Source organism: Bacidia gigantensis, assembly GCF_019456465.1.
Source record: "Bacidia gigantensis strain McMullin 20006 chromosome Unknown contig_134, whole genome shotgun sequence".
NCBI lineage: Eukaryota > Fungi > Ascomycota > Lecanoromycetes > Lecanorales > Ramalinaceae > Bacidia > Bacidia gigantensis.
Window position 1 is genome coordinate 2,540 of NW_025408593.1, and position 122,806 is coordinate 125,345.

Genomic DNA, 122,806 nt, shown 5'->3' on the forward strand with positions numbered 1-122,806 from the left:
ATATAAGTATAGATATTAAAACTATTATTAGAAATTCTATAACTTAGCTATAAGTATTTATATTTATAAATAAAAACCCTTTTAAATATAACTTTCTAGTTTTATTAAATTTATTAAAGGAAAAGGGGGAATATATAAGTATAAAGCTATTATAATATATAGCTAATATTATAATATAAGTAATTATATTATTAATATTCTAGACGCATTTTATTTATAGCTTTTTATATTTAATTAAGTTTTAAAAATAGTTTTAAAATTTAGAGAAATTAAGCTATAATAGTTAAGCTTTATTTATAAATAAAGGTTACTACTAAGAACTATAGTAATTTAGCTAATTTAAATTATATTATAGTATCTTTAAATAATATAAAGGAATAGGTAAATAAACCTATAATATTAAAATAGTAATTAATAGAAAAAGTTTATAGTTCTAGACATTTAATATCTTAGTAAGGGAATTTAAACCTTAGAGCATATTCTATATATAACTTAATTAAAGGTTAATAAAATAGGGGAAATATAATATAATTAAAGGGACTTATAGTAAGTATAAAAGAATTAATAGCTTTAGTTAAATTAAATCTTAGCTTCTTACTTTTTAATAGGTTTAAATAAAAGTTTATTTTAGCTTCAGCTTAAAAATAATAAGTAAGCTATTATATAAAAGGTAGAAGCTTCCTTAAAAAGATATATAGAAAGTAAATATATATTATTTTTATAAGCAATAGGTATAAATATTAATATTACCTAGCTTTTTTCTAAGTTATTAAACGAGTTATTAGGTAAAGCTTACTCTTTATCTAATTACTCTTTATCTAATTACTCTTTATTTAATTACTCTTTATCTAATTATTCTTTATTTAATTACTTTTTATTTAATTATTCTTTATTTAAGTTAGCTATAGCTAACATTTCTACTATTTCTATATTTAGGCTAATTATAATAAATAATATTTACTAAGTTTTATAGGTTTTATAAATACTATATATACTATATCTCTCTATTGAAATACCCTTTATAATAGTTAGAAAGCTTGTATTTTAAAGCTTTAAATTAAACTATTTATATCTATTAATTAAAAAATAAATAATATTATTTAAAAGAGCATTATTACTTATTAAATATATATTAATAAATATTAGGTTTACTTACTATATTTTTGCTTTTAAAGTCTATATATAATCTATATTAATAGTTTTCTTTTTATTTACTATTTATAGTCTTTTTCTATTATAAAGATAAAGTATTTTAATATTAATTTAAAACTATAAAAATTATTTTAAAAGTAATAAAGTATATAAAAAAGATAAGAGTTAATAATAAAAAGAAAGAAAAATATTAATTATATTTTTAAAAAAAGGGAAGTTAGCTAATTAAGTTATATTTTATTATTTTCTTTTATTAATTATAAATAATATATTTATTACTAATAGAATTATAGTAACTAGGATCTATAAACTATTATTATTTTAAAGAAGCTATAATTTCTAAAAAGTATTAAAAATAGCTACTAGCTTCTTAGAATACTAGTATAGTATCTATTATACTATAATAATTATAATAAATATAAATAAATAATATAAAACCTAATAAACTTTTTTACTAAATAAAATATCTTATACTTAAGTTAAATATATTATTATTAGTAAATATTATAATTACTAGTTTTCTATTTAAATCTAGAATAATTATACTTATTTAGATATTTTAAAAGTATTTACTAAATATATTTATTTAGCTACTTATATTAGCTATAATAATATTATATTATATAGTTTAGTATTTATAATTATTTAAATATATATATAATATATATATAAAGCTATAGTTAGTATTTAGCCTACTTAAGGATATAAAATATAAAATAAGAGTAGTATTGCCTAGCTTATTATATACGCGATATTCGCGCTAGTAGTAAATATAATTAACCCTTAAGGTTTCTATTAAAATTAATAGATAACCTATTCTTAAGAATATTATAAGAATAGTAAATATATAAGTAAGGAGGCTAAAAGTTAAAATATATATTCTAATTATAAGTTTTAGTAAGAAAACTCTATATAAGCTATTTTATAGTACTTATTATATCTAAGCTAGCTAGTAGCCTAAACTAGTTACTTTACTAGTATTATAAGCTAAATATAAATTAAAAAACTAAAGATAAAAACTAATTTCTAAAACTTTTTATTATAAATAATAATATAGCTAATTTATTTAATTATAAAAGTAAACTTTAAATATATAATATACTTTCTAATAAACCTTTAATAGCTTTTTTATCTTATAGAAAGGGTCTCTTCTTTATAATTATTAAGTATTATTTTTATATTTATAGTAAAGATATTAGCCTAAGCTAATCTACTTATAACTTTTAATCTTTATTTTATATAATCTTATTATCTCTATATAGTTGCTATAAAAGTCTTATATAATTTATATTATAAGTACTACTAAACTATCCTTTATTTATATAATATTTCTTTAATTACTTTTAGTTTTTTTTTAAAATCTTTTATCTTTAGATTACTTTTATAATAAGTTTATATATACTTAGATAATTAGGTATATAAGTTAAAAAATAATATAAAAGTAAAAAATATAAGGGTTAAAAAAGAATAGATATTACCTATATATTTAAAGGAAAAGTAAATTTTATAAAAGTTTAAAAATATATTTAATATAATTTAAAAAAAGCTTAGGGATAAGAATAATAATATTATAAAAATATAGAATAAAAATAAATCCTTTATACTACTAAAAAAAAGATTAAATAAAATAAATATAAAATATAAAATTAAAATAAATAAATAAAAAAGTAAAAAAAAGGTATTATTAGCTATAGTAAGTAATAATAGAAAATTAACTAAATAGGTTTCCTACTATAATAATATTTTTTTTAGCTATAAATTACTATTACTTTTTTAAATTAATTATTAATATTACTAACCTAAGTAAAGCTAAGTTTAGTTAATATTATAGTAAGTACTTAAATACTTGCCTATCTAGCTACGTTAAAACTTTTAAAATCTTTAAAAATTAAAATAACTTTAAAGTTCTTATATTTATATATTAACTACACTTAATATATATACTAAACTAGTACAAAAAAGGAAAAAGAATATTAAATTAATTAAAGTCTTACTTATTTCTACTTATTAAAGGCTTAGAAATAAGCATTTATTTTTATTTAAAATATAGTTAATAAAATTTAAAAAAATATTTTTATAGGTAGCTAATTAATAGATAGTTAATATTATTTATACTAAGCCGCAGAGATTATATAGAGTCTTTACTATATAACAAATTAGTATATCGGTTTATAAACTTAATAATAGTTTAATTTATATAATTAAAAACTTATTAGAATATATTTAATTAGGGCTTTAAAAAAAAATTTTAATTATATTAATTGGAGCTTTAGTTATTGAGATATAATCTAGTTTACAACCTTCTTATAGTAGCTAATTAGCAAGCAGTTAATAATATATAAGCTAAATTTTCGCTACGTAGAGGCCCTGCTATACAATAAATTAGCATATTAGTTTATAAGCTTAATAGTAGTCTAATTTATATAGTTAAAGGCTCGTTAGAATACGCTTGATTAGGGCTTTAAAACGCATATTTAATTGTATTAATTAGAGCCTTAGTAGTTGGGATACAGTGTAATTCGCACTCCCCCGCCGGCAGCTAATCAGCCGCCAGTTAATATTGCACGCGCTAAGCCTGCCTGTTTTGCCCGCGAAACCACTACCTAATCCTAACCCTGAGCCGCGTACAATTTTCCTCCGTCAAAAGCATATCATACGACAAACTCGTGAGTTTGCGCACGGCTAACGGCGTTCCATGATTAACCTGCAACATCTGGCGGATGGTTACCTTAGAGACTATGCATCTACATTAAATTTTTCAATGTCTAAAGTTCCATCCTCCAGAGTCGCTGCCTTCCACTGACTCTCTGTAATTACCTTGTATATTTTTTGGGTATCATTCCTGCTGAGCCCCAATCTTTAGCTCCTCTCATCACGCAGAATTGAAAGACACAATCTGCCTAAACTCCTCATCTTCTTTCAAACTTGCCATACACTCTGTTCTCAAGCCCAAGGTGACTTCATAGGCCGCATCACGAGATCTCTTCGGGAGAACAATGCATATCCCATCGAATAGCGGGGTCGGCACCCTTGTGAACTCAACCTTCCCACCACCAATGCCCATGCCCCAGTCCAGGTCGCAGATACCCATGTCCCTCCATGTGGTGATTGCGAAGTTCATTCCAGAGACCTTAAAGCAAGGTGCAATGAAAGTAAGATCAGGGATACCATCGACCACGTGAATGAGATGCCGAATGAACTCGTCGTTAACGCTAGTCACGGATTGACGGATAGCGAGGGCAATTTGGACGAGCGACTCGATGGAAGTGGATGTGAGAGAACTAAGCTCGGCTGTTGCGGCCGCACAGATGTTGATGTTGCCTAGATATGGCTCCGTCACTGCAGGATTCAATTTCGAGCGGCCATCGACGGCCATGCCCAGGCGGGAGAGGTTTGCCATGTCAGATTCTGGTGAGCAGGAAAGTCGAGCGTTGGTTACAGCGCGCCAGAGGATGGCACACAGAACATCATTCGAGGATACCCATTGACCTGGATCGCTCTGTTGTGACAGGAAGGTGTTGACTTCCGCCTTCAATTTCTGCAGGGTCTCTATCTCAATCTTGAAGATTGCCGATATCATCTCCGGGAACTCAGATTTCCCAATGGGCAAAGGTGGTGTAGTAGTAACGACATCATAGCCATTCAAGCTCTTCAACGTCATACTTTGCCTTCCTCCTTGAGCGATGACCGCAGTACCAGTATTGCGTTCAGGTAGAAGTTCGAAACATGACCCTGGTTCCTGGACTGCATGACAGTTCTCACTCCACCGCCTCAAGATGATGTCTATGCCTGGGCCATCTAAGACCGAGTGATGGAAACATACACACAACAAAAGCCCACCTTGGATCAAGTTTGCCTGTGCGGCAAAAACTGGTGCAGGCGGGTCTCGAAATGGGCCCAATGGGGCTAGAGAATCTCCATCAAGTTCAGATGTCGGCATGCCGAGGGAACGCAAGTCATCATAAGATTTCATGGTCTTTGTGCCTGTAGTCAGGAAAGACTTGATGTGCAGCAAAGGTGTACCTGGAGAGCCGTCCTGCTGCTTTATAGCGACTTCGCCATTGCGTGTACCTGCAACGACCGTGGCTTTCAGGTTAGGTACTTCCAAGACAGTAAGGGCTAGGCCTCGCTGGAGGAATGTTATAGCCTGGGACGCTTCTGTGTCGGAATCAAGTGGAAAGCAAAGTATTAATCGAGTATATATATGCGGCATGACCTGGTCAAGAGCGGTGAGTTTCGTGACCGCCATAACAAAAAGGATGGTCTAGACACTTGACCCGCTTTGCGTCTACGACCAAGGACGCTTGGTAGTGAATGAAAAATACTTCACATTTCTTATGTGAGAAGAATGTTTCACAAACAGCGTTTGAACAAAACTTTGCCGTCGAATACTAGCAGGTGGTCCCTTATGGGGCTCGGAGTCCGGCCGCTCCACTCTGGTCCTCACGTGGACACACATCTTTTATACTGTGAAACTGACGCGCAATAGATATCATGCACGATGAAAAAACGTTCATCCCCAAGCTGAGGGTGATTGCAATTGTTTCGAACTACTGGGCCACAATAACAAGATAGCAGTTTTCTCATCTCATGAGAAGATTACGATTCAGCATTACGCTTCCGCAACAGGCTATGACCAGGATGTGACAGATTGGTCCTCGATTACTCAGCAAGCCGATTTATGAAGAGACACATGCTGTGTTACCAAATGCCTTGTAAAGATCCCAAAATCTCATCTCATTGATTGCGCTTTCAGACAGTGAGATATCCCGTCTGCCATCTATCCCGGAACCTTCGTCGAATTCCTCTCTTTCACATCACTCGGCGAGTACACATCCAACGTAGCATTCAACCCCAGAGGATTAAGATTGAGCTCAGCGGGCGTAGGCTCCCCTGGCTGTGGAAAGAAAGAATGTGATGCATATTCTGCCTGTGTGAATGCCACGTCTGTAGACACGACGGTGATTTTGACTTTATTCCGATATTCCTTCGGAAATAAGTATCCTCCTTCGAGACCTGTTTCTCTCGTGCAATTGGCTACGACAGTTGTCATTGCGTCTCCGAGGACCTTTCGAGATACTTTCTGCTCGGAGCTGTCAGGGACTTCGAGAATCAGGACGCAGGTTCCAGTGCCACCACTCCAGAATCCGGAAGGTACGAACCAAGTCCCTGGTCGAGCATCCGTGCCATTTTTCTTGATTAGAGTGAAGTCGTCGGGTAGGAGTTCAAGGAAAATGTTCGTAGCGTCAATGCAGTCTTTTTCTATGATTGACTGGTCTGCCGTCGTAGGATTTGGGCATGTGGCTTGACTCTGCAGGTTGTTTTGTGATTGCGGCAATGCTGTGAGGGCAACGAGTAGCCTGGAGACAATTGCAATGTAAGGGAGTAGCATTCTGAAAGACAATTGAAAGACCAATCAATGGGTCCAGCGTCGTTACTTTGCTCAGAGCGATGGACGATGAATCTTCTAAATCACAAATGGGAACCAGACAATCTTGCAGCATATCAATGAGGGATGCATGTTGTGTTCTCGGCGAAAAACTGTCTTGGATCCTTCGAGTACACTGTTGAGTTCACTTTTGCGCGGCTCTGGGGTGCTGCGCCTTTCTCGCGTATGAATGTTAACACCATGCTTTACTTTGACTGTTGCTAGGCGTGTGAGCTTCTCTAGATGTTTTCTCGAGTCTAACAAATTTCACGTAAGTGCATCGCCGGAATAGGCTCCATGGCCATGGGAAGCAAAATTTGCAATGGTGACGGACCGTCTTTGTACTTCTTAGTTTCATGAAGGGAAGCATTTCTGCTGATTTTCAAAGGTATCCCGTTTACCATGCTCCGCGGTGTCTCGGGCGCTTATGTTGGCATTCTTGGTTCGTCGACTGCGCCCCATCAAGTTTGATTGGCGCTCGCCATATGTTTCGGTCATTTAACTCGATTCAAGACATATAGCCGCATACACTCGAGGGGGCCAAATTCGGGAAAACCAGTCCATCACTAGCCAAAGCTAAGGGTGGAGACAAGAGCCGCGTATGTCAAAGCGGACTATGTGGAAAGTCAAAGGTTTTTTGAAGAATAGATTGCATGACCTTGAAAATAATGTCTGTGAAATCATAAAGCACGTTATTTCAGCTGATCTGTAGGCATCATAGCTTGCGCTTTCATCGCACAAGTGCTATCTCTTCCATTGTCGCCGCTCAAAATTGTTTACCCTCTACCTTGAAATGCCCCCTTTGCCCGAGACACCCAAGCCTGCAAACCCCAGGGCGAGCCCGCAACAGCCCCATCATCTAGTGCAACGACCTCGTCATTTGGTCCTGGCTGTGCTCGTCGAGCTTGTTGAGATTTTGCCGAGGCTAATAAAGCCTTGTACTCGTCGTCACGATTGCACTCAGTGACTACGTTGGCTTGAGCATGTTGTTGCTTTCCCTTCATAGGTTAGCAAAAAAGTGTTATCAAAAAAACTGTCACTTGCTCACTTGCTGTCTCCTCAGAAGCTCACGCATTTCTGTCTTAGTCAGAGTCTCGATATCGCGTTCCTCTAAAGGGATTTCACGAGGAATGATGTGAAGGTGTTGAAGAGCTTCTATTTTGGCCTGTCAGTAGACTCTCGAGAGCGATCGAAGGCTTGAATTACCATTGGAGCGATATTTGAAGGTGAACGTAGCCAGCGGCTTCTTATCGACACGCCGGGTGGGCCAGGTATTCTGCGGGCTTGCTTTGATCTCTTCGCCGGTCCTATTTGCACACGTAAGCTTGTTCGCAGCGCAGAATACACCTTTCTTACAGAATACTGTGAGTAAGGCCTTGTCCCTTCAATACTTTCTCTTTGATCATCAACGCTTCAGTTGGCGGAACACTATCTTTGACAATCTCGGCCCCTCCGCCGATAGTACAGCTACCAATGATCTCCTTCCGATATACCTTGCAGACTATAGTGCTAAGACTGCGTACTTCTGAAGGAGATAGTTCGTCATAAAGGTTGAGTTCTGTGTCCTCCCCTGAGTCTTGGTGAGCTTGTGAGCGCGAAGCCTGAGCACAGGTGAGGACATACCAAAGTTAATTTTGGCAAACATGAATTCCTGCAGCCGAAATCCTTTCTTGTCATAGACAGGATACCCTTTGACAGTTTTGCTTAATTTGCCTTTGCTACTGTTGAATTTCTCTTTTCGCCAAAGGAAGTCGTCCTTAAGGTTTCCATCGAAGGTATACTCAAAACTGAGACAGTCCGCGTCTAGAGGAAAGTCATTTGGCACTTTGAAGCTCAGAGTAAAAGGTGTCTCGGAGCTAGCTTGAATATATCGCGTGATCTCGCCATCGTTTTCTGTATCCGCATCGGGGTCCTCGTATTCCCGGAGATCTCGACCGTCGACCTGGACAGTCATCTCGATTCGCTTGATTATTGCCATGACTTGTGAACGACGGAATGTATGCTGGCAGTGGCAATACTGACTGTCTGTGAGACCAGGCGAAAGAGATGTAAGAGCGAAAGGTATCTGGAGTCCGGGTGGCATTTTATAGGTCGTGCTAGTACAGTGTCACAGTCTGTTGTGTTATTCGCGGCCCGCAGCACCGGCGGTAACACTCTAGATTTGTTTATCTCTTTTACCACATGTCAAATGACACGTAATATTGCGGAAAGGTACATAAAACAAACCCACAAAATGTGACACTCAACGTGTTCTATCTCTTCTTTGTACCACAAGGGTATCATCCCGGCCGTGCATGCAAAATGGCCAGCGTTCAACCTTTAGACTACACGTATCAGCTTCTCTTTCATGCCATTGGGCTTGTCGTTACGTCTGATTCAGCTGACTCATACAACTTTGCATGAAAGGAGTTTCAGCTGCATACTTTTCATTGGCGGAAAGCAAACATCTAGTACATGCATTTTGCCACATAAAGTGAAGTGTTCATGAGGACTTTCAGGAGTTGAGGGCAGGAATGTCTGATACAGCTGTACCTTCGTACAGGTCAAGCCTTTACTTATCGGGGATGACCACAGCATTTTGGCGCTGTCGACGTCCACCAATCACAGCGATCACTAAGAATTAGTAAGCACGTCGCCAAGAAGTTTGATTTTTGCATGAATTTCAAGCAAACATTTCCTTTATCTCATGTTCACCCACATCAATACTCGACACATTCTCAGCGATTGTGACAGCCGTATAAGTGGTCTTCTTTTTCTACATTCAGCCAGTTACTTTACCACGTCTTCCCATTAAAAGCGTGGCATCGTCTATCTTCCCGAGCTTCGACGCGTCGTAACAATGTAGCAAACCGCGAAAAAGACAGCAAGTCTCTATGTAGAGCTTTGAATGCTTGTTCAGCAAGATCAAAAGCCTTTCAACTGCGTACGTTGTTTGGCCGATACGCTAGTCCAAACCAATGCTGAGCCCAAATTCCCCAACCGCGGGATATTCTGTGAGCAGCAACCTCCACTTTCGTCCACAAGTCCCTCCGACATGACATACAAAACCTGATAATCTCTATCAGTTCGGCGCAATTATTTTCAGTTCACTTGGGCCAAAATCGGAGCGTACACCATACGCCGAAGCCATCTTCAATACAGTCGACGACATCGAGCGCAGCCTCCACTACAACGATTTCCAGATCTGGGAATTCATGATCTATGGTGGCACCTACTCCGATGACACTTAAATGCTCGCCGATTTGTGACCATTGACTCACATTCTCGATGCCGAATAACATCATCAGGGGCAGGGTTTGTGGGTATCAGAAGCATAAGCAGAAAATTCTTGGGGCCGAAAGCAGAGAGAGATTCAATGAGACAGTCCAGAATGTCCGGAGATGAATGAATGCCTGTCTACAGATCATAACAGATTCATGAGGAGATAAAACGCTCAGTCTATGCAAGGTCGCTAAATGTCACAAGCGTAGTAGCAGCAATTTTCCTCTACTCTCTCTAAGACCACATATCCCCACCAACTCCCCCAATCGTCATTATCAAGCATCAGATGCTCTCATCCTGCCTTCTCCTCCGTGATTATATTCAACCAGCAAATGCGCGAGCGCGCTTGTACCCATTTCCGGTCGATGGCTGACTCCACTTATATTCGCCCGTTGGGCACACTGGGCAAACCGGGCATCCAGCAGGTACTGTGCTAGCTGAAGGAGGAGGTGCAGTAGCGGTGGATGGGGGTGCAGTGCCTGAAGAGGAAGCCTTGGGGTTGGGTTGAAAGACACCGCCGCCGATTGCGGGTGGGACCTCGCTGATGCCCGAGAGCTTTGCGTTTTCTTTATATTGAGCGAGGGTGTTTGGTGCGGCGCTGTTCAAGTTAGCAGGATGTCCAGGGAATGAGAAAAGCGTTCATGACTTACGGCTCATTTACTACCATGGCCATGCCGGCCTGGCAGTGATTGCCGGTGGTCTGCGCACAGTAGAGCCAGAGTGGTTTCTCATCTTTGACTGTGATGACGAAGTTTTGAGGGCCTTGTGTGGTGTTGACGGGTACGAAGCCTGAGAAGATACCACCGTGGCCATTAAGCGGCTTGCACGGGTGGGCGAAATCTGATTGGACGACGCTGTGGTTCTTCGGGAAGAAGGAGAATGTAAGTGTGTCGCCGACTTTCGCTTTTACATTGTCTGGACAGAATTTGAGCTGCTTGTCGGCGCCCACCGTGACATCAAAGTTCTGGGGGAGGGCTGGTAGTGTGCGGTAGAGACGGCGAGGAGAGCGAGAAAAGCTGCTGCGAATGCGGAATACATCTTGCTGACTTGCTTGAAAGGACCGTTGAAGATTGAAATGAACCTGACTTTGGACCAATGAGATAAGGAAATTGACAAAAGAAAATACAAAGGAAATTGCTTGATTTGAGGGTTGTGGGCTTGTTGTTGATGGAGAGTTTCAAGAACATGATGGAGAACATCATATATACACAATGCTGCCTGGCGTGTAGCAGGTAAGTGTGTCTGCACTGACGTGCTGAATCTCATCATAGGTTGCGGGCAGCTCCCTGCGCAATGCTAATCAAAGACAGATACGACCCATAAGATTACGTTCAAGAATAGGAAGTCCTATCAAAGGCAGGTGTTCTAAAATGGATTATCATCAATTGCAGATCAAATTCTTGGCCTGCAGCTCGCTAAAGGTGCCGTAAGCATAAGCGAGTGCGCAGTGACAAGTTTTCCAATTATGGATTGGCTGAAAGGGCTTACCCGTGCATACGCCTGTCAGCATTGGCATCCTATCGGCCACTCACTCGCAAGTAGCCACCGTCTAGCCCGGCCGATAGCTTGATCTCGAACCTCAGCCCTGTGGCCAAGGCCATGCAGCTGATTTATTCATAAATCTCGGTTGCTACTGGGTGCGCTGTCTATCAGCCACGCAGTAGGTAAAACGATCTCGGGTCTGCCGGTCCAGGCGATCACGCTGGTAGAGCGTTTCCCATTGCATCAATCCTTTCAGTTCACATTTGTCATATTCCATTGACACAGTGATAATTGAAAGTTGGGCTTATCTTTGGTGTGGGCCGGACCTCAGGACCACTTGTTGGCATCTTGGGCTACAATGACCATCAAAAGATCCCCATATAGAATTGATGACACCTAGAGACTAGGCACAATTGCGACACCAGGCTAGCGTAAGGCAATAAATACCACTATCGATGCTCGCAGGGTAATAGACTTGGAAATGCCTGGCGTGTCAGCCATTAAGCGGACGTTTTTCTGTCCAAGAACCCTACATCCACAACATGGGAGGGTGAGGCGGTCATATCGCCCGCAGAATATATAAAATGAAATCTGTGAATAGGCCTAACCAGATCATGGGGGTCAAAGCCTGATGAAAATGAAACATATGCCCATTTTGAAGACATTGAAGGCTGCTTTGAGATTGCTGGCATGTCCAAGATGGGTCGTCGCTTCTGTTAGCGAGGCTGACACATAACACTTAAGAACACGTCAAGTCGCCCAGCTGAAGCCTAAGGAGGGCTGATTCCTGTCCGGAACGCCGGGAGGAACAGCCCCAATTGCTGCCGCGGGAGTCAGCTGATCAGTTCCGTAGGACGGCCGGCTGACTCTCCCGCTGGAGTCAGGCTTGTCATCAATTCTAGTTCGCTTACCATATGAACAAAGGAGCTGCCAGCGCCCATACACTCGTGAACCTTTCCTACGAGGATGACCTGGTCGGCAGCTTTGCTAGGCTGCTAATCGTGTATCAGGGTCATCGAAAATGGTCGTTCTCAATTAAGTTGGCGAAAATTCACAGCCGAAGCAGGGATCTGAATGTTTATCGACTCTGACGATCTCTAACGTTGCGGGAGATCTTCCATCTTTCAGCACGTTGGCTTCGTGGATCTCTCGATTGATGCTGAATTGCGAATAATGTCCGGAATGCAACAGCCATGGGTCGTCCGCTCGCGTTGTTGAGTCGGCAATGGCACCAACACAAGCCACGCCTGGCATTTGAACGTACCGTCCGCACATTGGGAGATTTATACAGTCATTTCAGCTGAAGCACCTGTAGTTGTACAGTCACTGGTATTTGATCAGCTAGTACTAAGCGTGAAGGATGCGAATCTTTGTAATCTTCTCGTATTCTCATCAGCGGTAATACTTACTCTATGGTCAACACCTCGCACATGCATTACTAAACAACACTATGTATAGATCTTGGATGGATATCTTCATCGTCGTCTTCACCATCAATAGGCTATGGCTCACTGCCTCGGGACTTTCCCTCAAAATGACCAACCCCTGATCTTGAAATGTATTGAGAGGGTACGTATAAAGCCGTACAAAACAATGAATTGCATGCTTATGGATTAACGGTGTCTGGCTGATTAATCAAATAGAGATATCGTCAGCGAGGTATGAAGAACTGGTCAATCTTAGCCATTGGCGAAAGAGAAATTGCAGTGCTAATGAAACCTGCTGATGAACGACTAGCAGAGCCCCGAATCTCTAACATATTGTACGTGAAATGTTTGAAACTAGCCACAGGAACACAATGTAAGATAGCTAGGAAGGCTGAAGGGAGAAAATACTCTGGAAATCCTAAATTGTACGTCATGCGTCAACCTACTCCTGCTCTTCTAGCCTCACATGTGCGCAATTAACGATACATTACGTAGCTTAGCACAAAGCTGCAAATCCTTCCATATGCGCAGCAAGAACCTGTTGATCTTTCACCTCAGGGATCAGATGCAGAGATCGTCAAGCTAAGCGTGCGTCTCCAGCTGATCGCAACAAATGATGTTGCGCATATATTCGGGTGGATTTGGCGATATGTACGACATGCATAAGCGTAGACCATTGGCACAGCAGATCTGTCGATCGATGCTCGTCCGATGTTTTCCACCTATCACAAACTAGCTAACAAGATGACTGGCAAGTGGCCGAAGGAACTTTGTCTATGTTTCCTCGTTTTCATGACTGCGGCCTCAAATTGGATAAAGCTGGCCTGGAAGTGATGCAACAAAAATGCTCTGATACTACATCGCTTGTAAGGCGCATCCTTCTCACATTATCAGTCTTTCACGTCTGCAATGTCTGATCGCACGGTCCAACTGTTATTCATGTAAGCTCCATTCGACAAGGCTGGGCAAGCGCGAAATTTACCAATTGGCAGTGCTCTTCGGTGCTTACGACTAGCGAGAGCGTGCTTTGAGTATTATGGTTTCTATCGGCACAAGTCAAGAACATATCGTGGCGACCGACGCTACACATCGGCAGATGTCACGGTGGTTGTGCCGACAATTGAAAGCGACGAAAACTTTGTGAATGCGGTAAGATCGTGGATAGCTTGCAATCCATGCCGGATCATTGTCGTCACGACAGATGCTATGATGGAGCCGATGAGGAATACCTTGGCACGATTGGATGACTCTAACATATCTTTACGGTCGGCCCCGAAACAAGGCAAAAGACTGCAGATGGTCGTTGGTCTCAAGGAAGTGGCGACGGAAATTGTGGTCTTCGTAGACGATGACGTTGAGTGGAAGCCTGCGACTTTGGAAGGTTTACTTGCCGGCTTGGATGATCCACAGACAGGTGGAGTTCAGACATGCCAAAGAGTCCGCCCAAATCACGAGACCTTCACTTTGTGGGAGATGTTTGGCGCGGCAAGACTATCCCAGCGCAATGTGTACTGTGCGTCGTCGGCCTTCTGGAACGATGGGGATGTACTCAACCTTTCTGGTCGCACAACGGCTTATAAGACGCGATGCTTGCAGACGCCGGAGTTCTACGAAGCTTTCACTCAAGATTATTGGCGTGGGAAGTACCATCTCAAATCTGGCGACGACTGTTTCATTACCAGCTGGATTCGGCATCGGGGATGGAAGACCTGGTACCAAGGTGATAAGGAAGTTGAGGTGGTGACCACTATGAAAGCTGACCGTCTTTATCTCAATCAACTTGTACGTTGGTCTCGGAACAATGCAAGATACTGGTGGAGAGACTTCCGATTTGTTCTTCGTCAAGGCGGCACGCGGAACTATCGACGCGTGCTTCTCAATTGGACGACTGCCTATCACACATGGTTTTTCAGTCTCGTGGACTTTCTCTATTTTTGCTATCTAATCTTGACATTCGTATCGTCCTCTGATTCCATCAAAGACGATAAAGCGTAAGGGATTGCATGATCTTTCTGAATGCACAAGCTGAAAACAGTTCTGTTCAGACTTTCCTTTCGATGGACGAGAGTTTACAGTGCTATTCTATCGCATCTGGCATTGACAGCAATTGAGAATTGCTCTCATCTGATGACGAACCCTGAGCCTTGGAAGGTTCTCCTAGTATTAGCAGTCTACAGCTATATACGGGCAGGAGTCGAAAGTTATGCGCTTCTGACACTTCACAAGGTACTTCTCAATTCACAATCGGAATCTCGTGGGACTGACTCTTGTCTCGAATCTCAAGACCGCTTGGGGGACTCGAAAAGGAGCTGATGGTGATGATAAGGCCTCTAAGATTTCATGATAGCTTATCGAAGCTAGAAAGTAATAATAGTAATCTTTGGGACAATGTTAGTGCTATTCGGGCTGTAAATGAGAGGTTAATAAACAAGATTATCGCTAAAGCTCACACGCAGTGGTAACCTCAATTCCCCCTTCATCTCACATGCCGTAACGAAGGGACGTTTCAAAGCAAGTGCAGGAAAAACATTCTAGACGCACAAGTCTATGAAATCCGCTTTTGGAGATATTCCCAACACCTCTTGGCGTCAGTCTCTCCAATTTCAGCATACTTGAGAGACATGGCAGGTCTATGATACCTCTCGAAGTCTCTTGTACTCTAAGTTTCATGGCCATCATCCGTGGACTGCGCCAAAAGAAAGACAGCATGTCAAAGAGCCTCCCATGACTATCACGCAAATTCAAATTGACAGTTAAACCCAGCTTTCAACAATTACCAAAGCCCACACGACGATGCAAGCATTTCAAACCTTGTACTCAACCAGATTCAAACTGAAGGAAATTATGACAAGGCGCTTTCATCGCTACTCAGCATTAGCCCCTGCGCCCGGACAACAACAATTCACCCATATCTCCAACAACAGAGGGGAAAGACTCACCACAAGCAAACATCGCAAAATTCTGCGCATTAGCAACCTGCTTCTCAGCCGGCAAATCCACACACTCCTGAATCTTATAAAACTCCGGACTCTCGCTCGCCTGCTGTCTGGACTCCATAAAATGCAAATACTTATCCGCAAGCTCATGTACAACAACGCCATACAGGGCATCGACCAATCTGCCATCATTCGGCGTCGCCTTCCCTCCGCTCAATTTCGGACACCTGCTCGGATTTCTCTCCAATTCCCAAAACAGCGGAAAGAGGAAAATGTCGTTCGTGCTACTGTCGCCAGCGGCGGGGACGTCCGGGTGCGCTTGCCAATACTTCAGCTTATTAATCGTGTATTCGTCGTTCAGGTTGACGCAGACGAAGGTGATGGGGTAAGTGATGACGCCGACGCTGAGGGTGTTGCTGTTGGCGATGCGCTGGAAGAGGGTTTGCACGGCGGGACTGTTGTCGTTGGTTTTGAAGAGCGGGGAGAAGCCGTATTCGGATGTGGTGCCTTTGCTTGCTTCGGCGATGACGGAGGGCATGTCGTGCTCGATTTCTTGGAGCACGCTGGTGAGGCGCGCGTGCTGGTCGTCCGTGCAGTGGTAGGTGGTGAAGCCGTAGGCACTTTTTGCGGCCGGGTCGGAGAGGGAGGCGGTGTTGGAGGGGATTTGGGGCCTGGCGTGGCTGGAGAGGGAGAGTATGGAGAGGAGGAAGTAGCGTGAGTGCAGCATTCTTTCGAGTTGGACGCTGATGTGGGATGTGTACTGTAACGATTGAGTGGAATTGTAGTCATAGACAATCAGCGAGCATGGAGCATTTCTGCAGGACAAGGGGAGTAGAAGGACTAATTTGTCGAACATGCGCCGAAGGCGGTTGTCAAAGCCACGGTAGTGACTCAATTGACCCGCACAGAATCAGTTATTCTTGTCATTATACCGTGTCTGCGCTTATCCGCACAAACCTATAGGGCACCTTTTGGCGACTTCTGCTCATCGCTTTGGAATCGACCCACTTCCTGTGGACACGGAGTCTCATTTACAAGCAACGCTTCAGGGGCTGTGTCAAGAAGAGTTGAGTATGAGAGCTGTTGTCCATTAATCGAAATCTTCAGGTAGAGGCGAAGGAGAAGTGATACTGAAATGAGTCATTGATTTCTGTCGATGGAAGGACCCAATATGCGAGAGAATGCTGCAATAATGTAAGAGAGCGATATGACTGGCATGTATCATGTTAATTCACGCATAAATACTCATGCACGATGTTTTCCATCGATGAAATATAACAGGGCAGCCGTTATCTCGGCCGTAATGATTATGTTTGCCCGCCTTTCAATCTTTTGCGCGTCTTCCAGCCCAATGCCTCAATCACCTGTCGCAGCCCTCATCTACCACCACCTTCCAATCTTCACTACTTCTGCAACAGCTGGTAAACTGGATTCTGCGGGTCAAACCCAACCAATCTATCGCCTTCCTGAGGCTGGAGTTTTTTCTCCTTATACGCCAATTCCGCGCCTTTTGCCCCCTCAATTACATCTTTCCACTCAAGACCCTTCTTCGTCTTATCAGGCAGCCCGTCAAAGACGCCCTTGGCCCAACCTTCTCCAATTTTGTACGCTTGGCTCAAGAACTTCTGCACGATGATCGGATGTCGCACGTTCTTCAGGCAGAGGACAGTATTGGTGATAGTGTCCTTACGGTTTTTGTCGTCCATGACGCGCGACCAGAGCTCTCTCGCTTGGTCATAGTCGCTGTCCTTTCCTTCGTGGGCAAAGTGGCTTTTTCTGCTGACAACGTTGTCGCTCAGTGTATAAGGCGTTTCGGCGACGTCTGGGCGGAATTTGTGGGCGAAGCTGTTGGGCACGTACTGTGCATTACCCGAATGGTTTCCGTCACTCCGAAGCTGCCCGTCAAAACTCAGCGATGCCATAGATTGAGACATGAAAGGGCAATTGACGGGGATCTGGTGCAGGTTGGTGCCAATACGGTGGTATTGGGCATCGCGATAGAAGAACATGCGGAATTGGAGCAAAGGGTCCGGAGAGTCTTCGATGCCCGGGACCATGGAGCCAGGCGAGAAGGCGGCTTGTTCGACGTCGCGGTGGTAATTCTCAGGGTTTTTATTGAGCGTGAGTTTACCGAATGTATGCATCTGCATGGCACGTCAATGGTCTGGATGGGCACAAGACTGGGAATCTTACAGGGAATTTATCGCGTGGCCAAACCTTGGTAATATCGAAGGGGTCGAACCCAAGTTTGTCGAAATCGGCCTCGTTGGGTTCCATGATTTGCACTTTGGCAGTCCAGGTAGGGTATTCTTCGTTTTCGATCGCTTCAAAGAGATCTTGCTTTGCGTAGTCGGGATTTTCGCCGCACATCTGGGTGGCTTCGGCCACAGTGAATTGTCTTTGTCCGTGATCGGCAACGAAGTGATATTTGATGTAGACCTGCCATACTTTAGCGATACCTACTGGGGCTAAAGCAGCTTAGTCCTACAAATTTGCCATCCTTGTTCACCCATTTGAAGGTATGGCATCCGTAGCCATGCTCATACCGCCATCCTACCGGCGTGCCATGATTGCTGAAGAACATCAGTCCCGCATGATTGGCCTCTGGAGTGCAACCCAAAAGATCGAACAAGGAGTCATTGTCGATCAAGAAGTTTTGGGGGTTGCGATGCTGAGAGCGGATGACATCTGGCCCTTGAATAGGATCACGGCAGAAAAAGATGGGCCAATTCAGCCCGACGATGTCATAATTGCCTTCTCCGGTATAAAGCTTGATAGCAAATCCCCGGGGGTTGCGCGCTGAGTCAGGAAATTCACGACCGAGAGTGACAGTACTGAATCGCAAGAAAAGGGGGTATTCTTGCCCACGGAGCTGAGAAAATCGGCCTAGAAGCTTTCAGCCTAGTTGCAGATGTCTGGAAATCATGACACATACCTTAGTAAATTTTGAGACATCTTCGGTGACCTCAAAGTGACCAAAGGCTCCACTGCCACAGGGATGTACCATGCCTTCAGCGCATGAGTTTAACGGTTCTAATAAGTCATGGGCCTACCTACGCTCAAGATTTTTGGACCGATTGAAGGTCTGCTGCTTTTGCAGGAGGAAAGGGTCGCTGATCAGTGGTATGCCACCAACATTCTTGCTGTGGGATCTATGTGAAGTTGAAGAAGGATCTTTTTATTTGCAGCCTGCTCTTTACTTACGGATCAGGCCACGGGATTCCCTCGTTGTTTGTGAAGTAAGGCGCATCCTGCGATAGTATCAGCATTTGCGCTCGAACTTGCGAATCAATGGAGAAGCTCACGTCCTGTCGCTTTCCGCCAGAAACAAGGCCCGAGATTTTGGCAGCATGCTCGCCGGGACCTTCATTCAAACCCTGGAAGAAGGTTGATTTTTGAGCCGCTCTTGGATCATCGCTGCCATTGACAAGGGTCGAAGCCGCTGATTTCACGGGGTGCTGTGCAATACTTGATGCCATGATGGGAAGATTGGTCTAGGAATGAAGTGAACGAACAATGTCCGGGCTCCCTACCAAGCACTTCATGAAGGGTATCTTTCCGTGCTGACTTCATCATGGTGATCAAGCTACGATCATGAGGTGTATCATTGGCCAATAAGGTCAGCCCACGAGATTTCGCTTGTATTATCCTGTCAGCGATTGGCCACTGGCTGCAAGTGGGCAAGGTCGTGCAGCCAGGACCTTGCCTCATTGAGCTTCAAGGGTCCAGTATACATGACGAACTGTCAAGTTTAGGCCTTTGCTGGTGGGCCAGACCGCCAAAGACCAACAAGGTCTCCAAGGATGTAGGTCGGCAAAGCACTTCGTCATCATGAATGACATCAGGATTGGGTGCCCGTGCAAGAATCACATCGCCCACATCTTGACATGCAAAGCAAATTGGCATTCGAAATGATTGCGACCAATTATATTCTTCAGGTCTTGAGCATGATACTCAATTCAGTAATGGGATCAGCAACGAAATGATACGAGTAAACAATTATGGCAACCATAGGTTCGTGAGAATATTTCAGTACGACGCGAACCTGGGATCACGGTTTAGCGCCCCGTCTGCCCTGTGCTAGCCTTCTCTGGTCTAGCGCATCATCGCTAGCTTGTCTTTCGGGCTCGGCTAATGGGTTACCTAAAGGCCACCATTAGGGCGCTCTCCAGGCAGCCCTTCCCTAGAAATAGCCTTAAAACTCCGGCGCCGAAGTTATGTTGAGAAGATATATGGTCGGTCTCACACAATTATGAGACCAGGTAAGAAATTTCGGACGGCTCGACTGTGTAAAATCAGTTATACTTAATTCAGTTCTGGAACTCAAATACAGCGGAAAGGATTCAACAAGTGCAGCTCAACGACCTCATGGATCCAGTCCTCAAGATGGAGCTTCGCAGCAACCCCTCGAAGGCTACATACATACCGTATCAGAGCTTGGCAAACTAAACACATAGCATCAAGTTGCAAGAGACTAGGAGCACTCTTGCCAACAAAGCTGAGACATTTGGCCTGGGAATTACGAACCCCTTATGAGATGGTTCAACAGATTAAGATTTCAGGTGATCTGTGAAAGATCAGCAATGCCTTCAGACCCAAGGGCCTTAATTAGTACGATTCATGTCTTTAGCGCATGCCGACCAGGAGATTGCCGTGAACAGCCTTAAAGTCCGCAGATCACGCCTCGTTTTTTGAAGCAGGGTGAATAATGCCCCCTAGTGCCCCTCCTATCTGTGAGCCAGAACATCCCTGGGGATGACTTCGACTTTATGTATCAACTACTGGCGACGCCTAGATCCTCTTACTTCCGGACACATGCAAGGCCTAACCTCTTGGTATCATGTTCACAAGACTCTGAAAGGAGCACGAGAGATGAGCTACTCTTATGTCGTGGTCACCAGTGAAGATTGACAACGCTGCTGTTTGTGTTTTTAGCTACCCATGCTCTGACATTCTAATGACACAAATCTGTCAGTAACGACAGGACCAACGATCTTGTCGATCACCGGAGGCATCAATATTATGAACCGGGATGCACCTTTTCAACCGCTATCAAAGACTTCTAAGGAATCCGGGCAACAACAGCCTCTCGTCAACGACTGACGTGCGAGACATCACTATATTTTCAGGCATAGAATAATCGCCACCAAAATCGCAATAACAACCACTCCTCTGAAAACCGATTTAGCACAACTCTGGACCGAGACCAGCTCTTGTCACACAACCCCCCTCCCCCTTTCCCCCCTTTATCTTAACACCAATCCCTCACGCCCCTCAAATTCCGATCACACAAATCCACAGTCCCCCACCACTCCCACCACTCCCGCCCCCGCCCCCGCCCCCGCCCTTCCACCACCCTCCTTCAATAAGTCTGACCTGTCGTCTCATCCAACCGCCTGCCCGCCGGTACTGCGAGCGCGATACTTCCATCGGGGTTGGTTACTTGGCGGGTTGGAAACCATTCAGGATCTTTCTAGTGAGTCAGTCACTTGGAAAATTTCGTGGTGAAAAATGGATGGATAGGGATGGAAGGGGGGAGAGGGGTCGTTGAAAGGGACAGATGAGAAGGGGGGAGGGAGGAGGGGGGGGGGGGAAGGAAGGGCTACACATACGGTTATTCTGGATCTCCGCCCACTCCCAGTCGCTGAGGCCGCCGGAGCCTGGAGCCTGAGAAACGGGAACGGGGGCGGGGAGTGCGAGGAGGGAAGGGATGAGGAGGGCGAGGAGGGGGATGGAGTTGAAGACCGTTGCTGAGGGGACATGGGGTTAGAACTTTGTTTGGTGGTGGATGATGTGCGGGTTACGTACTAAATAGCATGGCTTTGAGTGTAGTGTGTAGTGTGATCGTGCGTATTCGATCGTGTTGATGTCAGGGTTGTATAAGAGGGAGGTCCATTAGACGTCCACACATCTCTTATACATGTATTCTGGAAGGTCAATACCAAGCTTATTGAAAGGGTCTTTCTCCGTCATTGAAGTGGAGTCTTCCGATAGTGCGGCTGCAATCTTGATGGTCGGCCGTGCCGTCTCGGTTGCGCGAGGCTTTCTGCTAACTATGAGCCCCTTCCAGCGTAGGCAACGGTTTGAACGGTCCAGCCTGAAGCCCAAAATAGACCCTTACTTTGGCATTGACAGTCTAATAATCTTCCCTCAGCTCATGTTAGACTTCTAGCAGTCTGAATGTCTCAACTAAAAATTCATCCAGTTTTTCAAGTCTACTGATTCTCTTGACAAATGCCAATGTATTAAAGGAAACAGGATGAGATTGAAGTTGTCCACCTTTGATCTTGGTAAACATTTGTCTCCAAACTAATTTGATCTCAATACCTCAAACCAGCAAATCTGTTCCTTACGCTGGCCACGCCGCCTGAAGACCGGGAAAGGCATTTTCATAGGGCACTTCTGTGAGCAGGAACGGTGTTTCAGACTGAGATACTACCAACTCTGACGTAGAAAGGCGAAATTGCAGTCTCCTGGGTCCTCGTTCTGCAGCAAATAGGGTTCAAGCAATGATCAACATCGATTAAAGTCCTCGGAAGTGAAAAGAAAACTAGGCCAATTCCTCTTGCTGGTCGCAACGAAAGGAATGTGTTCGGAAATTCACCTTTTCGTATATGGACAGGACTCGCAGATTACAATCGTTTCCCCCAGATCACCTTGGGACACGAGTTGAAACCAAACTTCCTGGGGTCTAAAATCCAGACTCAAAGCCTTTCGTTGTAGTACGTAACAGATCCCAGGCGTCGTGCGACAATCGAGTTACAGCGTTGGCAATAACTCGTGAAACGCGGGGTAGTAAAGCAGACAGTATCAGTCTGTCGACCTAATTGAATGATCTATTTTTAGATAGACCCAGTTCCAGTTTCAAGTTTGACGTTTCAACCAAGAGCCTCGTGGTGAGTATGAAACATACTCTCTGTTTTAGGAGACTAGCTCGTTCAGCCGCGGGATATGGGGCACATCTCAGCAGTCCTTCAGATTTGTATTTCTTGCCGGCACGACTCCCCTACGATATACCGCACTTTCTACGATGAAATCAGCCGGAGATCTGAACGGCACGCTGGCAAGGCAGATTCTCCTTGCTAGTGCTAGCCAGTATTAAATTAATAATTACACAATGTATTCCACGAGCTGTAGTCGATATTCTGTCGCCAGATTTGGGGTACGGCCAGCCGAACACCCGATCGCTTTTAGCTTATCAAGACCTTGAATATGTCGAGACAACAAAGGGCGACTGGTTGAGTTTCTCAAAAGCGACCATTTCCTCTCAAAAGAAAGGATTACCGAAGCTGTAGTCAAAGACCAGCTCTTATCCCACAATTCCATCCTCGAGCTCGCCGCTTCCCTCTCCCCACCCCCCCACAGATGCCTCCTCAACTCCAATTTCAACGACTACGGACCTCCCTGCTCGGCAGCAATCTCCTCAGCCGTGCCATTAATCGACGAACCCTCGTCCATCTTCCTGCCTATCGGCCTTCCAAGACCTATCGATCCGTCGGGATGGTCTACTTGGACTGCAGGGAATTCACCGGGGACTGGATATCGATGTAAGTTAGCTTGTATCCCTGCAATACTGGGGAAGCTGGTGATGTAAAATGCTACGTGGAGCGCAGATGGAGCGGAGACGGAGTGGACAGTAGAAAGGGCGCTAGACGTGGCTTATGCAATGGATTGGTGAGGAAAAGAGTGAGGGGGTAGGAGAGGGGCCGGGGGAAGGGTGAGGGGGCAAGGGGAGGGAAAGAGGACGTACATCTATCGATGATGCCCAACCAGTCGGCGTCGCTGAGACCGGCCGTACCTGGCACCTGAGGAACGGGGACCGTGAGAAGAGGAGAGGTGAAAAGGGCGAGGATGGGAATGAGGTAGGATACTGAGTCTACGTTAGAAGGCATGATGGTGACCAATGAGTGTATCAGCTTACTAAATAGCATGTTGACGATGATGGTCTCCCCTGAACAAGAGTAAAATTGAGGTGGTTTGTGTTGAGGTTTAAGTATATGAGTGCTCCTGGAGTAGACTGGACTGAACCTCTTTAAGTGTCCGTCGAGCTTTCTTATATTCTGGTGGCTCAAGATTGGTCATAATGGATCCGTCATCATTACGATGGATTTACCTGACCGTGCGTCGAATACTAGGTTTCACATGGACCGTCGGCCGTTCCGTTCGTTGACAGCGGCGAACCTCGTGCAGTGGATTCCCTTTGCATCATGAGCCAGCAAGTCGGCGATCGCAAGACGCTCATTCGTGAGCAGATCCATGTGGCTGTTTGAGACTTTGCTATTCGTGAACAAGTTGTGCCGCGTTTCGAGAAACTCACATGTTCGAGAAAAACGGGTCTTTTGTCCGCTTGCCATGCAGCGATGAGGCTCGAGCGCTAGCATTGAGCATCAGGTTCTCCAACCACGATGCAATTTACGACTTCCAAATGATTGACACGACAGCAATTTTTTAGAAATCTTGAACAAGACCTCTCCGCTTCTCAATGCAACTCATTCAGTCATCCGATTTTACGAGCTTCCATGGGTGCATTCAGGAGCGAAACAATCGTGATACCAAATCCTTGTACTGCACAATCGGCCCAACGTCATTATGTCGTGTGAGAGTGAATGTTCTCTGGCCGAGTGAATTTATGACATCACAGCTATTCTCCAAGGGCTCAAATATGGAGCTAAATGCCTCTTTTATCACTCTGTTGAGGAATCTGAGCTATCGCGCGACAGCGACTTGCACGTGTATAAGCGACCCGTCTAGAGAGCCATGCGGCGACGCATTGGCCGTCTTGGGCGTTTCGGATCATTAGCTCGTTGTTTCGCAATGTGCTGACCTTACCAAAAGTAACAATTCCGAATTGATAGATGATTATTGAGACGTTGACGGGAGGGAAATGGCGGGGCATTCAAAAACTATAGGAATGAAGGGGAGGACCCCTTGTGAGGATTGAAGAACATCTCTTCAAGGGTGATTTCGAACCTTTCAGAGGCGACCATCTTAGTGATAAAAACGCCTGCGTCAATCCCATCTGCATTAATGAACTCGGCCATGTGATGCTCCCGTGGCGATTGCGTTTTGTGGGGAATGAAAGCCAAGACAAGGTATGGATGGCATGTAGATAACCATACAGTCGACGCGTATTGCTATGTATTTAGTAATAAGGAACGATGAAGAACAATAGCACGAATTGGTGGGGCGGAAGGAATCTGAAAGGAAATAAGAAATATGTAATATCATAATCTTTTGTCGCCCCAGGGGTTGTTCGAAGATCTTCAGCCTAGTCAGATCCTGCACTTAACCTTGATTCATCCTAGATGGGCTATCACCGGCCACCCCGGGTGTGATACGTCACAGTATGCGCTAGCTGGCTGACTACATCGAGCGGTAAAGGTGAGTCTCTTACCTATCCAGCTTTGTGGTATACAAGGGTCTCACCAATCATTGGATCACCATCCTTGCTCCTGTAGCCTGTCAAAGTCAGAGTTTCGGTGAGAATAGTCCAAGCCACAGGTGCCACAGCTCATCAAATAGACTTTACCAAGAAAGGATAGTAACTCACTGTTAAGCCACGAGATGAACTGCAGTGGACCGGCACATTCCTTATCATGCGTCATAACGACTTAAGAGCTGAGAATGGAGCATTTTTCCAACGCAGGGGAGAAATAGACTGGATGGACGGACGGACAAGCCCAGCGTGAGATTTACACAGCATTTCAATCTTGAACCGCTCGGTCATCAAAAGAAACAATCATTAATCCATCAGTGCAGGTCGAGTCTTTCCGCTAAGGGCAAGAAAAGACCCCGTGAACCAACTCTTTGCTAAGGTAAATGCCAAACCTTGAGGTCTCTCTCTCTATCCAGACGTCGTGGCAAAGTGGAGACTTCAAAGGCAGGTGAAGCTTTTGAAAGCGAGATCAAACGTGTGCGGAACAGCTGTTTACATTAGCACGACCTTATGGCTATAATAATATCCTCAATTCGCGACCGGAGCCTGACTTCAAGACTTTTTATCTCCTCAGGCCACAAGTAATTCTTATCATTGAGCTCTGAAGTTCTTTCCCTCGATTTCAGACACCATTGAGGCTGTCATGATATGCGGCTGTCTTTCCCACCATTCCAGAACCATGTCGAGGATCTCAGAGCAGACGGAGTAGACAGTGCTTCTTTTACTACTGAATATGAGCTCTAAAGCATCGGGACCCGCATATCTATTTACTATTAAAGAGATGCGGGCTGACATGAAGCAGCCACTAGAAGAATCACGGCTTCCTCCACTTGATGCTTCATGTGTCACGATTCAGTGCTCTAGTCCTTCGTAAGTCTCCTCAGGATCCATATCGAGATTACACATATTAGAGCTTATTATTGCAGCTGAATAAACCCCATTGAGTGCGTTTACCTCATGGGGATCCACCGAATGGAAGAAGTAATCATAGCATCTTTTGAAACGACTCGGTATTTCAAGCCAGTATACATCTCGTACAAGCCCTTAACGAAAAAGGTCGATTCTTTTTCGAACGGCCATGCAAGGTCTGGTTGTATTTGACAATGGTGTTCAACGACTACCTTCGGTCGGTTCGCAAAGCAGGATTCCCTCTGCCCATACTTCCAGACCACTTCAGAATTCTCTGCAAATAGCGTTGAGCTTATCAGGGTTTTCGTCTCTCGGCAACGATGCAGATTACATATCCAAACTGTTCCACTCACAATGGAAGCTTCCCGGCTCAAGTGACACACTTCCAATCAGCCTCGCGACGTATGCCTTGTCTTTGCCTCAACATACAGATTTGAAACAAAGACCAACACTGTCAGCCTCGACACGTTGTGCGCAACTTTTTGGCAGCTGTCTCCACTGCTTTGTCTAGCACTCATGCTCGTCCACTGTTGTGGTGAGTGAGGCTGTTTGTATACAAAGTTCCTATTTTTAGCCTCCGGAAGGGTTTGTTGGAGCCGCATCATCTTTCGAACTGAGACATGCGCATTACGATACCAACATCTCCACATGGCTCAAAACGAGACACTGCCGAGGCTTCTTTCGCAGTGTTTCTGAGAAACTGATAACTCCAACAGTGAAATTAAACCACCCCGTCTCTTCCTAGGAGGGATTGAGATCAAGAATATGCCTTGGTGGCATCTGTAAACGGCAGTATATAAACCTTCCAAACAGCCCTTCACCCATTCCCACCCTGTGCTAAAGTCCCACACCTCCATGCTATCTGCAATAATGAAGACGCCCATCTACCTCGCGTTCGCACTCCTATATTCAGTCAACCTCATCAGCTGCCACCCCCAATTCAGCGTCGTCCAGGCATCACCAACAGCAACATCGACGCGCGCACCCCAGTGAGTAAATCTCAACAAACCATTTCCCTCTCTTCCGTTCCTATCCTTGAATCACTCCCCCCCTCCCCTTCCCCTTCAAAAACACCGGCACATTCTCACCCCAACCCCCCGCAGTCTCCCCGGCCGACCCTTCCGCTACATCTTCTCAATCAACCGCAGTGTCTGGCTGCGCTACGACCGCACACTCTCATTCCTCTTGCAAGTCGAAACGTTCGCGCAGGGTTTCCCGCCCACGCAGCCCCTGCCCGACGGCGGTCAGCTCTCCTACGAGGGTGCTAATTTGTTTAAGATTGTGGGAAAGGATTTTCAGTATCAAGATGTTGTAGCGTGCGTGGATGCGATGTATGAGTATTATGATAAATCGCGTTCGGGGTATGGCGTCGATGTGGAGATTATAGATGGCTTTTATTTGGAGGGGACGGCTTTTGTGGGGGGCCGCAGGGGGATGGTGGGGGAGGGGGAGGGATTGTGGGAGTGGGCGGTGGAGGGGGAGGGGGTGCGTTGAATGGCACTGTGGGAACATCGGAGTGATTTTCGGGGGGCAGAACAGGGGCTGGAGGGGAGATCTCCTTTAGATGATCCGGCTTTAGAATGTCTTATATGCTGTCGGAGAAGTTGAGAGGTGTTTACGTCTTGAGATCCCTGTGCTGATTAAATATGGATATTTTTGTAGGTCAAATGCTGACCAGCCTTCGACCATGAGAGATCAGATTATATGTTGCAGAATCAAGGGCCTTCGAAGAGCTTCTTTTCGATTGTTAGTGTAACGGCGGTATGCAACAACTCTTAAACTTATGAGTGGTCTGAAGGTCTGACTTTCCGTCAAAATGTCTTTGAGTATCGATTCTTCAGCGGGAACGTAGAGCTGTTATCAATATCTTGAGTATTAATCGGCGGCACCAAGCTGGGTACCCCTACTCTCTTGACCATTAAGTATCGCAATGCTCAACCACATACTCATCTAACATGTACAAACGGAGACAGCTAGGGATTTGCTACCAGGAGGTGTTTAGGAGACTGTCCTTGAATTGAAGAAAAGTTTTCTATCGTTAAAACAGATAGTGGGTTGCTCTGGGCATATGTGGTGGCATGCTTGGAGGGGATGATAGATTATTATCGGAGAATGCGGGAGGATTATACGTTGGATGTGGATAGTTTGGATGGGGCGGGAGCGGTACGGATGGGGAGTGCGAGAGGTATTTGATTCTTGCCGTAGGGAAATAGATGGAAATGTGAGGATATTGAAGTGAGATTTGCAGACTTGTTGTACATTGGTGAGATTGAGTGGTTCTGTTTGGAAGAAACAACGTGCTTTGGTCAAAACGTGTTGAAAGACCACGAGGTAGTTCGCCGGCTTCGCGGCGCATATATCGTATACATGCCTCGCTAGAATCTTCGAATATTCTAGAGAAGTAGCTCTTTCCAGATAATGCCTGGCAAGAGATTCTGGTTGGGGCACACGCTACATTCAGACATTTCTTGGGTCCAGCTACGTGTTTTTCGGCGGTACAAAATCGGGCATTGAATAAGTGACTCACTTGACCGGCCACAAAGAGATTCAACAGTATTCAAGGCGATAAATCCTATTTTTTATTCGAGAGAGAGAGAGCGAGCTTCTGCCAAGCACCTACCCGGCGTTCAGAATAGTTCTCCTGATGACGTCATTGACGCTGGTAAATTCTGGCTACTATCTGACCGCAATTCCGCATTTCTCATTGAGGTACATCCGCCATGTACCCTACGTTCAGAGGATCAAGCGGTAAACAAGTCCCGAATCATTAGAGGTGCATCTGGATGCAACCAGCAGCTTCGACCGGGCATCCACTGTCCACGCCTAGCTGAAGAATGATGCACCCTGCTTGCTGACTTTAAGGCAGACAGAATTGTCATGTGAACGCGGAATGTGTTCAGCGAGTCGACTACAGTCCTGCGACCATGCAGACCTTATTCCCGAAGCCAGCATATCTCCAACCCTTCAGGGGTGAGATTTTGGCGCAAGGAATCTCAGTGCCGAGGTGGGTTTAGTAATCTGACCAGATCTGACCTTGAATACTCTCCTTTTGGCAGTGTGACTCCCATCTGCATTATCAATCATGCCGTCCAATTATTCATTGCGTGATTGCGACATGGACGCACTGTATAGATTGTTTGGTTGTGTTTTGGGTATAAAACATCGAGCGCCAAGTCCCTTTTTCCTGTTCAAAGCTTTTGGCAATATACATCAGGACATATATCATCACTTCGCGGAGACGATCCTTAACGCACACATTAAATATGGAGCCCGGTGATCCGCAACAGCGCATCAGTCCACGGCGAATGCTTTCAGAAAAGCCAAGCCAGCAGTCGTCTTCCGAAGACAACGATATAGCAAATGGAGAATTACGGATAGAATCTCAGCAGCATCCGGGCAAAACTGATCAGACAGTCGCGGCTCCTCAAAGTCCTTCCCCTCCACCAGACAGCGGCGTCCAAGCCTGGCTGCAAGTCGTCGGGGTCTTTTTCTGCTGGTTCAATTCATGGTACATCCCTAATCCCCCAATCTCTGCCGTTCCCCCAAACATTCTCATCGCAGCAAGGCTCATCCAAGAAACAGGGGCTTATCCAACGGCTACGGTGTCTTCCAGACATACTACGAGCAGCACCTCCCCCAAAGCTCCTCGTCCATCTCTTGGATCGGCTCCATCCAGGCGCTCTTGCTATTCGCCGTCGGCGTGTTCACAGGCCCGGCGTATGATGCCGGCTATTTGAACGAGCTCATATGGGCTGGCACGTTCTTGGTCCCATTTGGACTGATGATGACGAGTCTGTGCCATACGTACTGGCAGATCATTCTTGCGCAAGGTGAGCCTGAATGAAACTTCATGGAGTTCTGTGCTGACGAAGGTCGTAGGCGTCGTGATGGGCGTTGGATTCGGGTGCCTTTTTGTACCCTCCGTGTCCATCCTGCCGCAGTACTTTGTCAAAAGGCGCGCAATAGCCAATGGGCTTGCGGCTAGTGGTGCGAGTTTTGGTACGTGCCTGGAGAATCCCCTCTTGCCCGTAGCTCTGGCTCCACAATCAATATATGATCAAAACCCACTAATGACACTTAGGTGGCGTTATATATCCCGTACTCCTCTACCGCCTCCTCAGCCATACGAATGTCGGGTTCCCATGGGCAGTCAGAATCATGGGATTTCTCTCGTTCGGCACCTGCGTGGTCTCAGCACTGGTCCTCAAAGTTCGTGTGAAGCCAACAGGACGTCGCATTCTGTTCAACTTCCGCTCATTCCGCGAAGCACCTTTCGCGCTCTTTACGATCTCCTGTTTCTTCGCCCTGGTCGGGATCTACGCTCCCACATTCTACATTCAACTCTATGCTCTCCGATCGCGAAATCCACCCATCACCTCAGAGCTTGTTGCTGCATACATGCTACCTGTACTGAACGCCGCCGCGATCCCTGGCCGTATCGTACCCGGTTTCATAACCAACCATACCGGCGTCCTAAATCTTGTCATCATCCTCACGTCGATTGCTGGTCTGCTGACACTATGCTGGATCGCCGTTCACGATCTGGGTGGCTTGATAGCCTTTGCGATTATCTATGGCTTTGCTTTTGGTGGTATCTTGTCGCTTCCGCCTGCGGCAATTGTGACTCTATCCCCTGATCTCAGCGTCATTGGAACACGGACTGGCACGGCGTTTGTGGTTGCTAGTTTGGGTGTGTTGATCGGTACTCCTATTAGTGGCGCAATCCTTGGGAATTCTGACGACAAAGACCTCGACTTTCGGGGACTGCAAATCTTTGCTGGGGTGATACTGCTCACCAGTAGTGCATTTTGCCTTGCTGCAAGGGTTGCTAAGGTTGGATGGAAGCCGACTAACAAGACGTAACTACATACGAAATATGTGACGATGACATGATGATCGTTGGTCATGATATATATGATTGGGAGAAGCCAATCCGTTCATCGCATCTGACCACGGCATTCTTCTACCATAGCAAGTCAAATGCTCACAACTATAGATGGGGTATTGGGAGCGGTTTTTGCTTGGATGGAGGACTACTTTACCCCCAAACTACAGGTCGTTCTCCCCCACCATGCATCAGCTTGGTTCTGAATCAGCGGAGTACATCAGCCACGCAGAATGACCTTCCTAATGAGAGCAATGTCTCAAGAATCCGCATCTCCAATTTTCTTGATTCTCTCACCTTTTTTGGTTGTTTCTGTTGAACTGTGACTACTACCCCACTTCGCAGCAGATAACGTCACCATTACAGTCATCCATTTCAGCGACAGTCCAGCAATTTCATTACTTATTGCACAACAATCTAACCATGAAGTATCTAACGATTGATCCAACCAAAGCGCAGCATCCCACTAGAGATCATACTGCTCAGCTCCCCACCTCGCTTCCCGCAGAGGCGAAAACACTGCACCATCCCACCAAACCCGGCAGCGAAAATGCATCATTGTACTTCGTGGGCACAGCCACAACCATTTTGTACCTCAAATCCCACCAACATCTCAAGGTCCTGCTAATCGAGCATAGAGAATGGGAGGGCATCCGCATAATGACCGATCCGGTGCGAGCCGGCAGAACCTCCTTGCAATATCCCTTCCACTGACTTCTATCTTTCTCCAAAAAGAACTTCCTCCACGCCGGCGACCACGTGCATCTAGGTCCCGGTGTACTGCCTTCCCCAATCTCAGCCCAACCGCATTCTCTAATAAACACCGACACAGGTAACGGGCACACGCGTCACGAACCCAGCCTTCGACCTGCACGAACTCCCCCGTATCGATCTCGTGCTTCTCTCCCATTATCATGCGTGAGTATCCCCTTCCCCCATCCCCCGTCCCCTATCGCCCATTCTTTTTGTTCTTGAGGATCTGTCTTCAGTGAGCTTACGCGATTATCAGCGACCACTTCGACCAAGAAGTCGAAGCCTCCCTGCGCAGGGACTTACCCATCATCTCAACGCCGCACGCAAAGGCGCATTTGGCGACGAAACCTGATGGCGAGGCGTTCACGGCGGTGTACGATATTGGGTTTTTTGAGGAGATGTTTGTGGATGTCAAGAGTGCTGGTGAAACTGGTGGGAGAAAGCCAGGCATCAAAGTGATAGGCATGCCAGGCAAGCACGTCCCGAGCGGTGGCTTTCTGGGGACGGCGAATGATATTATAAAAGCTGTTCGTATCCTGTCCTTCAAGTGTTGCAGGAAAGGAACTGATGGGATGGCTGTGAGCAAGGTACCGCCGACCAACGGATGGATGGTCGAGCTCGGCTATGGAGACGAGGGCAAAGATTGGACGTGCAGCTACCGGTGATCACCCCCATACCAAACCATTGTATAAAGTTTACTGACATATTGTGACTGCTCAAAGCATCTATATTTCAGGCGACACCCTCCTCTGCCCCGAACTCCAGGAGATCGCAGACCGCTACTCGCACCTCGGCATCGATCTCCTCCTACTCCATCTTGGGGGAACTACGGTGCCGAGTCCGTCACTGCCTCTGCTGATGATTACGATGGACGCGAAACAAGGCGTTGAATTGATTAGGTTGGTTAAGCCGGATGTGGCTATTCCGATTCATTATGAGTGAGTGCTGGCGTTTTTCGTCGAGAGATCCGGGAGGGGAGGGATATGCTGATTTGGTGGTAGTGATTATGATGTGTTCCTATCGCCATTGTCGGATTTTGAGAAAGCCGTGAAAGAGGCGGAATTGGAGAAGAAAGTGGTGATTCTGGATAGGAAGGATAAGTATGCGTTCAAAGTTGGAGAGGGGAAGTAGAGAGATCAATGACCGAGTGCCGATTAATTGCAACGTCGGGATTACTATTCATTTAAGATTCAAGCAAGCACTCATCACAATACTTGAATATTGAAAATCGTCCGCTTTCCTTTTGGGCCCCCTACTTACTCCAAAGAAGCGATTCCAATGACACCAGACTTTGCTAAAGCAGAGGTTGACAATGCACTGCAAGAAACACTACTCATTGAAGAACATGTGAATCTTCACTTGACCTATTGGACGCACATTATTCAATGTCCAAGGCTACTAAATCAATTCAGTCGTAGACAGTTGACGAGCAGTAAGTCTTGTCATCTCAAGACGACAACAAAAGCTTTTCGGAATGATATCGAAGTATGAGGGACTTTGAATTGTGTAAATTGCCATTTCACGGACCATGCACTCGGAGAATTGCTAAGAATAAACGAAGGTTGCGCCAAATATCACCATGCATATGCCTTGCATATCCATCGCATATACATATACAAACGAGGTCATGAACCCTAACCAGAATCAACACTCACCATTTTCATCTCCCAATCTTGTTCTCGCCTTTCAGCAGCCAGATTGGATTTCAACATGCTCTCGATACCAAAAGTCATCGCTCTAGTGCTCCTAGTGATTGACGCGGCAAGCTGCTACCCGACGTCTACACATGCTTGCAGCGACAGAGGTTTCTCTCTTGATACAGCTTCCTCGAATGCAAGAGACCCGTAAGTCTCGCCCCCCCCCCCCCCCCCGGCCCCCTCTCGCTGTCTCCCCAACTAGGTCCAGTAAATGCTAAGAAAGCCTCATAGAACCAACACCACCGCAAGCAACCCAGAAATCCTACCCCTCCCCGACACCAATCCGCCGCTCCTCCTCAGCATCGGCACTCACACGGGTCGCGCAATGCCCAAGCCCATCGCTCTATCCATCATGGACTCGACGATCCAAAAACTCGAAGCCAAGAAGCCATTTGAGATCAACGACCCCGTGCCGGCATGTGGATTCGAAGTCCGTGCCGCGCCTCCGGACCAGCAGAATTTCTTGTTCGTAGACCATTTGAGATACAATCCTAGTTTTACTTTTAGTGTGGCATTGCAGGCGGTAATGGGGTACAGGGATTGGCAGGAGGAGAGACTTTATGCGGTGTTTAGCTATGTGAGGATTTTTTCGCCTGATAGGAGGGTGTCGTATGGGACGCTGCAGCTGGGAAGGGATCATGAGTTGTTTGATGATGTGAATTGAGGAGAGGGGTAAGCAGGACGAAAAATGCTTTGTTAAAAAAGGGTTACGCAATGACCGATCTGTAAGTGGAGCCGGCAATGGCTTTTCTCTCGAATAGATAGTCACTGAGCCGGCAAATTGGCAGCTGAAGACAGAAAGCAACAAGGAGCCTTTTTCAAAATTTCGTGTTATGTCGTTGATGGGACATCTATATCCAATTACGAATGATCTCCGACAAGGAGAAATGAAAACCATCGAGACCGGAAGCGTCACAAAACGCGCCCAGTCTTCCGATCCAACTTATAATCTATCGTCACGAGTCATCGCTAGCTGTTCGCACTCATGAAGGAGACAAACAACAACAACCTCCATGCGTCGCCCAAGGAAAACACACTCTGGCGTTCCTCAACACCCATAACCCCACCATCATCCCCTCACCTCACCTACCCTCCCTTCCCCTCCTCTCCATCCCATCAATCCACCCCCACCCCTCCCCTCCCCACCAGCCCACCCTAACCAACACCCTCCCCCCCACCGGCCCCACGCCCACCAACCCCCCCTCCTCTCCCCACCCCCCCTTCCTTCACACACTCCAAGACCAGCCCGGCAACAGGGGCATCATAGTCCTGCATACGCCACGTAGCGGGCCTCAAGCCCCTGGGCGCCGTAATCTCCAATTTACAATTCCCACTGACCAAGAAGAGGGGAGATGGCCGGGCGAGGCTGGGTCGGGATCGCCCCAGGTTATGAGCTGCGAGCCGGAAGGGGGGGAGGAGGCGTCGAGGTTGATGAATGCGCGCGCGCAGTCGGACCAGGAGGGGATGGTGCGGTAGGTGGGGAGCGTTTCGCAGTGGATGTGCAGGGAGGGGGAGAGGGTGAGGGTGGTGTTGAGGCCGGGGATGGGGAATGAGGGGTGGTGGGTGAGTAGGGCGTGTGAGAGTTGGGGTTCGAGTACTGAGGAGGAGGAGGAGGAGGAGGAGGAGGAGAGTTGTTGAGGTGGTGGCTGCAAAAGGCTGCAGTGGATCGTCGTGGGGATGGTGATGGTGGTGAGGTAGAGGAGGTGAGTAAGGGGGCGTGGGAATCGCATGGTAGTTGGAATTGCTATGTCGGAGTTTGGGAGAATTGGTTTCGCTTTTGCTGCGCGACATCCAGATGCGAGCGTGCGTGCGTGCGTGCGTGCGTTGGCGGTGATGGGGGCAGTGGTAAAAATAAATCATAGCGCTGTGTCTGTCCGAGACATAGAGCTTGGTTTGCGTACTAAGGAAGTCTTGATGCGCAATTGAGAGGCCGGGTGTTTGGATGATGTCTGTGCCTTTTTTGCGGCAGGTGAGGCCGTCGTCAGAAGGCATACTCATTAACTAAATTTATCCAACTGCATAATCCCATAACGCAAACTCCCCTCCCTCCCATCATCCGCTTTAATAGTCACAATCGGCATAGTCACAGCCTGCTGATCACCAATGTAAGCCTTATACCCCTGCACAGCCTGCAGGGCCACAAGCCAGGTAAACTGGGGCGTGAAGGCGCCTGGGATCTGCCCTATATGAAGCGAGTAACGGCCATCCACGGTGTATTTCTCGCCGCATTCGGGTAAGGGGTCGCCACTCTCAAACGGCAGGTGTGATTGTATTTGCGTGATTGCGTTGTCGAGGATGCGGCGGGCTTGGCCGCTTTCTATGAATTTTAAGCTGGCGCGGCCGAATACGAGTTTGATGGGTGGGTTGCTGCCGGGGATGGGGAAGGTTTCGCCGAGGAAGGAGTCGCCGAGGAAGGGGTCGATGGGAGAGCTGTGGATGGATGTTAGTGTTGGGTGAGGGGAAGGGGAGGGGGTCAAGACAAGACGTGTTGTCAAAGATTGGATGGGGGCGAGATACTTACAAGTCTTTTGTGTTGAGGGTTGTGATGTTGACGAGGGAAAGTGTGGTATCACATGTAGAGGGCACGGGGCCACAAATTGCGAGGCTAGTAAGCATTGAGATGCAGAGACTGAGTAGTAGGCTTCGATACATGATTGTCTGACTGAAAGGCTTGAGTGATTTGATGAGATGCTGCTGAGTCTGAATGGTGGCATGATTTGACTGGCTTTTGTATTCGCTTGAATAACAGGATAGCTGAGGCAGACAGAGAATGTCTACGGTATAATAGGCGTGCGCAAGTCAGTCCTAGCGCTTCAAGTCGTGGTTGTTGGGTTTTGTCTCAAGGCTGATGCTGCTGGGGCTTTAAATAGCATAAATCATTTCTGAGTGTTCACATATGCCTTGACGATTCTGAATGAAACAGACATCGAAGAGAATCAACTTCAACCACAGCTTCTGTTTTTTTTTATGCAGAATCAGAGCTCAAGTCATTGAGAAGGTAACAACAACAAGAAATGATCCAGTGTGTTATCTAGCCGGAGCATCTGTCCCATGATTCTTGAAAAATGAAATCATCACGCGTGCGGCTAATTCCCTCGTGGTAGGTTGGTAGTTGAAAACAAAGTTTCCAGAAATATCTGCTCCTCATCACGACTGCGAACTGCTATTGAAGGACCAGAGAACGAAGAAGATAAAACGCAAGGTGTAAGGTATGGCGCCTTTCCAGCAGATAACAACGACCAAGGAGACTATGAAATCGCCATCTGAGCCGCTTTCACACCGTTTGACCCAAACCACCGTCTCGGGCCGGTCCAAACTGCATGTATCCGAGCAAAATTGTAGTCTGCTGGTGCACAATTCTAACATGATCTCTCTTCACAAGTCCACCCGGCTCATTTGCATGAATCCAATCCTTATAGCCTTGAAGAGCCTGCCGAGCGACGTCGTAAGTGAAAGCCGTTTTCCACACGATTTGGTGAATTCCCAGGCTGAAAGCGCCGACCTCATAGTCTAGACCGCAGTCGGGGAGGGGGAGACCTAGGTAGAATGGTGGCATGACATTGATTTTATTGAGAGCTTTGTCAAGAATGTTGTCAGCGGAGATGGCTGGGATGGTTGATGGGGAGCCGGCGGAGATGGCGAGTTGAAGGGGAGGGCTGGAGTTAGGGATCTTGTAGATTTGATCTCCGTCGACGGGAAGGCTGGATTTATCAACAATAGGTTGTTGATCGAAAGGTCATCTCTTCGTAAGATAAGTAAGAGGACTTACAATGCCTTCTCATCGCCCCCTGTGATGTTTGCTTTGGGGGTTGGGGTGCTACATCCAGGTGAAAGCGGTATGCCAAGGGCTAAACTCAAGAGAAATAGCATGGAGAGTTCCACGTTTTTCGATAGCATGCTGACAGTATGCTCAATGGTTTGCTGGGATATTCCGAGATTTTAGCGAGGAATTTGTGCCTAAGTTTCGAGATTTCGAAATTGGGCAGAAAAAACCCCAAAGATAGCAGAACAATTTGTTGACTCACTGATATCACAGTCGATGTAGGCATATACAGCTCTTTTGTACCCATTGTTGATACCACCCTCAGTGTGAAGAGACATGAGTTCCATAATTAGACAGAATTATGAGCCGGCGCGTAAATAGCCTTTAGACAGCGAATCCGCCTTACGATCAAGATGGCTTCTAGAACTCCCGCAATCAAAAATCCCCATGCAATACATTTGTTGGTTTGAAAGACATCAAATGGAAGTACTGACGCTGCGGAAAAGGTAGGCGTATTGGGTGAGGTACAAGGCCGACAGGCAGAAAGTCCAAAATTGAATTGCTATTTGCGCTCGATGCGTGAACGAAGGAACGTAGCAGTAATCTCCAAGTATCCTGCACTACTCTTCCAGCTTTTATCTGAGGTACCAGAATGCGAAATGCTAGGCGTCCTGCTGGTTTACAAAAGACACTGGATATGCTTCAGACTCACAGCATTAGACCTCATAGGTTCTTTCAAGAGTGTGATCAAAAAACATACATAGTTGATATGCGCAACAAGTAGACCAGACTGCAATCAACCTGAGGCTTGTTCTAGCCAGGTGTCAGATGTCAGGCTTTCCACAGTCTGAAGTGGACTCGTCGCATCGCTGAATTAAGGTATCGCTCGTCGCTATCGACAACAGGTACCCAAAGCTCTATGGTAAACTGTAGATGCTTTGTTCGCGACTCCACTGCGCTTGAGTTAATCGGCATCAAAGCTTTCAATCTAGTTTGCAGCCCATCTAGGGGAAGAACGATGGCATTAGGGTGGTTGCAAAGCTTTTCCAACCGTTGCGACTGCGACTCTCTTCGCATTAGAGTGCTCATGAACTTGAGACACGTATCAGCCAGCATGATTTACCGAGCACAAGCACAAGCAGAAGGATATATACATCTAGGGTTCGAATGAAGATGATGTTGAGAGTAGGATGATGAAGGGAGCTCATGAGCACCAAAAGCCCCCGGAGATAGTAAAAAGATCCCCGGACATAGTGCTGGGTCCCTATTCCCAGGACAAAAAGGCGAATTGACCAAAAAACTGAAAATCTCCCCCGGGTGGGCTCGAACCACCAACCTCCTGATTAACAGTCAGACGCGCTGGCCAATTGCGCCACGGAGGATTCGAGATCAAGGCCTCGTATGTTAATATATATCCCATTTGAATTGAGCATCCAAATTTGAAGGATGTTCCTTCCTTCTTCTCGAGAATGGAAACTACAACTGATGATCGTGCGCACTCTTTCCGAGCCATCTCTGTGTGTGAGTACCAATAACTCGCATTGCAACGAGTTCATTTCAACATCGAAAGGGAGACTCGGCCATTCCCATCCTCACAAGATTTCTCTCTCATTCTCTACTTCACTTTTCTGGCACCTTATCGCTACAAATCGAATTCCTCAACAACATAACACAATCTCTTTCCCCCCCGTGTCCCAAAAATTCTATCCCCTCCTCACACCACGTCCACCTCCCCCCTATGCTTAACCCCCCACCTCAAAACCCCCACACAGCTATACTTCTCCGTCCTATAACTCGGGATATACAACCCAACAGGCGCTCTCGTCACCACCTCCCCCTCCCCCTCGCCTCCCCCACCCCCCCCCCCTTTCTGCCGTTCCTTCGCCCACTCCAACAGCCCAAGCACACTCTGCTTGGCCAGATCCCACGTCAAGGTCTCCATTTCGGGCCCGCTCTTCCTCGGCGACACAACAAGGCTATTGCACCCTCTCGTCGCGAGCCCGTACCCGTCTTCTGGGACCAGCGTCGGGAGCACCGCGGGTTCGAACTTGGAGATGTAGTCGTAGGACATCTGGGCGAGGATGATGCATTCGCTCAGCGGGATCGTCGGCCACGAGGGCTCGGATACCCCGAATACGAGGCTTTCGTCTGGGTAGGAGCGGTCGATGTGGTAGGCGGGGTAGTCGGGGACTGGGGCGGGGGCGGGGGTGCTGGTTGAGAGAGGGGAGGGGGTGAGGGGTTGTTGGGGGTGGAGTTTGTGGAGGGGAGAGTCAGGGACGCCGGGAGGGAGTTGGGGAGATCGGTGGAGGATTGGAGGGAAAGGAAGGCTGGAGGTATGGATGGGCATTTGGGGATTGGAGGGGTGATGAGGCCAGGGAAGGTTGATGTGTTGTTGGATGCGGAGAGTGCTGGCGCGGCTGCTGCGAAGTGGAGATGGCAGAGCGCGGCGAGGAGGGTAAGTGAGGCTCGAAGGAACATTGTGCACCGCTAAAGTTGTTCAGCTTTGCTGAAAGCCAAAATACCGTGGTAGGTGTAATGTTGCTATGATGGTGCGCTTTGATGCCGCCTGGTCAGGCTTTTATGGACGACGCCTAAGGACGAGCCGTCTTTACGAGCTCTGACTCAAGGAAGCGTTCATTTCGTTCGGAGGTCTTCTTGAAGCCTGGCGAACCATGACTCAGGCTCTGCGTAGGAGCATTTTTTGGTCCCTCATAAGTTGGCCAGTCGTTGAAATACACATGACCAACGACAGCCGTCATTCATGTCTAGGACTTTTCAAACGGCTGGTATGCCATTGAGCAGACGATTTGCGTTTCTGGGCGTGCGCATCGTGCCTGGTACAATATCATTAGCGCCTAAAACATCCAACATCGAAATGGGCGTGCCACGCGAAACCAACAAATACATCGGTTCTAAGAATGTCTGCCATTCAGAGCCTTGGGGTATGTCTCAAATTGCAGATCTTCGGTGGCACCAGGTGGAAGTCAAAGCAGGGTAAAGTTTTAGAAGAGAGGAACTTCTCAAGATCCGTTGATTTCATTCTTAGCCAATGCAATGAATCCTCGAAGTCAGTAAGTTGCAGAAGTATGGATGGAGGTTTCAAAGCTCCCCAACGCGCCCGAAATCAAATTTTGCCGTCAAAGACTATGTAAAGAACTCCCTGCGTCTTTGTATAATGGGTTTGCTTTCGGTGAAATAGAAGGGAACATTGTTCCTTCTTGTGGAACATGGGGCCACAGATGGAGACGAAAGGGGTTTGAGAGTTCTCTGAGGAGAAAACCGAGGCGCATGAAGCTGAGGATGGTGCTGCCACTGGCATCAGTGCTGCGTCAGTCGTGGTCAAAAGTAATCCAGAAACGCATCTCGGTCATAGATATCAGCCGGGCAATGGCTTGAGCAGCCTGAAGAAGCATAGTCTTGTTATGATTGGAGCTCAAGTCTCTTCCTACCGATAAATGCTAGTCCTCATACCGCGACCCTTTATGAACTCCTTCGTTCACCAACCACCTTGTAAGGCCTAATACTTCTTTCCTTCCCTCAACACATCCCCAAACTCTTCCAGCGGGCTTCGGATGAGCTTCGTCTCTTTCCACAAATTAGGCGTCAAGAAGCCATATGAATTCCCAACAGCAGCAAAGGTGGCCTTCAGCGTATTTTCAAGTGTTTTCGTAGAGCCAGAGGAGGAGGTGTACACATCTTGCACGCCAGCAAGTTGGAGCAATCTCTTGACTGCCGGGGAGGCGACGAGGCCGGTACCACGAGGGGCGGGAATCAACTGGACCAACATCAGCATATTCCTCGCTGAATCACGATTCATCCCTATTGAAGGAGATCTACACTTACGCGAACAGTAACGGACCCACACTTCCCACTCTCTTTCGTAGGCAGACTGTGAGGTTCACCAAGATTTGTACCCCAATACCCTCTTCGAATAGGTAGAACACTGAGTTTTGCGATGATGATGGCGGCGCGAATAGCGGTAGCGACTTCCTTCGACGTCTTGATTCCCAGGCCCACATGTCCTTCCGAATCACCGATGACAACAATAGCCTTGAACCTAGTACGCTGTCCAGCACGAGTTTGCTTCTGCACAGGTTTGATCTAGCAACATCTCATTGTCAGCGCAGTCCGGTCACGCCATTGTTGCCGTTTCTCTTTCTTTCTTGCGCAGCGCGATCGAAGATGATCTCTCACCTTCATGACCTCATCCTTCAACTTCGGCAAGAAGAAGTCCACGATCTGGAACTCCTTGATCGGCAACGAGTGTAGGTAAATCTCTTCCATGCTCTTGATCTTCCCCGCCTTTACTAGCCGCCCCAGTTTCGTTACTGGCATCCATTCCTTCTCTTCTGTCTTACCGCCGCCTCGTCGGCCTCCTCGTCCGCGCCCTCCACGTCCGCCACGGCCTCGGTCGCCTCCGCGGTCTCCGCGCGAGCCAAAGCCGCCGCGTGCTCCTCCTGCTGGTGGAGCAGCACCGCCACGTGCATCGGCCATACTGTGTGAACCGAGAGGTGATTCGAGTATTTAAGAGGGGGTGGAGGGATGATTGTTGGGATTGAGGGATATGGAATGCTTCTGGTGCTCGAATGTGTAACGGTGGGCTGCTGGAGCGGTGGGAGAGTATTTGGCGCTAAATAAGCTAGTGGAGATAGCCGAGAGATAAGAAGTCTGGGCATCAATGTCCTCTCCGAAAAATACTTTCTAGGAGGATTATCAAGGTTTTGGATTTCAAGACTTTTCAATCACTCTGAATGCGTGGAAAGCTGTTACTAGTACATTGGCTACCACGTCTCTGTTTTTCTATGAGGAACATCACATAACGCCAGCTCCCACTGATCATCCTGCGGCTCCAGTTGCTTTCTCCGTCGAACCATCGCCGCCTTATTCCAAGTCTTCCTTCCCGGCGCCATGGCCACTGGCTCAAGCGCCAATGACGGTGATGATTGCAAAGCTAATGCCAGAAGCTCCGCCAATCCGTTAGCATAGCTCTCAGATCCTCCAAAGTACAACGACAAGACGATATGTGTCAGTATCATCATAGCGTGAAAGAGAAGAATCGCCGTTGCAACTTTCACCGTTATGGAATCGAACCCCCAACCATAGCCGTATTTGAACACTGGGAAAGATAACTGAGTCCATTGGGCGTTTCGAAAAGCCTCATCTGGCTCTGCAAACGTATGCAGGAGCCGCGATCGGTTGCCCTCGTTAGATCCAGGCATTGGACTGCCCATATCCCCACATGCCAAGTTGTCGTGTTCATTAGTGCTATTCGCAACGACGAACTCCTGTGAACGACTGTAGAAGGGACCCTGTGAACACCAGCCCTTGCGACACATCGTGACATTGTGCTGGTACTCCAAGCCTATCGCCGAGAGGCCATTCGCAACCGCAATCGAAAGCATGAGACTATGACCAAAGGATGGAAAATATTTATCGGTCGGGTCCACGTTGGCCACGTACTGCTTCATCCCTGCGTCGAGAAATTGGGTCATGACAGTTGTATTGGACGTACCATTGGCCTTATTAAGAGCATCAGCCCATGACTTGCGGACCGCCGTCATCCCGTATGGATGAGAAACCGCAAGTAAGATATCGATAGTACTTGAGGAACCTTGTAATAGGAAGAAGTCAGCATTGCAATCTTCGAGGGCAGAGTAAAAGGCATTCCTGCGAGACATTTGGAATACCAGACTCTAAAGCACTCTTGTGGGTGACAACAGGCCATGAGAAGCTGCAAAAATTTACGGCTACTGGCCCCCGAAAACAGTGGGTTCCAATTTAAACGGTGACTTACCACTGTATCCACTCATGGTGTCCGATAATACTTTATTGCTTTGCGAGGCAGTAGTGGGAATGATAGCCAAAGCATCTTGCTCGAATGAGGCGAGAACACTGCACATGGAAACATTTGCGATATCTTGGCCCTTATTCGTAGACAAGATAAAGCCAGCCAAAATCCAGACATTATTGGTGGTCTGGAACTCCCGCCATTCGAACAACGTGTGTGGAGGATCTTTCAGAGTTTCTTCGGCCCAAATATTCCGCACGTCGTACGTTCCGTTCAGATAGCGGTGACCGTCAAGCTCGTTCTCAACATAGGAACCCTCAGAATCCAAGTATTCACGTTGAGTCAAGAGATAACTTGAGTCCACAAGAAATGTAAGGTTCCGGCTGAAGGTTGTAGAAGGCCGCACTTCACACGCCACGTTGGTGTACGGACTCAGCATACCACGTCGTAGGCCATGTCGAGCCTCGATCGTCATCGTCGGTCTACCTTGCTGCCACTCAGCTACGGCGCCTTGAGACAAGAAGTTCGTGATCAGCTGATTTGTTGTCCAGCCATTATTATGCGGAGGCAACAGTGCTGTCCTATTATCGTCGATCAAATCGTTTAAACTGTTAGTGAAGGTTGCAACCGTCCGACCCACTTCAATACCGAGATTATTCTCTGTGGGAACAGTGAAATTATTGATGCCCGTCCAGTTCAGCCCAGCTAGACCATTTGTCAGACAAGGCAACGGACACAATGCGTTGACATCGAGGCTTGCGTTCACACAAAAAGCACCCGGTAAGGTGTTCTGAGACACTTCATCTGGAAACAATTGTTTTGGGATATACAATGAATAGTCCGAATGCAGAGGGTCCGTGCGAAGATTGGGGTTGCAGTCAAAGCCTTTGCCTCCTTGCGCAAAATAGAAAAGATCACCCTTATGCCACCATTGAAGCTGCGGTATCAACACAATAGCCGAAGCCGGACCAGCCGTCAAGCAGACGAGCGTAACGAGTAGAACAAGGCCTGCGAAGGCCAGATGCCTCCATCGAATACGACGCCTCCAAACAACGGAAAAGCAACACCACCAGAAGCCTGGTGAATAAGGAGGCTGTCCCAACGTCGCCGCGAAGCCCGTCGTGAAGAGCCCGAAAGGAAGCCCATTCGTTGAACTCAGCTGTGCGCGGATGTGGTAGATCAGCACCTGCGAGAGCGAATAGATGATCAAGAGCTCATGAGCCTTCGCAGCGACTTGCAGAACGCCGAGAATTTCGGGGATGCCTCCTGCGGATGGGTTTCGCCAGTAGGCTTCTCGCCAGGACAATTGGAGGATGCTGAATGAGACGAGCACTGGTGTGAGGAGCAAAATGTGAGATGCGTGTTGCCATATCTTCACCAATGTATGGGTTGCGTATTCTATCGTCGTGCGAAACGACATCATCGAGACCATGTCGTTGCGCCGTCGGACTGAATGTGACAGGGGGGACTGAAGCCAGCCAGCCAACCAGCCAGCACTAAAGAAGCTTCAAAAATGTTTTCACATCAGGTCGTATGCTTTAGTCACTCGTCGAATTGTTGAGCAGAAATCCTATTCCAGCCAGCCAGATCTACTGCGAAGATTCTTCCCACATTACTTTCCTCCTCTCCAATCCATCATATCGAAGCAAGAACCAATTGAAACCTCAAAAAACAGGCACCACACATATATACAATTTCATCAACTCAACATCCGACTCGATTACACAGACAAAGAATCCCTCCCCCCCCCGGCTTCTAAGTTATTACTTCAAGTCAACAATAATGATTCTAAGACAACAAACGAGGCTGAGCAATAACCCGGCAAGTCTATTCTGCGGGTGAAGTGTCACTACGAGACTCACATGCGACACAACTCCCGCACGGTCGGACGAAGGTTGGAAAAGTCTCACATTAGCGTACCGTCTTTGCATGAGACTTTTGGGGAGAGTATTGCGATATTGCGAAAAAAAAACCAACGTGGGCGATTCGGAAAGACAATAATGAAAAATCAGTAGCACGTTCAGAAGTTATTCCAAACATTATTATTATTGTTCTTGTTTACGAGTATATTAGCATTACCGCATGATGCACACAAGAATACATACCCAAGGGCAGATATCGCAACCCGCCATACCAAAAAAAAAAAAAAACCTCCAATCACCCACTCACTCCCATCTAGCTAACAAACACGTCTATGATCCAAGGTTGAATGTTGTACACTTTGTTGCCATGAGCCGATGGCAGCACTCACATCGACACCCACTCACCCACCGACCCAAGCCAAGCAACTCCACTCGATACAAAGAACGCAAAAATCAATCTAGCAGCTACATCACACAATTCCCCCCTTACCTTCCCCCTTCACCACCACAGCCGAAACATCGTCCTCATTCCCGCTGAGCTCATCCAATCCAGTCATATGCTCCACATGATCCCTCATCAGCATCTTCTTCTTGATCCCAAACGAGAAGACAAGACCCAGCAAGCCGACCACGGCGTAAAAAATCCACATTCTCGCCAGACTATCCGACGTCGCCGCTCTGACAACATCCCTCTGATCAGCGGGAAGCGATCGCACCGAGAAAGCCGTAGAGATCAGATCTCCATTGGCCAGACTCCGCGCCAGATCACCCGAGATGCCCGCCTTCGCAAGATTCTCAAGATGATCCTTCATCTTCGCCTGGAACAAGACCTGCCCCACCACGACACTGATACCACACGCCAGCTGCCTGATCGAACTATACGCCGCGCTACCGGCGGCAATATCGGCAGGTGCGAGATTCGTCTGCAGGGCGATGAGCGGGCTCTGAAACAGCGGGCCAATGCCCAGCGCGACGACGATCTGATACATGACGATCCTTAACCAACTCCTATTTGGTGGAAAATTCGTCAGGAGCGTGAAGCCCAGGGCCATCATCATGGTGCCGAAGTAGACGACTTCGAGATAGCGGCCGGTGCGCTGCATGTACTTCCCGGACACGATGGTCGTGATGGCGAGCGTGGCGGCCGTGACGAGGAACCAGGCCCCAGCGAGCAGCGGACTGGCGCCGAGCACGAGCTGGAAGTAGAGGGGCAGGAAGTACGCGGCGGCGATGTAGCACGTGCCGTGGGTGAAGACGACGCCGAGGATGGCGGCGGGGGACCTGTGTGCGAACACGCGGACGGGCAGGAGCGGGCGGTTCGCAACTTTCACTTCGACGCCGACGAAGGCTGCGAAGCCCAGTGTACCGCCCACGATCAATCCGATCACCACGCCGGACGTCCACGGATACGTGACCCCGCCGAACTCGAGACCTAATAAGAGCATCACCGTCGCGCCCGCCAGCACTGCGGCGCCTAGCCAGTCGATCGCCTTGACGCCTTGCACCCACCGCGTGCTCGGACGATGGACATCCAAATACGCGAGCACGAGCGCGATACTGACGGCTTCAAACGGCAAGTTGACGAAAAAGCACCAGCGCCAGGATACTTTTTCAGCGAAGAAGCCGCCGACGACGGCGCCCAGGGCGGAGGCCACTGCCCAGGTCATACCGATAACGCTGAGATAAAAGCCCCTTTCCCTCTGACTGAACAGATCCGAAATGACCACATTCGGCAACACCAACAAACCGCCCGCGCCGATGCCCTGTATCACTCGTCCGGCCAATAGGGTGCCCAGCCCCTTGGCTGCGCCGCCGATAACGCTGCCGATGAAGAATGTGGTGTTGGCGGCCAGGAGGACGGGTTTGCGGCCGAAGACGTCGGAGAGGCGCGCGAAAAGCGGCATGGAGGCTGAGCAGGCGAGGAGAAAGGAGGAGGGGATCCAGGCGTAGTTGGCGTTGCTGAGGGAGAGGGAGGAGGAGATGCTGGGGAGGGCGGTGGCGAGGATGACGGTGTCGAGGGCGGCGAAGAAGGAGGAGAGGGAGAGGGCAAGGACTATGAGGCGGAGGTGGAGGGGGGTGCGTTGGGTGCTGGTGGTCGGTGGGGGTGGTGGTGGGGTTGGCTTCGGAGGGAGCAGGAATGTGATGCTGGGATTTGGTGGGAGAGGCATAGTGGCCGTAGGGGGAGGGGGAAGGGCGAGGGAGGAGTTGATGGGGTGGAGAGGTGAATGCTGTGGGATTGGTGTGCTTGTTGGGCCCGTTGGTGGAGGGAACCGGTCATTCCCGTCTCTGAGAGGGAGGAAGTGCGCGGGGATTATTGGTACTGGTGGTGGTTCTGCGTGGGCTACTGCACGGAAGGAGAGGGACTCGGTCGAGGAATTGGTGCTAAAGAAGGTGTAGAGACCATCTGGGGCGGTGGGGATGGAGAGGCGGACAGAGCTGCGATTTGAGCGCTGGCCATTGTTCATGGAGGGGAGGTTGAGGTAGTAGCGGGACAGTGGGATGTTGGGCGCCATTGATGTTGGCAATTGTGTGTGGTAGTGGTGATGGTGGTGTGGTGTGGTGAGGTACGTGGTGGAAGGTAGTGAGGTGAAGTGAGGTCGGAGGATTGAAAGAGAGGATCTCACGAGAACACAACAATGACGTGCGTATGCGGAACCGTTTCATCTTCGCGCTCTCGACGATGACTCTGGTCATTCTGTTAAGCGAGAGTTCGCTGCTGTTGCAAGCGGGATAATGCGAGTCGTGGAGACTTGCGAAGGTGCAGACGCAACTCGGAAGCTGCCACATGGTATTTGCGATTACGTCTGAAACCAATCCTCGTGGCCACAGTCTTGATTTGGCAAGTCCATGGAAGTGCACGTGTCGACGATCCTGATTGAGTAGGTCTATGACGGCGTTGTACATTGACTTACCGATCCGGGTTGTAACTTCGAGCGGTTGAGGAAAGCTCGAGTGGAAGCAGCTTAGCCGTTGACTGATAGAAAATGCTCGGAATAGGCAGGATTCTGTGTGAATCGGAAGGCAAAGATGGCAAGCAGATTCGCATTGGACACATAGATATGCTGGTGTATGACAGGCTGGGAATTTTGGCTGGTTATCAGAGAATCAGGCTGCGATTACTATCTGGATGAATGATAGGTCAGCTTGATAATTGTGATTGATGCATGGGTAATGGAGAACAGACGTGTGATCTCTTCCTGCCTGTACCACGTCGTAACTATCTCGCAGTATTGACCATCATCCCATATTCCGTATACTCTACCAAGAGATTTAGCCCAACATGAACAACATTCCCAACAACACGAACGATATTCCCAGAAAGGCGGAGAAGATAGACAAGAGATGGGTTGCGTATATGTGTAAATTTTAGAAGATGCACACAGTCCTATCCTACCATCCCCTTCCAACAAATATCCAGCACCCCGTCCCTTAAACACACAATTCTTACGCCGATATGCAAAGGGGTATTCACAGCACCACGCCTGATCCAATCCCAACTCCCATGATGCCAGATATCGATTGTGCACACTACCATATCCTAAGGCCCCAACTCTTTCAATCTTTCTGCATCTCTCAGATGTCCAGAGTAGATACTGCGTTAAGTGATAAGTTAAATACATTGCTCATTGGCGATCAAATCGTCCGTTGTGAGTTCCCCATCGAGAGGAGATTTTGGCCAATAAATCCAGTTCAAGACATGTTTCCACGTTTGGAAGATTGATGGTAAAGGGGAATTGGGGAGCCTTTGATGAATACCTCGCTGTCCCCATCATTCTTTTCGCTGACAATCGATGGTGTTTGGTATTTCAAAGTATTTTGCACACAGCTTTGCAAGCATGAATGAGCCTCATACACCACGGATCGGATGCAGCATAATGCCCGGCAGGCACAATTTCTCCGTTGGATCTTTGCCCTGTACTATAATCAGAACCCCACCCCTACTTCACACATCATCTATGGGAGAGCACTCACATAGCCCAACCACCGCTTATAAAGCTCATCCGCAAACGCACTCTCCTTATTCTCCACCTCAAAGAAGCTCATCCGGTTTGCAATATCGTCAAAATTCGCCCTCTGTTCAAGTTGTGTCTTCGCTCTCACCACCTCCCCGTCTTTCCGTCCTAGCTTACTATCATCCACTACCTTCCGCACCTCCCGATAATTGTACTCTTTATCCACGTTCTGTGCGACCTTCGCATAATCCAGATACGTGGGCAACGGGAAGGTCACGGCTTTGAGCCCATGATGCAGTGCTGTACTGGCGGGGTAGCGGTCCATAGGCATGGACGTGCCGAGAGTGATTTGCCCGTGGTGCATGGCCCTCAGCAGGCGCTTGGAGTAGCGTGTCATTATCTGGTGTGTGACCATGCGCTGCGGAGTCTTTGTCCCCGTCGAATACCCCATGATCTCTTCTTTAGAGCCCGTGCCCGTGACGTCGATTATGGGTGCTGCGGTAATCAAATCGGCTTCTTCGTCGACGCCCCACTCGTATTTGAGGTCTTCTTCTGGGGTTTCGGAGGGAGGATCGGGGACGACGGGTTCGACGGACTTGACGCGAACGGGACCCCAGACGCCGCCGTCGCCGGTGGCTTTGAGGGTGGAATTAACAACTTTCGAGGTGAATGTTGCCCAGTCTTTGTGTATGGCGGTCATGAAGTAGCGGGCGCTGCGCTCCCAGAGACCTCGACGGGGTTGCGAGCGCGACCAGGTGGACATGGTCTCGAGCAGTTGATAGTGATGACCTGAGTAGCGGGAGTTGTGATTGAGTTGCCAGAAGTGCTCGATGTCTGGGCGGAGGAGGGAGAGGAGCTGGAGGGCTTGTTGGCGTTGCGTTTTGGGAGGGTTGTCACTGTCCGATCTTGTTAGTGGGGGATATTTCATGCCCATTTGTTCGTAGCGGGGGTCAGGTGGATCGTCGTACTTTGGCTTGTTGCTAAGTTTGGCATACCATGCTTTTAGCAGGGCGGGAGTGTAGAGGACGGCGTTCTCCCTGAATTCCTCGGGCACCGTCTTGGTGAGGCTGAATTTGTAGGAGCCAGGATTCTCGAAGATCGAGTGGCGTGTGTCTTCGTCGTAGTCTTCTAGATGTGACCACTTTGCTTCCACCATGACTATGACTTCATACTCAGCGCCGGAATGTAGGGACAGCTCTGTAATAAGAGATCTTATGTATTCTGTTGTGTCGACAGTATATTCGGTTGCAGCGTGCATGTGTAGGACTATTGCGGAGCGCTTCTTGTACGATGCGCCTTTGGAGAGCAAGCTCTTTCTTTGCTCCGAAGGAAAATATAGCACCTCGTCTATCTCGGCAAAGTCTCCTTCAGTAGGCATCCAGAACGAAGTTCCGTTGGGTCTCTGGATAGGTTCAAAACGTTCGGCATTCCTTTCAAGGCAGTCATTCTGAAGAGCACCCCATCTCACTGTCTTCCATTCTACTTCGATGGGTGACTGAGTACCGAGTTCTATCGTGTCGTCTTCGAGCCCATATGGCCCAAAGCGGGAGAAGCGATCGAAGCAGAACTTCGAGTCGACGCCAGTCTCATCGTACGAGCCGAACATTGGCTGAGGAATAGGATCTGCAAATATTTATCAGCGAAGCTCTTTCAGTCCTTGATGTCCCTTACGATCTTCGTCAATCGCGAATGCTGTGAGAGTCCTAGCTTCCATCCCAAGATTCTCGCCTGTGGGACCTTGACATGTAGCAAACGAGCCTCTCCATTTCCTCCTCCATGGCCTGCTGTTGTATCTCGGGTAGGGATCGTATGTCTGGCGTTCGAGCTCATTGGAGGAAGTTCGGAAGGCGGGGAAGAGGGGTGCCTTTGGGTTCCTGTAACTCATCAGCCCCACACATAAAAGATTTTTGGAGTTGCTGGAACGTACTCTGCGATTTTGTATGTCGTATCCTGCTTGGATTGTGCGAGGACTTTCTGTTTCGCACCGGTCAAGTCGTCATCGTAGATTCTGGCGGGGCTTTGAGCTTCCGACAGTGTGGCAAAAGTCTCTTTCGTATCGGGCACGCTGTATGATCCCTTGTATCGGGGCGTTCTCCACGTGTAGATTGCTAGCAGACACAAGAAAATGACGATGGCCCATCTTATTGCGGTGTTACGCTGCGCGCTGTGCATCTTGAGGGGCTTGCTCCATAGGCCGGGCTCTGGAGTGATTTGGTGAAGAAGAGTGTCTGCTGGTAGTATACAATTGAGTAAGATGCACGTTGAAGAAGTTGCACATGATCATGTGGTGAGTGAAGTTCCACGGTGAGCGTTGGCCTGATGAAAGTTCCGGGCGTCATGGCCTAGAACTAGCGGCGTCCTGCGGCTGTATCTCAATTTCAAACGTGCCCAAAACTGCGGAAATTCGCCTAACTCGCCTGATTTTCCGGGGAGTCCCTGGGCCAAAGCCCCTTAGGGCAAGCGAGAATGGTGACGGCCCGTAGACCAATTTTGATACACCGATGAAACATCGCCAGTGACTATTATAGACACTATGCGTATTCCATATACAGACAAAGCTAAGAACATATGTACAATAACGCATTTCAGCCATCGAAGGGTCACCACAGTGACCCTTGCTCTCATCTTCATCATGCATCCGGCCCAAAAACCTCTTTGACAAGGCTCTTCTTGTTGACTGCTCATCGTTAGCAAAACAGAACCACCATGGAAAAGATTCGAATACAGCATACTCTTTCCCATAGCATTCTTCGGCAAGTCATCCACAACTTTGAGCTCCTGCGGAATCTTATACCCAGCAAGCTTGTCCTTCAGCGCCCTCCTCATATCCATTACGCCCCACGGTTTCCCTCCCTTCCCCGTTTGCGCCTGCGCAGGATCGAGCACGAGGACAGCCGATACCTTCTGGCCCCATTGCTCGTTTGCAACGCCGACGACAGCGGCTTCTGATACTTGAGGTCTAAGAACAATCAGACTAATGTGGTGCGAAGGGTGACAGGTTGCAGACTCACAGCGACAACAGCTCCCTCTCAATCTCCAATGCGCTCACCTTCTCTCCTCCCGTCTTGATGATGTCAGTAGTCTTCCTGCCCTTGATGAAGTAGCACGGTCCCTTCGCCCACGCCTGCTCGCTTTGTCCAGCTCCTTCGACCTGTCTCCTGCTCGCCACGTCACCTGTCTTGAACCATTTCCCACCTCCGTCGTCCGCCTTAGCGAACTCTTCTTCTGTGGCCTTCGGGTTCCGCCAATACTCGCGAAAGATGGTTTGTCCTCGTAGCTGGATCTCCCCTTCTCTTTCTTTGCCTGCAGCATCGGACTCCTGACCGGGTTCAATGACCTCTCCATTTTCAGCATCTACCAGGCGCACTTCCACCCCGGGTAATGGCCATCCAACGCTTCCATCCACTCGATCTTCGAAGGCTAGACCGCAGCTGAGCGCCATTCCCACTTCCGTCATGCCGTAACGCTCCAGCAGGATGTTGCCCTTGCTCAAATCTGACCACGCTTGTTTGGTCGGAGTCGGTAGCGCAGCAGAGCCTGATATGTTCAGACGCATGTTGTTGGGAGAGACGGCTTCTCGTGCAGCGTCCTGTACTTCTGGTGCGAGTCTGGGATGGGAAGAGAGGAGGCGGTTGTAGATAGTAGGGACGGCTGTCAGAAATGTAATGGGCTCGTTCTCTGCTTTCTTTTGCGACGACGGTAAGAATGGTGCTGCCAGCCGATCCCATACAGCGTCTGCATTGAATGGAAAGAGAAATTCAATTGACGAGCCGGCGAAGAGGGGCGTGAGGAGGGCGTTGACGGTACCGTGAATATGATGGAGAGGGAGGAGATGAAGTAGGCGATCTTTGGGGGTGTATTTCCATGCTTCGTAGAGGGAAAGCGCTTGTGCAGTCAAAGTGGAGGTGTTCAAGACGACTCCTTTCTGACCTTTTTATCAGCGAGCCCCTACCACATGATGTTTTTTGTGTAACGTACCGGCCTGCTTGTCGTTCCCGATGTGTAGAGCATCAACCCTCCTCTTGTTTCTGGCAGCTGAACCAGTTGGACCTCGTCACGACCACTACCAGACATCAACTTCTCAACGATGTTCAACGTAGGCCTTCGCTCCAAACCCTCCTGCAACACTGTCTCGGCTTGCTTCTTGAATTTATCTGAAGACAACAGTGTGAGCGCTTGGCTGTTGTCGAGAATGTATCGCAATTCGGACGCAGGGAACGAGGATGAGAGAGGTACTGCAATGCCATCGCAGGCGAAAATCGACAGTAATGTCACTGTAGCATATCAGTATTTCGCGCTGTCACTGGGTGTCTTGTAGTCGCACCTACATAGTCATAGCCATTCTCGACAAGGAAAGCGACCCTTTGCCCTCCGATGGATTGGCCGTTTGTCAAAGCATCTTTCAATTGATGATATAATCTGATCTTCGCCTTCTCCACATCTGTCAACAATTCGCCATATGAAAACTTCCGATTGGAAACGGAGTGTATGATCGCTGTGCTCTCAGGGTCGTGCGAGGCAATCGCATGAAAGATTGGGAGATCTGGGAATGTCGAAGCCATTCGGGACTGCAGTGGCTTCAGCTGCCGGGCTGTAAAGACTGACTTGGGCAAAAGGGTACAAGTCGTTGGCAAGCGAAAGAAGCGAGGGAGGAGCATCGCTCATCAAGAGCAGGGTATCATCTGTCAGCATTGAACAGCCAATGGATGATCTCGTTCACAGTTTCGCAGTCCGAAAGAACTCTGCCCCAAAAATGCAACAGTGACGAAATCATGCGTCGGAACTAATTCCGACGGACCTCAAGACTTTGATATTGTTCAATGTGCTGACGTCTATCTTAGTAGAGCAGCCATTGTCATGAGCAAAGGCCTCTAGATGACCTGATCATGCTGCCTGAGTTAAGAGTAGTGAATTCGAAATATCGCAGCCGTGGATGATGTTCCGCCTGCCTCTAACTACTCTCCGTCGCCGAATATCCACGATGTCCACCACACCAGTTGAAGATAGGATTCGGCTCAAAGTATGTGTTCCAAGCACATCAATATCCGCACTGCTAAAACCTACGTAGCTCGACAAAGCATTCAACCCCACGACCCTCAATATCGCCAACGACTCCGCCTCCCACGCCCACCACACCGCAATGGCAGGCAGTGTTTCCAAAGAGACACACTTTCGCGTGTTGATCACATCTGATGATTTTCTGATGAAGACCCAGCCAGCGAGGCATCGTATGGTTTACACAGTGCTGAATGACGAATTGAAGAAAGAGGGGGGCATACATGCGTTGCAGCTGAAGACTCAGACGATAGGTGAAGAGCAGATACTGTGGAGGAAGGCGAGAGCTGAGGGTGCAGTATAAATGGAATCTCTATATGGCATTGATAATCCATGGGATGCAAAATACGGCTATTTCTATCTTAGGTCACTGGTTACAAGCATTTGTTCGATTAGCTGCACGATTAGCGGGCGACAATTCTACGAGTGAAGGCATTCAGCGAGCAAAGTGTTCTTCGTGAGCATCCCAATACCTTGAGATGTCTTCGAGCAGCATAAAAACCTATCTGCGCGCTATCTCTTCCCCTTGCGGCCCACCTATATCGCCCACCCAACCCGAAAAGGAACTAGACAAAGATCACTTGCTGCCAACTATTCTCCAGCGCAATTGGTTCACCACATATAGTACATTATACCGAAGGCAGCGTCGCGGTTGCAGACCCCGTCGCAGTGCCCACATAAACAGCCGCTACACCCTTCATCAGCATCATCCCCACCACCCCCTTCGACAGTACCCACAATAAGAATCCCCACTGTCTGGCCACCCGGTCCCGTATGCGAGCCAAATCAACCATACCGTAACTCCAATCAGGCTGAACCATATTGCCCTCGGGCGACATTCGCCTGTCGCTCGCAACGCCAGAGGAATCATCCCAAAGACCCAATGTGTACCAGACATGAGCATATCAACCGGTATCCCCATAACCTGCAGATACAGAATCCAAAACATCCTCGAGTACGGCAACAAGATGCAGAGAGCCCAGAGAAGGATGACATTTTCGACAGCGGCGCAGGCTATGTCCCACCATAGGTCAAAGCAATTCGAGAAACAGAGGACACATGCTGGCCCCAGTCCGTCTGGCAAAGGTTCTGGTGCTGGTATTTGCATCGTTGCGAATGACGTACTTCCCCCTTCTCTGTCGGCTGCTCGAGGCGTTTCCGCTGTTGGAAGTAGCGGTGTGTTTTCCCCATCTGCATCACTTTCTCCAGCGCGACTCGCTTCCACCGGCTCTGATTCCGGCTCAGGCATTCTAATCAAGCAGTCATGGCATGGCGGCTGATCTTCGCAGTCGGGGGACGAGAATTCGAAAGGCATGGGTGGGATGAAAAGAGCTGGTGGACTGAACTGCGGAGGGTGGGAACAGTGAGTGGACCACCTCAAGAGCTCAGTCAGGGTGGCGTTACGGCTGGCTTGAAGCAAACCAACCGTATCTAGAGACCCAGAGAGTCAGCATAAAAGAGCGAAGTCCTTCAGACCACCGTAGGCCCATTCTCGCTCGTACAAAGATAATGATAATCATCAAGGACGAACACGCGTCGAACATACATCCAACGTATCCCATGTACCTCAGAGCCTCCAACGCTCGTGGAAGCAAAACATCTCGACATATCCATTGCGAATGTTTCAGCCCCTTAATCCCAGAGAGAGATTTCCACTCAGCCATCCTCGTCTTCTCATAAAGTCGAAGCGTATACTTCTCCAGTAGACCCTTGACTCGCCGGATTAAGAACGGGGTACAATTTCGCATCAACGACATGGCATTCCTTTCTGTAAAATCAAATCCCAGAGCCCCACCAGCCCCAAGATTTAAAAAATCCCAAACAAAATTCGTTTGCACAATAGAAAATGCGGTGGGCCAACTTATATCATCGAACGCTCTTTGTACACTCGCCACGTACATACATCGCACACAAATACGGTTCTTTTCAGCTTCACCCAGCGCTGCGCGCGCGAAGTCATGTGCTATCAAGGCCGGGGCCACATGGGTAGACCTCGCGAACATGAACATCTGACGATTTATTGCTATATCTAGCGATCCATGCCGCCCGAAGCGATGAATTACCAGACCATCTTCCCACCATTCCTTTGCGATCCGACGAGTTCAGCAAGTCCAAATTGTATGTACGACTTCATTTCCCGAGTATCTTACAAGACTTCCAGCTGTTATCGGCTCATTGTGCTGTTCAGATCGTGTGCGCGCAAGCGACTTCCAAAAAATTGGCTATCCCACTCCGAAGTCCTGCTCAGACATTCCCCATAATCCCCGGCTGAATCTCCTCCAGCTTCCTCGAGATATCATCCCAGACCCATTTCTGGATTTCTGGTCCCTCTGGGCCTTCGACTAGGGATGCACACCTGTGATTGATGCCGTCAGCAAGACCTCGCTCTCCACCTGTTCGAGGATAGCTGATGTCCTAGCCCCGTTCCCCCCCTCATCAAAAAGAATAAAAAGGAAGAAAGAAAAAACAACTCACTTCACGACCCCACAATCACTCAAATACCCACCATGACTCCCCTCGCTCTGCTCGACCGCATTGACCAAAGTCCTCGATCCATGTTCCGTCGACCTTGCGAGCAAAAACTTCATCACCTCCAGCATGAAGGGCGCCTCTCTTGACAGGGACGAATGGCAGAGCCCCGGGTTGAGGAAATTGATAATCACAGCCCCTTTCTCATTGCGGGCGGGCGATCGTTTCGCGAGTTCGCGCGTGAAGAAGACTTCGAGGAGTTTGCTGACGTTGTAGCTTTGAGGTGGGGTATGGTGTTAGTGATTGGTTGGTCAACTCGAGAACGGTACGCTTGCAAGAGATGATAGAGAAGCGGAAGGGAAGGGGGGAAAGGGGGAACGGGGGAGGAGGGAGGGAAACTTACCGATCACTCATCACAGCCCTCCCCTTATCACTAAGCGCATCCAACATGTTCTCGCCTTCCCCCTATTCACGCCCTTCCGCTCCGGAAACTGCGTAAAGAAATGCACCTCACTACTCACGATGGCCAAGTGTCCCGGCTTCCCCGTCTTAGCCGCCGATTCCCTAAGCTTCGGCAGCACACCCAACGCCAACAAAAAGGTCCCCGTAACATTCGTCGTAAGCGTCTGCTCCAGTCCCTCAGCAACCCTAAAGTTGGGCGTCGCTATCGCAGCATTCTCCACAATCGCATCCAACCTGTCCAGCCCTTGCACGCGTTTCGTAAAGTCCTTGATGGATTGATAGTTTGAGAGGTCGAGTTGCCAGACTTCAGCGACGCCTTTGCGGCCGGTGGAGGCGGCGATGGAGGCGGCGGCTTCTTCGCCTTTGGAGATTGTGCGGACTGCGATGATGACTTTTGCCGCGTTGAGAGATGTGAAGTGGCGGGCTGCTTCGAGGCCGAGGCCGATGTTGGAGCCGGTTACGATGATGGTCTGGATGGTGTTAGAGGGATGAGGGTGGACTGGTTGGTGTTGGGGGGGAGGAAGTGGGGTGGGGTGGGATGGGAGAGGGAAGGAAGACGAGAAGGAGGTGTTGACAGGATGATGGGAATGGGGGTGTGGTGGTAGTGGTTGTAGAGACAGAAGGGACAGTGGAAGAGGAGTGGATGGTGAAGCTCACCTCGCCAGTGTGGTCTTTCTGCGGCTTAGGCATAGTAACGAACCATTGGCTATAAATAAAATTGAAGAGGAATGAAGCCGACATCTTGCCTGATTATCTCGTGCAGTTTTTCAGTTATGGGAAGAATTCAGTCTGTGAGACAAGCAATCAGGTCCACAATCAATCGAATAGGAAAGTTGAACACACGATTGATCAAGCGCGCACAGATTTATATCAAAGAAGGCAGATTCCAATCAGGCAATAGCAAAAGCCCTCCGCATCGACGTCATCATCATCTCCCACAAACAGTGGCTTCGGCTTCTGCGGAGTTTAGCCATCTAGTCCTCCGACCCTGCCCTGCCCTAGGGCTTGATTACCCATATTGCCAAGGGGCGGGAGATGAGTTCCTCCGCTCTGTGGCTTGCGTTAGAAGGTGTCTGGAAAGAAGGCTTCCAGCTGAAATATGCAGCTTAGTAAAAGCATGCAGATATGGCCCTGGTAAGGATGGTAAGGATGGTTCCTGCGGGAGTCTACCGCCGTAAGCACCTTACCTCCGGACGGTGAGAGGCCAAGCCGGACGTTTGGTCCGTAGCTTAGATGGGGTTATGGGCAGCTCGAGGGTATTGCCTATTTGAGGTGGTCGAAGTAATGGTCGGGGACAGAGCATTGCTGGTTCAGTACCGTGGAAATAATATCTGCCTAGCTGTTTTTCTGTGTCTATCATTTCGTGCAGCACACCGGCATCTGAAGAGAATGACCTCGATATCCATGCGCCTAGCTAATGCTCACATCGCTCATTGTAAGCACAATAGGCTCTCTCTCGTTAGATACTGATGTGGTGATAAAACTGCTCAAGGTCAGCACCCGAGAAGCCAGATCGCGCAGCATACATATATACATACCATGTTCACGCCCCTCGCTTCAAGGCCTCTTCGCGCCTTGACCTTCTCTTGCTTCTGTCCCTTCGAATCCTCCCCCTCCCCAACTTAACAGACGAACTTTGCCTTCGCCCTCGTACTCCCCGCATGCGCACTGTCCGTATGTCCAGAGAACTCGACCGTTTCCGCGTCTTTCAAATTCATGACCTCTTTGAATCGTCGTCCAACCCCCATCAGGATATCCTTGCTCTTCTCGGGGCTGCGTCCTTTACCGCCTGCGACGTCGCCGTCTCCACCACTCTGAACCGCCTTGCCCACAGTTTTCGTCCACAGACCGATACGGTAGAAGCCTTTGCGAACATTCACCACCACACCCATTACTTCGCCGTCTGTCTCATCTTTCTCGAGCGTTTCGCCGATTGCAGAGAGCATGACGTGGAGCCAGAGCTCGTCGATCGGGGCGGAGCGCTTGTCTTTGAACTGCGACGGGTGTCAGTAGATGTGGATGTTTGAAAACCCACAAGGTTGGGCGTTGAATATGCGACTGTGTGCGCGTACCTGGTATGCCCACTTCCCTCCGTGTTTGTTCTGTGGATCTTCCCATTCTGGTCTGTGAAGCCTATCAGCAACTGTTGCTTTTGAAGCAAGTCTGAAGAATAGCAATGTATTAAACGTACCGGACACCACGTTTGAAGAGATGGTAGTCACTGGTGTAAAGAGTCAGCTTTGCATACGACTTGGTCCGAGGTAGGCGGACCTCTTCAACGCAAGCTCCGATGTAGGTGTGATGTTGTTCTGCCCTCGTGGGTCAGCGCATCTTTCATGACCTATCATCCCAGTTCAAGTCATACGTAGATTCCCCAGAACTCCTCTACGCTGTCGAATGTCACCACCTCCTTCAACAGATCATTCCAATTATCACCCTGTAAATGCATCAACATGTGCTCAGTCGAACTCTTTTTCTGCGAAGCCTCACCTTTCCACTCGGAGGCTTCGTGAACCATAGTGTCCATTCATTCATCAGAGGGTGCTTGACGTTGAAGTTGTCTTTGTCGTGTAGAACGGTAATCGGCTCTCCTGGGGATTTCGTGACACCATTCGTGCCGTTTGCAGAGTCGCTTGAATGCACACCGGCTGGTGAGATGGGAATCGTGTTGAGAGGGACTTGAGTGTTAGGGTCGAGGTCAGGTGAGGGAGTGTCAAGGTCTGGTTCGTAAGTGGAGACCACTGGTGCAGGTGCCATTGTGAAGGATGGTAGGGGAGACGTGGGATGAGAATAGGGGTTGAGGTGACGATGTTGGGCCGTCTCAAGGTTTCTTATTCTAGTCCTAGTCGGGTAACAGTCCTAGACCTCGATGTGATGCAGCAGTGATACGAGAAACAGGCGAGGTAGAAGTTTTGGGCAATCACGATGAGTGAAGGGTAGAAAAGGAAGGTCAGCCGATAGCTCTAAAGGCTCTGAGCCAATCATCTAATGCTTAGTCATGACAGAGTCTCCGGTCAACTTTCCGGAAGTTCACTTTCGTATCAAAAGCATCATTGGCCAGACCCATGCGGTGTTCTTCAATGAGATATATAGGTCTGCTCTAGATTCTCAAATCTCCGACCTTCAACGACCTGCCAAACGGCGAAGGCAAATGACGGTACTCTGACATCTGGCTAGAGGAAAAGACATCTGGGGCTCTTTCAAATGGAGCAAATGTTCGCCTTCAGCAATTCAATCGTGCTCAGTCTCACTGAGGCCTAGAATAATGAATACTTTGGGCCTGATGAGCATTTAATGTGGCAGTGCAATATATGGTTGCGACCCGCTTCCCAGCATTATCGAGACCATCATTGACCGAGGCAGCAACAGTCAGTGAAGGCTTGTGCTTTTTTCTTGAGGTACAGCCAGCTACTTGTCAATGGAGATTACTACAGAATGTCACTCAGCCTAATATAGAGATGGGGGAGATCTTTGCGTCGTTTGAGTTTACTCCCAACTCATCTCCTTGAAGTACGACTCACCCCTCCCTGGCGGCGGCTTTCTCTTACTATCCTTGTTGCCCTTGCTACTTCCTTGCTCTGGATCAATCGTCCCATAATTGCCTTGACGCTCAAGATCCACATCACCAGAGTCCGTTTGCCTCGTCCCAGGGTCTACTCCACTCTCTTCAGATGATATTTCCTCCTCTTCTACGATCACATCTTCTCCTAGCCTGGTCGAACCCACGCTAGCTTTACCTCCTATTCTCGCAAGAGTTTTCCTCCGATGTTCATCTACAGTGGCTCGTCTTGCAGGATCTCCCAAGGCGTCTGATAACGACGCTCTCCTTTGATATTGTCCTAGTGTGCCGTCACTCATGCCGCGACTGAAAGCAATGCTCCCTCGTCTCAGCACTGGTGTGCGATATTCTTCAGTCTCATCGAGAGCGTCGAAAGGGACCTTCAGGGCTTTGGCGCGCTATGAAGGTGCCTCGTGCGGATGAGCCAGATGGCGTGGGATGTGAAGATGCCCAATTCGAGGACGATGCAAACCAGATATAGAACAGAGCCTAGAGGATCGAATTGACTTTGCGCGAATGATTAAACAGAGTCATGATCAGTATTGAGATCTGTCAAAAAGTCGGAAGTATTGCTAGGGGGTTTTCAGGGATGTGGCAGGTGGGGGACTAATAAGAAGAAAAGCAAGAGTTACCCAGAGCCATCAGTGAGAAGAATGCACCAAGCACGTCGATAGTCAGAAAACCGAAGTCTGATCAATCGATTGTTAGGTCCAGCATACAACCTCTGGGGGCCAAAGCCTTGAAATTCAACAGAACAATTGAACGTACTGATACCAATAACTCTTCCTTTGCGTTGCCAAAGTTCGAAATATGGGGGAGTAGGCCAGCAGCCAACACAATAGCCGCAATAATACCGATAGCCAGCATTGGCCATTTAACTCCCCGCTCATACGGTCTCTTGAAGACTGCAGTCAACATCGAAGATTTAGCTGATAAAGCCGAGAAGGTATACCCTCAACGTCAACACCAACAGCAACTGCACCCCTCCAAAGATCGCACCCATGGCCACAGCCGCCGACGCAGCTTTCCAGATCTTCCATCCGCTTTTCCGAACCCAAACGTCAGCACACGCATATTCTCGGCTCCTGCAAACCTCATGTTCATATCTCACAATCTGCGCCCAGCACACCAGCGCCAACGTTCAAAGGATCTGCGGCTGAATCTGTAAGGGGAGGGCAAACTTCTGTACGAACGCATAAACACCGAATGGGACTGCCGAAAGAGCCCACAAAAGCATCATCAATGCAGGCAAGCCTTCGGTATCTTTCAACTTATAGTTGAAGTAAATTTGGGGCAGCATTTGGATGCTCCAGAACACAGTGCCGATGGTTCCTAGAATGGTCGCGGCAAGGGGGTATCGGCTTGGGGCGCCATTATTGTCGACGAAGAAATGTTTATAGGCTTGGGGCAGAGAACCGGAAAATATCACCGATGAAGTCTGTCGAGGCCATGAAGAAACCCCTTCCTATTTAAACGAATCTACGCCACGGTGGAAGACTCCACGCTGCATTCGACGACCGAACAGAACCTTATCGGCGCTCCAAATCTAATCCTCATCGCTACCAACAACCAGTAAACTCACCACCAGAGGCTCTCATAGCACGCACGCCAGCCAGCAGCAGCTGACAAGAACATGCGCGCGAGCTGTCAGCCACAGTGGACTAAAGTGGACCTCACAGACGGGATAAATCCTCATTGCAGGCTTCACCGATGGCCATTCATAGTCAGTCCTTGCTAGAGGGATCTAGATCCAGCATCACGGACGATCTTGTGAATCTCTCACCCGGCCCAATCAACTCTCAACGGAGGCGAGGCGGGAGGCGCTGACAGGTCTAGATCGCCTTGACAGCTAAGCTTTACCGAAGTCCTCCGGTAGCTTAGCCTGAACGCATACCTTACATTACCTTAACAATGACAGTTGAATGGGAGCTATTGATTTGTCACCCTGACGGCGTTACCTTCAACAACCAAGCCTCAACACCATAATTTTCCGTCAACTCGTCCTTCACAACTCAAATATACCACATCGTGTGCATGGCTGTCGAAAATCCGAAAAAGCGTCTCTCATTCACCCTGAAGCCCCTGACAACCTAGCGCGTCACCTCTTTTGCCCAGGGGGAGGGGGAAAAGAGACCTGGGGGTTGACATCAAATAAAGGTAAAGTGAAAAGGTGGGTGTCTTGACAATGGAGAAGACAATGTCGTCACCCAACGGTCGGGGTGAAAAGAAATTTGGCAAATGAAAGGGAACTTTGCCAGTGACTTGGTACTGAACCCACAAAAGGGAGGCAGCCTAGACGTTCAGGACCAAGGGCGTGGATGGTGGTTACGAGAGCGGCGGGGCGGGGCGGGGCGGGACCGGAACGCGGGCAAGAGATATCTTTGGTGGAGCATAGGAGTGATTCCTTCAATGCCATCGCCGCTTAAACTCCGGTTTTTTCGAGAGAGTTATGCTTTGTTGCATCGACGGCATACTTCGCTTGCAATCTTTCCATCCACTACCTCAGGGACCGCGAAAAGCTTAATATATAGCGAAAGCTTGGACTCTGCGTCTATGACTTCTCTAGTAGTCCAGCCCCACCCCCACCCCCTACAAGTTGCAATCCACAGTAAAAACTCAATCATTATTGACAGCCAGCACGTATCCCACCACGCCTCCCCCTCCTCCACGAAAAACCAGAATACCACAAAAGATCATGCAGGTGATCGTTACCGGCATCTGAAGTCAAGCCTGGCATTTATCAATGGGCGGTGTGCCTAGTCCGGCCCTAGCAATGCAGCCACGAATCCTTCCCAAGCCCCCGCCATGTACACGCACGTCAACATCGCAATATTGGGGCTTCCTCATTGGACGGGTCGGTAGTCGCAGCACTAAGATATCGAATTGGGTTTTGCTGAAGCGTCAGTGATTTCGCAGTGCATGCGCTTCGAAATGTCGGTAGCGGCGAGTGAGGACGGCGCCATGTGTCAACCCAACCCAACCCAAGGAAAAAATATTGAAATAAGAGAGCTGCCTCGCTCTGCCATCGGTTTCCAACTCATACCCCATAGCCCTCCGCGGATTCACCAGAAAATACCTTTGAAACCCCTTCCAACCTATTCAGTAACAACAATGGCATCCCCCGAAAAAGCGCACGCCACTCCAACCCACGAAACCATCCACGGCAACGTCCTCCCCGACGCCCTCATCACGGACGAAAAGCACCTCCCCACCACCACCACCCCCTTATCCACCGAAGTAGAATTCACCTCCCCCTCCGACGCCGACGACCGCGCCCTCGCCCGCCTCGGCAAAAAACCCACTCTAAAGCGTCGTTTCACCTTCCTCTCGATGCTGGGCTTCACGTGCACGATCCTAATAACCTGGGAAGCAGAACTAATCGTGTTTACGTTCGGGCTAACGAACGGAGGCTCCGCCGGGTTGATTTATAGCTACCTCTTCACCTTCGCGGGCAGTGTTGCCGTGTTTACGACGATGGGGGAACTGGCGTCGATGGCGCCGACGAGTGGGGGGCAGTATCATTGGGCGTTCATGCTAGCCCCGCCGGGGGCGAGGAAGTTTGTCAGTTATTGTATGGGATGGTTGGTTATTTGTGGGTGGCAGGCTATTTTGGCGGGGAGTGGGTATTTGGGGGGAATATGGTGTTGGCGTTGGCGAAGCTGAATTATCCGGGCTTTGGGGTGGAGTTGTGGCAGGGGACGCTCGCGTTTTGGGGGGTTATGGCTGTGGCGATACTGGTGAATATGTATGCGGGTAAGGTGTTGCCGAAGTTGGAGAGCTTTGTTCTGGTGGTGCATATTGCGGGGTTCTTTGCTATTCTGATTCCGTTGGTTTCTGTAAGTTTCCTGTGAGGGAGTTCTATGTACCATTTCATGCTGATTGGGGAAGATGTCGGATAAGAAAGTCTCTGCGAAGGATGTCTTTACTGTCTTTGAGAACGGGGGTGGGTGGCCCAGTACGACGATGTCAGTCTTTGTCGGTATGCTCGGCAGTGTCTTCGCTACATACGGTGCGTAAATCTAGAATACCCAGCAGGCCCCCTGTGAAGCTAAGTGAGTGAGTATCCAGGCACCGACTGCGCTGTCCATGTAAGTCTATCCTCTCCCACCACCAATCTATTGGCTCCTAATATTGCCATGCAGATGGCCGAGGAAATCCACTCCGCTACTACCGTAATACCATGGTGTCTCGTCACTACAACCCTTCTGAACGGCATCCTCGGCTTTGGTATTCTGCTTGCTGTCTTGTTCGTTACAATCGACATTGACTCGGTGCTCGAATCCTCCACTGGTGAACTTGGTTTCCCCTTCATGCAGATCTTCTACGACGCTACGGGCTCCCTCGCTGGTGCTACGATCATGGTCTGCATCATCATTATCATGATGATATGCGCTGCCATAGCGTTCTTGGCAACCTCTTCACGGATCGTGTTTGCGTTTGGTAGAGATAGAGGCCTGCCATTCTGGAAGACGATGAGTACGGTTTCCAGTGCAGCAATACCATTGTATGCGATTGGGGTGATGAGCCTCGTGAGTTGCGTCATTGGTCTTATAAACATTGGGAGCGCGACGGCATTCAATGACGTTATTTCCGTGGGGGTCAGCAGCCTCTATGCTTCTTATGTTTTGACAGAGATGTTGTTACTTTGGCATCGCATAAGGGGCACCATAAGACTTCCGGGGCAAATGGCAGGGACGACCTGGAATGCTAATGAGCTTGTGTGGGGACCATTCCGGGTGCCAGGCATTTGGGGGACTTTGCTGAACGGTATGTCCATCCGCTTCCTGCTGTAGAAGTGTCGTTGGGATTGCGAAGCTGCAAAGCTGCCCATGGGAGGTAAAGGCGTCTCTACAGAGCAACTGGCTAATGATATAAAACGACGTATAGCGTTCGCAGTGGGCTATGGAATCATAGTCTTCATTTTCAGTTTGTTCCCACAGGCAGTGCACCCAGACGCGGCGCATATGAATTTTGCATGTCTGATGACGGGAACGATCATGATCTTCGCAGTGGTGTATTATTTCGTGTATGCGAGGAAAGTTTATCGTGGTCCCGTTGTAGAGATTGCACCTTATTAGGCAGTGGTGGCATCTAGATTTGGAAATTCACCATCGGACCAAAAGCCCAATAGCAAACAGACAATGTAGCGTCGAGGAGGGACATGGTTCGGGATGGCCGCGATGCATAGGTGTAAGAAATGTAAGACCTTTTGTACCTTACTCCTGTCTTTGCTCTGATGGCGCTTTGTCTACGCCCCGAGCCTGTCGCCACATCAGATGGTTCGGTACCGGTGTGTCCATATACTTCTCCAGCTCTGACCATCGCGGGCTTGGATCTTTCTTTTCTGTCTTCCAATAGTTCATACGTACGTACTTGAAAGCACACGCCTCGTAGAGGGGCTTGCCCGCATCAGTGGCCTCCATCTATATCTCAGGATTGAGACGACCAGCTTCCCGTACGCCCTGTTCAATGAGCTGTCGAGCCGCTCTACGTCAGCGATAGTCCGGGTGGGTGAAGAGCATTGCTGGTACTACAGCAAGAAAAATATACGTAAGTTACTGAAAAAGTTGTCTGGAAGGGTGAATAAAGGTATGGTACATACATAGATGCGGCCTAGCCATTCTCTCCCACCGTGGACCGGAGTGTGCTCGCAAATTCACCTTCCTCGCCTTCGGGCACACTGCCAGTCTCAACCCAGCTTGCTATGAGGCAACCCATGCGGTCTTGGGGCCGAATTTCAAACTTGCTATGGCACTACTGATGGACTGCAGGCTTGTAATTGTTTGTGCGATCAGTAGCTTCCGACGAGGGATTTGCCTCTACATACTGATGCAGCATGTTGTATTGTAGCTCCATGATTTGAATAGAGGACTGATTGTTGGCTCGATGATTTCTTGGGAATGCGATGCATTAGAAGCATGTAGATTGATGTGGCTCGTCATGTACATTTCAGTACTGCCATTTCTGAGAATGCTCGACCAAGTCGCACGTACGTGGTAAAAGTATCTCGTAGCCTTGTTCGTTCCATTGAATATCCTGCTCTCACCTTACAGTCCATCATCCAGGGCGCCATCTTCCTGGGGGTTGTAGTACCATGAGTCATATCGTTCTTCATGGTTGTATAGGAAGGTGGATCGCTTCCAATCCTCAAGGTTCGAGAAATGATAGGTCGTTGCATCAGTGGCTGTTGGGCTTGTGGCAATTGCACCTGGGAAATTGCCACAGCAGCAAAATGGCCTGATCATACCGTTCTGCAGAAGCGGAATTGTAAGCTTTTGTCCAGTCATAAGATCCAGCTCCACAACGCGCATGTCAAAGTTCGGCGATATCCATGGATCTCCTTCCTTGAGGCGTCTGTACGTCAGCAATTCCGTCTGTATGGCGGCCCAGAGTGATCCCAGAATCTTACTGTCACCAAAAGGTTTGGTATGATCTTGTCCCTGGTAAGGGCAGCGAATAGTACCAGAATCATTTCCAGTGAGGTACATCTCAATGCCTGCGGTACGCTCTCCAGTCCCCCAAAACTCAACATATTCATCAGCGACCTTCTCATTTTTTTCTATATTGGAACGATTGTCATTCGACGTGTCTGCTTTTGCGAGCCTGAGTGTGTTGCAAAGAATTTGCCAGCCCCTGTCAAGTTCTTCAGACCAAGCTGGTTTCAGACTGATTAATAATTCTTCAGCGAGCTGAAGAGGATCCAACGCTCGGTGTGAGCACCCGTTCACATCTTCGTCGCCTATCAAAGCTTTCAGGGATATTTCTGCAGATAAATTAGGATTAGCTCCATATCGCAGAAGACAAACCAAACAAGCAAGTATGCCAAATAGATTCTCGCCCTCGCGACCTGATACAGAGAGGTGAAGTGCAACTAGAATCAATGTATGTAACGGAAGAGGTTGAAGTTTTGCACCGCATTGTGTGCAGCGCCTTCCGAACAACCCACTTGGATGATTGACATCTGGTCCCCATGGCGGGCCAAAAATGGATCCAATACAATCGCAGATCGTCTGACATGAAGTATGACAAAACATGTGCTTCCATTCGAAGGGTATTCCAGCCACTCCATGTGCGAGGAGATTCTTAACACAGTCCGAATCTGCGTCCCAGCGTCCACAGATGCTGACATCCTCTCCCTCGAAGCGCTTATCCCTTTTAAAGATGTCATCTACCACAAATGGCAAGCAAGAAGTGTGTGATTTAAGAATGCAGATCATGAGCTGGTCGAGTACGGTGTGTCCAAGATGGTTTACGAACAGCTTGCGAAGAGATAGTGGTTGTAGTGCTAAGATGGTTTCAATTATGGAACAGCACGTTTGCGAACCATCCAGATAGCTAACGGCAAGGTGAAACGGATAGAGCTCGGTAGCTGCAAGGTCTACCTTGTCTTTCAAAAGTTTCTCTAGAAGTCTCTCATTCCTGCCCATGATACTGAAGCCAATACTTTCTTTCAAAAGCTCTTCTGGCGAGCCCCTGGCGGCACTGGCGACTTGGTCGGTAGTGATCGGTAGGTTGTTGGCTTGAATGCTACTAAAATGATTATTTTCAATGCCGTCAATTAGCTTCTCCGTGAAAACGCCGGCTTCAGGATTATTCGGCCATACCGGCCAACTTTCCTCGTCATTAAAGTCGAGTTCTTGGTTGATTGAAGGCGGAGGACTCGGGATCTTTTGGTAGCTCACAGGAGTGCAATGAATGCTCCATTTGCATAACGATGAGGGCTGCAATCCCAATCGCAATCGTGAATTTGGTGTTGTACCCTCTTGTGGAGTTGGATATGACGCTGGGGTCGAGACGCTACCTTCTGGAGTGCCTGGCAAAGATGTCATTATCGTTCTTTTCTGATGATACTCATTGAAGCCGAGGATGTCTGCAGTCCAGTCCTGAGGTCCTCGGCCCCAATGTTTCGCAGTCTTGAAAGAGAAGAGCCAGAATTGGTACATCCACGTTGACATTGTACTAGGCCTTTGTCAAAAGCGCAGCTTCCTGATATATATTGTACTTACAGCCTCTGAGCTTTCTCCATCGATTGGAGAAGTTCATTATGTCTTCCTTGTACAAAAAGCTGGGCTCGTTCAGTAGCCGTCATCAATTTGATGACTTGTGTCAAAGAAGAAGGCGGTCCTTGGACGGAGGATGGTGTGGCAACTGTTATATCACTAAGTGGTGAGACATGATCTCCTGTCCGAGTCGAAGATGTCCTCAGAATCCCGTACGGCATATTCCAATTCATAAAGCTGATCATTCGTAAGCTGAATCATACTATTGAGATTTGGGAGTCCTCACATCCTGTCACCAAATTGATGATTGAAATGGACCGAAGTCCATTGCAGATCTGCATGCTCTTTGTGTGCAGCTGGTCGTAATCTGAGCTCATTCCGGGTTTGAGATTTGAAATACCGAACAAAGTTTTTCGTATCGATGTTTTCACCTCCACGGGTCAAGACAGAAGACTTCCCTTCTTTTGCCCTTGCCTTAACAACACGAAACATTGCTTCCTTCTTCATTGCTGGTGTATTCTTCTTGAGCTTCCATTTTTTGATCTGGTATTTGTATTGGGATTGACTTTAAAAGTCAGATGGTCTCAGCAGTCGCTGGGTGTAGTAACGAGTATGCTTTGATTAACTCACGCAGCACTGAACCCGTACTGATCTTTAACCCTCGTCAAGATCTCAGGAAGTTTTCTACCTTCTTCGACGTACAATCGTTCGATCACAGGTCTGAGAAGCTCCCACCTCTGGCCAAACGGCACATTGAGTAGCGAAGCAGCTATGTTTCCTTGATCTGCAAGGTCCATGATGGCACTTCTTCAGAGCCCAGGGGGGGGGGGAAGTAGACCACAAAGGCTAGCGATCGCTATAAAATCAGGTCTTCAATGCTCTATTATGTGTGTGTAAATTTTGGGGTTGTGAATAAGGGCAGCACGAAGGTCTAGTTCGTAGAGAGGGTTAGGCACATTTTAGCCACTCATTATGGATGAAGTGATACAGACGTCCGTTTAGAATCACGATGCTGAAAGAAAAGCCTTGATCAGTTCTCGGTGAGCATGCCTGGAGATGACGAGAAGGTCATAAATCTGAAGAGATTTTTCTTAAGTGGGCAAGGTCGCCTAAGTATCAGCGAAGGGGTAGGTCCTCCATTTGCTGCGAAGGGTGGAGAAGGCTCAGGTCCACCGCTGAAACAAGGCCAATGAGAAAGCCAGCTTTCGTATGTAGGCAACCAGGCAAACGGCGGAGATGGACCCCTTGCATGGTAGTACACCTAAGCAGGGCGCACGCTAAGAAGTTCAGGCGACTTCTCCCCCAAATAAGTGACCGTGCACGCTGGCATTGACCTTGGCGTCCACAATGTCGGGGTGTAAGATCCTTTGGGAGGATGGAGATTCGACAGGGATGGGAAGGCCTTGAGATGACGTGTTGTGAGAACTCTCGGTGAGAAAAGAAGCAAGGTACGTGCAGCAATGTGCTGTCAAGATAAGGTAGACAGGCGTGCCAAGCCCGGGGTGTAGATAATCCAGTCCGTCTTCCGGGCAGCGAGTGTGGACTACTCGCCTGCATCCGCAGCACCAATGAGAAGACTTAGAGATCTCCTACCTGCCGACAAAGGAGCAACAGCCAATCTCGAGACTCCAAATAAATACACTAACCCTGAATCGTGAGAGACTTGCATTGCAGCGGGTCGTTAGTCTCCCCGCTGACTCGGCATCCTTTCACATATGCTCACAAAAGTTCACTGACCAATCACAAGGGTCGATGAGGTTCTGTAGGGGTTTCAGGATCGATTTTGAGCCGGTCCACAATGCGAAGGCGACATCCTTATCAATTTTTAGCCACGCCACGTTCAGATGCCCAATGAGACCGGGTTGTGAGGACATGGTGCGTCGTCGTCATCCCTTAGCTTGCCCAATGAAAGGGAATGCGCGTAGCTGTCGAGGTTGACAAAAGACGAACAACCAATTGTACTTGGACCGATGCAATCTTGACGGTTCTAAGAGACACCGTGACAATGCACGCTAGAGCTGCCTCCGTTTTGAATCTGTCATCCCATCTCGGATTTTCTCGATTTTAGGTCGCTTAGGACTTGAGAGGAAGGTTCGACAGGGGATAGGGGGATGGATGCCGTTGGCTTGACAAGTCTGGTTGGTCGCAGCCATTATTGAGCTGGCTATCATGCTTACGGCGGTAGATCATGGTTGCCTCGTCTTGGTGAATGAGGTATTTTCCTTGTGCTCAGACCACTGAGTGCTATAAATGTGTGAGAAGGACCGCAGAAGGGCACACTTCCATACATCCATTGCATGACATCCAAAGTCAGTAGAATCGTTGCCCACATATATTGATAGCTCCCTCTTCTGTTCCAGCTCGAAGTTCGACGCCTATTTGCAATCAACCTTCGCACAAGTGGATCCAATGGCACCTAAGCAGAACCATACAAAGAGCAAGAAGTACGAGCTCCCACCAAGGCACTTGCTCTCAACTCCTTGATTGGCATCCAAAAGAGCAACAGGCTGACACATCATTGTAGAGATCGAACGTGTCACAAGACTTCGTCCGTACCGCCAAACCTCACTCACCCTCGATCTCGCAAGAATCCAGAGGAAAAAGAGCAGGCGAGAGCAGTATACAGGACATCAAACGCCACAGTCTTCACGCAACGTAGCTCCTCCACCTTTTTCAATACTGGACACACGCTGTCAGCAAATGAGAACACTCACCTGCTCTTACGCCAGAGCGGTGACAATTGCCTCCTGGGCATCGGTTCTCAATTTACCGACGAAAGCAACGAACGGCTCGCTCATCATACGGACCCGGTGGGACAAATGAACACTTGTCTTTGCGAACGCTGTGTGATTCAAGGGCGTTCTCGGTATCTCGCTCATGAAGAGAAACTCCAGCAGGTGGATCAGCTGTTCCCGCAAAGCTATGCAGAACAGTCCACTGTCCTCACTGAAATGGACTCCACCGGCGCAGCTGTGCATCAAAATGTCCGATCTGATGGTGCAAGGGATGGTAGGTCCAGCTGAAACTATGTCAGCCAGATACAACTTCACGAGTTGAATTTCGACATGGTGCGATACCTGTTGACGGGAGCGAAGACTAATATGATCAACAACGCCTTGAAATTTTGTAGGCGGTACATCTCACCTTTGGAAGAGTAAGTGAGTATAGTTTATGATAGGAGTCGTGCTATGGAACTTCCTTACCTTGTACCTACACAGCAGCGCTCCATTCGAACTTCATTTTCGCACTTTCAACGAGTCCTGGGTTCATACTCAGATTTCAGTCATGGTTGTTTCGTTTCCACTGAGCCCCTATACATCTGCAAATCTCGCCCTTGACTCAACGTACTTCGGAAAGTATTGGTGTCAGAATCCTGCGTCTATGACCTCGCCCTCTTTTCGTAAAACAGAGTAGTCAGAGCAGCCCTACGAGATCCTCAAGACAGCGTGCGACCTCAACATGAAAGCAATAATTGTGATCATAGTTCTTAGACCGCTTTCACCTCTGCTTTCAGCATTCTCCATATCAAATTGAATCAGAAGAGGACACGCCAAGTCACAGACCTTCATGCGCACCATCAAATACTCCCATGTAGATTGCGCCAAAGTACAAATGACCCGCCGTAGCAGGCCGATTTTGGGTTGCGGTCGGGATCCGATAGCCTTAAAATTCGTTGGCGATCGTATCTACCAAGGTCCATCCATGCATAGGTATGCACGGTCTCGCTATCGCGATTTGGAGGATCTGATCTTCGATCCTCAGCAGCTCACGTTGTTGCCGCCTCTAGAGTCTGATTCTGGCGGCGTGTTAATCGAGATAAGGGGAAGTGAGCAGCGGTTAGCACTGCCTCTCTGTCCTCTTAATCGACCTAGTGAGACCGTCATACTAGCCGATGATAGAGCTTGGCAGCCGCAAACGGATTGGCTGTCCTTAATGTAGACTAGAGGAGCGCCCTGGGGCTGTCTGGACGTCGGAGCTAAGCTCTGGTGGGCTTAGTATGGGCACCAGTGAGTGAAAGATTTTTGGTGCTAGTTGATCGGCAGATGGGCAGCTGTTGCGCCATCTGATTTAAGAGTCTCGCTCGCTCAACAAACGTTTGGTACGAGATGCGATTCATCCAACCAAGTACTGCTGTGCGACATTGGCGATGGAGGAGACTTCTCTTGCCGAGAGTCCGGTGCATCATCGCTGGAGCTCCGTGTTCAGAATTTGGTCCTCTAGTGCGGGGCTGTAAAGGGCTGGGATACAAGTTGCTACAAGTTGCCGCTTTTGGAGGGTCCATCACTTGCCGCTTTTGAAGGGGCTTTGGTCGACATTTGGTGCTTCAGCCTTGCACATTGGATTCGGTATATAGTTCCCTTACCCACCATTTCTTTCCCGAGAACCTTCATTTTGACTCCGTAGGTCCTTGCTCAAATCGTTCTTATTTGATTTGTAGGGGACCTATAGCTTCGATGGCCAAAGCAGCTATTGCTAGTGGCCTTCTCATTTCTATGCTGCTACTGCAGCTCTGCAAGGGTCATCCGGATTTCGATGCGTGCTGGAAGCTTACCCAGGACGAAAGTGTTTGGACATTGCCCGGCAATCGCGGATATTTCTCAAATCAGACTGGCTTTTCAAATTATGAGTCCAGCAGGCATTACATTACGCCCGAAGGATGTGAACATTTCTGCGGTACGGGGTTCCAATTTTGGCCAGCATCCGAGATCGCGTGGCGCTTCGCCCTTTTTATCTTTCCTTTGTTTGTGCTTGGCCTAGCCTTTTCAGGAAAACCAGATCTCACTATAGGGATCATATTTTTCACGTTCCTTCACCTTGTTGGAGACCCAATCGACTCGCTGTGGAGTATTCTAGTGCGGCAAGAAGTCGCCCGTCGAAATTACAACCTTTGCGCCGAGATGGTCCCTTCCGCGTCTCGTGAAGTCGCTTCCATTCTCACTGTGTATGATCAATGGTGGCAAGATGCAAGAAATCACTTCCAAAGGGAGATGAAAGCTAGAGCTACGCGGCCTGCAGATGTCAGACATCGTTCTCTCTTAGATGAATCAAGTGTAGGAGAGAATACTAGTGACGAAGATATAGCAGATAACCAACAGTCACCTCGCTCGGAGCGAAGCACTTACGAACTTAGGAATCCTGGCTCAGGACAAGGCCATCATGAGCAACCTCCCCCGAGGAGCTTAGTCCGGCGTTGTTGGGACTTCATCTGTCTGCCTTGTGGCAAAGTTAGGACGGCGATAAAAGAAAAAAGCCGCCGAATTCAAACAATCCAAAAAACCGATAACTTGACTCTAGAAGAGCTCTGCGTAGTTCGCAGCATCTCTCAAAGACTGGCTGCTCAGCGCAGCCGTAAATTCTTTCAAACGTGGGTATCAATTCTATTGTTCCTTCTATCGGTCGGAGGCGGATACCTTAGAGCAGTGGAGTATTATGAGAGGCGCAAGACTAGTCAGACAGCTCACACGCTTGCGATTGTTATGCTCTTCTCATTCCTCCTTTTCGCCGTCTACGTCAACGGACATGTGGGTAATTTCGATCACACAATTGAGGTCTTCGCGATTATGCGTAGTCTTCGCCAATCGCCTTCCCTTAGGACATTGTTTCCAAAGCCGCGGCTTCGTCGTCAAGGACGGCAGCATTATGAGACCGCCAGGAATCGCTATAGGGAAGAGAGGAGCCTATTCTGGCATCGTCAACTCGTGGCGACCAGACAAGTATTTGAGGGCTCATGACATTGATGATCGCTCAATTTGGATGCTCCTCACAGTGTCAATCTTCGCAGTTATTTGCTCCTGGGTACCAGCTTTTACAATCTCGTATCATACGCCGACGATAGGCTTCGGATGCCGCTCGCTTGCATGGACATTGATCGTGTGTGGTTGGGTAGTGAACGCGGCTTGTGACATATTCGGAGAATGCATCAAGTGGAATAAAAAGAGTCGTCTAGATTTTTCAACTGCGGCTTTGTATTATTTCTCCTATGTCCGAGACGCACTTGTGACTCTTGGGGTCGTTTCCGCAATCGTAACCGCACAACTCGGGATTATGAACAACTGTTGGTGCAGAGCAGGTGTCACATCCAGCTACATAGAGACAGCTGTAGAGATTGGTCCTCCAACCGACGCTATGAGACGTGAAGGAAGTATTCTCTGGTTGGCAGCGGCCCTTGGTGGTCTTGCCGGCATCTTTTTCGTCATATTCTATGCTGGACTAGATGGCGAGAATGGACGCTTGCTCTATGTTCGATCGCAAGCAGAGAGTATGGCAGAGCAGCGAGGCATCGATCTTGAACAACGCTGGCTGTATAGTCAGAATCAACAACCTCATTTTACAGCTCCGGGAGAAATGCATCCTCCGGCGCAACCAGAAGAAGGAACAAGTCTTTTGAATCCAGCTACAGCCAGCGTAGGATACCGAGCCACTTCGAACACTAGCAGTCCCTCACGAGAAGGAAGCATGGAGAGAGAACCCCTCGTCTCGAGGTAAGTCATATGAATGCGTCAAGACAAAGAGGGAGAGGGTGGAGTGATAAATGTCCCATGGTTGGAAGTGTTCATAGGGTTTGATTTTGAGACAAAGCTAGAGAGGGGGTGAGTCAGTAGTATGTGGTAACTACGTTTGTATCGCTGTTCGTCATGGCGCTTCTCAGCCCTAGCTCATCTTATCTAATCTTAGCTTCACATTAGTGTCCGTTCTGCCTTGTCATGCAAGTCACTGTTATTGTGCGAGATCGGAATCTTCATCAGCATCATTCGTCACCATGTTGATTCACGTCTCCTGGAGGAGCAAGATGCGTGTCAGACGGAGTGTTGCCTGCACCAACACGTCACCTTGAATCATCTTGCTCTTCCAGCGCTCGCTATCTCTACCCGTTTCCATTCCCCCTTCGGTCACACAATATGGCATCTCTGGCGGAGCTTGGAGAGCTACCGGAGGGCGTTGTGTCCCTGCTGGATACAGACCTTTATAAGTTGACGATGCAATGTGCCATCTTAATGTACATGCCGGACATCCGTACGTCAGAAGCTCCACCAATGGTTGCATTTTACTCATACTTCGCAGAGGTCACGTATGCCTTCACGAACCGCACTCCAGAGATGCGGCTTAATAGAATCGCTTTCAATTGGCTCAGAGAGCAAGTCAGTAGTACGCTGCGCTTCCAACTCCTTCTTGAGCTTACCTGCTGACCAGAGAGCCAGGGCTTGGCAACCACTTCCTCACACCCGACGAGAAGCAATACCTGCGGGAGACCTGTCCCTACTTCAGTGATACCTACCTTCGCTTCCTGGGTACCTTCAAGCTCAACCCAGCTAGCCAAGTCAAGATGACCTTCAAACCTGTCAAAGATACAAGAAGCCTAGGTGATGTGGGCGATATTTCGATAGAAGTAGGAGGGGCATGGCTTGACACTATACTCTACGAAATTCCTTTACTTGCATTGACAAGCGAAGCCTACTTTCGCTTCTGTGAAAGAGACTGGGATCGTGACGGGCAAGAGGAGAAAGCATACGAAAAGGCGACGACTCTGATAGAACATGGCTGTAATTTCTCAGAGTTTGGGACCAGGAGACGGCGCGACTATCATACTCAGGAATTGGTTATGCAAGGTTTGACAAGAGCAGCGGCTGAGGGGAGAGAGAAAGGGCTATCTGGCAGGCTCAGCGGTACAAGCAATGTTCACTTTGCAATGAAGCACGGTCTACAGCCAATTGGGACGGTAGCGCACGAGTGGTTCATGGGGATTGCGTCAATCACAGACGACTATGAGCATGCAAGTGAGACTGCGTTGAGATACTGGGTCGGATGTTTTGGAGAGGGTGTGCTCGGCATTGCATTGACAGACACCTTTGGAACCCCAATCTTCCTCAAAGCTTTCAAGAAGGCGATGCCCAATATTGCTGAAGCGAAAATGGATTCATCACCGACAACCCTGCGACCCGAAGCACCACGCCCAGCCATTACTGATAGCAGCACTGTCGTCAATGTCAACCCGGCGAACATAGCATCATTGAAGGTCGATGACTCGGACGCTAAGCCGAGGTCTTATGCCGAAACCTTCACTGGTGTACGACAAGATTCTGGTGATCCGCTAGAATTCGTACAGCTCATGCGTGACTTCTATGATAGTCAAGGCATAACTGACAAGAAGACCCTTGTCTTCTCTGATTCTCTAAACATCGATCTCTGTCTGAAATATAAAGAAGCAGCGGAAAAGGCAGGCTTCGCCCCAACTTTCGGGATCGGTACCTATTTGACTAGTAAGAATATCGAAGCCCCCTTCTTGAACGACCTTATTGACTACCTCTAGACGACTTCGTGCATATGTTGACCGGCAAGAAATCAGCGCCGCTCAACATCGTCATCAAGCTCTTCTCTGCTTCGGGGCGGCCAGCGATCAAGATCAGTGACAATGTCGGTAAGAACACCGGGGATTCCGAGACAGTCTCAAAGGTCAAGGAAAGCCTTGGGTATAAAGAAAAGGAATGGGCGCAAGGTGATGAGCGCACACGCTGGGGACAGGGAGATCAAGAAGCGTCGGCTGCAGAGGTCCAGGCATAAGAGCTTTGTAGAAATTGAAGGCGCGTGGTTGGACACGATGGCTTCAGCTTTAAGGTAGACATGCGAGCAGCCGCATGAGCAAACGAGACATCCCAGAAGGGTGCTCATTCCCAAAATGAGCTGTTCTCAAGGGAAGGTGCGACCCCTCCTTTTTGATATATCCACCGCTGCCATTCGGGTTTGCCGTTTCAGTGTCGTTGAGTGTTGATGATGCCACTTCGTCCCTCCCTCCCACCCCCTCATCTTGTTTACATACACTACCTCCATATCATCTCATTTTTGCCACAATTATCCTCTGCATCTGATCATACGCGCACTATCATCTATTGCCCCCACAACAAAAGAACGCCGTGTCTATACTAGATCCCACCCTATTCCTAATCTACCCCAAGGAAATTTTCTCAGATCTCACCTCTACCGACTCCCAGTCTCCCGTCTTCAACGACGCTCATCTCAACAACACCGACCCCACCACCCTCCATCATTCCCAGTCTTCAACAACGCGTACCCTCAACCTCTTCCTTATACCCTACATCTGCATACACTCTCCCGAAGCACCTCTTCAATGACAATTCCTCACCACGCAGCCACATAAAGCCTCTTCAAGAATATATATAAAATGCCTCGCCGCAAATTCTGCGACATCGAGTCCGATCTCGCTGCCGCAAAAGCAAAGGCAGAGACTTTCGAGGATATTGCGCTTGCCGAGCAAGAGCATTGCGAACAATTGGAGAAAGATCTCGCTGAGAAAGAAGAGGAGATCGGTCGTGTACGCAGTTCTTGCGATCAGCAACAGAGTGACCTCATAATAAAGGACGAGGAGATCGGGCGCGTGCGTGCTGAGGCACTGAGAGAGAGGCATGATGCTGTGGAGGGGTTGGGGGAACAGGTGAAGAAGAAAGAGGAAGAGATTGCGAAGATGAAGGGGGAGATGGCGAGGAATAGCAAGCGCTTTTGGGACGAGATTGGCAAGAAGAATGGAGATATTACAAGAGCTAGGGAGACGATGGAGAAAGAAAAGGGGGAGGTGGTTGAAGGCTTGACGAGGAATCTCGCCGCGAAAGAAGAAGAAGTTGCTCGTGTACGTGTCGAAATGGGAGACAAGTACGAACAATTTCAAAATGATATTGCGAAGAAAAGCGCAGCGATCGGGCGAGCAAGGCTCGAAACGCAGAGGAAGAATAAGAGCGTTGAGGCGAAAGAAGTCGAGATCACCCTTTTGCGTATCGAAAGCGGCAGAAAGATAGAGCAGTTTCAGACAGAGCTTGCCAGGAAAGATCAAGAGACTACAACGGTCAGGCTTGAATTACATAGGCAGATGGATGGTGAGGCTGAAAGGGTCCATAACGCTGTTGCTGCGAAAGAAGCAGAAATCGTTCATATCCGTGGCGAGATGCAGAAAAGTCGGCAGGCTCTGCAACAGCAGGTTTCGGAGAGGGAAGAAGAAATTGATCGAATCCGTACTGAGATGCACAAGCAGAACGAGAGTAAAGAAAAGCTTCAGCAAGACCTCGCTGAAGCGAAAGCGGATTTGATCTTTGCGCGTACTGAGATACAGAACGATCGTGAAGCGATGCAAGAATGTCTCACCAAAAGAAAGGAGGAAATCGAAGACCTGCGTGCTAAGTTGATGAAACAAAAGAAGGGTGAGGCAGAGGTCCAGAAGGACCTTGCTGCAACAGAACGCCAACGTCTCAATCTCAAAGAACACCGCGATGAGTTACTAACTGGTACTTTAGCGAAGGAAGCAGAAATAGGACGAATCAGGTTGGAAATGCAAAACTTACGTGAACAGCTTCGGAGAGATCAAGTCGTGAAAGCGGTGGATATCAATAGCGTACGTGCTTCGACGCAGGAATATTGCGAAACACTACGGAAGAACCTGGCTAAGAAGGACGACGAGATAAGTCGACTAGAGGGAGAAATAAATGACAAAAGGGAACGATCAGAGCAGAGTCTCCGTGCGAAAGAAGCTGAGATGACTCGTGCAACGCTTAAAATACAGCAACAAAAGCAGATGGAGATCGACAACGCGAAGCTAGAACTCGAAAAGGAGATGGAGATGAAGATCAAAAAGACGAAAGAGATTTGGGAGAGGGAAAAACAGGCAGAGATCAGTTCCTTACGTGCTGAATTGCAGAAGAACGGCGAGCAATATCAGAAATCCTTGACCAAGAAAAAAACAGAGATCTCCCGTATGCGTGTGGACTTGCAAAAGCAGGAGGATGATAGATCAAATGTCAGAAAAATAGTCGAGGATCTAGGGTGGAATGGAGAACCCGAGACACAGCGCATGAAGGCTCACATACACGGATTACATTCAGAGTACGGACTCCTTCTCGTCAATGGAGATGATTTTCTTTTCACGAAGGAGGCGATCCTCGACTACGGACCTAAGAAGACTGTGAAACTCTTGGAGCAAAGGCTGGACGCATGGGTCCAGACGTGGGCCGATCCATCTAGTCCGCTGGCGCGATCCTCGAATTGGAAGCAATATTGTGTCATGATATACAGCACGACCAAAAAAGCAAAATATCTCGATAGCTTTGATCATCCTGATTGGCAGCAAGCGAAGAGTAGAAATTCAAAAGCTCTCAATGACTTCATTGGCGTACTCAATTCGGTGAGTCCCTGGATCGAATATATTGCTCTCGATTCTACGAAAAAGGCTTTTGATATCACATTCGGATTGCTTTTCATCAAATATCTAAAGGACCCAAAATGTAAGGCCATAATCTATGGTAACGAGGGAGATTTCGATGAGATCCTCGACGTAGCCAAAGAGGAAGGGACAATCCTTCGTCCTCTACTTTGGGATCCTCCCGCTAATTTCAATGCTTCGACAATGACTGATAACTGCCATGGAATCTCTTTCAACGACATATTCGTTCGACATCGATCTCTATCCCTTCAACATGAGCAAGGAGTTGCCGCTCTTTTAGCAGACATAATGGAAAACCCTGACTGGCGCCCACCTGATTCTCCGCCGCATGCACCGACCCCAAGTCGAGCCAGGCTCAGTCCAAAAGAATCTTTTGATTTCCAGGTGTCTGAGATGCGGAAGAACCCTGATCTATTGAGCAAAGAGGTCGATGACCTTGTGTCTCAAGCCGAAGAACCGTCCCCGCCTTCGGAGGTGAATGACGAGCAAAAACTTTTGGTCAAGCTATCCGAATTCCAAAAAGCATATCAAGTGGCGGAACGACGAGTCCAAGATGCAAAATTGGAAAACACTTGGTGCAAAGCGCTTTGTGAGTTCTTGCAGGATGAAATTGAACAAATTCACAGAAGAGACAAGGTACGGGAATACCCCACGTACATGAGACTATGGCGTGGAGGGAAATTGGTAGAGGATTCCTCGCCGATATCTCCAATCCACCACACACCTGTGTCGACACAGATTGCTTCCCCAAGTATATCAGTGCAACCCCACCCAGCGTTAGAATCAACATTCGTAGAATCAACACTCGTCCGACCGCAAACACTTCAAGCTCAACAGCCTGATATGAGTGTTCAAATCGCGGAATTAGAAAAATGTTGTGGCTTGTCCCACCAAGAGCTAAAAGACTTGGAGCAAGAAACCATGGACTATGGATCTCACGAGTATGCTTTATGCCTTGAGCTTGAAAAAGACCTCGGCTACCACGTGAAGATTGACCGTAAAAAACGTGAGATCAAGATCACGAATAGATACTGGCATTCGCCGCTGGAGAAGGTTGATATATCAGCATCATCGGCCGATCGAGCACTTTGTTCGCCAGCCAACTCTCCGGCAGATACTTCTTGCAAATCATCACGGGTTCATCACATGGCTAAATCTACGTCGTCCCCCAGAAGTGAGACTGAACTCCCATCTAAGCGTCCTCACCGTGATTCACTTGCTCGGACGAGTCCTCCAATGAAAGTTACAGAATATCACGACCCCTTTCCACCAAGTTGCAAGCCTACTGAAGCACCAATGAGACGCAAAAAGCCGCCAACACCGTCTCCAAGTAAGCGTGACGATAATCCAATGAAGGACAAACAGGTGCTAGAATCGATTCCAACAATGGCTGCAGAGACACCTGTCACAAGCAGAAAACAGCTGAACACATCTTCAGCTAGTCCTCGCTTTCCTGTTCCACCCACAAAGCCCCGCGTTCAGATCCCGCTGCCTCCCCGTCCGATTCGAGATGGAAATGGATCTCAAAACCCTCCAGGACCATCCTCTGCTAGACTATCTATTCTCCCATCAGGTCCTCCCCCAATGATTTTTGACGCTGACAACAACCGCGTTGACCCTCCGCTCGCTCAATCCCCTGGTATCGCACATTCCACAGTTGCAAGCAAGCATTGCTGCAACAACCACTACCTGCGCGGGAGCTGTGTCTACAGAAATTGTGTACACAGCCACAACTCTCAACTATCAGAAGATGAGATGAACGCGCTCCGTTGGGTTGGCCGCAGTATTCTCTGCCGCAATGGGAGGAAGTGCAGCGATCCAGAATGCTTTGCAGGACATATGTGTCCTCGGAAGCAATGTGATATCAACAGGTGTCATTTCCCGAAGGAGATGCATGAGAGCGAGAGTGAGATGCGGAGTCGACTTAAAAAGGGTGAGAAGATGAAGGAGAAACGGGAATCGTTGGTGGAGAACCAATTGGCGCCCACCCCTGGCACGTCGATGCGCGAGCAAGAAGACACTGCGCATCTGAATCGGAATCGCGAGGAGAATCATGAACAAGGAACGTCATCCGAGAGACGAGGCGACGGACTGGCACCAACCATTTCAAATCGTCGACTCCAAGACTCGCCTCGTGAGCGACGTCCTCCACCCCCATCCGATGATCAGCCGCGCAGTACTGGAGATAGATATATAAACAAACCCTCGGACACGCCTCGTCCAACTCTACCACCACATCCACCCTCACACCCAAAATCATCAAATGATGACCCAAGTCCCACGGGAAATAGATATATAAAGAAACCCCATACCCAAATGGGTGGGGTGGGGGGGCCTATGCGAGCACGAGAGTCCTCTTCATGAGGGAGATGGAGAAACGGAAACGCGAGGGTGAGGGTGAGGAGGGTGAGGAGGGTAGGGAGGATAGGGAGGGTGGTGCTAAGAGGATTAGTTTGTTTGATAGGCGCTGGGATTGAGGGATGAGAAAGGGTGAAGGGTGAAGGGTGAAGGGGGAGGGGAGGGGAGGGGGGTATTGTTGGCTTAGCTGCTTGCATTCTTATGCGTGGTATTGATTGAATTTGGCTGCATGGACAATAAAACCCTGGCGAGAGGAGGAGAGGAGGAGAGGAAGGGGGAGGTGACTGTTCATTGATTGTGCAAGGCTATGAGATAGTAGGCATGGAGGCATGAAGGTATGGTTACAACTAGTATTTGCATAGCGAGAAAAATGCTGGAGGAGGGGAGGTGTAGCTAAATACTATTCTTTTTTTTTCATCTGTTCTTCGTGAGTAGTCTTACAATTAAGATCACTGAACGAATCTTTGGCTTTTGAGAGATCTCTAACGCGTGTGTTGCTTGTGATTGTTCAATGGGGGATTTGTGAGGTTCTCTTTCTAGAGCGCTAGTGCGTGTATATCTGGTAGGATATAGGATTTGAGGACTAGGGGATGTGCAGACCGGGTCAGCTGGTATAGAGTAACGGGGCTTGGCAAGTTAGTGTCGTGGTGGTGGTGATAGTGGTGGAGTACAAATCGATAGCGAATTTCAATGACAAAATGGGGGAAGGAGAGGGGGAGGGGTTGTACAGAATGCAGTGGCTATGAGAACAATCCCTTCTCTCTGCTCTTTCTGGAAGAATAGCAGAGGCTTTGGTGAGTGAGCGATGATAATGTCGAAGACTTACGATATATGGAAGAATGGGACGAGAGCTGGTGAGGGCTGGTGAGGGGGTAGTGGATGGAGGAAGGGGAGGGGGGTTATCTCTGTACGCGCTGTTCTCCTTGTGTATCGTCTAACAATGGGATTGGGATGGGGCTTGCGAAAGGGTTGGATTATGAGGTTAAATGTGGCTACGCTTTGACGATACGAGACGTAGCTGCGCTACGCTATGCTATGGAGGTATGTAGCTTTTTTGCGTTAATATCATGGCGTACATTGCCGCATATCTTCGTCGTGATTTTCACACGCATCTCTGACATCATACCCTAATCAATGTTTGCTCCTCTCACGGCTCTTCTGCCCTTCTCAGTACCACATCTATGCTTTCCTTCATCTTCATATCCGATAAAACGCTCACCTCATCCTATCAGTTTTCTTCACAACCCTCTCCATACCGCAAGTTATTCAATACCGTCAGCTCTCTTCAAAGCTTTAATAATCTGCTCGAAGAAGACCTTTGCCACAACTGGTGGAACAGCGTTGCCAATCTGCTTTCGTATCTGCCTGTCGCTGATACTCTTCCCAAATTCGTGCTCAAGGGGAAACCCCTGCAGAGAGGCTATTTCTCTTAGTGTGAATCGTCGTTTTCCTGAAGGGTGGTATCCTTCGCCTTCCCCACAGCATATTGTTTTTCTCAGGGGCTTGTTACCGTCGTAAGGGGGTAGGTGGGCACGGGGGATTTGGGAGAGTTTGTGGAGAGAGATGTTTGTAGCAGGGATACGGTTGATGATTTGATTTATTGAGGTCCAGGGTTTTCGGCTTGGATAGAGGTGATGATGGTCTGGATTGCAGTGAGTGGGCTCGGGGAACTCTGGAAGTGGCTCTCCTGGACTGAGTCACGATAATGTTAGATTGGGAGATGTTGACAGAGAGTAGCTCCTGGAAGGTGGATGGGAGCTTACCATGACGCAATGATAAAAAGCCTCTTTCGTGGTTGCGCGAGGCCAAAGTCCAGCAAATTGAATACGCTCCATCTGACACTGAAACCCTGATTTGTGAACATTCGGATAATAGTCTTGAACCAATCTTCATGCTGAATCCAATTCGAAAGTCCAAACGTTTCCTCAAGGGTGACGACCCTGGGTCTTACTCTTTTTAAAAGCTCTTGTACAGCTAGGAAAGTTGCTTGGTTCATCTCGTCGTTCTTCCCAGCCTTGGTGTGAGCCGGTGAGAAAGGTTGGCATGGCGGCGAAAGGTGTAATATGTCGACCTTTACATTCTCCGTAATCGCAACAATAAAATCATGTGCAGCAATAACCCAGCATTTGGCTCGTGAGAAGTTCAAGTGGAAGGAGCTGATGGCCGCCGGATCTATGTCGAAACCCCATTCAACGCGAAGACCAGCGCCTTTGGCTCCACGTGCAGAGCCACCAGCACAACAGAAAGCGTCACCATATGTGTATCTTGGCTCCTCATACTTTTGTTGAGTATCTGTGGGTTGAGTATCGGTGGTAAGATCGATGGTCTCAGCTGTTGTGGTACTCCTGCTGTGGAATCCAACAGGATCGACAAATCTGACACGTTGTCTTTCTTCTACATCATATCGCTGCTCGGTACGAGACCATGTTCGTCGCGAGCCGCCCCATATCGTGCTTCCTCGAAAGGTACGCCGAAGTTGCTCGTCGTCCACGCTAAAGCCATCGTCACATTCATCCTTCCGCATTGTTTGCAACATCCCCGAGTTCTTTGACATAGATAGAAACTTCCATCTACATACGAGCCGCGAGTTTTCCCTGTGCCATTGACGGTTCATGCTGCCATTGTTCACATCTATTGTGCGATAACTCAAGGCAGGATAGACTCGGTTCGTGAAAATGACATCTCGAATTTTGACAACGTTTCCCGGGCGGACACTTTCAGCGCTCTGAAGATTAATCGGGCCGTAGTTGAGTATCATTGCTAATTCGTTGGTATTTCTTTCGAGGAGACTATGGATATTGTTCGTTCTTTGGAGACGCAGGCCTCGTATTTGAACTTCCCCGCTGGTGCGATGCTGTAGGATCGAGGTAATACGCAGGAAATCCCCGTCTTTGAGCTCCACTGTCTTCCCGACTCGGATATTGCAGTTTGGAAGTCTAAAACTGTGATGGTGAATGAACAACCAACCAGTCTCTGGATCTTCTGGGTCATCAGGATCAAGATCCATAACGTCATCTTCGATTCGTATGTCTCCAACAAGTGTACTGTCACTCTCATACCCGTTGTCCCCTTCGTCAAGATCAATAAGCATAGCGTCACTCGAGATGTCGCCCCGCATGCTTTGAGATGTGCTGCTAGGTAGCATCCCGAGAATACCTCGTCAGAAATTGCTTTTCAGGATTCCAGTGGTGGGTGACCAAGCCGACTCAAACAATCAACGCCACAGAGATAATGTTCACACCCAAGCCAGAAGTCGGACAAGTAATGTCGTACAACACCAAGTCCCCAACTCGCGCAGTCAAGTAAGAAGCCAAGTCCCGACCAAACTGTCTGCACAACATCACCTCCTTAATCGCAAACAACACTTCGGAGGGCCAAAGGCCGAGGCAGTCTCCGCCTCTCATTGGTACCCGGCGGAAAGTGACTGCAGCTCTTTTTCATTCACTCTTTCTGGACCGCCCTCCTCTCTTTATTTTGCCAAGACTGACTCGCGTGGTAAGAGTGTCGTTTGATGGAAAGGGAAGAAGGGTGAGCTGGATTATGCGGGCCTTTTCTCCGGAGGAAAAATCATTGAGATGGCCCCTCGCTGGCCTTTAACCTTTCGAATTGACTTTTGCCACGCTCTTGATGTTAAAGGTGGTGACTTTCGCTATCGCTGATAGCACGATCTGCTTTCTTCCTCCGACTGAAATCGCCAGGAGAGGGAAGAGGGAGGAGGAGAGATATTCACGCGACTCCTCACTTACCTTGATTCATATGACTTGCCCAGCCCCGTTTGCTTCCAAAGCCGAGAGTGGTGGCACTCGCCGCCACCAGAAGTGCAATCTGCCCCTTTGAACATGGCAACGGCAGTATCAAGCTCTCTCCTCTTCGAGAAAAAACTCAGTATATCAATTTCAACCACCGCCCGACGATACCGGAATCTTCACTCTGATCCCCTCATCCTTCCCCTTTCCCTTCTCCTCTTTACCCTTGCCTTTCACCTTCCAGCTCCTCTTCTCCTGAATCGGCTGCAACCAGCCATCTAAATGGATGCCATCCAGCATGTCCTCCCCTTCCTTGTTGACGTAGACCCTCCGCCCATCAACCTCAACATCGTCACTCTCCCTCATGCTATCACTATCACCATCATCATGTCCTCCTACACCCAGCTCCCCCGGTCCAAAAAGCCCTTCACACCTCTCCCTCGCCCTACCCACCACCTCCCGTGGAAACCCCACCATCTCGGCTGCCCCCAAAATATCCTCCCATCCCCGCGTATTCAACCTCAATTTCCGCTGGTGCAATCGCTCGCCCACGGATGACCTTCTCCGCTTTCGGGGTCTTTCCTTCCTGTAGCCTACGCCGTCCCCCCCTCCTCCTCCTCCTCTTCCTCTTCGCCCCCATCCTGCCCGTCCCCATCTTCATCATCCGACGTCGTAGCCGCAGACCTCGCCCTCTTTCTTGATACTTGTCGAGAATCCGCCGGTGTCCGCGACGTAGAGCGCGCGCGTGACTGCGATCTCGACATCGAGGTCCCCGATAAATCAGCGCCAGGCACGCCCGCGTAGGATGCCCGTGAGACATGTAGAGCGCAGAGTAGATTATTGAGTTGTGAGAGGATGTGACGTATCGATGGTTTCAGAATATCCATCGCGAGGGTATCGTCGGCCATGATCACGGGTCTCATTTCCTTGTTGCCCATCCCTGCATATTCCTCGTCTGTGTAAGTATAAGTGGTCTTGGTATCTGGTTTCGCGTGGCGGAAAGGGGTAGGATCAGAGAGTTCGTTGTCGCCTAGATCCGTGGCTGGTGGAATGGTGGGAGCTTCTCGGTCGATCTCCATTCTCTCACCTTTCGCACTCTCGTCTCCAACCCCTTCGTCTTCAGATGGCTCTCTGCTGCTGGCGTGGCGGGATGGCTGGGACTCTGAATTTTCGCTCCCGCTGCTTTGGTCACCTGTTTCGTACGCGGTACTTCCTTCTTCAGTCGCTTCTGTGGGATCTTCTCGTTCCTCATTTGGGCCTGACTTTTCCTTCTCCGCACTGCCTCCCCTATTATCCACTTCTTCATTCTCGTCCTCCTCAGATGACGACGTAGAAGCACTCTCCCTCCTCTCCCATCTCTCCTTCCCCTCCTTCAACATTATAGCAAGCAATACCTCCTCCATCTCCTCACTCTTCTTAATCAGCCGCGGTAGATAGGGATACGGCATCCTCTGCACGCGGAAACCACCGTAGTACTCTCTCTCCGCCGCGCCCCTTCCCCTTTCCATCGTCAGAGTCCTCCCCCTCCCACCATTCGCGTTCATTTTTGTCGCGAGGCATGAAGTCTGGCCTCGGTACCCGGTCGGCACTCAATGGCCATGCTGTCCAGTGTTTTGGCGGAACCCATTCCTTGTCTTTGCCCTTACCTATGCTGCCAGTGGGGTTGGGGGCAGGATGACGCAGTTTGAACGCGTTGTACAGATGTACGCTTAAGTCGCGAGCGGTAACTTTGTCCTGGCCGTGCGAGATGGAGATAGCATCGGCGTTGCGTTTGCGCCATGTGGATGGCTTGATTGCTTTTGAGTTGGGCTGTGGAGATGGGGGGTTAGTCGCTTCACGTTCGCTATCGCGATCACTTTCGTCTTCGTCTCCACTGGTGTTGGTGATATCACTTGATGGTGACAGACGGTTTTGGCGCTGAGCAGGTTGTCGGGGCTTTTTTGCACCAGCGGGATTCGTTGGCGGCGGCGAGACTGTGGCAGCGGAGTCTTCGCGCTGACTGGCGGGAGAATGGGGTTGCAGTGAACCAGATACGGAGCTTACGTCGGAATCACTTGAGTCAGGAGCTGGTCTTGAAGACATATTTTAATTATGTCGACTCTGCGCTGCGGCTGGCAAATGTCTCGGATGAAAGTGACGGAGATTTATGTGTCATCCCAAGTCCCATGTCGGGGCTGGACGAAGTGTAAATGCATTTTAGGATGCTGTATGGACACAGCAATTCAGCATACGTCAAATAGGGAGCGTAGAGTCTAGATTCAGGTGCCATCTCGGTACCTGAAAAGGACAGATTATGATGGTACAACAAACAACATGCAGCTGCTATAAGTCGCAAAGCACCGCGAAACGGAATCCACTACGTGACAATGTCTTACTCAATCCACTAAATCGAAAGGAATGATAGATGGAGGCGAGTGTTTCGCTCTCCAGGGAGAAGATCGGACTGTCTTCCGGGTGACGTATCGGGTCGCGAGACAGCATTTCAACGCAGACTACCAGACACAAGTCTATTTTGGATGAAGCGAAGCGGCTAATCAGTGATGGGGAAGGGGATTTAGATGGTATATATTAAGTCAATGCAGTACGTCCACAGACCCTCAGATCCGTGCCCAGCATGCAGTTCCCACTCTTTCTCCTCCATTTTTTCTGCCTACTCGGCCTGACAACATGCCTAGCTTCGCCAGATGCAGATCTCGGCCAACTCAATGATACCGACAGCTCCCTCAATTTCATCAGCCCATCATTCGAGGCCGAAAGAGCGAAATCCTATATAGCAGCCAGAAGTTACGACCCGTATTGCGCGAATGTGCTTTTCAACGCTCATTGGTCCCAAGGGCGCATTTATCTGATCGCGGTCTACAAAACGGTCGGCAAGTCTTTCTACTTGACTTCCAACGTAGACTTCACTTGGCATGACCCTCGCAGATGGGTCCTACAGACAAAGGTCCCATCAACTTGGCCAGACCCATCCAAACTCATGGCCATACGCTGGGCAGATTGTAGGCTCAAGTATGACGAAGCAGTCGACATTTTGGCGGGATCGGGTATCATGAAGAATCAAGATTTCGATGGGATGACGGCGCAATGGGACGATAAGCCTTCGCAGGTCTATTATGAGTTTAAAAGCCAACAGCAGCCGAATTTGATTTGGCGCGTTGGTATGAACACAAGAAATGTTGATTTCAAGCCAAATGAAGCCCCGAAAGCCGTGAGCGATGCCGATGGAGGCGTTAAAGGAGACTTTGCAGATCCGTCATGGTTCGATACGCTTGCTTCGGTAGATGGCAAAGATGTTGATAGCGAAGGTGTAGCTGCGGCATAGACCATGAAGATCATTGGATACGCTTCTTGCCTTCTTCAAGATGACCAAGGCGTGTATTGCTTAGTCCACGCTCGTGCTTGGACACGAATTCGCCAACTAGTGGATCTTTCAGTGCTCGGTTCATTGTCTCTTGCACGCCTTCAATGGCCCATCTCGGAGTGTTGAGCTTCGGCCAATTGACCTGCCGAGCTTCATTAGCTCGATATGGCCACTCGGTAATATGTACTTACATATAACATTCCATGCGTCCAGATGAAGTGCGCGCACCAACCAGCGATGACCATGCATATGCAAGCAAGTACGCGCAAAGGCCAAATCGTGGTTTCTGGCTTTGTCCGAGTCAGACCAGCAACAAGGATGAAAAACATGCAAGCAGCGAGGACGTAAGGGATTGCCTGCACCAAAATGGGTCTTCGATCCACGAATACCAAGCTAGTTCCGACTGGAGGTGGTTGAAATGTCCCGGTAAACAGGTCAAAGGCGTCCTGTCGAGGACCATCCCCAAAGTTGTTCTTCACATAGCGAGTAACGGAATTATTGAAATCTTGTGCAGCTCCGGCTCTTGTTCTCTCTCCAGTGCGTGTAAAGTCGGTCTTGAGAGCGCCAGTACCCGAATAGCTTTTTGAAACGACATCAGCATTATCTGCCCATATGTTGCGGAAGAAGTGCTCGAATTCTGGATCATCATTCGCAGCTTCGCCTTGTTGCAAGACCCCAGCGTCTATCAATTGACGTGTCAAAGTCCATCGTGCAATCATCGTTTGTATGACATTCGTACGATCCAAGCAATCCATACAATTCGTCCTTACCACTGCCGTTTGTTTGTTTCGTACCTCAAGCCGGCCTTCCGTGTCCGCAGGCATGTCAACGCCTCGAAAATATTGGCCCTTCCATAATCCGCTTTTCAGCTGATCTAGCAGAAGGTTCGCTCTATGCCATTTCAAACCCTTCGTCTCATTGTGGAAATCAAAGTAGACATAGTGCAGTCGATCGTACTTCTGTTTCTTTTCGCTAGCTTCAACAACTGTAATCTTTTCGGGCGTCACGTAATTTGCCTGCGTAGCTTGCTCTGGTCCTGAGACCAGGACACGAACCATATCTTCATAAGCTTTCTTCACTTTGATTTCACGACCCTTTTGGTTCACGAGATTCACAAGATAATTCTCCCCATAAAGTCGGATTTGCTCGTCGAAGTGCAAGCGTGCAGCATTCGCGGCAGTCTCTACATCTCGGACCTGAAGCTCTGGAGTATAATGCAGCGTGTTTATTTCGGCCCAATAAGCAGGTACACTGCCTCTCGTCTGTACATAAGAAAGGATCTGCGTCTCCGAGCCGTCGTTGTTAATCTTTCCATTTTGGGTGACCCCGCTAAAACCACCGAGATCTCCAGAGCCATCGTTAAGGACGACTATTTGTTCCGTCTCATTGAAGTTGGCAACATGCCCTTGCTCATCCATGCCTCGTGTAAGGTAGCGTGTCCCTGCTCTGTGTCTTGATCTCCGAGTGATGAGCACAAATGTGAAAGGGGTAGCTTTGATACGTGTGGTCGTTATTCTCATCATGCCGAACATCACAGGGAGCACGAAAGGATCTGCTCCTGGTTGTGGACTCCCACGAAGACCCGATCCACTGCCTTCACCTCGAGACAAGCCCATGATATCAGATTGTATGAATTTGTTCCAGAAGAAGCGATCGTCGGCTCTTCTCCATAATGGCTGAGAGAGGTCTGCTTCAGCTTGGCGTTGAAAGCTATTCGTAATGTCGAGTGAATAGGAGAAGTACATCGGTCCACTCTTCAGGAGAGTCTTCAAGAGCGTGAGGTAGGTGTCTTCATCCTGGTCATGCAGCGTACGCTCGCGGAGGGGAAGGAATTCAGTAGCGATGACTCGATAAACCATATGTCCTTTCAGACGTCCCATAGGCTGCGCCTTGGTGATTACGATTATGTACTTGTCTGTTGTTCGTTCGTTAGCGGGAAGGTATCCTACTGCCCCGGTGCTCATACCTAATCTTAATTTTATCATCCCCAGGATCCCCGCGATGCTTGAGACTCGCTTTGTGCCGAGCAGAGGGCCATCGCTGAGGCGTAAGTCGCCTGAAGGCCGCTCAACCACAAGGGTCTGAGCAGAGGGCGTGGATGGAGAGGTGAAGGCGTAGTGGGAGTTCGACGCGTGGACATTAATGTCCCTGAAGGGTATGAGTTGGGGCATCGAGAGGTCTAGCCAATGTGGTAAAGCTGTGACAAGGCTCTATTAATGTGTGTAAATTGATAGGAATCCCTCCCGAGTGTTACCGGCGCATTGTGAAAGCTACAGAATCATTGATGGTGGTTGTATTCGAGAAGATATTTTGGGTCAGCCCTACGAGAAGCTTCGTCATTTTGCCGCGCTAAGGCAGCGGTTCCTGACCTTCAATCTTCATTATCCTCACCACACCACACCGATCACCTTTCGCTCTCCTCCAAGCTCGTCTCCTCTAGAATCTATCAGTCACTTCCTTCACTATGTCAACCCGGGTCCAGACAGGCACACGACCCGGGGCACGTTTTGCCCAGTTCAAACTCGTCCTGTTAGGTACGCCTGCCATTCTGCCTCAAGGCTCTAAATGACGTCGCTGACTCTATGCGTAGGTGAATCTGCGGTTGGAAAGGTCAGACTAAGGGAGGATGTCTTTCCGTTCAACTGTGACTAACAAAAGACCTCAGAGTTCCCTTGTCTTAAGATTCGTCAAAGATCAGTTCGATGACTATAGAGAGTCAACAATCGGTGCCGCCTTCCTCACACAGACCATATCCCTCGATGATAGTACAACGATAAAGTTTGAAATATGGGATACTGCTGGACAAGAGAGATACAAGTCGCTTGCGCCCATGTACTACCGTAACGCAAATTGTGCTGTGGTTGTCTACGATATTACACAAGCCGTTCGTCCTCCCGTATGAAGGCTTTTCATGCGCTTGACTGATAGTATGATAGTCCTCTCTTGATAAAGCCAAAGCTTGGGTGAAAGAGCTACAACGGCAAGCCAATGAGAACATCATTATCGCTCTTGCAGGCAACAAGGCAGATCTGGTTGCGGAACAACCAGACAAGCGTGTAATCCAGACGGCAGATGCAGAGGCATACGCAAGAGAAGCAGGTCTGCTATTTTTCGAAACTTCCGCAAAGACCGCCGAGAATGTCCGAGATCTCTTCACGGCGATCGCAAGGAAGCTGCCTTTGGACCAAGCTGGTCCGAGAGGGCTAAGGGCGAACCCTCGACCAGGTGTGGACTTAAGGCCGGAAGCATCAGGGACGCAGACAGGTGGTCCTTGCAATTGCTAAATCAGACTCTCGTTCTTTCGTAAGCGCAATGCAGTACATTACAGGCATAGGTGATGGCATCGGAGTCCTGGGGAGTGTCTCGTGCTTTGAAAGGCTGGCAGATTTTGTAAGGTAGCCAATGGCGTTGAGACGAACTTAATCATTTCAAGTATCATAATATATATTCATTTCACGAGTCTCCTCATCTAGTGACTTTGATTACCCAGCTCTCATGATCGTCGTCGGTTTCCGGCGGCTAGTCGTCATCCCAAAGTCATGGGTAAATAACGCAACACCAATTTCGCCTGACAGACATGTCTTTCATTCACCTTTGCGACACCGAGCACGATGCTCCAAGGTGTGAAGTCAGCTATCCGAATCTGACAAAATGTCATGCACATCTCACTGTTTCTCCCCAAGCCGTTTTGGGCAATAGCGGGGAGTCGCTGCTACTCGACCAAGATGGCGCGCACGTATAATGTAAGATGGCCTATTACTTGGACGATAAGGGTCTCACGAGTTCACAGGATGCTATAACAGCCCTCAACTCCCTCCAATCCAACTATGCAGCCGTTCAATCGGTCCGCCAAAATATCGAGGCCAAGAACAGGACTGCGATCCCGGAGATGGTCGAGTATGTTCGCCGACTTGGATACGAGGTGTGAGGATTGAGAGCAAAGTGCGCTATACATTGTAATACAGTTGCTGATTTCTGCGTCCCTAGCCGTCTGACCTCGATCGACTCAATCCCATACATATAGCGGGGACGAAGGGCAAAGGCAGTACCAGCGCCTTCATCTCCTCGATCCTCTGCCAGTACCTACAAGGCACCTTGCATCCCGAAGGAGAATTTCAGCTCAAGAACGTTGGCTTGTACACTTCGCCTCATTTACGGACCGTACGGGAGAGGATCCAGATCAATAATGCCCCCATCAGCGAGGAGACATTCACTCAATACTTCTTCGAGACATGGGACAGACTCGAAGAAGGCGCTACGAAGCGCAAGGATATCCTCACCAAGGAGCATGAAGACTGGATCCTCCCAATACGACCAATGTACTTTCGCTTCTTGACCCTCATGGCCTTCCATACCTTCATGTCTCTCGGCATGGACACAGCAATAGTCGAATGCGGTATTGGTGGAGAATACGACAGCACCAATATTCTCGTCAAACCTCGAGTATGCGGCATCACAAGTCTAGGCATAGATCATACACCGCTGTTGGGGGACGCAATTGACAGGATTGCATGGCACAAGGCTGGCATTATGAAGAAGGGTGTTCCATGCTTCTCCGCACCTCAACCGCCAGCTGCTTGCAATGTGCTTGAGGCAAGAGCAAAAGAACTACAAGCAGAGAATCTCACTTTCACGCCAGGATCAGACTATGGAGGATCTGATGACAAGAGGGTCGCCGCAATACAACTCGGTCTGAACGGCGACTTCCAGCGAACGAACGCCAGTCTGGCAGTACACATCGCTCAAGCCCACCTAGCATCTCTAGGCCATTCTCCGCACCCAGCCCACAGCAACAACCAAGCTTTGCCTCCAGAATTCACCTACGGCCTCCAACACGTCCCCTTATTAGGCCGCTGCGAGATCCGGCAAGAGAAGGATATCACATGGTACATCGACGGCGGGCACACCCTCGAATCGATCAAGCTCACAGGAACATGGTTCGCTTCTCACATACCTCAACCCATCAGTACCTCAAACCCTACCCCTAGCTCCTCAGAGTCCTCTCAAAGTCCTACCTCTCCTGCGCCACGCATCCTCTTCTTCAACCAACAAACCCGGAACGCGCCCCTCCTGGTTCAGACACTGCATCAAACAGTCTCAAACGCAATCACCCCGCCCAATGCCATCCCACCTCACACCCACTCTACCTCCTCCTCGCCGCCAAAAACCCCCTTCACGCACGCCCTCTTCACCACAAACACGACCCACGCGACCACAGGCTTCCGACCCGAATTGCAAAGCTTGAACGCGGATGAGGAAGCGGTGAAGGCGCTTAGCGTACAGAAAGAGCTAGCGGAAGCGTATACGGCGCTGGATGCAAAGGCAGAAGTGGAGGTGAGGGCGAGTATTGAAGAGGGGGTCGGGTGGTGTAGGGATGTTGCGAGGGGCTGGAGGGAGGAGCAAAGGGGGAAAGTGATGGTCCTGGTAACAGGAAGCGTACACCTCGTCGGTGGATTCCTCGAGGTTTTGGAGACGGAAACAACGTGATATGAGGGAGATGCATGAATAGACTTATATACCAACATTCTGCTGCATCTTCGAAGGGGCATGGAATCAGATACATCATCACACATCCCTCCCTACATTCATGACTACTATGCCCCTCAACTTGCCCCGCTCACCTCCCCCTCCCCCTCCCCCGTCCCCGTCCCTTTCCCCAACCCCCCTCTCCCCTCCTTCTCAATCCTCCTCCTCTTCCCCTCCAACCGCTCCCGTTCCCCATCTTTCACCTTATTCGAATACAACATCTTCTCCACCAACTTCCTCTTCCGATTCGGCATCATCATCTTCCTGCGTTCCAGCTCCTCTTCTTCCTGGCGTGCCGCGCGCTCTCTCTCCCGCTGTCTCGCAGCCCCATTCTCCTTCTTCAAAATCCCCTTTAACTTAGGTTGGGGAAGCGCAACTCCCTCTGCTTCAGCAAGGAGCTCGTCTTGGTGGAGGCGCTCTGTGCTGGACCGAGCGTTGGGGATGGAGGCGTCGAAGCCTGTGAAGGATGTTTCGGAGACGGTGTCACCAGATTTGTCATGGGTGCTGTCTTCAATTTCCTCCTCGTCTTCCTCGGCGCTTTCTTCGTCGTCCTCCACTAATTCGGGCTCGGCCTCGCCGTTCTCAAGCGCGGGTTGCTCAACAGCTTCTTGTGCTAGAGGTGCGGTGGGGTCATAAGCGCCTTTACTAGGCTTCACCCACGGACTTAGATGGGGTGGTAACGTAGCCCCAGGAGCGTATAGGTCTGGACGCAGGAGTTGCACTTGGTTGATGCAGTCCCAGACCCATTGCGGCTGGATGTAGATGCGGCCTGGCATTCTGTTGGCGGGCCACCCTCTTTGAACGACCACTTTCGGCTCGTCCTCATCGGCATCTGAATCGTCAGGAGCTGCTGCGCTGGTGGTATTCCATGCTTCAGCGCCCAACGGCGGCCGATCGACAATCTGGTGCGTGATGCTTGGGTCGAACTCGTTGGTCGTGTACGCGCCATCTCCGAGGACGCTGTCCCAGCCTATGCGCTTGCAGCCGAAAGCGCGGAGCAGGAACTCTATTGAAGCTTTAGGGACTTCGCGGGAAAGGAAGAATGTGAAGGGGGCGAAGAGGGTGGAGGTTGTAGAGTCGGAGGCTGAAGGCTGAAGGAGGGTATCGGCGTCGGGGGCAGTGGGGGAGAAGGTATCAATCGCGTCAGGAGGCGTGGGTTGGTCTGTATCATCGGCTTGCGAGTCTTGCCTTTCTTCCGAGGGGGCCGTTTCAGTGGTTTCTTGAATTGCTTGGATCTGCTTTTGTACATCTTCGGAGACGGCGGTGGGCCCACTCTGCTCAATATCGACAGCTGGAGGGGCTTCAATTTGCTTTGACCCGTCGATACCTCGACTCTCTAGCATGAGCGCACTAAGCTCCCCGCCTTCTTCATCGCTCTTTGCGTTGAACTTTGGTGGGTAGACTAGGCCAATCGATGTGTACAGTCGGAAGTTCACAAACCCGAGGAGCGTAGTGTAGAACTCCACGAATGTTGCCATGATCCTGAAATCCACATCTCCTGTCATCCGCTGTACGAATTTGTAAGGCACAAGCCATAGTATATCCTGGCCTTGGATGGTAGCTTGGTAATAGATGCCTTTTATCGAGAGGAATGATTTGTGGAGAGAGTGCGTGGTGATCAGATAATGTTCGAATTCAAGGCATAATCGTTGACACAACGAAATAGTTTTCGGAGGAACGTTCAATGTCGATGGGAGACTGGAGAAGAGGAAAAGTAGAGACAGAGCGTCATCGAGATCGCGGAGGGCGTCGACAAAGGTTGGGTATCTTTGCTTGATGATATGATCTAGTGTGAGCTTCGTCACATGGTTCTTTTCTAGTCGCGCAGCATCTCCCACTTCTCCCTTCCTAGTGACCTCGCGATCTTCTTCGAAACCGCTTTGTGTTCTCTGAATTTTGCGAGTAATGGCTCGTGGAGGAGGTATTGGATATCTTGGGTGTAGTAGAAGGTGGTAGATGGCGTAGACGCCTTCGAAGCTTTCTTTCTGTTCCGAGGCTCACGAGGATATATCCCTTTGAATATGCAGAGTCTGCGAAAGTCTGGGAGGGAGATTTGAAGTTTGCGAACAGCTTGGGTTCGTGTGATGAAATTCTTGGCTTGGCCAGTGGTGCCTATGGTACGATATCAGCCCAGAGTCATCACATCAGTGATGAGCCTACCTTTTTTCTTGATTTGGGGCATGGTAGGCTTAGAGCTGGAAAGCTGCTGTGCTTTTGGGCATCTCGCGAATATTTTTTTGAGTGGGCGCCCAACTCCGGGCAGCATGTGTGCATTTGCCTATGGGGCTAGAATAAGCGGAGGGTCGTTCAATCAACAGAAAACATTATTGTCGCCTCTATGCTACGTCATATCTCCTGATCTGATACTCTATCATTACATCCTTGACATATATCAATCTTCGTTCAGCCTCTGATGCTCATGTGTCGAGTTTCAAACGTCCAAGCAAAGGCATGTCCACGTGGCTTTTATACACCATTGATGGCTATCATCACCACATGAATTCGAACTACCTCGAATCAATCTGATATTCACATGTAATAATCATCTGCAAGAACCTCTTTATCATACTTTCCTTGATATTGATAGGGTTTACCCTTTTAAGCTCAGTTGGGACGTCGTGTCATCTCTCTATCTCTGGTAAGATATCCTGACTACATGTCTTGTACCTTTGTCAGAGCCAGCCAATGCGACAGTTGGTCATGTTTCACGCCTCGAAAAGACGTGCCTGTCGAGCGTCACCTCGTTAGCTGTGGTGCATATCAATCGCGCGGCACTCAAAAGAACGCCTTTCCATTGAGTACATCGCTTGACAAACGCCACTGATGGAGGGTCTCCCTTTGAACTCGGAAAGACGGGAAATACGTATCCTGCGGCCTCTTGATTTCCAGGCAGCTGATCCTATGATTGAAGACAGCCGTCTTGCAGATTCTAGGCCACAGTTCGAACTTGAGGTTGTATCCCTTGACGATAGGCCCACCTACACCGCCTTGTCGTATGTATGGGGCACACAAAGCGAGGGTTTGAAGCCTGTCATCATCAATGGATGCCAATTCGACATAGGTGGAAACCTATTTGCTGCACTTCAGAATATACCAATTGCAGACATGGCCCCAGCCATTTGGATAGATGCGATATGTATCAATCAAGCCGACGAGATTGAGAAGACAAAACAGGTACAGCTAATGAGGTCGATCTATTCGGGGGCACAGGGTGTAATTGTGTGGCTCGGACTGCCCACAGAGAAGAGTGACTTTATAGTAGACTTTGTGGATAAGTTTGTAGAACATCTGAAGCGGGATCTTGATATTCCGACCCCACATGATGAGGAGTTGGTGGACTACATCGACTTTGAAGAGGCAAATGGAGACGTGCTGAAGCATATCACCATGGCTGTCCAGTCATTAACACCGGCAGATGACCCTGCAAAACATGCTGCTCTTGAAATAGAAGTCTTGAAAGATTTTCTACATTTCATAACGGGGCGTGAATATTGGTATCGAATCTGGGTACTACAGGAATTTGTCCTCGCTTGCCAAACCCAGATGTATATTGGAAGCAGACAACTCGACTCGCAGGGTCTCGCTGCATTACTTGCGTGTGTTACGATGGCGAAGATCCACTTTGTTGTTAAAGATTCAATAAGGGAATCGCTGGTGAAAAGTTTGAGCAGCCACGGGAGCGAGACTGAGTGGTTACTGTACATGTATACATGTCGAGAGCGATTTGACCGCAGACTGGCTAAACCTGCCGCATTCAGGGTATTTGACCTCCTGTGCACGATCTATTGCCGCCCCGTGTGGCATCAAAATGGACTCGGCGGCTTGAAAACGTCAGATAGGCGGGATCAAATCTTTGGACTGGTCGGCTTATGTGAGGAGGATTTTTCTAAAACCCTTGGAATGTCAATCGATTACCATCAGAGCTGGGAAGAAGTCTACATTAATGTGGCAGAGAGACTGATATCGTCGGGGTATCTAGATATACTGGCATTATGTCAATTAGAAATGCCGTCAGAATTGCCTTCTTGGACACCATCGTGGCACGAGATGATAGGGAATCCCAATTGGTGGTTCAAAACGGGCTACAAAGGCAGTGCACACTCGCTCCTTGGTAATTCGCTATTCACTTCATCATCTAACAGCACAGTTGATGTCTCATTTGTGACCTTTCAGTCCGGAAGTTCCCGTTCGCGATCTATGCAGATCAAAGGTATCTCAGTAGACAAGATTATGACCGTCAAATCAATGTATCTCAGGTCAGGGACGAAGACTTTCATGCATAAAGAGATTGTCTACGGCAAGCTCTTGAGAGAAATAGAACAACTCTGCCGACAATCAAAGGATATGCAATTCAACACTTACACTGCCGAAAAGCTACTCGAAGCACCATGGAGAATACCAATCTGGGACTGTGAAGGACCCTCTACCTATAAGGACGACGGTAGGACTCAACGGGCGACTAGTGCATACAGCCGGAGCCGATATAAAACTTGTCTACCGCTCTTCAGAGCTATGGAGGAATGGCTAGACTCGAGAGGCGAGTCGGAATCAGCCATCAGTCAAGACCAGTGGGCCTCGCATCCAATTAATATCCTGGAACCGCAACTTGGGCCAGAAGCCAACACGTACCTCATAGCTTGTAGAATCGGCAGTCCAATGAGACCTTTTATCACGACGAGAGGCTATATTGGACTAGGCTCAGCGAACATCCAGGCTGGAGATACCGTTTGTGTCTTCTACGGCGCCAACGTGCCACACGTTTTGCGGCGAAGGGAGCATGACAAACCTGGGTATACCTTCATTGGCGAGAGTTTTGTTTATGGCCTTATGGACGGGGAGGCCATGGAACAAGACCACGAATCAATGACATTTGAGGTGTTTTAGTGACGAATTTCAGATCTCAAAAGAGCAGGTTCGAGAAGGAGCCATCAAGACCGATCTGCATTAGTGCGGTGAGCACCCGATTTCACCAATTGACATTGTCACGTCTAGGGTCCTGAAAAGTCACCTTATTGGTGTACGAACTCCACGCTGCAGGCTTCCAAACATTTTCGTAGGCCACATGATGCATTCAGGGAGCGTTCGCCTGGAACGCAGGAAGCTCCGTTAGAAAAGGGGTCAACCACACAAAGTCAAAATTCTAGGCCGCGCAGTAATCACCACGTCCCAAGATAATAGTCTGACACGGAGCACAAGTGTCCAACAAAGTGCCAATGACTGTGGTCCGGCCATCATGAAGTCAAAGGCAAGATAATTGATTGGGGGGTCAACGTAGATTCATTGCACAAGAACATGAGGTCTGTGGCCTCCATTAAGGCAGAAACTATTGTGAAATTTCCGTTTTCGTTCTTGATAAGGCTCATCATGATGCATGGCATGGGGTCCTCATCATTGGTCGGGCAAATAGCCACAAGTGGGCCGCACATGAAGCAAATAGTCGTAGCTGATAGGCAAATGCCATGTGCCGCCGTAGTAGAAGCAGTCGAATCAATATGCTGCTCGAGATCTGAAGTAGAGGAACGACGAGCCTCAATACACGCGCCTTCATCCCGTCTGTAAAAATATCGTAATGGCTGGGGACGACGTATTTGGTCCGCAGGAGGCGCAGACCTTAGGCAGCTGCGCTCGCTCGAATTTTATTCGCGATGTCAAGAAACATGACACCAGTAGTCACCTAGTAGTTAGCGGAGAGATCTACGGATCCTCGTCGAGCAGAAGCCCATCAGAAGAGCTCATGGCATCCAATCTGGGGAAGTAACAATATCAGAAAAGTCCCCTCGGTCGAGCCAATTTCTCTTAGCGCGGAAGTCAATGGTCTAATCTTTTTCAAGAATAGCGGCGCCAAGCCCGCAAGGTTCCAAAATCTCTCCCGCAAAGTTGCTTCGCCCTCAGTCAGCAGTATACATCAATTGAATCCGCATTTACCGGTCCCAGGCATCAGCTTCACTTGTATACATCATTGAGCGTTCTTCGGATTAAGCTGATTGCTATCATCAATTCCTGCGTCGCTTCAACACTGAACGCTCACTTGGACTGCGGGCGGAGCTGCAAGGGGTAGACGTGAGATTTAATCGCGCGATGGCTGTGAGTGACAAATGCTCCCATCAAGCTGCCACCGCTTGCAATAGCACTTCGTTGTGCTATCTGTGGCATCTACATCGGATTGTCATTCTGGCGAAGATGTCCGCGAGCCCATGGCTGACTCCTTTTTCCACAGAATTACGGAGACTACGGGGGAGGTGGATCGCGTTACGGAGAGTCGAACCCTTACGCTTCGACGGGCTACAACACGCAGTCTCATCAAGCTCCATATCACGATTCTTCAGCTCAAGATTCCCAACCTCCCTATACTTCCGCGCCCTACCCACAGCAATACTCAGCGCCGCCACAACGACCACCTGGGGACCGCCCTTATCAACCCGGGGGAAATGGCAACCAAAATAACAGGACACAGCCTGGTAGACATCAAAACACTCGTCAGTTGGATGTTCTGATCAGAAAGCTCCTCAATGGCTAATTACCGGCAGACGACGCGGGCATAGAAATGAGTAACCTCAATGGTGCCCCCAATTTCGAAGCAGACCCAAGGGCTATCCTCAACGAATGCGCTGACATCGACGTCGCCATCAACGAAGTTCAGACCCGTTTGACCGAGGGGGACCAAAGTCTTCGAAAGCTGCAAGAAACTGCTATCGGTGACCCGGACGCTAGCAAGTACAATGACAAGATAGAGGAAGAGACTGCCAAGTTTATGGCAATTTACAAAAACCTCAGCAACCGCATCATAAGGATAAAAAAACACCCAAGATCAGGGGATCCAAGAAACGCCCCCACGGTCACGCGTGTGGCTGGCAAAGTTCAGACAGCCAACCGGGAATTCTTCGCCTTCAACAATGATTTCTCGAAAAGATTGAAGGAGCAATATGCTAGACAATGGCTCATCGCCAATCCAGGAGGGACAAAGGAACAAGCTTACGAGGCTGCTGATGATCCTGGTAATGGCAAAGTATTTCAACAAAGCGTGAGAGCCCTGCCTGTCGTTCACAATAATCCTTAGCTTATTCTTCCAAGTTCCAAACTACCAATAGACGTGGGGAAGCTAGATCAGCATTGAGTGCGGTTGAAGGACGACATAAAGCAATACAAACTATTTTGCGAACATTGGCTGAGGTTACTGAGCTCTTCAACCAAGTCAACGATGCTGTGATCGTGCAACAAGTCGCCGTTGAGAACATTGAAGAGAAAGCGCAAGATACTACCAACAACCTCCAGAAGGCTGACCAAGAACTCGCCGGTGCAAATGAAAAGGCACGAGCTGCGAGGAAGAAGAAGTGGATCTGCTTGGGTATCTTCAGTATGTCTCCATTGAGGTTCGACGTCTTGGTACCATAGCTAACGCAACACAGTACTAATAATCTTGGTCATTGCCGCCATCATCGCTATCGCCGTGGTAGTCACGAACAAGAACAAGTGACACTTCGCTTCCTCGATGGAATCTGTGAGAAATCATGGCTATGCTTGAGACTTCCGACTCCGTGGTTGAATCTTTCTTCTCGTTTTCCGAGCGCTTTGAACCGTTGGCTTGAGAGGAAAAGACGGGATATTACAGTTTTTTGTCATAGCGATCGATAGGGTACAGCTTTGTGATAAGACAGAGAGGCGTTAGGGCGCCTGACATTATTTACCTCACTAATACAGATTTCCAATTACCTGAACATGTTAAAGACTTGCTCCTGCCTACATGCTGACCATGCCTGAATCTGCCTTCAATCCATTCTCGTGCCCATGGCTACTCCCAAGCGCTCAGTATGACGCCATTGGCGCGCCTGAGCCGCTAGATATCTCCCTCACCCAGAAGCTGCTACTCTCACCTTGAGCCCACCTTCAACGCATGTTCCTTTCGTTCACGCCATCTTCGCTGTTCTGCCTACGATGCTGAGGTGGTAAGTCCCTTCGCCCGAAATTTTTCACAGCGTCGCTTTCCAGCTCTTGGTCAATCGCTGATTGAAGTCGATAGGTATCAAGCTCGGCTGGCCCGCCGGCCACTGCTCACCCAGAGCATAACTACTGCTGTACGTCCCTGAAAAAGACACAATTCTCAACGCAAGGCTTCCTACGTTGCAATGCTAGGAATAAAGGGAGATATATGCTAAGGTTAAAGCTCTATACTAGGTCCTCTTCGCAACGGGAGATGTAATGGCGCAACAAGGCGTCGAAAAAGTAGGCATCCAGAAGCACAATTACGCAAGAACAGGGAGGATGGCTCTCTATGGTGGTTGTACGTGATGCTCCTGCGCTTGATACATTTTCAAGAGGCGTACATTGCGCGCTCCACCATAAGCTCCGCCACGCACCCTCTCTACCTCTTCAAGACGGTCACACCATGAGTTGATCCTTGTGCATTGAAAATCATCCGTTGAAACCCATACTGACAATCCTGACTAGGCGTCTTTGGTCCGGCAGCTACCCTCTGGTTCTCATTCCTCGCACGTCGCATCAACTTCCCAGGTCGTCCCGTCATCACCACCCTTAGCCGGGTAGGAGTCGATCAGACGGTCTTCGCCTCAACCAACATGTTCTGCTTCCTCACCAGCATGGCCTACATGGAGGGCAAGGATCCACAACAAGCACTACGGGAGAAATATTTCGAAGCGCTGAAGAAGAACTGGATCTTGTGGCCGCCAGTACAAGCGATCAACTTGTCCATCGTACCAGCCGACGCAAGAGTATTCGTTGTCAATATTGTCAGCTTAGGTAAGTCAAGCCTCCTTGAATGAAGTGGAGAAGGTCGACACAAAGATCGTTCAATCAGGACATATCCTTCACAAGCGAGCTATGCTGACTTTGATTAATATACTAGGGTGGAATTGCTATTTGAGCTACATCAACAGCCGCAAGTCATAAGTCGAAGATATTTGAGAGCAGCACCTGGATGAGACGTACAGATTTTGGACGCTACACACAAGACACGAACAACCCTCAATGCAAGCATAGCATGCAATTTTAGGTACTTAGCCAAACGAGCCATGATTAGTGGACAACCAAGACCAATGATTTCCACTGGCTTCATTCACAGACTTATCGCGTGAATAAAGCGCACTTTGCGCCGCTTGCGGTTGCCATGGGTGAAAACCTCTCGCGCGCAGGGTTATTGCGACGCATCAAGTAGCTGGCCACCTCCACATCTCATCTATCCTTCACTGCCTAGCAGTCATTCCGAACGCTTACTTCTTCTGGTTCATGTTTCAAATGCTGCCCTGTGTAGCGCATCTTCCTGAAGTAGATTTCAGGCATGACTCCTCATTCATTTTTGCAGGTCGCTTCAGCAAGACCAGATCACAGAAACCAATGATCTTCAATGCTATCCAAAATCGTTCATCTATCATTATATGTCACAGCAATTATATATACGTTGTGAGAGCAAGTCATTCGTCTCATGCATTAACCGCAACGACCGTAGAATGATATCCATGATTATATCGTTTCAAGCATACCAGAAGATCTCCAGGGTTGTCACGAGACGCAATCAAGATGTCACAATCCAAAGCCTCTGCCAAAAGAATACTACCAGTTCCTGTATACCACTTGAGTTCAAGGTTCAGGCGACGGGCCGCTGGGGTTTTTGACGTGCGGAACCAGAGAGAATAAAACGGCCATCCAACGGTCTTTCCTCGCCAAAAGTTTCTCTACAAGCACCGGCAAGCGTCATCAAATCCGTTGCTCGACCAAATCTTCAGCTGGAGCAGCATCTGTAAGGTCGAGGTCAAGAGCTCCAGGCCGAGCCACTTGTCCCACGAGCCGCATCGGCGAAGCATTGCAATTTGGACCAAAACTCTCGACGAAATCCGATCCATCTCCAGTCTCTAAATCTCCCACGAGAGCTCGCAGCACTGCAAGATCATTCGTCTGTGGTAGACTCTGCTGCATCTGAGCCTTCTGCATAATGCCAGGCGCGTTGGGATGACTGAGCAACTTCAAAAGAACCTCGTCGCTGTGCATGCCGGCAGCCATTATGGCGTCCTTTCCAGCTCTGTTGTCGGTCACCGACAGGTATACACCCTGCGTGGCTACATTTCCACCGAAGAGTGTCTTACTGTTCTCGCCACCACTGTTGCCTGCGACGACGACTTTTGAGCGAGCGGACTCCGCAATTTGCTCCGCTTTTTTTATGCTGGAGAGACTTTCTCGGAGTAGATCTCTGTCTGATTCTAGGGCCTCTCGAACAGAGGAGTTAGCTACGGCGATGATACCGACGATGTCATCCAGTAGGTCTTGTAGATCACAGCGCGCGTCATCGATACTCTGCTTCAAAGATTCGAATTGGCCGTGGGTGAGGGCTTGGTCCGAGCTATGACAATTCCAACATTAGCTGTGGTCAATAGGACACAATTCAACCTACATCTTTACAATGCTCAGAAGCAGGCCCAGCGTCGACTTGTAGCTTCCAAGCCGAAGCTTGTAGTCATCGAATTCGGTTTCATGATACTTCATCTTCGTGTACACGCGAAAGCTGGGCCGGTCATTCTTTGCGTCTTTCGTGCACTGACCCAACATCTCTAGCATATCTTGGCAAGTCGTCCGACATCCCTCAAGGGGCTTGCTCAGAAGTGCAAGTCTCTGGTTGTTCTCCGATGATTTAGCCTGCTCACTAATCGCCTCTAGAACGATGGTGAGAGCGTCGAGATCGTCTTGAAATCCTTTCACAAACAAGCGCTGATTCTGGAAACTTTTGAGTGCATCGTGAAGCTCCTTGGTCGTCTGAAAAGCAAAGGTGGCCAGTGCGAGGACGCCCGCCGCAAGACCGATGGTCTCAGCCATCGCAATCCAACGCTTGTATACAGATTATGGGCGAGGAAACTTCGTGAAAAGTGAGAATAGAACATATTATCGCCCGTCCAGGTTTCATTCTCGCTCGGCAGCAGGCTGAGGGATCGCCGGTGTGATTCGGGTGATTAGACTGCGTCCGAAAGCCCTCCATTGGCTGGGATTCGGGACTAAGTGTCCCTTCTGGCGCCAACGGGCTACAGCTAGCTACCCTTACTTCCACCGAAGGTCAGATTAGCACACTCTGTTGTCGAACTTGAGTGATCTTTGTTTCGAGATTTCTTCCGCCTGGGTCACATCCATGGTTTGGTAACTGAATTCCACCCTTTGGAGTGCCATATGGCTTCTCCAACGTATGTCAACATCCACTCAAATGTAGCCCACGACGGCTCTCGCATGAACATCAATGTGAATGCAAATAGATACACAATCAACCCTGGGTCTGTGGATATAGATCGATGTCTTCTAGACCTACAATGGCCTGAGACTTTGAGTGTCAAAGTCCGGCTCAAGTCCGGCAATCACAAGGTAGTCCCCGGGACCATAGACTGGATTTTGCGGGATTCGTCCTATCTGGAATGGTGGAGCAAAGATGACGTTGGTCTTCTATGGCTGAAAGGGGGCGCTGGCAAAGGAAAGACGATGATTGCGATCAATCTCATTGATGGTCCTCTACGCCCACAGGCAGAAATTAGTACAGTGATTTATTTCTTCTGTCAAAATACGAACAATCAGCTCGACAATGTCGAGGCAATCATCAAAGGGCTCATCTGGCGATTGGCTAAACAGCAAGAAGAGCTGAAAAGTAGTCTTGCAAGCCGCTGGAATCCTGACACACAAAGTTTCAATAATAATAATACTTCTTGGGAGGCACTTTGGGACATCCTTCTAGAGATGCTAGAAAGCTGTAGGCGGCCAAAAATCTACGTCGTTATCGATGCTCTTGACGAATGCAAAGGCGAGAATGTGAGAGAGTTCTTGAGAGCGCTGGTCCGAAGTGGGCTGTACAACAACTCCAAAATCAAATGGCTACTCATTAGTCGCTCGTTTGATATTGCTGAGCAAGAGCTCTTGCTTGCACCCGACCAAATATCAATCACAATGGAGGCTAACTCGCATCACATCTCGCCACTTGTTAGGGCGTACGTTACTGATCAAATAATGGGACTTGAGCGTCGCCACTTGTATGGGACGGCACTCAGGTGCGAGATCGAGGATGAGCTCATTTCCAAAGCCGAGAACACATTCCTTTGGGTTGGTTTAGTCTGCCGGAACTTAGAGAAAATAGAAAGACGGAAAGCTTTAGCGACAATACGAGAGTCGCCTACGACTTTGAACGGCATGTTTGATCAAATAATGACGCAAGTTTGCAAGGGTGAACCCTCTCTTGTGAAAACATCTTTGCGACTCCTCAAGACCATGACACTAGCGTTCAGGCCCTTGAATAATTTCGAGATGCGCACTGTAATTGGACTCACAACGGACTTATCGAGCGAAAAGACCGATACCGAGATCTTGGCTGATCGATGTGGTTCGTTCATCAATTTCCGTGAAGGAACAACCTCTTTCGAGTTTGTGCACGGATCAGCAAGAACTTACTTTACTGACGGCAATGGGAAAAGACACCTGGATCTCTACGAACATTACGACCACGCAGATGTAGCACTAAGCTGTGTGATGCAAATGGCCCCTAATCTCAGGGTCAATTTTGTTGGTTTACCACAACCCAGCACCATAGCCTCGAAGGAAGCAGTATTTGCAATGGAGGATCTAGAGACGGTGAAAGTAGGCGCCAGCTTGCAGTACGCGGTCGAGTCCTGGGGACAACACCTTGGACAGGCTGCCAAAACGAAGAAGGTGTTCGATGCCCTTCGTTGGACAGGCACAATCGGGATTTTCCTGCGAACAAAGTTCTTAGAGTGGCTAGAATTCTCGAGCATAGTAAATAGTCTACCAAGCGCGGTGGACACTTTGAAAGTCGTCCGAGATCTACTTTCTGTGAGTAAAGGGCGATTTCGGAGAATACAGTCGTGGTGATGCTGAAACAAGATACAGCTCGACGACATGGCCGATACAACGACATTGATTCAAGACTACGATCGTTTTCTAACTCGACACTACCAAACCATCAAGCTTTGGCCATTGCAGATATATAGCTCAGCCCTTTTATTCAGTCCACATGAAAGTGCGGTGAGGAAGAATAATCACAGTAAAATTCCTCGGTGGCTAAAGACGTTGCCAATGGTCGATGAGCAGTGGGACTCTCTCTTGAGAACGATTACAGGTCATTCGCGAGGCGTCAGTGCCCTAAGCTTCTCACACGATGGGAAAACTATAGCCTCTGGATCATATGATCGATCTCTCAAGATATGGAACAGCGCAAATGGTGCTCTACAGGAAAACTTCAGAGGTTCCACTGATTCTCAAGAATCGCCTGCAATATTAACCGTGGCCTATTCAAGGGACGGCAAATGGCTTGCGTACGGAAATGACTCGGGTATCATAACAATTTGTGACTGTGAGGCAGGCTACACTAAGAAAATCTTTGCTGGCCATGCCGGGAAAGTTCAGAGCGTAGAGTTCTCACGGGACAGCAACAGACTCCTTTCATCAGGAAGCGATGACGTAATCAAGGTCTGGAATGTCACCAGTTTCGTCTTGATAGTGCAAATCATATCCACAGGGCTAACTGCTGTGGCTTTTTCACTCGATGGGTGGCAGATCGCATCTGGGGGTTGCAGGGATGAGATTAAGCTTTGGAACAGTATTACGGGCGAATGTGAGCGAACAATGATGGGCGATGTAGGGTACGCGACTGCAATTGCGTATTCTCCAAGATATGGAAGTTTTGCCTCGGCCTCTGGTTATGATCCTGGTCTCATAACGTTGTGGGATCACACCGCAGGCACGCCTGTTAAAACGTTCGTCGCCCATCCGAAGTATGTAGCGTCGTTGGTATTTTCTTCGGATGGTAGAATGATAGCCTCAGGATCAGGTGACAACATGATCAAATTATGGGACTCGATTACCGGACATGTCCTTGCGATATTCTCAGGTCACACCATGAGTGTCAACTCCCTGACGTTCTCCCCAAACGATGAACAGCTCGCGTCCGGGTCTAGAGACGAGACTATTCGCCTGTGGGACTGTGGATCTGGGCGCATGACTCTAAATACACCGACAAACATTGATGGGAGCATTGATTCTTTAGCATTCGCCCCCAATGGAAGAAGCATACTCTCAGTATCTCGCAGCGGAGCCTTACGGCTGTGGGACAATACAGAGACCAACTTCAAGCAGTCACCAACAAAATCTGTCGAATCACAATCTACCTCAAGTTCTACCGGCTGTGTTACGTTCTCATTCGATGGCAAGCTGTTCGCTTCGGCCTCATTAAAGCAAGTTGAATTTGACATCGACAAACCAGAGAGCTTCAAGCGGAAAAGTAACCCAATGGCAGGCAGGATTCTCATTACGATAGTGGACGCTGCGTTAGGTACTTTCGTCCGAAATATACAGACTGACCATGAAGACTTTATTACACAATTGGCATTCTCACCAGATGGAAATTGGATAGCATCAACTGCGATGGACATGACAATGAAGATTTGGAATTCTGTCACTGGAAAATTACAAAAGACCCTCACTGTCAAAGGGCCCGCACACTTCACAGCGATGAAATTCTCGCCGGACGGCCTTATGATCGCGACGGCATCTACAGCGAATAAATTCACGGACAACATACTCACACTTTGGAATATCGAAAAGTTCCTGAAGAGCAGGACACTAAAGGATAAATTTCGAAAGAGCGAAAAGGCCCCAGTCACCCACGAGATCAGAGTCCCCGAGCCAATCTACCTTTTTTTCTTTTTCCCAAAAGACAACACTCTTGCAACAGACATCGGGGTCCTAAAAATTGAAGACATCTTGCATGGCGCATCAAACCTTGGGGAACTAAGCACAGGCATGCTTTGCGTGAGAAGAGGTTGGATCTGCTGTGGGGTCTGGCCCCTGCTCTGGCTCGGGTCCGATTTTGGACATGCAACTTACGATGTACGAGGGTCTCAATTGGCCATCGGTTTCGACTCCGGTCGGATTGTGAGGATTGATATCGATACGAACGCCTTGCTTCGGTCATTCGATATCTCTCCTACTGCTCAGTTGATGATGAGATATCCTGAAGATGATAGACCTAGGCATCCAGTGATGCAGAAATATGGTAATGTTTGAACTCCCAAGGTTTTGGACAAGGAAGAGAAACTGTGAGACACGGAAATTCAATTGAACATGCGCTGTATATTCAAAGTTGCTTCAAACGGCTACAGACACACAACCGAATGGCCAAGTCTAAGTGAGCATTATGATATACCGCGCTGCGTTCATCTTTGACCTTTCGGCGCGGCTATATTGATTCGTCGGATCCAATGCCGCAGGGTCTACATTTCCCAGGCACTCTCGACCATCTGACTCCATCCAAAATCGTAGATCATACATAGAGAGCGAGATGCGGATCCTGTCTTACTAGCATCGCTAGTCAAAAAGCAATTATGCAAGGTAAATTATATATTCTGTCACCCATTCAAGGCTAATGTCACAGTCCGGCCCAGGAGTAACCAGACAAAACGAGCGGTTAGTCACGTCTCAAGTAACGTCCTCTACCCAAGCTCCACGACTCAGCATCATGTAGAGGGACGATCAAGGGAAATCGGTACATGGTTTGCATCTTCCGCTACGGATCCTACGGCAGGCAGGCCAGTGAAATCAGGCGCGGATTCCACTTGATTGCTCTCCAACCAGAATGACCCAGTCGACCCTGGTAGTCCTTCCCCCCGCTGAGTGCTCAGCCAAGCTTGGACGAAAGCACTCTCCGCAGCAGAAGACTGGGCACGCATCGCTTGGAAATCTCGCGCCACATCCGGTGCTCGAGAACTCCGCAGGAACTCCAAGAGCACTTCTTTGTCGTACCAGCCGGCTGCCGCTCTTGCCCCTTCTCCAAGCATGTTGTCGGAGAAATTTAAATTAAATTTCTTGTATTTTTCGTCGGTGCCGAGGAGGGTTTCAGCATTTTTACCTACAGTATTGCGCTCTACGTTGATGATGGACGGAGCGTCACCTGCTGTTCTTTTGGCTTGTTCGAGGCATTTGAGACAGCCTTGGAGTATTTTTTGCTCGGCTTTCAGGGCGTCTCGGATCGATTCGTCGGAACTCTTAATGGCTTCGCCGAGGTCATATATTTGGCCCTCCAGCTCTTGATGGGTGGCTTCAATCGACTGTGTGAGCGTTGTCAGGTGCTCTTGTGTTACAGTGTTCTCTCGCCTTTGAGCGTGAGTTCAAGGAATGAATTCTTTCGGGGAGACTTACGTATGAATTGTATCAAGGGCCAGGCTGAGGGTAATCTTGTAACCAGCGATACGCTGCTTATATTCCACGACCTTCTTCCCTTTAAATTGCATGTTCAGCCATGCTTTGAAATTGTCTCGACCACCATTTGAAGGGGCTGTGCAATCTTCCAACATCAATTGCAGATCACGACATGCTCTTGCGCATCCATTGAGCGGATCACAAAGGTGCTCAAATCTCGGCGTCTGCTCGGACGGTTTGGCTTGCTCGTGGATACTTTGGAGCAAATTAGTGAGAGCGCATAGCTCCCCTTGCAATTCCACGATTGTGAAACGGTGGTTCTGGTAGCTGTCGACTGCGTCATGGAGTGTTTTACAACTCTGGAAAGCGAATGTCGCCAGGGCCAGCACGCCAGCCGTCATTCCAATCGGTTCAGCCATGGGGGCTCTATGGAATTATGGAGATGGTGGGTGATGTCGAGTATTATCGGGTGCCATCATGGAAGCGTGACTCGCCGAGAAAGAGACGAGAACTGCTCGACAATTGTACGAGGACTGTTCTCGTGCAAGGCTGCAATTTATGTCTATCACCGTATGACTCGAGTGATATGGTGCGTCCGAGCGGCTGTAATTGGCCAGATCGTCCAATCTAATGGCGTTCTCCGCCGCTTATGCATTCAAAGAGGGCATATCGTCCGACTTTCTCCAACCTTCGGGTCCTTCTCACCTTTTAGACTTGCTCAAGCTTCTGTCAGTTTGTTGAATGTTGAAAAGTTCGTACACTTCGTCTAACGCTTCGGGCAGCAAATCAAGCGACACGACCCTTTCAATCAAGGCGCCTTATGATGTCAAACATTAACGTTACAGGCAACCATCTCGCATCTTTTTCCGAACTACGTATTCAATCTCACATCCATAGAAGTAACGAGGCTGAGATTGAGTCCTGTCTGCAGGCCTTGAGATGTCCAGATCCTCAGCTTGTCAAGAACCGGCTTCGGGAGGACAAAGGTCGATTGGTCGAGGAAGCTATCGGTTGGATTCTCGAGAGCCGAGAATTCATTGCGTGGCGAGATGACGACCATGTTAGTCTCTTGTGGATCAAGGGCGGAGCTGGGAAAGGCAAGACCATGATATCTGTGTGCTTGATCCAGGAGCTTTCACAATCAAAAGAAGAGTCCGAAGTTGTGACTTACTTCTTCTGTCAAAACAACAATATCGAGTTGAATACAATTGCGTCGATTCTCAAAGGCTTGATTCGTCGATTAGTGGATCAGCAGCACGAGCTTAAAAGCTCTCTACTCGAGCGTTGGGATACTGATAATGAGTGTTTTCGTGAAGACATGACTTCATGGCAAGTTCTTTGGTATGTATTCCTAGAGATATTGGAGAAGTGTCAATGCACAAAAGTGTATGTACTCATTGATGCGCTCGACGAATGCCAGGGCCAAGACATGGCCGATCTTTTAAAACGACTTGTCAGATCCGGTCTTCAATGGCCTTCAAAGGTTAAATGGCTTTTGACCAGTCGGCCATTGGATAGTGCTGAGCAGGAGCTGTTGGCTGGTTCTGATCAGGTGCCCTTGAGTCTGGAATTGAATTCCGGAGCTCTTGCGCAAGTGGTACAAATCTATATCGAAAGGAAAGTTGTAGATCTTGATCGTCGTCATCATTACGGTCCTGCATTGTGCCGCAAGTTACAAGATCAGCTGCAGCTGAAGGCTGAGCGCACATTTTTATGGGTGAGTCTCGTCTGTAAGAGACTAGAGGACCTCCCTCGAGAGCAGGCTCTGAGTGCAATCCAAAATTCACCTGCAGGTTTACAACACTTTTACGATCGTATGATAGCTGAGATCAACAAGGGAAACCCAAGTGACATCAAACTCAGTCTGCGGCTACTTAAGGTCATACTTCTAGCATTTAGGCCTCTAAATGTGTTAGAAATAGGTGGCATCACCGGAATATCGGAAAATGACATGCCAGTCCAGAGGCTTATTGATCGATGCGGTTCTTTCATAAAACTGAATGGTACCTTCATAGAAGTGATACATCAGTCTGTGCGGGACTACTTGACAAAGCCTAGTGCTCAGGCTCTCCTCGACTCCTACGAAGAATTCGGATATGGTGCGATGGCGTTGAATTGCCTCGCTCACGCAACCAAGCAATTGAGACCCAATCTCGTAGGCCTAGAGACGCCAGGCTCAGTCTTTACACCCGAAGGAGAAGAATGGAACAACCTAGCTCATGTAAAATATCCCGTTCTTCTCTCGCTGAATTACGCGGGCCCATTGTGGGCAAAACACCTGGAAAGCGCTGGTCCATCAAGATTAGCTGAAGACGCGGTGAAAGATGGTGGTATGGTTGACAACTTCCTACGCAGCAAACTTTTAGAGTGGCTCGAGAGTCTGACTTTGTTGTTGCAATTACCATACGCTCTCGATACCTTGAAGGCGGTACAAGCCATTATTAAGGCAAGTAAAGCCCAATTTGAGGGTGCTGGGTGACACGCTAACCTTACGTTCAATAGCCTCTGGAATCACCAGCACTCACAGCTTACACGAGAGACGCACTTCGATTTATATCCCGACATTTTCAATTAATTAAAGCGGCTCCATTGCAGATTTACAGCTCTGCAATCATTTTCAGTCCCGAGAGAAGTCTCATTAGGGAAAGTCACTTTGATCAATTGCCCAAGTGGCTGAAGAGACTCCCACGCATACAGAAGGACTGGGATCCGCTGCTTCAGACAATTTTTGCCAATGACAGACCAATTTTCGGTACATCATTCACATCAGATGGCAACACATTGATGTCGGTGGGAGCCTCCCCGAATGACATTAAATGTTGGAACAGCACCACTGGCGATGAGCTTTTTGTCGAGAAAGGCTCAGAAACGTATGGAGAAGGTCATGGTGACGCCATCTTCTCATTGGATGGCCGTTGGGTTGCATGTAAAGGCAATGATAATACAATTTTGACATGTGACATTGGAAAAAGGCAAGTTCGCAAATTGTTACTTGACAGTGAATACGGCATCAGTACCATAGCAATATCGCCAGACGGTTCACTGTTAGCATCAATAGGCGCCGAAAAGACTATCAAGATATGGTCTTTGATGTCTGGAGGCCTTCAGTCTACAATTGACGTAGCGGAATTGAACACGCACAAAATACAATTCTCGCCGGATGGTAAGCAAATCGGGTATCTCACTTCCCTAGATACTTTTAACCTTTGGAATCTTGCTTTGGGTACTCTACAGATGGAGTTGATAGATAACATTTGGGATATATTTCATATATCCACCTTTGCACTATCACCAGATGGTAAGCAGATTGCGACATACCGCCTCTATACTCATATTCTCCTGTGGGATTGGACGTCCAAAGGTCTGCAACAACAAATTCAATGGAATGACAAAGGTGCAACTGAAATGTTCACGTTCTCTCTAGATTCAAAATACATTGCATCAATAACTATGGATAGTATAATCAAGCTATGGAATTGTGCAACAGGTGAGCTTCATACAACATGTGTCAGTCATGCTAGCAGGATTACAAATTTGTCTTTTTCTGGCGACACCCAACGTGTTGCTTCGACATCTGAGGATGGCATGATTAAGATATGGGATTATGCCCTCGGGACTGAGTCGCGCGTGAGTGACATACAACAGAGCGCGCAACCAATCATTGGCCTGGCCTTTTCACTGGATGGAAATTGGATAGCATCTGGATCTCGTGTGCAATCCTTGACATTATGGGACACTCGAACAAAAGATACGCGCCCAGAATGGTCTCAAAATGTGGAGAGCCGTGGCTCGGTTGAAGGGCTCCAGGCTATAGCCTTTTCCAATGACAGCGAACGCATAGGCACTGGAGGCCTTCGAGGATTTCTAGGAATTTGGGACAGAGCTAAAGGAAAACTCATCCTAGAAATCATGAACGCCCGTATGGGCATAAAAAGCATACGAGCTGTTGCGTTTTCCAACCACGGTAAATGGCTTGCCTCAGGATCGGACGATGGAAAGATCAAGCTATGGGATAGTAGGACTGGTGTGCTTCTCAAAAGTTTGATCGGCAACAATGGTGATACATGTGCATTAGCATTTTCGCCTGATAACAAACGCCTTGCCTCTGGTTGTCAGCACAGAAGCCTTAGATTGTGGGACATGCAGAAGGTTATGAGACCGACTCGAATGTTTGGAAAGCGTATTGGGAGTCGCATCGACCACATTGGATCCAGTTACGTTGCGACTGATGATACGGAATATCCCGTATGGTGGATGCACTTTTCGACGGATGGCACCCACTTAGCCACAAGCGTTGGTGTCATAGAAACTGAAAGCATTCTTCAGAACAGTGAGAGATATACCGTGAAAGATCTTGGCATTCTCAATGTCAAGGGGAGCTGGGTCTTGTGCGGGAACATGCCCATCTTTCGGTTTTCGACAGATTACCTGCCTTGTACAAGAGTGTGGGCTGCGAGAGGCGATCAGATAGCAATTGCCTACCAAAACGGTCAGATGTTGCGCTTCGAGATTGACCGCAGACAATTCTTGGAAGAACGAGGACTCATTACTCCAGACAATCCGGATGTTAAATTCTATGGGGATTCTTAAGCTTGACAAGATGATGTACAAGCCTTGGATGACTGGATAGATCGATTCCTCGCCTACGACGAGCACCATCCTGCTTCTGTGCTTTGCTACTAGGGAATAGAGAAAGCCATTGAGTGATCACACATGGTTGAAGTTTCAAGATATGATATCTTGTCAGCAAACGCTCTTACATGAGAACTTGGCCCAACCATTCAAACTTGACCTTCATAACACACCACATCAATGCCGTAGGGCTGTGTGAATAGCAAGAGAAGCAAGGATCACCTAGAGAAAGTATAAACTCAGATATCGAAGTCTCCGTTACACCATGGAGTCGCCAGGGTTATTTGAGCATCATTGCGGGCAGCGACACCTTATCAAATACTTGTATATGCGTCATCACAAATGCGGACTTGGAGGACCCAAGACGCAGACTATCCTCACTAGCTACCGCTGAACTGCTAAGCCTTGAACACCACTCTATCGAATTGCATCATCGCTGTAACGCCATTGTTTGACCAAACGCGGAAAAGTTTGATGTTAGAGGAGTTTTTCAATTCTTCTTTGCCGACCAGTACTAAATGCAACAGCAATTCCGCAGAGCCTTCGTTTTCTGCGACATTGCCTCGGTAATGGTCGGATGAGGCATCAATCTCACGCGGTCACAACGCAAAATGACGCTCGAGTTGAGCTGAAAGCAACGTCAGCTATAGATCCATGGCTTGAGGTCATAAGGCTACCAATATCAGACGCAAGCCGAAGCGCGGCGTTGAACAGTATCTTTGACAAAGTAGTGGGCTTTCGCGGCCATTAATGCATAACAAAGTATCTCGGAGGATCAGAGTGGGGGAGCGTCAAGCCATGAGGCTTTGGGTTGGAGGGGTTGGTAAGAATGAACGTGAGGGTTCACGGAATGGAATGGGAGAGCGAGAGGGGCAGGAATCCTTGGTGTTGCTTGATGATGTAGAGTATGAAGCTTGCATCGGCTAGGATGTTGGTGGTTTGAGGTGTCAATCTAGAGGCACAGGATTTCTCCATTCCAAACGATCCTCACCAGCATAAAAGCAAGTCTGGCAAAAGCACCAAAAACGAACAAAGAGAGTGGCTATTCTAGATTTATAAACATTTTGGACGCGGAACCTCGACATCAGATTATGAGCAAGGTTTCAACATGCTCAATAAGCCAGCCACTTCTCCGACTTCCTCGCCTCACCTCCTGTCTTCCCTTCAACCCGCCCGAGAGAGCAACCTCATCAACTAACCTCCCCCCTCCCTCCACACCGACATCAACCCCTTCCCACGCCTTCCCCCACAAAACACTCGCCTTCTGCACCCCCGCCCCCGCCCCGGCCCCCTTCCCTGTCCCCTCAAAAACCGCCACCCGCATACTCGGCACCTTCCCCCCTTGACAAACGACCGCAACGTCCCCGTCCCCACCTGTCCCGTCAAATACGTGAAAATCTCCAACATCAACCCCCACGTCAAGCGGACGCCGGCCTCGGAGCCAAATACGTCGATGTAGAGCTGGGCGGAATGGTCGTGGTAGGGGATGTGCGGCACGTAGGCGTCGAAGCCAAAGAGCGCGACGGAGTTCTGCATTATGGAGAGTTGGTGCGAGAGGAAGGGCGTGAGAATTGTGAGGGGGACGCCTCTGTCGTAGCTTATGGGCTCGAATTCGTAGTGGAGGGATGGGGTGGATGGGGTACTGGGAGGGAGAGGGGTTGGTTATGGTGGGGGTTTGCTGGATATGGGAGGCGAGGGAAAAGGGGAAGGGGAGGGGTGAGGGATGGCTTACGTTGATATAGGAGCCACTGCGTTAATTGTGGGTTGAGAGATGGTGGGTGTGATTAACAAGGTGAGGATGGAGAGGAGAAGAGGGGTTTGAGCAGGGCTGTCATCGTAAGAGACTGACTGCCTGTCTGCCTGTCAGTCGTGTCGAGATGAATGGGAAGATTATTGCATGCAAAGCACACACTTCGATCTGCAAAGACCTCCTACACTATCTCCCTTCTCTCATGTGCATTCACAACCTCGGGAATGACAGTCTTCTGAAAGAGCGCCAATCGCTACCTATCAAATGGCTTTATCTGCGTGCGCATAGATCCATCTATTTTTATGGTTCGGGTGAGACGCGATGTCTTCGACCGCCCCATCCACCCATCCACTCTAGCTGAGACAAAACAAAGCACAAAAATCTATTTCGTGCAGGAATCAGAGTCCGTCTGCCACCGCGGAGCGACAGCGAGCCGGTGAGGGTTCTCATTGACTAAGAACCAAAACACCGCTCCCACGACACCTGTTCTATCCACTACCATCTCTCCAAAACCTCTCATTATGCCAACCCTCCCAATTGCTCACCTTCCTCCTCCCCCACAAGTACCACACCCTCTCCTCCCTTACTTCGCCGCTCGTTCTCTTTCCCCCCCCCCAGCACCAATCTCACCCCCACCTCCTCTCCTTGATCCTTCAACCTACACATCCACCTCCACCCCATCCCTCCAAGTGTCTTCACCTCCCCCCCACCTCCCCCCCCTCCATTCTCACTAAACACCTCCATCACCTGTCTGCAGCACGAATACTCCATCGCCACGAACGCCCCCGTCGCGCAGAACAGCTGTTTTGACGGGGGAACGTACTTTCCCCTTTGCAGACATTTCGGTGGACTTCTTGGGGGTCGAGGAGGGGGTGGGGAGGGGGGGGGGGGGATGGAGGAAGTGTATTGATAAAGCTGCAAGGGTGAAGATATTATAGTGCTGATACCCCAAAGGGAAAGGTGAGAGTTGCGAGGCAGCGCGACAACACGAGCAGCTCAGAAAGCGATAGCTGTGCACCGCCATTCCTAACAATATATATACATGAACCACATCTCCTCATTCATTTCATTTCTCATAACATCATCGCCGCTCATTCCTTTTTACTCAAGTACAGCACTGCACATCCGCCGCCCCCGGACAAAACCCCGGCGTCGACTTCCCGCCACCACTCTTCTTCCCGCAATCGGCGGTCGAGATACATGTCCCGCTCGTACCGTCGGCGATCTTGCACGTCGGCGTGGTGCAGCATTGCACGTCATCAGGATCATCGGGACAATAGCCCTTCGTGGACGTTTTGCCGCTCGATTTGCAGGATGCAGTGGGCAGGCAGGTTCCTGCGTCGTTGTTGACTTTGCAGGTGTTTGGCGCGGCGGTTGTGCAGCACTGTTCGTGTTTTAGTTAGGACTTGTGGGATGCTGCTTATGTGGAGGGGGAGGGTGAGGGGGGGAAGGGGCCAGAGGGAAGGAGGGAAGGAGGGAAGGAGATCTACCTGGACGTCATCAGGGTCGTTGGGACATTGTCCTTTGGTGGATGTTCCGCCAGTGCTTTTACAGCTTGCTGTGGCGAGACAGGTGCCTGATTTGCCGTTCGCGGTGCATGTGTTTGGTTTTGTGGGAGCTGAGCCAGTGGTACAACACTGTATCAAGGGTCAGTAGGCCAACGAACCAGTTTGGATTGGAAGAAGCGGAGTGGGGAAGATATATACTGACTTGCACATCATCGGGATCGTCAGGACATTGACCTTTCGTTGATGTTCCGCCCGAGCTTTTACAAGACGCTGTCGCGAGACACGTCCCGGATTTTCCATTCGCTGTGCAAGTGTTTGGTGTCGTGGCTGGTGAGCCAGTGGTACAGCACTAGAACAGGGGTCAGTTAAACAGTCGTTGGAAGTCGTCTCGGACGATAGAGAGCAAACTGACCTGAATATCGTCAGGGTCGTTGGGACATTGGCCTTTCGTCGATGTTCCGCCCGAGCTCTTGCAAGACGCAGTTGCAAGGCATGTCCCAGATTTTCCATTGGCAGTGCAAGTGTTCGGCGTTGTGGAAGGTGAGCCAGTGGTGCAGCACTAAGCTAAGAGTCAATATTCATTGGACCCATGTTTGAATCTCGAAAAGGGAAAAACGGTGGAGAAGGGAGACACTGACTTGAATGTCATCCGGATCATTAGGGCATTGCCCCTTTGTCGACGTCCCACCAGAGCTTTTGCAAGCTGCGGTAGCGATACATGTCCCGGCCTTACTGTTTGCCGTACACGTGTTTGGTGTACCTCCCGATGCGCTCGTAGTGCAACACTGCAATGATGAGTATTTGCTGATGCGAGGAGCTAAAAATATGAGGAAGAGACTTTACCTGAATATCATCTGGGTCATTAGGGCACTGCCCCTTCGTAGATGTACCTCCAGTGCTTTTGCAGTTCGCAGTCGCAATACAGGTTCCAGACTTCCCATTGGCGGTGCAAGTATTTGGCGTGCCTCCAGATGGACCTGATGATGTGGTGGTGCAGCACTGTATTTGTTAGTGATTTTTGATTGTGGTTGGAGATGGTAGACTTGCTTGGATATCGTCAGGGTCATTAGGACATTGTCCCTTCGTAGAAACGCCGCCACTGGTCTTGCAACTCGCGGTGGCAATGCAGGTTCCGGACTTGCCGTTTGCGGTGCAAGTATTGGCGCCTGTGCTACCACCACCGGAAGGGACTGGAGTAGTACCTCCTGTTGCCGAGGGGAGCGCAGAAGCGCTGGGGCTGCCTGGAACGGGGTCGTCGAGGTTGAAACCTAGGCACAACGGATCGCCGATGGGAAAGGATGCTGTCTAGATATAGTGAAGGATATTTAGCCTCGGAATTATTTGAAGACAGAGCGTAGAAGAAAGGATGCCGTATACTAACCCCCAGAATAACATTGACAGGCTGCTCGCCATTGATCTTGCCAGCAGTGAACTTCAGCTCAAAGCCATACGACGTCCGCAGTCGCAAGGCTGAGTCAAAACTATCGCCAGCCTTGCACGCACCCCCTTTCGGTGCTACTAGGTCTTAGCACTTCGAATGTCGCCTGAGGTGATGGGATACTCACACACGATCGCCTCTCCTCTTAGCTCAACGAAAGGGAACTTTAGGTCAAATCCTGTCTCGAAACCTATACCTATTGTGAACGCATCAGCCGAGATTCTTCAAACCCACAGGAACTGAAGGAAAACAAACCTAGTGCTTCAGCTTCCAACGCCAAAGTAGGATCAAGAAACAGCTTAACGTAGGCCGCGACTCTTGCCTGTGCAATTAGTGGCTCAGTATCAATCTTCGGCGTCCACCCAGAAAACTCGTTGTTGTCCGGATGAAGCAAGTCTGCGTTCAAGATAGCACTATCCGGCAACGACCCCGTAAAGCCAGTACGGAACGACACACCACCTTCGAACCCAGTAATCTCAATCCCAGCCTGAACGTCAATCACCGGGCCGATGGTCAGGATATCTCCTGGGATCGTAACACCAGCCAGCGGTATCTTGGCCAGCGACACCTTATCGCCTCCGTCGAACTTCGAACCAAAGTCGCTTGCGACTTCGAACTTGAAGCTGGCGTGGGATTTGAGACCATGGGGGACTACGCGAAATTGAAGATCGACAGGAACGAGGAACTTGGTTTTGATGATGAGTTCCATGTCGAGAGTACCCGCCGTGTAGCAAGGATCGCAGACAAGCTCGGCGAATACTGGGCCTGTCTTTACTTTGACTTTCGTGTCGAAATTCTGGTTGAAATCGAAAGAGGCGTCCTTGGTGTAGTCACGACGTTTCAAGCCTACGTCGTCTGGAGATGAGATTTTGCCGACGCGGAGCTCATAGGTGTGGATGAGGTCCTTCCAGTTCCCGGTGTTTCCAGTAAGGCGAGCTGTTTTCTGCGCAACGTCGTATGCGATTGATGAGATAGAATACGGTATTCTACGATCATTATCGCCGCAGTCGCCTTTGCCGGCGACCATCAGGAAAGTATGGTTGTCGGCGCCATTAACCCAGTCCCAGACCTTTTGAGCATATGTAAAGGCTGAGTCGTCCTCGAATGTTAGCACTAAGCCTTGCTGATTACATTCTGCGTGTTCGATCAGGCCGTCGAATTTCTCCATTGATAGAATGCCTTCCTGATCGGCAGGCATTTGAACTGTTAAGTTCCCAAGCGTAGCTCCCGATCCCTCTAAGTCTTGCTCAGTCGTTATGCAAAGGGCCGGAACGAATTATATCCTACCTTCGGCTCCCCATAAGAATGTCTCTGTGCTCTTCACGTCGAAGACGGAATTGTCTCGCTTCCCCAGCCATTTCGAGCCTACTCCATGAAGGCTTCTTGGGCGGACTTCTTGGAGTTCGAGGGCTGAACTCTGCAGTATCAGAAGAAACAGGGCAATAGCAAAGGCCTGGTAAGTGGGAATATTGGATGGCATAATGAAAAGCGCAGTAAGTAAGGGTTGCTCTGGAGTGTGAAAAGGTGAACAGATCAATTAAGAAGGCTCTTTAAAGGAATGCGTGAAGGCTGAATTTCCCCACATCGAAGTGGAGACTCAAGCCGAATGGAGTACATTTATATAATTGGTTGAACTGAAGCACGTTCGCCAGAGTACGATAATGAATGTTTCTAGGAAGGCTCCAATGTTTTAACATCCCCTCTTGCACAATAATGCCAGTCTTCACAAAGACTAACGAACGTCATTTCAACAGGGTCAATAGACCGATCTCTTGCGGGCGTCTTTAGGCCCACTTGGCAAACGCCTCAGTGGGCCGTTCAACAAGAAAGCATTCATCGTGGAAATGCCTTGCCGCAATCTAGCTGCAATCCAAGGGCCATGTTTTAGCCCCCATCACGAGGCCAAGACTCTTGCTGATTGCACAGGTCAAGCGAGAACGACCTCAAGTGCATTATATTTACCACCATGGCTGCTCATTGCAACCTCAAATAGGGCTGCCTGCACGTGAGGTGATTTAGATGGGCGGGGTGAAAGATGATTGACGACGAGGAGGAATTAAAGGACGGAAGGCGACGGCAGCGTTATAATTAGTTCGTTTCAACCATAAGCCGTTTATTTTAGCCGAATGCTAGCTCTCTCGAGTCTAGCAGATGTGCTAAGTAAGGCACGAGGAGTAGGGAAAAGCTCCGATTGGACAGTGATTGGCCATATGAAGAGAACACCAGGCTGACAGCAAGATGGAGCATCCGCTATAGTTCTCACTGCCAAGTCGAGCTCTGTAAAGCACGAGCCAGTGCTCGAATTCTGCCCTGCCAAGACTCTAGAATAGAGGCACAGTGCTCACTGTGTAAGTTTAGGCGATTTGTGGCTTTTCCACTCGGGTTATCGAAATCTTTTTGACACTCTTCGTCGACGCCGTTCATTTGCGTTCAGATGGACAAACAAATCTATTCACGGAGTCAGCATCAACTTCACGGCAATGATTGGCGTTGCTCGTGAATGGTGGTTGAAATATAGAACTGTCACCGAAGACCATGCCCAAGTACTCGAACAATAATACCATGTGATCGATGATAGTCCTGGGAATGTTCTATATCTGGCGAGCGAGGAGAATAGAACAGTCAGATGCCACGGAGATCATGGACTGCGTAGTGCTCAATCCTTACCAGAGACACGGCGCAGGCAGTCTCATCATCAAAGATTCGTGCTTGAAAAGGGTCCATGCTATCTGCTTGATGTTCATGTTATGGTCTATCTTTGGCACCTGCGTTGGCAAGCTGTCTCCTGATGTGGTGCGTGGTTT

The 122,806-nt window shown here is 48.8% G+C and overlaps 42 protein-coding genes and 1 non-coding gene across 43 annotated transcripts; 17 read left to right on the forward strand and 26 right to left on the reverse strand.

Moving 5' to 3' along the window:
• Positions 1-4,024: 4,024 nt before the first annotated feature.
• On the reverse strand, positions 4,025-5,401 carry KY384_001735 (uncharacterized protein; the record flags this gene model as incomplete). Its single annotated transcript, XM_044810263.1, has 1 exon — positions 4,025-5,401. One exon carries the CDS (start codon positions 5,399-5,401, stop codon positions 4,025-4,027), a length of 1,377 nt encoding a protein of 458 aa, XP_044672237.1.
• A 531-nt stretch (positions 5,402-5,932) lies between these two features.
• Positions 5,933-6,544, reverse strand: KY384_001736 (uncharacterized protein; the record flags this gene model as incomplete). Its single annotated transcript, XM_044810264.1, has 1 exon — positions 5,933-6,544. The coding sequence occupies one exon, from the start codon at positions 6,542-6,544 to the stop codon at positions 5,933-5,935; it is 612 nt and encodes a 203-aa protein (XP_044672238.1).
• Positions 6,545-7,356: 812 nt separating this feature from the next.
• KY384_001737 (uncharacterized protein) lies at positions 7,357-8,558 on the reverse strand (the record flags this gene model as incomplete). Its single annotated transcript, XM_044810265.1, has 5 exons — positions 7,357-7,578; positions 7,629-7,735; positions 7,787-7,887; positions 7,937-8,150; positions 8,204-8,558. The coding sequence occupies 5 exons, from the start codon at positions 8,556-8,558 to the stop codon at positions 7,357-7,359; spliced, it is 999 nt and encodes a 332-aa protein (XP_044672239.1).
• Positions 8,559-10,162: 1,604 nt separating this feature from the next.
• On the reverse strand, positions 10,163-11,442 carry KY384_001738 (uncharacterized protein; the record flags this gene model as incomplete). Its single annotated transcript, XM_044810266.1, has 3 exons — positions 10,163-10,439; positions 10,492-10,805; positions 11,374-11,442. 3 exons carry the CDS (start codon positions 11,440-11,442, stop codon positions 10,163-10,165), a joined length of 660 nt encoding a protein of 219 aa, XP_044672240.1.
• A 2,052-nt stretch (positions 11,443-13,494) lies between these two features.
• Positions 13,495-14,745, forward strand: KY384_001739 (uncharacterized protein; the record flags this gene model as incomplete). The annotated part of the gene is made up of 2 exons (XM_044810267.1): positions 13,495-13,522; positions 13,697-14,745. 2 exons carry the CDS (start codon positions 13,495-13,497, stop codon positions 14,743-14,745), a joined length of 1,077 nt encoding a protein of 358 aa, XP_044672241.1.
• Positions 14,746-15,624: 879 nt separating this feature from the next.
• KY384_001740 (uncharacterized protein) lies at positions 15,625-16,413 on the reverse strand (the record flags this gene model as incomplete). The annotated part of the gene is made up of 1 exon (XM_044810268.1): positions 15,625-16,413. One exon carries the CDS (start codon positions 16,411-16,413, stop codon positions 15,625-15,627), a length of 789 nt encoding a protein of 262 aa, XP_044672242.1.
• A 676-nt stretch (positions 16,414-17,089) lies between these two features.
• Positions 17,090-19,165, reverse strand: KY384_001741 (uncharacterized protein; the record flags this gene model as incomplete). Its single annotated transcript, XM_044810269.1, has 6 exons — positions 17,090-17,830; positions 17,880-18,125; positions 18,175-18,558; positions 18,622-18,695; positions 18,744-18,838; positions 18,891-19,165. The coding sequence occupies 6 exons, from the start codon at positions 19,163-19,165 to the stop codon at positions 17,090-17,092; spliced, it is 1,815 nt and encodes a 604-aa protein (XP_044672243.1).
• A 10,129-nt stretch (positions 19,166-29,294) lies between these two features.
• On the forward strand, positions 29,295-30,894 carry KY384_001742 (uncharacterized protein; the record flags this gene model as incomplete). Its single annotated transcript, XM_044810270.1, has 4 exons — positions 29,295-29,539; positions 29,614-29,861; positions 29,911-30,030; positions 30,113-30,894. 4 exons carry the CDS (start codon positions 29,295-29,297, stop codon positions 30,892-30,894), a joined length of 1,395 nt encoding a protein of 464 aa, XP_044672244.1.
• Positions 30,895-31,339: 445 nt separating this feature from the next.
• On the forward strand, positions 31,340-32,894 carry KY384_001743 (uncharacterized protein; the record flags this gene model as incomplete). The annotated part of the gene is made up of 6 exons (XM_044810271.1): positions 31,340-31,588; positions 31,749-31,834; positions 31,926-32,207; positions 32,392-32,607; positions 32,671-32,769; positions 32,792-32,894. The coding sequence occupies 6 exons, from the start codon at positions 31,340-31,342 to the stop codon at positions 32,892-32,894; spliced, it is 1,035 nt and encodes a 344-aa protein (XP_044672245.1).
• Positions 32,895-33,718: 824 nt separating this feature from the next.
• On the forward strand, positions 33,719-34,355 carry KY384_001744 (uncharacterized protein; the record flags this gene model as incomplete). The annotated part of the gene is made up of 2 exons (XM_044810272.1): positions 33,719-34,021; positions 34,128-34,355. 2 exons carry the CDS (start codon positions 33,719-33,721, stop codon positions 34,353-34,355), a joined length of 531 nt encoding a protein of 176 aa, XP_044672246.1.
• Positions 34,356-38,437: 4,082 nt separating this feature from the next.
• Positions 38,438-38,511, reverse strand: KY384_001745. The gene has a single exon. It is a non-coding gene; the product is annotated as a tRNA-Asn (tRNA).
• A 94-nt stretch (positions 38,512-38,605) lies between these two features.
• On the reverse strand, positions 38,606-39,200 carry KY384_001746 (uncharacterized protein; the record flags this gene model as incomplete). The annotated part of the gene is made up of 2 exons (XM_044810273.1): positions 38,606-38,644; positions 38,850-39,200. 2 exons carry the CDS (start codon positions 39,198-39,200, stop codon positions 38,606-38,608), a joined length of 390 nt encoding a protein of 129 aa, XP_044672247.1.
• A 1,446-nt stretch (positions 39,201-40,646) lies between these two features.
• Positions 40,647-41,623, reverse strand: RPS2 (40S ribosomal protein; the record flags this gene model as incomplete). Its single annotated transcript, XM_044810274.1, has 3 exons — positions 40,647-40,904; positions 40,973-41,230; positions 41,324-41,623. 3 exons carry the CDS (start codon positions 41,621-41,623, stop codon positions 40,647-40,649), a joined length of 816 nt encoding a protein of 271 aa, XP_044672248.1.
• A 287-nt stretch (positions 41,624-41,910) lies between these two features.
• KY384_001748 (uncharacterized protein) lies at positions 41,911-44,349 on the reverse strand (the record flags this gene model as incomplete). Its single annotated transcript, XM_044810275.1, has 2 exons — positions 41,911-42,740; positions 42,924-44,349. 2 exons carry the CDS (start codon positions 44,347-44,349, stop codon positions 41,911-41,913), a joined length of 2,256 nt encoding a protein of 751 aa, XP_044672249.1.
• Positions 44,350-45,249: 900 nt separating this feature from the next.
• Positions 45,250-46,683, reverse strand: KY384_001749 (uncharacterized protein; the record flags this gene model as incomplete). Its single annotated transcript, XM_044810276.1, has 2 exons — positions 45,250-45,471; positions 45,496-46,683. 2 exons carry the CDS (start codon positions 46,681-46,683, stop codon positions 45,250-45,252), a joined length of 1,410 nt encoding a protein of 469 aa, XP_044672250.1.
• Positions 46,684-48,733: 2,050 nt separating this feature from the next.
• KY384_001750 (uncharacterized protein) lies at positions 48,734-50,904 on the reverse strand (the record flags this gene model as incomplete). The annotated part of the gene is made up of 3 exons (XM_044810277.1): positions 48,734-50,355; positions 50,404-50,606; positions 50,660-50,904. 3 exons carry the CDS (start codon positions 50,902-50,904, stop codon positions 48,734-48,736), a joined length of 2,070 nt encoding a protein of 689 aa, XP_044672251.1.
• A 458-nt stretch (positions 50,905-51,362) lies between these two features.
• KY384_001751 (uncharacterized protein) lies at positions 51,363-53,294 on the reverse strand (the record flags this gene model as incomplete). Its single annotated transcript, XM_044810278.1, has 5 exons — positions 51,363-51,409; positions 51,465-51,691; positions 51,744-52,657; positions 52,711-53,006; positions 53,057-53,294. The coding sequence occupies 5 exons, from the start codon at positions 53,292-53,294 to the stop codon at positions 51,363-51,365; spliced, it is 1,722 nt and encodes a 573-aa protein (XP_044672252.1).
• A 419-nt stretch (positions 53,295-53,713) lies between these two features.
• Positions 53,714-54,091, forward strand: KY384_001752 (uncharacterized protein; the record flags this gene model as incomplete). The annotated part of the gene is made up of 2 exons (XM_044810279.1): positions 53,714-53,752; positions 53,801-54,091. The coding sequence occupies 2 exons, from the start codon at positions 53,714-53,716 to the stop codon at positions 54,089-54,091; spliced, it is 330 nt and encodes a 109-aa protein (XP_044672253.1).
• Positions 54,092-56,258: 2,167 nt separating this feature from the next.
• KY384_001753 (uncharacterized protein) lies at positions 56,259-57,459 on the reverse strand (the record flags this gene model as incomplete). Its single annotated transcript, XM_044810280.1, has 4 exons — positions 56,259-56,532; positions 56,660-56,721; positions 56,778-57,188; positions 57,376-57,459. The coding sequence occupies 4 exons, from the start codon at positions 57,457-57,459 to the stop codon at positions 56,259-56,261; spliced, it is 831 nt and encodes a 276-aa protein (XP_044672254.1).
• Positions 57,460-58,340: 881 nt separating this feature from the next.
• KY384_001754 (uncharacterized protein) lies at positions 58,341-59,475 on the reverse strand (the record flags this gene model as incomplete). The annotated part of the gene is made up of 6 exons (XM_044810281.1): positions 58,341-58,712; positions 58,791-58,842; positions 58,910-58,939; positions 58,990-59,027; positions 59,084-59,155; positions 59,209-59,475. 6 exons carry the CDS (start codon positions 59,473-59,475, stop codon positions 58,341-58,343), a joined length of 831 nt encoding a protein of 276 aa, XP_044672255.1.
• A 729-nt stretch (positions 59,476-60,204) lies between these two features.
• On the reverse strand, positions 60,205-60,576 carry KY384_001755 (uncharacterized protein; the record flags this gene model as incomplete). The annotated part of the gene is made up of 1 exon (XM_044810282.1): positions 60,205-60,576. One exon carries the CDS (start codon positions 60,574-60,576, stop codon positions 60,205-60,207), a length of 372 nt encoding a protein of 123 aa, XP_044672256.1.
• Positions 60,577-64,165: 3,589 nt separating this feature from the next.
• KY384_001756 (uncharacterized protein) lies at positions 64,166-65,070 on the forward strand (the record flags this gene model as incomplete). Its single annotated transcript, XM_044810283.1, has 3 exons — positions 64,166-64,256; positions 64,346-64,365; positions 64,420-65,070. The coding sequence occupies 3 exons, from the start codon at positions 64,166-64,168 to the stop codon at positions 65,068-65,070; spliced, it is 762 nt and encodes a 253-aa protein (XP_044672257.1).
• A 423-nt stretch (positions 65,071-65,493) lies between these two features.
• On the reverse strand, positions 65,494-65,700 carry KY384_001757 (uncharacterized protein; the record flags this gene model as incomplete). Its single annotated transcript, XM_044810284.1, has 2 exons — positions 65,494-65,625; positions 65,647-65,700. The coding sequence occupies 2 exons, from the start codon at positions 65,698-65,700 to the stop codon at positions 65,494-65,496; spliced, it is 186 nt and encodes a 61-aa protein (XP_044672258.1).
• A 624-nt stretch (positions 65,701-66,324) lies between these two features.
• Positions 66,325-68,232, reverse strand: KY384_001758 (uncharacterized protein; the record flags this gene model as incomplete). Its single annotated transcript, XM_044810285.1, has 1 exon — positions 66,325-68,232. The coding sequence occupies one exon, from the start codon at positions 68,230-68,232 to the stop codon at positions 66,325-66,327; it is 1,908 nt and encodes a 635-aa protein (XP_044672259.1).
• Positions 68,233-68,559: 327 nt separating this feature from the next.
• KY384_001759 (uncharacterized protein) lies at positions 68,560-69,074 on the reverse strand (the record flags this gene model as incomplete). The annotated part of the gene is made up of 2 exons (XM_044810286.1): positions 68,560-68,842; positions 68,908-69,074. 2 exons carry the CDS (start codon positions 69,072-69,074, stop codon positions 68,560-68,562), a joined length of 450 nt encoding a protein of 149 aa, XP_044672260.1.
• Positions 69,075-70,686: 1,612 nt separating this feature from the next.
• On the forward strand, positions 70,687-71,435 carry KY384_001760 (uncharacterized protein; the record flags this gene model as incomplete). Its single annotated transcript, XM_044810287.1, has 3 exons — positions 70,687-70,721; positions 70,802-71,261; positions 71,316-71,435. The coding sequence occupies 3 exons, from the start codon at positions 70,687-70,689 to the stop codon at positions 71,433-71,435; spliced, it is 615 nt and encodes a 204-aa protein (XP_044672261.1).
• A 1,740-nt stretch (positions 71,436-73,175) lies between these two features.
• KY384_001761 (uncharacterized protein) lies at positions 73,176-74,763 on the forward strand (the record flags this gene model as incomplete). The annotated part of the gene is made up of 2 exons (XM_044810288.1): positions 73,176-73,803; positions 73,847-74,763. The coding sequence occupies 2 exons, from the start codon at positions 73,176-73,178 to the stop codon at positions 74,761-74,763; spliced, it is 1,545 nt and encodes a 514-aa protein (XP_044672262.1).
• A 413-nt stretch (positions 74,764-75,176) lies between these two features.
• Positions 75,177-76,836, forward strand: KY384_001762 (uncharacterized protein; the record flags this gene model as incomplete). The annotated part of the gene is made up of 3 exons (XM_044810289.1): positions 75,177-75,423; positions 75,477-76,535; positions 76,586-76,836. 3 exons carry the CDS (start codon positions 75,177-75,179, stop codon positions 76,834-76,836), a joined length of 1,557 nt encoding a protein of 518 aa, XP_044672263.1.
• Positions 76,837-77,455: 619 nt separating this feature from the next.
• On the forward strand, positions 77,456-81,862 carry KY384_001763 (uncharacterized protein; the record flags this gene model as incomplete). The annotated part of the gene is made up of 1 exon (XM_044810290.1): positions 77,456-81,862. One exon carries the CDS (start codon positions 77,456-77,458, stop codon positions 81,860-81,862), a length of 4,407 nt encoding a protein of 1,468 aa, XP_044672264.1.
• Positions 81,863-83,118: 1,256 nt separating this feature from the next.
• KY384_001764 (uncharacterized protein) lies at positions 83,119-84,974 on the reverse strand (the record flags this gene model as incomplete). The annotated part of the gene is made up of 2 exons (XM_044810291.1): positions 83,119-83,476; positions 83,620-84,974. 2 exons carry the CDS (start codon positions 84,972-84,974, stop codon positions 83,119-83,121), a joined length of 1,713 nt encoding a protein of 570 aa, XP_044672265.1.
• Positions 84,975-85,752: 778 nt separating this feature from the next.
• KY384_001765 (uncharacterized protein) lies at positions 85,753-87,684 on the reverse strand (the record flags this gene model as incomplete). Its single annotated transcript, XM_044810292.1, has 3 exons — positions 85,753-86,161; positions 86,200-87,053; positions 87,079-87,684. 3 exons carry the CDS (start codon positions 87,682-87,684, stop codon positions 85,753-85,755), a joined length of 1,869 nt encoding a protein of 622 aa, XP_044672266.1.
• Positions 87,685-88,579: 895 nt separating this feature from the next.
• KY384_001766 (uncharacterized protein) lies at positions 88,580-88,924 on the forward strand (the record flags this gene model as incomplete). Its single annotated transcript, XM_044810293.1, has 1 exon — positions 88,580-88,924. One exon carries the CDS (start codon positions 88,580-88,582, stop codon positions 88,922-88,924), a length of 345 nt encoding a protein of 114 aa, XP_044672267.1.
• A 10-nt stretch (positions 88,925-88,934) lies between these two features.
• KY384_001767 (uncharacterized protein) lies at positions 88,935-91,134 on the reverse strand (the record flags this gene model as incomplete). The annotated part of the gene is made up of 2 exons (XM_044810294.1): positions 88,935-89,149; positions 89,271-91,134. 2 exons carry the CDS (start codon positions 91,132-91,134, stop codon positions 88,935-88,937), a joined length of 2,079 nt encoding a protein of 692 aa, XP_044672268.1.
• Positions 91,135-91,427: 293 nt separating this feature from the next.
• YPT5 (GTPase Ypt5) lies at positions 91,428-92,247 on the forward strand (the record flags this gene model as incomplete). The annotated part of the gene is made up of 4 exons (XM_044810295.1): positions 91,428-91,497; positions 91,554-91,573; positions 91,629-91,847; positions 91,900-92,247. 4 exons carry the CDS (start codon positions 91,428-91,430, stop codon positions 92,245-92,247), a joined length of 657 nt encoding a protein of 218 aa, XP_044672269.1.
• Positions 92,248-92,711: 464 nt separating this feature from the next.
• KY384_001769 (uncharacterized protein) lies at positions 92,712-94,450 on the forward strand (the record flags this gene model as incomplete). Its single annotated transcript, XM_044810296.1, has 2 exons — positions 92,712-92,885; positions 92,951-94,450. The coding sequence occupies 2 exons, from the start codon at positions 92,712-92,714 to the stop codon at positions 94,448-94,450; spliced, it is 1,674 nt and encodes a 557-aa protein (XP_044672270.1).
• A 116-nt stretch (positions 94,451-94,566) lies between these two features.
• On the reverse strand, positions 94,567-96,671 carry KY384_001770 (uncharacterized protein; the record flags this gene model as incomplete). Its single annotated transcript, XM_044810297.1, has 3 exons — positions 94,567-96,474; positions 96,558-96,601; positions 96,650-96,671. The coding sequence occupies 3 exons, from the start codon at positions 96,669-96,671 to the stop codon at positions 94,567-94,569; spliced, it is 1,974 nt and encodes a 657-aa protein (XP_044672271.1).
• A 641-nt stretch (positions 96,672-97,312) lies between these two features.
• KY384_001771 (uncharacterized protein) lies at positions 97,313-99,373 on the forward strand (the record flags this gene model as incomplete). The annotated part of the gene is made up of 1 exon (XM_044810298.1): positions 97,313-99,373. The coding sequence occupies one exon, from the start codon at positions 97,313-97,315 to the stop codon at positions 99,371-99,373; it is 2,061 nt and encodes a 686-aa protein (XP_044672272.1).
• A 927-nt stretch (positions 99,374-100,300) lies between these two features.
• KY384_001772 (uncharacterized protein) lies at positions 100,301-103,266 on the forward strand (the record flags this gene model as incomplete). The annotated part of the gene is made up of 6 exons (XM_044810299.1): positions 100,301-100,303; positions 100,707-100,965; positions 101,017-101,510; positions 101,561-101,872; positions 102,507-102,561; positions 102,935-103,266. 6 exons carry the CDS (start codon positions 100,301-100,303, stop codon positions 103,264-103,266), a joined length of 1,455 nt encoding a protein of 484 aa, XP_044672273.1.
• A 931-nt stretch (positions 103,267-104,197) lies between these two features.
• Positions 104,198-105,307, reverse strand: KY384_001773 (uncharacterized protein; the record flags this gene model as incomplete). Its single annotated transcript, XM_044810300.1, has 2 exons — positions 104,198-104,837; positions 104,889-105,307. The coding sequence occupies 2 exons, from the start codon at positions 105,305-105,307 to the stop codon at positions 104,198-104,200; spliced, it is 1,059 nt and encodes a 352-aa protein (XP_044672274.1).
• A 345-nt stretch (positions 105,308-105,652) lies between these two features.
• KY384_001774 (uncharacterized protein) lies at positions 105,653-109,543 on the forward strand (the record flags this gene model as incomplete). The annotated part of the gene is made up of 2 exons (XM_044810301.1): positions 105,653-107,311; positions 107,369-109,543. 2 exons carry the CDS (start codon positions 105,653-105,655, stop codon positions 109,541-109,543), a joined length of 3,834 nt encoding a protein of 1,277 aa, XP_044672275.1.
• A 449-nt stretch (positions 109,544-109,992) lies between these two features.
• KY384_001775 (uncharacterized protein) lies at positions 109,993-111,093 on the reverse strand (the record flags this gene model as incomplete). The annotated part of the gene is made up of 2 exons (XM_044810302.1): positions 109,993-110,629; positions 110,675-111,093. 2 exons carry the CDS (start codon positions 111,091-111,093, stop codon positions 109,993-109,995), a joined length of 1,056 nt encoding a protein of 351 aa, XP_044672276.1.
• A 404-nt stretch (positions 111,094-111,497) lies between these two features.
• Positions 111,498-115,264, forward strand: KY384_001776 (uncharacterized protein; the record flags this gene model as incomplete). Its single annotated transcript, XM_044810303.1, has 2 exons — positions 111,498-113,149; positions 113,278-115,264. 2 exons carry the CDS (start codon positions 111,498-111,500, stop codon positions 115,262-115,264), a joined length of 3,639 nt encoding a protein of 1,212 aa, XP_044672277.1.
• A 3,278-nt stretch (positions 115,265-118,542) lies between these two features.
• Positions 118,543-121,200, reverse strand: KY384_001777 (uncharacterized protein; the record flags this gene model as incomplete). The annotated part of the gene is made up of 8 exons (XM_044810304.1): positions 118,543-118,693; positions 118,767-118,913; positions 118,977-119,128; positions 119,325-119,349; positions 119,408-119,805; positions 119,946-120,079; positions 120,130-120,198; positions 120,258-121,200. The coding sequence occupies 8 exons, from the start codon at positions 121,198-121,200 to the stop codon at positions 118,543-118,545; spliced, it is 2,019 nt and encodes a 672-aa protein (XP_044672278.1).
• Between the last annotated feature and the right edge of the window lie 1,606 nt (positions 121,201-122,806).